Here is a 139530-nt window from a genome sequence, read left to right as displayed (position 1 = left end):
AGAATGAAAACAGGTAGTTCCACACTCTACGCAAATAAGACGCCGGACCGGATCAACTAGTAAGCAGCTTACTTCATTCATGTCGACTCAATGATCCTAGTGGATTGAGTCTCAACACAAATCATAATTGAATTATGATAATAAAGCATGTAGGAGCCAGGACCCTTTCCTGTTAACTGCCGCGTAATAGCGTGGCCGTGTCCAAACCATGGGCTCTCTCTGTTGGGGAAATGCCGGGAAAGCGGCAAATATTTGCTACACACCTGTTAATTTTGCCGTTATTAGCTAGAATTACCGCATTCAACCTGCAGAGAAGAGCTCACGCAGCAAGAATGAAAGACGAAGTTCTTGCCCGGTCCACTTTACGAGCGCCTTTCATTTTAATTGAAGTGAGCTTTTCTATATCGGACTTCTGCTGTGTCTGTGGTGTGACACTGGTGGAGATGCTAGGTACATGTCCAGGACACGTTCCAAAAGCCCGGGATCTAGTCCACAAAAACTTCCGTTCGTCGAAACTCCCGTTCACCGCGCCAGCTGCCGCCTGTTAGGCCTGAGCCCAGAGTTCAGTCCTTGGGCGGAAAACATGACCGCGCCCGGAAGCAGTTGCCCTGCCAAGACCAGCCCAAGCAAGACACAGGTGACTGTTGTCACTCCTAAAATTCCTGTGGACTTCCCCGTCAACACATATGAGGACGCAGATGGCTGACTTGATGAGTTCGAGCGCACAGCCAACGTTAATGGGTGGAACGCTGCACAGTAGTTGGGGTACGTGTATTTCCCCCTTCAGAACGGGGCTCGCACATGGCTCAAACAACAGCCCAAACAACAGCGGACAAATTTGCGCAACCACCTTGACCACTGTGACGCCTGACGAACGTTCTTTGCGTGACCTGATACGCTAAATTGTGCAAGAAGAGGTGAAGAAGCTCGCCGCCACACCGAATGACTGCGCGATTGCGTCGGTCTAAGAAGTTGTTCGCCAAGAGATAAGGCAAGCGCTTTCACTTCCCGAGCTGAACACTGACATTGTTAGGCCAACATAAGCATATATTCTCCATCGACAGTCATCTAACGTGCCGCCACCTCAGCAGTACTACCAGCAACAGCAGCCGACAGTGCCTTGGTACTACAGGGAAACGTCGACGCCGATGCGACCTCAACTCCGCAAAACCGACATCTGGCGTACCCCTGACTACAGGCTCTTGTACTTCCATTATGGGGAAGCCGGCCACATCGTGCGGTATTGTTCTCATTACGTCGCCGGGTACCAAGAATTTCCGTCCACTACCCGTCGGCGCCATTTCGACGGAAGACGCAACGTTGATACCAGCACGACGATCCCGCGGGACGTTTCTTGGTTCCGGTCACGCTCGCCCTCTCCTGGCCATTTTCTCCAATCTGATAGAGGTAGCACCACGGACATGACGAGAGGAAGATCTCCCAGTCCGCGCCGGGGAAACTAATAGCAGTGACCTTAGGGGGGAAGGTTGCGAATCGCCGAAGAGTGCAAAATCCCCCATTACCACTACACGAAGCGCCACACATTTCGAATGAATCGACGAAAGACAAGATTGTCACCGCCGACATTACACTTTCGATTTACGGTCACGACGTGACGGCACTGGTCGACACTGGTGCGGACTTTTCAATAATGAGTGCGAACTGGCCGACAAACTCAAGAAGGTAAGAATGGAATGGACGGGGCCACAAAATAGAGGAGCCGGAGGCCAGCTGCTGACGCCTACTGGAAAGTGCACCACACGAATCAAGATCGGGGATTTATCATTCGTCGCAACCTTCGTTATTATTTCTGGGTGTTGTGAACAGGCCATCTTGGGTATGGATTTCTTGCGGGAGCACGGTGTCATCATAAATATACCGGACGGTGTACTGACCTTCTTAGCGGACCATAGCGCAGCGCTATAGCGCAAGCCCATGCGCGTCATTGACATCGTGACCACGTCACCGTTGTCATGCCGCCTCGTCTCTGTCACGTGTAACACGCAGCATACTGGAGATGGTGTCGCGGAACAAGTATCGGCACTTTTACTCTCTCGAGGAATTGCTATTGCCAGAAGTCTCATAAGTGTAGTGTCTGGGCAAGCAGAAGTCCTGTTGACGAACTTTAGCAACGAGCGTCGACACGTTACAGAGGGTACCACAGTTACATACTTCGAAGAAATCGTAGAATTCCGCGAGTGCTTTGCAGTGCAACAGGCAGCGACGCCGGCTGCTTCAACACCACTACCTGTTGACGTGAGCACAGATTTATCGCCAGCGCAGGGGCAGAGTTTTCTAGATGTTCTCGGCCAGTTCGAAGATTGTTTTTCATCGACCTCGAGGGTAAATCAAACGCCACTGACAAAGCACTGAAAGCACCGATCCGGAACAGAACGGAAGAGATGGCAAGACCAATGCGACAAAACTCGTACCGCGTGGCACCGAAAGAACGCGAAGCAATCCAAGAACAAGTCCAGAAAACGCTCAATGATGACATCATTCAGCCATCAAAAAGCCCTTGGGCATCATCGGTTGTGCTAGTTAAGAAGAAAGACGGCAGCTTACGCTTCTGTGTGCACTACCGCAAGCTGAACCGCGTGACAAAGAAAGACGTATACCCATTACAGCGTATTGACGATTTGCATGACAGGCTGAGGCATGCACGCTTCTTCTCGTCGATGGACCTAAAAAGCGGATATTGGCAAATCGAGGTCAATGATAGAGGCAGAGAAAAGACTGCTTTTGTTACGCCTGACAGGCTTTACAAGCTTAAAGTCTTGTCTTACGGATTGTGCTCAGCCCCAGCAACACTTCAGAGACTGATGGATAACATCCTATCAGGTTTTAAGTAGCAGACGTGTCTGGTACACCTCGACGGTGTCATTGTTTCCCCAGCAACGTTCGAAGAACATCTATACGGCTGCTATTAGTGTTTCGAGCAATACGGTCCGCTGGCTGAACGCTGAAACCTGAGAAATGTCATTTTGGTTTTAAGGAACTCTGATTCTTCGGACATGTGGTGAGCCATGAAGGTGTTCGTCGGGACCGCGACAAGATCGATGCCGTCCGAAAATTTCCGGTGCCAACGGATAAGAAGGCCGTGAAATGTTTTCTTGGCCTTGGCGCCTACTACCGCAGGTTTATCGCCCATTTCTCGCACATAGCATTGTCCTTAACACGCATAACGAGAGACGATGTTCCATTTTTATGGGGCGAAGAAAAGCAAGCAGCATTTGACGATCTACGACAGTGCCTTCAGACACCACCTGTGCTTGCTCACTTTGACGACGACGGTCCTACCATGATCCACACCGATACCAGCAACGTAGATTGAGGCGCTGTACTCGTCCAGTGGCAAGACTCAGGCGAGCGAGTGATTGCATATACAAGTAGGACGCTTTCCCGTGCCGAGTCCCATTATTCCACAACGGAAAAGGATTGTCTTGCTGTAGTATTGGCAGTTATAAAATTTCGCCCATACCTCTACGGCCGTTCCTTCCACGTAGTCAGCGACCACCGCTCCCTTTGCTGGCTGACTGACTTGAAGGGCCCATCTGGTCGGCTAGCGCGCTAGAGCTTACGTGTAAAAGAATTACATATGACGGTCTTTTATAAGTCGAGACGGCAGCAATCTGATGCTGATTGCTTATATAGATCACCTATAAAGCAAGAAGATGCCTCCGAAAAGGATGACATGGCGTTTTTAGGAGTAGTCGACACGGTCACGATTTCGTCTAAGCAGAAAGAAGACGGCGAGTTCCTTCCTCTTATTAATTTTCTTAACGGCCAGTCTACAAGCGTTCCCAAGATATTTGCAAAGAGCCTGCCTTTATTCTGCTTGCGCAGTGGTGTCCTATATGAGAAGAACTTTTCCTCCAGCAGAAATGCCTACTTACTTGTCGTCCCGACATCCATTCGCGATGAGATCCTGAGCGCTTGCCACGATGAGCCAACCTCCGGCCGCCTCGGATACACGCGCACATTGGCCAGAATCCAACAGAAGTACTACTGACCGAAGCTTCCAGGCAATGTAAAGCATTACGTCTGCACTTGCCTCGATTGTCAATGACGAAAATCTCCACCTTTAAAACCAGCCGGATTGTTGAAACCAGCTCAAGTGCCCACCATGCATTTTGCACAAATTACAATGGACCTCTTTGAATCATTTCCGACTTCGCACACTGAAAACAAGTGGATAATCGTCGCTACCGACTATCTTACTCGCTACGCAGAAACAAAGGCTTCATCAAGCTGAACCGCAGTAAAAGCGGCACGATATTTCATTGAAAATATCGTTATGAGGCAGGGTGCTCCTAGAATTATAATAACGGACAGAGGTACCGCTTTCAGGGCCATGCTCCTTAAGTCGGTGCTTGAGCTGAGTGGAACAGCGCATCGAAAAAGTACCTCCTACCACCCACAAACCAACGGCTTAACAGAACGCCGCAACAAGACAATTGCCGATATGCTGAGTATGTACATCTATGTCGATCATAAAAATTGGGACGACGTTCTACCACACGTGGCGTTTGCCTATAATACGGTGCAGCAGGAAACTACCCGATGCACGCCATTAGTCTTTTTTATGGCCGTGAAGTGACGACAATGCTTGATGCCATGTTGCTGCACGACTGCGACGATACAGACACGGATGTTCAAGCCTTTACCTAACGAGCTGAAGCGGCGCGGCAGCTAGCACGTGTGCGAATCGCCCGGCAACAGAGTTACGACACACAACATTACAACCTGCGACACTGATACGTCACTAATCGACCAGGCCAGAAAGTGTGGGTCTGGAGCCCTCTTCGCCGACGCGGACTTTCCGAAAAGTTACTGAAGAAGTACTTTGGTCCCTACAATGTTGCACGGCGCATAAGTGACGTGAATTATGAGGTCATCCCTGACAGTTGTTCGCAAACTCGCCAACAAAAATCAGAAATTGTACACGTTGTGCGAATGAAACCATATTGCAGTGACCAGTTGCGTAATACGTCAACTACATAAACCCCTTATTTTGTAGCAGAGCATCGGGACGACGCTCTTCCTGGAGGGAGGAAAATGCTGCATTCAACCTGCAGAGAAGAGCTCGCGCAGCAAGAAAGAAAGACGAAGTTCTTGTGCGGTCCACTTTACGTGTGCCTTATATTTTAAATAAAGTGAGCTCTTTTATACTGGACTTCTACTGTGTCTGCATCGTGACAATATATTGGACAATGTTGAATACTATGTTATTCCAAGAGCGTACTGCAGCGACAAATTACACATAGGCCGTGTTTGGGCGGTTTGTAACTCAGATTTTGTATGTTCTAGCGTAAGCTACACTGGTCGAGCTTGAGTAGTGCGTTGGTTCACCACCACGCAACTATACCTGAAAAGGCAACCAAGAAAACGTTATTTTTATTCCTTCACAGTTACGAACCTGTAAAGAACAGCATGAACATTTTGTGATGGGCGTGACAAAATATGGCTCAATTTTTTGCTCATCGCACGCAGAGAGCCAGCTATAGCACAAGAACGAACTGAATGAAAATTACAGCGACAAACACGTCTTATCCGCGGGGCTCATGATGGGCTCCTGGCCACAACAGGTGCATATAGATGGCATCGAAATGTAAATATCCCTGTCCATATCTCCTGCGCATGTGGATGGGCACGGGCATTCATATTTACTTTCCATGTAGCACATGCACCCGTCGTGCCTAGCAATCGAGCAAGTGTCCTCGAGCTCCACAGCAGTACACCTTAGTGAGCTTACACGTTAAACTACGGCACAGGGTTTTCATTGAGTGGACTTGAAAATGAGGCAAAACTCAAGCCAAAAGTAGCCAACGGAGCCTATCAACTTATCTGTAGCCCACTATAGAACAGAAGCGGTATAAGAAATAGTCTTTCGTATTGATGAAATAATAATACCATTTTAAATAAGCAAACACACAGAAATCAGAGCTGACTTTTCATACCATTGCTTAGACTTCGGGCCAAAGATAAAACAATATTATGAAAACAATACATACCATAAATTTCGCGTGCATGTAGTGTATTTAAAAAAAGAGCTCTTGTCAAACACGTGGTAATATAACATCTTTCCAGACAACAACCCGGTACAAACATTATGCACTGAAACAGTTTTGCCTCGAAGCTGCAGAGAAATTTTTTTTCGCAGAGTGTACACTATACAAATGCAGCTTCAGTTGTCGGAATCTCAGTAAATGTAGCCACATTCCCTCCTCAAGCTTTGTTATGGCCCCGTCTTACTGACAGTGATTCTCAACCCAAACCACGCCTGCACTTTTCGAGAAGATTCAAGGCTGCAGTTGATCACTTCAGTGACATTATGCCGACTTCGCGGACATTTCAGATTATTCTGGAACTTACGTCACCGCTAGTGACAACGCCGGAATATCCGATGGCACGTCTACAAATGCCGACGCACCTCACCACTTGGCAGTTATTCGACGGCCGACGCTCTGTTGGCTGCTACCAGTGCCAGTGGGCATTGATGCAGTCTGACCTTAAGTTTACGGGCCAGAAGTTCGGCCGAATAAAGTTTCATCTTGATGATTGATATGTGGAGTTTAACGTCCCAAAACCACCATATGATTATTAGACTCTCCGTGGTGGAGGGCTCCGGAAGTTTAGACCACCTGGGTTTCTTTAACGTGCACCCAAATATGAGCGCACGGGTCTACAACATTTCCGCCTTCATCAGAAACGTAGCCGCCGCAGCCGGCATTTGATCCCGCGACCTGTGAGTCAGCAACCGAGTACCTTAGCCACTAGACCACCGCGGTGGGGCTAAAGTTTCATCTTGTAATTAGAGTCTGCTTCATTCGTTCACATCACGACCAAGGAGGTGTTAAAAAAAATTAAAAGCTCCTTGGTCACGACCCCATGACATCAGGTGGAGGTGCTGCTTCTTTCATGTACCGGAAGCCTCCATCAAGCCGTGAACCCAGCCCACTTCACGAACAAGACACCGACGCCAGCCAAAAGTAGCGAATAAGCCACTGGCAGCAAGGTTTACCACCGGAGTACAGGCCTCTACAAGACAAGTCTAGGAAGACCAGGACTAGTACCTCTACTGCGGCAACGATGACAATGGCTGCGCGACAACTCACAATCGTGATGCAGCAGCCAAGGGAGCCACCGACTTTTCGTGGATTATCGTTTGAAGACCTGGAGACCTGGCTGAAGACCTACGACCGAGTGGCCACCATAAACCACTGGGACACAGGAAAAAAGCTCCGTAGCGTCTGCTTCTATCTGCAAGATGCGGCAAAGAACCGGTTCGAGAATTGGGAGTCTGCTTTTCAGATCTAGGATCTTTTCAGCGGCACGTTCCTTGACACGTTCTGGAGCATTGCCCACAAGAAAAAAGCTGGGATGTGTCTGGAGACGACGGTGCAACTCCCAAAGAAAAATGTAACTATCTTGATGGAACTTAGTTTTTCCATCCTAAATAATTTTTTATTCCATTTCATTCGTGAAAGAAATGACGCAGATCTTTTGTCACGCCTACCCCGAAATGCCTAAATGTCTCATGCGAGCAGAGCAAAGCAGGAGCTTTTCGCGGGACTGATGCGTAACCTAGCGAGCAGCGTCCATGAAATTGTGTCAGAAGCAACAACTGTTGAAACGACCCTGGAAACGCGCACACTACAATTTAACCGTCGCTCGACTCCAGGCTATGCACCACTATGCTCCGATGATATGCGTGAGAGCAGAAGGACTGTGGTGCGCGAAGAACTTCACCAAATGTTCACACCGTGCCATCCTCAAGTTTCGTCAGACAGTAAATTCAGCTATCAATGAGTATCTCTGAACATCGCAGCCGAAACCCCAAGCCATGAGCTACGCTGGTGCTGCCCGACGCTACACTCCGCTCCCACGTTCACGTCAAGAGGCCGCGCCGCCGCATTTTCGTCGCCAGACACCATCACCGCCACCTCCGACGCCATACCGTCCACCCGCCGCCCAGCGCAATGCTTCGAGAAAAACCGACGTGTTGCGTGCCCCCAACCACCAATCTCTCTGTGACCACTGCGGAGAATCTGGCCACACCCACCGCCACTGTCAGTATCGCCATGTGAGACTGCGTGGTTTCGCCATAATGCGCTGCGTCCAACTATACCTCACAACAACGCAGTGGACGCCCCGAGAGATTTAGCGCACACCTTCACCCGGTCGCTACATAACATGTCACCGCCGGCCGTACACTCGCCCGACCCGGGGCCAGTCACCTCACCCATATTCATAAAATTAATGGCAGAACCAATGCATGTGTGGGGGCTGTACGATAAACGACCGAAAATTCTCCGCCACCGACAACGACGCCGCGACGCAACATCAAGGTTTTCATTGCAACCTCAACGTACTCCCAGACGTGGAAACTTCGTGGCTAGTGGTGCAACGTCGAAACAGTGGTACAAACCGTCGTAGGCGTGATGGGACGCCATGACTCGACCGAAACGCCAAGTGACGAACCGGCGACCTCGACATTCTCATTGACGGCCACAACGTCACAGCTCTCGTCGACACCGGAGCCGACTATTCCGTCATCATTGGCACGTTCGCCGCGAACTTGAAGAGAGTTAGGATCGCTTGGAAAGGTCCTGAAATTCGTAGAGCCGGAGGTCACCTAGTAACACCGGCAGGAATCTGCACAGCCAGAGTAACCATTAACAGCCGCATTCGTCCCGCAAGCTTTGTCGTACTACAGCATTGCTTGAGAGATCTCATTCTTGGTATGGCCATCTTTCTTGAACCCACATGCTTCAGTCACCGAACTGAAAATAAAGTCGATAACGCTATCTACAGAAAATACACTACCGCCGTGCACGCCATGAGGAAGACACGTCCCGAATGTGCTGGAAGAAGAAGTTACCCTCGCTCCTCGCTCAAGCATCATCATTTCCGTCGGCACTCCGGAACCAGAGGAATTCGAAGGCAAAGGCAATCAGCACCTGTTGGCGAACCGCGATATTTCTGTTGCAAGAGAAATCGCCGAGAAGCGGGGAGGAAAAGCAAAAGTTATCTTCGCAAATTTCAGCAACGAGTACGGACACGTCAACAAAGGTATAACGGTCGCCTTTATCGACGAAATTATCGAACTACCAATGCTTTAACCCTCGCCGATCCTGCAGAACCTACTCCGAGGAACGAAGCCCCTCACCCATTTTTCGCCGTCAATCAGAGCCTTCCGAAGCATAAGCAAGAACCGCTGAAGGCCCTCCTCCTGCAATACCAGCACTGCTTTTCGTCATCGTAGAAATTCCGCCAGACTCCAGTCGCGAAACATCGCTACATAACAAAGGAAAGCACCAGACCACTACGGCACAGCCTCTGCAGTTTCGACGCGAGAACGCGAGGCTGTAAAGAGGCAAGTCGACAAATGCTGCGTGACGACATCATCCAACCGTGGTGTTAGTGAAGAAGAAGGACGACACCTTACGTTTCTATGTTGATTATCGCCACCTCAACAAAATCACACAAAAAATGTTAATCCTCTCGCACGCATAGACGATGCCTTGGATCGAATACTCATTACGAAGTACATTTCGTCGATGGACCTCAAGACTGGCTACTGGAAAATCGAAGTTTTTAGATGCGAAGTGTATTATGGTCGAGCTCAATCCAGCGTGCGGTGTGACCACCCTTACTACGCATGCCCGTTCCCTCCCCTATTCTCTTCTACGCACCCATACCTCTTGCCTAACAACGCCGACGCAGACAGCCTTTGTAGTCTACGCTCGCCCCCCCCTCTCCTCTAGGCAACCCGGATGAATGGATGAATATGACTGTACCCTTTAGATCGGGCTGTGGCTAGCGCCACCAAGCCGTAATACTTAATGAACCAAAAACTAGATTTATTATTTTTTTCCTTTAAATAGTGAGGTTGAGGGTTCGTACTTTCAAGTGAAGAGTTTAACTTTCACTCGTGCCTTGACTTTAGCCACCAATAAGGTAACCTCCTTCTTGTTAATTATACCCGCTTAAAGTCTAAATTGCCCTGCCTGTCCCTAAACGACAGTGCTTTGAAAAACTCTGCGCCATCATCCTGAACTATAGGGTGAAGTCTTTACAGAACATAATTAAGTGTTCGGCAGTTGCTTCTTCCTCTCCACACGCACTGCATACCGTGTCTACCCCTTCGTATTTGTCCCGATATGTTTTGGTTCGCAATACTCCCGTCCTGGCCTCAAACAGTAGAGAACTACCCCGAGTATTACCATAGATTCCTTCCTTGAAATTTTTCTGCTTAAAAGTTCGATAGATCTCTAGTGCAGACTTCTTAATCATGCCGATTCTCCAAATATCGGTCTCAGCTTCCTTCACCTTCTTCTTAACCGATAGTTCTTTTTGGTTTGGCCCCCTGCTGTTTTCTAAGTATTTACCAGTCAATTTTCTGGTTCGCTTCTTCCATTTTGTATCGACACTCTTCATGTACAAGTAGCTGAATACCTTCCTACCCTAACGCTCTTCCCCCATTTCTCTCAATCGCTCCTCAAATTTTATCTTGCTGCTAGCTTCCCTGCCCTCAAATGATGTCCATCCCATATCACTTTGTGCTCCCTGATTTAGTGTATTCCCGTGAGATTCTAAGGCAAGCCTACCTATTCCACGTTGCCCAACTTCTGATCGCATGCACAAGATCGCATTGCCGAACGTCAGACCCGGAACCATGACCCCTTTCCTTATTCCTCTCACAACATCATACCTATTGTAATTCCTCAGTGCCCTGTTTTTCATTACCGCTGCATTCCGGTTACCTTTAGTCGTCACGTATATTTCTGTTCTCTTAGGTACTTGGCCCCATCGCTTATCCATACGTCCAAATATTTGTATTTATCTGTTATCTCTAGCGTGACCTCCTGTATTTTAAGTTCATTACCTTCATTGTCATTAAAAATCATGACGGCTGATTTGTCCTTACTGAATCTGAAATCTAACTTATCTCCCTAATTACCGCAGATATCCACCAATCTCTGCAAATCTTCCTTGTTGTCGGCCATTAGCACTATATCATCTAAGTACATCAATGCTGATAGTGCCTGTTCAATGAGTTTTCCTTCTTTGACGAAAGAGAGGTTGAAGCCTAGTCCACATCCCTCTAATTTGGCCTCTAATCCTTGTAGGTACATCGTGAATAATAATGGTGACAGGGGACACCCCTCCCTAAGCCCACTGCCTTGTTACCTTTATAGATATTGTTACGGGAAAGATTTATTCACCGAGAGCTGGTCTTGCTAACAGCTCAAAAAGCGCACAGTCATGCAGGCCAACGGGAGAAGCTCGAGAGTCCAGCCCAAAACAACCTCGTTGTCGTCTTCTTCATTTGGGGGCCGATTCAGCTGTGTCAGGGTGACAGTTCCATACACGTATCATTACCCCGCCCCGTAAGGCACCGTCTCGGTGCCTGTTAAATGAGCGAGTCGGCGTTGTAGTACTTGAGACGAGAAACGTGGACTACTTCCGTTCTGGGTGCAGCAGCTGATGAGTTTCTGGTAGCGGAAATCTTGTAGGTCACAGGTGTGACCTGACGAATGACTCGGTAGGGCCCAGCGTATCACGATAGTATTTTCTCGCAGAGGCCAACACGTCGAGATGGGAGCCACAGGAGAACAAGAGATCCCGCAGAAAAAGCGGCATCTCTATGTCGACGGTCATAAAGGGACTTCTGTGCTCTCTGCGACGACGATAACCGAGCGCGCGCTACCGCGCGTGCCGTACAACGTAGGTAGAATGGAATATTTGCCAGCGTAAGCGTTCCGTCCCACCTGCAGTGCTTGCTGACGCGCTCGAATAATGCGAGCCATTCTTTGACGTCCGTGCTGTCTGCCCCGGAAAACGTGCCCTGGTCGGGAAGATGGGGGGAAATCACAGGTGAATGAGCCGGCGCGGATGGCGAGGCCTGAGTGCCGGTTTCAGGAATCACGGCTGGACAAAGCTGGCGCCCACTGCGGAGTTCCAGAGCCGGGTTGTGTGAAGACCCCGCACCTTCCACCAAAAGATGTTACGGGGAAGATTTATTCACCGAGAGGTGGTCTTGCTAACGGCTTAAAGAGCGCACAGTCATGCAGGCCAACGGGAGAAGCTCGAGAGTCCAACACACAACAACCTCGTTGTCGTCTTCTTCATGTGGGTGCCAATTCAGCTGTATTGGGGCGACAGTTCCATACACGCATCAATATTGTCACGGGGTCGTGACGTGGCCAAAGACAGAAAACTTCGTGTTGGGATTTAACTGTTTATTTGGGCGAACCTGTGCCCTGTAAAGGGAAAGTCTAATTACAGCAGCAGTCTTGCACAGATAGCAGTCTCGGACTGATAGCGGCGAACGCAGCGTCGGCCTTCGATCAACAACTGACAAGCGGCGAAGCGCGTCGGCATTTATACCCTTGCCGTCGAATGTTCTAGCGTTATCGCTGGCGGTGGCGTAGGTTCCAGAACAATCTGTACCGTTCGCACAGTGGGCGTGATCTTATCGAAATGATCTACTACAGTCCGGAACCTTCTCGAAACCTGCAGGCGCGGTTTACACCGAGAATCGTGTGGTGTTTCGGAACGATAACAAAAACTTGTGAAATGGAACGTGGCATTGCCCCCCTCTGAAAAAGGCATCGTCCCGATGCTTTAAATAAAGATGAAGGTACAATAATAATGCAAGAAAGTACAATGAATAAATTACAATACAACAATAATACAAAAAAACACTGTTTCAGTTTGTTAACGTGCATGAAATGGCTTGAGGCGCGCGACATGGACGACTTCAGGTCGCGATCGGCGTCGTTGAGAGTTCGTGATGCCGTCGGGGACAACCTCGTAATCAAGTGGGCCGAGACGTCGAACCATCTTGTACGGTCTGAAGTACCGTCGCAGAAGCTTTTCACTTAGTCCACGTCGGCGTATCGGCGTCCACACCCAAACACGTTCACCGGGCTGGTATTCCACGAAGCTTCGTCGAAGATTTTAACGGCGGCTGTCGTTCGTCTGTTGATTCTTGATACGAAGACGCGCAAGTTGTCGGGCTTCTTCGGCGCGTTGAAGGTACTCGCTCACATCGAGGTTTTCTTCGTCGGTGACGTTGGGTAACATGGCATCGAGCGTCGTTGCCGGGCTCCTTCCGTAGACCAGTTTGTAGGGAGATATCTGCGTCGTCTCCTGCACCGCCGTGTTGTATGCGAAGGTCACATACGGAAGAATGGTGTCCCACGTCTTGTGTTCGACATCGACGTACATTGACAGCATGTCGGCGATCGTCTTGTCGGAAACACCGTCGGAAACACCGAGGTGCCCTGCCGTCGGATGGTCGTGCAGGGCCTGCAGGAGTTCTGGTCACAGAGCTGAAGGCACCACAAGGAGGTACTTAGCTCGAAGCGGTGAAAAGTTTTTCTTTTGTAGAAGACCGTTTCGTAGAAAGAACGACGCAAGTGCGCGCTTGAATACCTTCGGGATTTCGGCGGTCCTGCCTTCGAGGTATTCTATTAGGGCTTTAAGCTCCGGGTCGGCCCGCTGTCGTTCAGCGAAGTCGTCGGTAGTTATCGTTCCCAAGAAGTAGTCGTCATCCGAGTCGTCGGGTAGCGGTTGGTCGACAGGCGCACGAGAGAGACAGTCAGCGTCGGAGTGTTTTTTTCGGACTTGTAAATGACAGTAATGTCATATTCTTGAAGTCTCAGGCTCCATCGTGTGAGGCGACCTGAAGGGTCCTTCAAGGTGGCTAGTCAACACAAGGCGTGGTGGTCGCTCACAACTTTGAAGGGCCTGCCGTAGAGGTAGGGGCGAAATTTCGACGTAGCCCAAATGATGGCGAGGCACTCCTTTTCTGTTGTGGAATAATTTGCTTCTGCTTTGGATAGCGATCGGCTGGCGTAACTAATAACCCTTTCAAGTCCGTCAGCCCTCTGCACAAGAACGGCGCCAAGACCTAGGCTGCTTGCGTCAGTATGTATTTCTGTCTCGGCGAATTCGTCGAAATGGGCAAGTAAGGGAGGTATCTGGAGGCGATGTTTAAGCTCCTGGAAAGCGTGTTCCTGCGGCGTTTCCCACTTAAACTCCACGTCGGCCTTGGTAAGGTTAGTGAGAGGATCGGCGATGCGGGCGAAGTTTTTCACGAACCGCCTATAATAGGCACACAGGCCCAGAAATCGGCGCACGGCTTTCTTGTCAGTGGGCGGCGGGAAGTCGGCGATAGCGGCTGTTTTCCGTGGATCGGGACGAACTACAGACTTGCTGATAACGTGCCCCAGAAACAAGAGCTCCTCATACGCAAATCTGCAATTTTCTGGCTTCAGTGTGAGTCCGGACGTCTTGATGGCTTGAAGTACAGCTTCAAGGCGCCGTAGATGCTCGTCGAAGCTCGAGGAAAACACGACGACGTCGTCCAAGTACACAAGGCAAGTCTGCCACTTCAATCCTGCCAGTACTGTATCCATAACGCATTGAAAAGTTGCAGGCGCTGAGCAAAGGCCGAAGGGCATCACCTTAAACTCGAAGAGGCCGTCCGGTGTTATAAACGCCGTCTTCTCTCGGTCTCTTTCGTCGACATCGATTTGCCAATAGCCGGTCTTGAGGTCCATTGACGAGAAGTACTTGCCATTATGGAGCCGATCAAGGGCGTCGTCTATTCGTGGGAGAGGATACACGTCCTTTCTTGTGATTTTGTTCAGGCGGCGATAATCGACGCAGAAACGTAGGGTCCCATCCTTTTTCTTCACTAACACCACGGGGGATGCCCACGGACTCTTGGACGGCTGGATAATGTCATCTCGCAGCATTTCATCAACTTGTCTCTTCATTGCCTCACGTTCTCGCGTCGAAACCCTGTACGGACTCTGACGGAGTGGTCTGGCATTTTCTTCGGTTATGATTCGATGTTTCGTGATTGGGGTCTGCCGAATTTTCGATGACGACGAAAAGCAATCTTCGTATTGCAGGAGCAGGGCCTTAAGCTGTTCTTGCTTATCGTTCAGAAGTCTGGGATTGACGTCGAAAGCTATGAGAGGGGCTTGGTTCCTCTGAGCAGGTTCCGCAGAATCGGCGAGGGCGAAAGCACTGGTGGCTTCGACAATTTCTTCGATGTATGCGGCCGTTGTTCCTTTGTTCACATGTTTGTACTCATTGCTGAAATTCGTGAGCATAACCGTTGCTTTGCCTCCCCGCAGCTCTGCAATTCCTCTTGCGACGCAAATATTTCGGGTGACCAACAGATGCTGACTGCCTTCAACGACGCCTTCCAAGTCAGGTGATTTAGGAGCGCCGACTGAAATAATGACGCTTGAGCGAGGCGGAATGGTGACTTGTTCTTCCAGCACATTCAAGGCATGGTGTCCTGACGGCGTGCGCGGCGGTAGTGCTTCTTCTGTGGATAACGTTATCGACCTTGTTTTTAGGTCGATGACAGCACCATGGAGGCATAAAAAGTCCATGCCAAGGATGACATCTCTCGAGCATCGCTGTAGGACTACGAAGTCTGTAGGATAAATACGGCCGTTAATGGTGACTCTCGCTGTGCAGATTCCTGCAGGCGTTACGAGATGACCTCTGTTTGTGCGGATTTCAGGGCCTTTCCAAGCTGTCCTAACTTTCTTTAACTTCGCGGCGAACGACCCACTGATGACAGAATAGTCGGCTCCAGTATCGACGAGAGCAGTCACACTGTGGCCGTCGATAAGAACGTCGAGGTCGCTAGTTCGCCGTCTCGCATTACAGTTAGGGCGTGGCGTCGGGTCACGGCTGCGTCGGCTTGTTCCGCTGCTTCCATGTTGCGTCGTCCGGCCACCTTCGGTAAGTGAGCTTTTGCCTTCAGGGCTTTGCCTGGTTGGGTTTGTGTTCAAAAAGCTCCGTCGCGTCGGCGTCGTCGTCGGAGGATCTTCGGTAGTTCGTCGCACAGCAACCGCACCTCCATCGGTTGCTGCCCTTAGTTTCCCGGATACGGGCTAAGAGACCGGCCCCGCGTTGGGCCAGAGTACTGCCGGGGGTGCGGTGACATGCGGTGGCTGGGCGACGGCGAACGGGAAGGACTTCGTGGTGTCCATTGAGTTCCTGCCAGGTAGTCGGCGATGTCACGTGGCCGATCTCCTGGCTGCGGACGCGGTGCATTGACGGCGAAGCCACGCAGTCCCATCTGTCGGTACTGGCAACGGCGGTATGTGTGTCCGGCCTCGCCGCAGTGGTAGCAGAGCGGGCGGTTGTCAGGTGCACGCCAAACGTCCGTTTTCCTCGGTGCACTGCGCTGGCCCGCTGGGGAACGGTAGGACGTCGGTTGGGGTGGTGGCGGCGGTGGCGTCTGGCGACGGAAGTGTGCGGGGCGGCGTTTTGGCGTGGACGGGGAGGAGCGTTGTGGCGCACTGCAGCGGCGTAGCTCATAGTTTCTGGCTCGGGCGGCGGTGTTTCGGGAATTCGAAGCGATTGCCGGACTTCTTCTCGCACAATGTCGGCGATAGAATCCACTTGAGGCTGCGCCGAAGGCAACAGTTTGCGCAGCTCTTCCCGCACGATCGCTCGGATCGTTTCACGCAGGTCGTCGGAGTCACTGGCTTGAGCAACAGCGCATTCTGGAGTCAGGCGACGATTATACTGTCTGGTGCGCATGTCCAGCGTTTTTTCGATGGTGGTCGCCTCGGATACAAATTCTTGGACGGTGTTCGGTGGATTCCTCATTAGTCCCGCGAAGAGCTCCTGTTTGACCCCTCGCATGAGGAAACGAACTTTCTTTTCCTCAGGCATGTCTGGGTCAGCGTGACGGAATAGGCGGGTCATCTCCTCTGTGAAAATTCCAACCTTTTCATTTGGTAGCTGAACCCGGGTCTCGAGTAGAGCAGCGGCCCTCTCTTTGCGAGCGACGCTTGCGAACGTTTGAAGAAATGCGCCGCAGAAGACATCCCACGTTCGGAGCGTGGACTCCCGATTCTCTAGCCAGGTCCTTGCGGTGTCTTCCAGGTAGAAGTACACACGACGGAGCTTTTCTTCGTTGTCCCAGTGGTTGAGGGCGGCCACACGGTCGTATGTTTCTAGCCAGGTTTCCGGGTCTTCAAACGATGAGCCATGGAACGTTGGTGGTTCCCTGGGTTGATGAATGACGATCGCGGGCTGGGACGCTCCGGTTATCATTGTCGTTGCAGTCGAGGTCATGGTCTTGGTCTTCCGCGCCTTGTCTTGTAGCAGGCCGTACTCCGGTGGGAGACCTTGCTGTCGGCGGCTCGTTCGCTGCTCTTGGTTGGCGTCGGTGTCTTCTCCGCGAAGGGGGCTGGGTTCACGGCTTGACGGGGGCGTCCGGTACATGAACGAAGCAGCACCTCCACCAGATGTCACGGGGTCGTGACGTGGCCAAAGACAGAAAACTTCGTGTTGGGATTTAACTGTTTATTTGGGCGAACCTGTGCCCGGTAAAGGGAAAGTCTAATTACAGCAGCAGTCTTGCACAGATAGCAGTCTCGGACTGATAGCGGCGAACGCAGCGTCGGCCTTCGATCAACAACTGACAAGCGGCGAAGCGCGTCGGCATTTATACCCTTGCCGTCGAATGTTCTAGCGTTATCGCTGGCGGTGGCGTAGGTTCCAGAACAATCTGTACCGTTCGCACAGTGGGCGTGATCTTATCGAAATGATCTACTACAGTCCGGAACCTTCTCGAAACCTGCAGGCGCGGTTTACGCCGAGAATCGTGTGGTGTTTCGGAACGATAACAAAAACTTGTGAAATGGAACGTGGCAATATTCTTTGGAAGATTAGTGACTACATCTTCCACGCCTAGTGTGTCCAGTATTCCCCACAATTCCTCTTGAACCACGCTAATGTACGCTCCCTTGATATCGAAAAATGCTAGTCACAGGGGCCTGTGTTCCTTGTCTGCTATTGCGATGCACTGCGTCAGTGAGAACAGATTGTCTTCCAGTCTCCTGCATTTCCGAAACCCATTCTGCAGTTCCCCCAGCATCCCCTCATCCTCTATCCATGCCTGCAGTCTTTCCTTTGTAATCTGCATCGCCAGCCTGTAGACCATTGGTGTCACTGGTATAGGATGGTATGTCAGCTTTGTCCCCTTTTCCTTTATAGATCATGCTCATCCTGCTAAGTTTCCATCCATCGGGAACTTCTCCAACGATTATTTTTTGCTCACTGCTTCTCTCAAAGCCTGCTTAGACTTCAGACCTAATGTCATTATAAGCCTAATTGGAATGCCATCTGGGCCTGTCGACGTTCTACTAGGAACCCTTTTTTCAGCCCTTTCCCACTCTTGTTGCGAAAATAGAGCCATTGTGCCACTTGATTCATGCTTGTCTATTGTGGTGCATAAAGCACTTTGTTGAAAGTTTTCTGTCACCCTTGTTCTTATATATTCAATAACTTCATCCCTTTCTAGCCTAGCCCCTTGAGCTGTAGTTATAAACCTCTGCTCTAGGCTCATCTCATTTCTTAGGGAGTTAAGATAGTTCCAAAATTTCGCAGCTGCCTTTCTATCTTTTTTATGTACTTCTGCCATCCACTGGGCTTTCTTTCTTCTAACCTTTCATTGATCAGAAGAGATGCATCCCTTCTACAGCTTAGAAAGATTTCCCATTTTCTTTCAACATCATCTGCCGGTTCATCCCGCTGCTTAGCCTGTCTGTTTTCCCTAAAGGCTTCCGGACGTTTTGCTATGGCTCTCTTAACTTCCTCATCCCACCAACTTTTGGGTTTATTTCTTCTTTTCCGGGATGACTTGTCATGTGCTATAGCAAGCTCTAGCTCAAACAGTCTAATTAGATTCGTTTATGTCTACACTGTTTTTTTATCCTCAGTGATTACTTTCACTATTTGTTTAGTGGCTATTTCAATTTGCTTTCTGAATAAGAGTTTTCCTGTAGTTGCTCATCTTGTGTCCTTCCCGCTTTCACTGCTTCCCACTGTCCCATTTCTCTCCCCGCAGCGCTAGCGCCCCCATTGCGCATGCGCCCCCTACTCCCCTACACTGCCCCCTCTCTCCCCTCGCAACAGCAACGTAGGCAGTGTCTGCTAGTGAGTTTCTTCAGTAAAAAAAAAGAGTTCGTTCACGCAGCAACACCGTTCCCTCCTCACCCCGTACATGTAAGCACTGCATCTTACCCACAGCGTAGTGTCGGTGGGATATTTCTTTTGCGCGTTGTTGAACAAATAAAAATTTGCAGCGTGTGTGTTTGCTTAAAGCGGACTGCGGGTCTTAGTGTCTTATTGGAGTATTCTGTCCCTCATTTCCTATTAGCAGCAATTTGCACGTTTCAGGAGGAAAAACTGTGCTTTGAGCCTCCCAAGATTTCTCTCCAGCGCAATGCCGCGATCAACAATGAGCGCCAGCGTCGTCACCGCCGATAGTGTATACGCATTAGCACCCGCTGCTTCTTATCTACTAATGACTCCCTCTAGCGGGAAATGATGTAGTTTCTCATGTTTGACATGTTGTAATGTATATTTTACAATGTCATATCCGCGACGGAACTACGTCATCGGAGCCGTGGTCGACCCGAGATAACACTTTCGAGAAAAAAAAACAAAAAAATCGTGCTCTAGGCCACGGCACAGGCTTGACCTAATCTAGTAGTCTTGCTATGTCTACACTCTAAAAAAAGGGAGCGAGAATGGAGAAACGGGCTCCGTTCCTCCTTCGGCGCTGCGACTTCCTCCCTTTCGGGCGCTTTACCCGTCGCGCCCTCTCGCGGCAAGGACCAAAGGAGCAACGTTCCTCCTTCAGCGTTCAAGTTTTTCCTCAATCACGGGGGTCTTGCTCACGCGCATGCGCACGCCAAGCCTATAGCCGGCCGCGGCCAGTCGCGAGCGATTGGTTTTACCTAAGATTGTTGTAAGCAATGCAGGAATGACGTTTTATTTTGTTTTATTAGTATAGAGTAAAAGCCTCTCTTTTTTTTATCGTCAGACACTTGCACGATGCTCCGCACACTTCCATGTGTGTCTCGTGTTGTTTCATACTACCAATTTGTCACGAATACAAGGAGCTCTGCTTCCCAAGCAGTCTTGCTTTATCGATTACCTTAGAGTGTAAAAAAATAATGATTTTTTCGGTGTCGACATACTTGGTAAGCCCACGAGTCTTTAGTTTTGCACGGCACCAACAGCACTCATGAATTCAACGAGGCGCGTAAAAAAGCATCACACTTATTTTTTCAATAGTGTAGGAAACCTGATACCACTCTACAGTTCATGCGTGAAAGTACGATCATATACAATTGATAGAGTTATACGTGCCACTACCACCATATGGATGTTCTTTGCAGTTTACCCCCATTCGAATACGGCCGCCGTAGCCGGAAGTCGAACCTGCGTCCATCAGCATAGTCACACGACACCACAGAACACCTACCAGTTTACGACACCCAATAAGGCTATGCTACCACGGCAGGTGAAAGCACAAAGGGAAACAGGCTGCGAAGTTTCACCGAGCGTTTATTCGTTAGACTAGATTACAACCATCAGAAACTTCATAAACATCATCATAACTAAGCTTTTGTGAAAAGCGAACCTATGACTTCTGTAGGTTAAACCAAATTCTCAATCGCATTCGTTTTGAATTGCTCATGCCAGCACTAAGAAGTAGGAAGGAATTATGCACGCGAGCAGTATGTATTTCTCGTCCATGATTCTCTTTTGTTGTGAGAAACTCAACACGAAATGCACTTCTAGTAGCAGCTGTGCACAGCAAGTAAGTACTAACGCTCACTCACCTTTGTGAAAAGAGTATTCCGAATCCAGAGTAATAATCACCACAGCCACAGCGCTAACAACAAAATTGTGGCACGCACTATGATTGCAAGTTGACATGCGAGGCGAATCGCGAGAGGCATCTGAAGCAGAAAAGTATGCAGACACAACATTCTATAAAGTTATAGTAAACTTGCGCACTGCAGCGATAGTTCCTCCACTCAAGTATGAGAGCTGCCGCGACGCCAACAGCCACTGTCATGGCTCACGAAAAAAATACCGTCGGATGCGAGGTCATCGCTTATTTATCTCGCAAGACCCGCGTTGTAACGTACGTATACACTGCTAGGACGGTCGTTACCGCATCAAAAACATTGTCATTGAAGGGCTAGTGGTGTACTATATCCATGGCTAACCGTCACACTTGTGGTACGCACGTAAAAAGAATATAAGCAAACGTTAAGACGAAACAACTAAACGAGGTCGACGTGACCACAGAACACCTACCACGACGGAGACAAAGTTTGTTCTGCATGCTGCGCCCTCTCCAAGTAACAAGAAGAAGAAAGACGTGACCTCCGAAATGGCTAACGCGCGGCAAGTGTTTGCACTCTCAGAGGCTTCAAAAAAAAAAAAAGTAACTGTGGCAGTGGTCGACAGATGGCGCAGCGTTCGAAAAGCCGTGGGCATTCTAAGCACGGTTTGGGGCATCCGCCTTCGTGAAAACCTGATAAGCTCTAGTAATTATTCCGTTCATTATTGTGCAACCATTGATTAACTAAGGTTTGCCTAAGCATCAGAAACAATATATTTACGTGTGCGCATGTTGTGGTATTGATAAAAAACGTAAAAAAAAGTGTAAGAAAACCTACTTGTAACCTGTGCCACTCAGGTCAGTTGAAATTCTTCGCTATATAAGCTGGCGCGCTTTCATAGTAGAGTGTGACTAAACGCGTCGACGTGTGAGCCGTTGGTTTGAATGGTTGATTGTACTCTTGTTGCGTACTTGTTAGCGTTTACGCTAGTGTACTTGTTGCGTACTATTTGTGTACTATGTGACCATGTGTGCATGTGTAGCTATTTGGATTGCATCAGCAGATAATGGGCCTTCGGTGTCCGTAAGTGGTCTTAAATGGGTTGATGCGTAAACAATCCGCAAGGGAGCCGTGGTAGTAGGTAATGACAACAAACGTCGCGGCAACTTTGTTCAATCCCTCCACTTCATTGCTATGACGCTCTCACACCTCCAGCCATTTATATATCGTTGAACAATTCGGAATGGTTTCGCTGCAATCGAGTGTACGGTTTGGAGGCACATCTCGTGACCTGCGGACCCGTAAGCGCATGGATAACGTCGCTACACTATGTGAATCTGCGAGAAATAAATACAGCAAGCCTAGCATGCACTCTTTAGGTTAAGGCTCCGCAGAAACCGTGTGTTTCGGAGTGAACGTGGCTTCTCTGACCGAACGAAACGTACTTGCTTCATCGTTCTCTTTCGCGATGTGTTCACCGCCACAGGTTCGTCTGCTTGTTTTTATAATCATTTCGTTGAATATCAAGCTCAGCGGGACCATTTTTTGTAACTTTCAGTGCCGTGTGCTCCTTACCAGTCGAGAATCGTTGCATTTGCTAAGCTACTCGCTTCGCCGGGGGGCAGCCATGTTGATTTTCATAAGGAGGAACGTGTTTCTCCGTGGATGAGCGAGCAACGTTTCTCTATTTGAAGACGAACATTGGGGACATCGCCGTTCCTCCCTAAATGGAGAGTACGTCACTCCATTTTTTTTAAGAGTGTACGCGCTTATCTTGCAGCGCACTCGTCGGAATGATTGAGGGAACAAAGAAAGCAGCTACAACGCGTGCCTAATCTATACTTGTGGTCGTAGTCGGAATATACAAATTTTTGTTGTAGTGCATCGTAAGAAAACAGACTCGGTGGTGCGAACACTTGATATCTATTATATTAATATATATAATACAAAATACCTAAAGAATGATATTATAGAAAACGAAACAGATACCATGGTAAGCGATGCCGCTCCCCACATCAAACCGCACAATTATCGAGCGGGTTCATCACATTACCAGGCTCGCAAGCGAAAGCGTCTGCGAAGCCACTAACGTTGCGAAAGGGTTCGTCGCATTCCTCGCCGGTAAGGTGGTGCACGCCGTCGTGACCACCACAAAGGGCGTAGCACGAGGCAACGAAGAACATCGCGGTGGTGCTGTAACCGTCGAATCCTTCGAGGTTCTCGTCCCTGTTCATTGCTCCGCCGGTGCGGTAAGCACTGAGTGACGCCTCGAGCGCCAGCGCTCGCGTCAGAACGCCGAGGCGCCTCGTAGCGGAGGTAGTGTCGCTGAAGTGGCTGTCGTTGGTCGCACAGTTGTTAGAGTGTAGGAGAGAAGCAGTGGTATCGGACGAATCCACGTATCTGCGCAGAGGATCAGAGACGTTGAAATTTCAATACCTAAATCATTCCCGACGTTTAGCTATATATATATATATATATATATATATATATATATATATATATATATATATATATATATATATATATATTTGTTCTAAGCCATGCATGTCTTCGCATAGCCGGAAGGTGAGCTCTTCCTTGTTTGCAGCCTTACGTTCCAATCAATCAATCAATCAATCAATCAGTTTGATATTATGTCATAAAAGGATGTTACAGGGAGTAAAATATACAGACGAGGGTCCCAAAGTACAAGACTGCAACGGGACCCTCGATGCACTTCTGATGCGCTTCTGGGCTTGGTGGTAATAATAATAATAATAATAATAATAATAATAATAATAATAATAATAATAATAATAATAATAATAATAATAATAATAATAATAATAATAATAATAATAATAATAATAATAATAATAAGTAGATGATATTAGCATTAATAAAAACTGTTGGGCTGATCACGTGTCAATGCTCAAAAACTGCGGTATGATATCGATGGATGCCGAAAATGAAGGGATCGGAGAATTTCGGCTTTGTGGTGTTCATTACACTTCAATCAATGCATACGAACCTCTAGAAGTTCGCCTGATACGAAATTCAGCCCCGTGGCCGGAATGTCATCGCGGACTTCGGAATGACACGTTAGAAAAAACCTGGACTTAGTAAAAACGTCACTATTATTAGTAATAATGATTTATGAGCTTCTAAGTGAAAATCCCACGCGAGAATGCCACATTATGAGGTAAGCCGTGTGAGACGCACCGTACGAGCCTTATTAGGCATATGTGTTACGCGTACTAAGCATTGTACGAGGTAATGTTCAGTGCCTTCAAAGAATCGCTAAATCGGTTATATTTGGTCACTTCCTCGTTAAGACGGACGATGGGGCGCGCCATGAACGAAATGCCTCGTACATGCACCGTCCAGGAACGAGAACTTCGTTCGGGAATATCTGCTATGGCCGCGGGCCTTTAGAAACTCGTGGTCGCCTTCCAAAATCATCTGAAAGGTGTGAACGACATATACCCAGGTCACAGTGGCAGCAGCACTCTTCTTTGGTTTTGCATTTTCCATGGCGTAGACTCTCACTTTATATGTGATCGCTTCGATAGCAACTGAGGTCATGGCTGTGGCATGCAGTATTAGTTTTCACCCCGTTCGTTCAAAACTACGAAGTCGTCATTTATGATCATTTATGATTAGCTAACCAGGTCAATTCAGCAGCAGATGAGCTGCTCAGCACTTTCATTTCGACTGGAGCAGTGCGCCACGCACTTGCCTACTAAACTGCGTGGACGTTGTGGTAGCGTCTTTAGAGACCACAGTTCCGTCCACACAAAATACGGCACTTAGTCGTTTCCATTTTGACTTGGGGCAATGCGCGCGCAATGTCAGAAAACTAAAACATAGCGGAAGCTGTTGAACATGATGAGCACCAATCATGGTCCACATGCTCGCACAAAATTCGCTTCAACCTTCTTGATGAAGGATTTACCTGCTGCCCGTCATTTTTTGCTGCGAAAAGACTCTCGTCACGTTCCCGTTGTGGTGACTTTGGTGGCGTTACGTGATACGGGACGGGGTCGGGGTCTGTTACGGCTAAGGCACAAGGGTTTAAGCCACAGTCACATTTGCAATTGCGGCCTTTACAGAGCCCTTAGTCAAAAAAATCTTATTTTACGTATCAGTCGAGAAAAGGAAAGCTCTTTTATGTATGCTTATCGCTTTACGGCGGAGCTGTTCTGGTCGAGGTTTGCATGGTCTCATAAATGAAATATAGTATAGTCATAATGAACGAGCACAATTTTCGACCACGCCCAAGCTCTCCATACAGATGTTGCCAGGAGAAGTTGGGAGGTGCGGCCCTAGTAAGTGTTTGCTTGTTATTTTTAGAAGGAAAAGTGTGCTTAGTTATGGGATTTGCTTATTTTTTGAAGGCAAGAATAAATTTTAGAGTTTGTTTTCTTAGACACCATATTAAAGAGAGCTAATAGACAATAATGCCAAGGAAGGTATTAGGAGTGGTATTGTAATTGATTGTAAAGTGAGTTTGAAGAAAGAAAAGTGGACGAAAAGATAACTTGTCGTGAGCAGTAACCAAACCTGCGACCTTCGCATAACGCGTCCGATGCTCTCCACTGAGCTACAGTGGCGGTATATGTGGCACGTATATGTGTGTCGTAGACGAAGACAAAAACAGAAATACGTAGAAGGAAAAGACGAACCAGTGACAAAAGTGAGAAAGTGATTATAAAAAGCGGTAGATGAAGAGAAGAAATAACAGAAAACAAAAGAGAAGAAAGGAAGAACAACAATGATACAGACAAAGGCAAAAAAGACACTAAGAAAGATTGAAAATCCAGCAAGCGTAGCCATTGACGTACAGTACAGTGTACTTTACTGTGATAAGTAGAGTATATATAGGATAAGGTATATCATGACCAGGGATCGGGATGATACAGGTGAGAGGATTGATGTCTACAGCCAAGTCAGGACCGGCTATGGGCCCACCAGTTCTTCTCTGACGCAGCATTGCGGAAGCTGCGCTAATTAATTGTTTCTTGGTACTTTGGATTATTAGCCATTCGGTTCAGATATCTTTCTGAGAGTGGTGAAACTTGAATTGATGACTTCTTACTACATATTTGACCACGTCAACCAATGCAAGCCATGCAGTATGATATAGCTGGAAATTAAGTGGTCAAAGAAATTCAACTTTAAATGTTAAGTACGAAAACCACAATGTGTTAGTATGAAGCTAACTGTAAGCGTACACTACATGTTAATCTTAGCCACGGGCATTTTAACTTTGCGTTATCATAGAAATTCGACCACCTAGGCCGGTATGGAACGCACTACCTCGAGTGTAGCATGAGTTTATTGCATTCAACGACGCAGACCAACCATACAGTTTGCAAAATTGCAATGTTTTTTCGTAGGTCGTGCGTAGGCGTGTGATGGCGACAAAGGCTAGGCAGCACAGACCATTATTCAAGGCCCCCGTCATTATTAACAAATCTGGTTATTAAGGACTGAGCTACTTCACCTCTGCAAGAAGTGCGCGCTCAGAGCCGAAGCCACGTGGTTCCCGAGGCCTGCCTGGTTCATGAACCGAGTGGCACTATCGTCGAACGAAGGGAAGGCGAGCGCGTGTGGTAGGACAGCCAGCACGTGGTCCGGAACCAACACAGTCCACTCGACGAACTCGATCGCTTCGGAAGCGGTCCAGCGGTGGCGCACGTCCTCGAGATGCGGGACGATCGACTGCCAGTTCTCGACCAGAGAATTGTCCATGTTTCCGGGATTAAAAACAACCGCCTCCGCGTGCTGCGTCACGGGTACAGCCGTTGACAAGTGTTCAAGCATATGCACGCTGTGTGCGTAGAATATGTGTATTGACCACACAGCCTGAATAATAGTTGCATAAGGGTTATCTTTAGTGACTGATATGAGGGGTTCACGTCCCAAAGCCAGCACATGATTATGAGAGACGCCGTAGAGGAGGGGTCCGGAAATTTTGACCTCCTGGGGTTCTTTAACGTGCACCCAAATCTGAGCACACGGGCCTACAACATTTTCGCCTTCTTAAAAAATGCAGCCGCCACAGCCGGCATTTTAAACAGCGACCTGCGGGTCAGCAGCCGAGTACTTTAGCCATTTGATCACTGCGGCGGGGTGGGTTCCCTTCAGTCGGCAAAAAGTTAAGTTTACGAAAGGTGCGTCGACGTTCAAATGAAAGGTCATTTCAGTGACAGTCAACAATTTGCGGTTTTCAGCGAAAAGTAGGACAGAGGTCGACTTTACTTGTACAATATGTGATAAATTGTCGCTAAAAACTATTTCAGTGCGAAATGAGGCCCCCAAGCCACTGGATATGCGTGGCGCGTTTGAAATCATGTGCAACGTGAAGCAATGTCATTGCCTTTTATTAATTTTTCAGTCGTTCAGAATCGTTCGAGTTCAATGCCAAGGTGATCAAACCGGAATTATCATGACTGCACGCACAGCTCAACACAAAAACAAAATCGCTGTCTCGAATGCAAATGTTCGCATAGCGTCAGGGCTTGCAATCGCGTCAATGTTTTCTGACTCTCGGGTGGCTCGAGTGTAAATTCTATTTCAATGCAAAAATAATTGCTTTTATCAATACGCTGAAACTCTTCCTGCATATTTGTGTATTCACAATGAAAGACCCTTTTAAATAATGTTTTTTTTTTTCGAAAATTTGACGCCATGGTCCACTGTAACGACAGCGCCTGTTTTGTCCATAAACATGGCTTGGATAGCTCTTTGCGGGGTCTTTGTATGTATTTCTTCGTGAGTTTTTCAAATAAAGTTGGAAGACAAAGCCGACGAAGCCTACCTTGTGTTTTTGCAACCCAAAATGAGGGTCAAAGTAACGGAGGATCACATTGGTAGCGTTGAACGAGGAACCGTGCAATGTGGTGTGGTTCGGGTCTCGGTAAGGACCAGCATCGATTTGCAGCGCGAATGCCTCGACTGTCTCAGAGACAACAAGCCGCGCCGACTTCACGGCTTGGTCACCAAAAAGTCCGTCGAAGTATTCTTGGAAAATCTGGTTGCCAGCCAGCAGGTACGCTTTGCTCAAGCAGAAGGCGCCGTGATAAAGGTCGGCGCAGTCCTCGCTGCGCAAAGAAATCATTATGGCAAACACCATGTCTTTCAACTTGTTAATTTGCTATGTAATATTTTTTTTCAGCTGTGTCAAGATATACTGCGTATTTGTATTCAGAGTCTCTTTATAATATTTGTATTCATGGGCCTGAGAAAAGCTTGCAGTATCTGAAAATAAAAAAAAAGTATGGGCAACTTGCAATAGTCGTGAAAGGTTGTACCAACAGTGGGCCTTGTGGCCGACCTAGCTTCTGTCGGCTCCTACAAGCTCGACTAAGTCGTTGCTACGTTTGGCTATGAATTAAAACGCTGAGATTTGTTTAGCGTGAAAATATACTTCATGGTCACCTACGTACTGAAGTGAATGATTATGTAATTATGTCTAATTATCATCCTCCTAATTGACACCCAAATAATAAAAATATTCTAGCTTATGGAGTTTGTATTAGCAAAGTCCTTATTAGCATTGTTGTCGTGGTATCAGCAAGTCAATAATTAGCAAGATCATTAGCAGGTAAATATTTTGCCAGATCCCTGCTATGAAAGTCTGAATACCATTGTCTTAAGTAGGAATGTCTAAATAGCAATGTACCTAGGAGAATAGAATGAATCAACAATATACGAATTATATACTGAGCATAATTTTACCTTAATTAGCAAGATCACTAAAAGACGCAGAAATAGGCTATTTGTGAGCGCTACGAGATATACAACGATCATCATTATGATAAATTATTGTTTACTCTACATGGCACTATACATTTAGCATAAACAGCTCAACTTTTAAAAATGACCACCCCAGCACTCTGTACACTGGGTTAACCAGCAGCTCAAACATTCGGCCTGGTGTTGACCAAATGCAGGAATCTGTTACTATCAAGACATAGGTAGAGTATATAACGAATTTAGCCCCTTCCCTAAGCTTATCTCAGGCCAAAAAACTGCGCTATGCTCCATATTCCCAAACGCCTGATACGCAGACCAATTTCACTCTTCATGCAAGGAGGACCGTTAGAGGGCAGCGAGACGAGCGGACGCCTTCGCATCGGCTCCACCTTTCGGCTTTGAGGTCAATCTTTCTGGATTATCTACCTGCCATATTCGGCAAGTTCTGGGGCACAACCGGCCAACACGTTCGGCCCGGTGGACCCCCTTTTCATCCTCTTCTGGACCATTGTTCCAATCTCACCCGTTAGGCCTCGCGTAGGCCTAGCTCGACTACGCACTTCACCTGACGCCGGCGTTTCCATCGCTGCGCTGCCATCATGCCGGAAGCCATGGTCGATGGAGAAGTGATCACCGAAGAAGGCAATGCACCTGGCAGGATTGCTGCTCACAAGAGACGCCCCGCAAGCCTGCTACGAGCTACCGGCAAACAACATCGTGGCCCCACTGGCGCCTTGTATGCCGGAACATTGAAGAAGGTTGCAGCCGCCAGCCGGCTCCCGCCTTTACCTGCCGATCAGTGCCGGATCCTCGTTCGCTCGGACGGAGGACTCGACGTCCGTAAGTCCAGCAAGATCAAATTCTCAGAATCACTACTACTCGCAGCACAGCTGCCGCCAACCGCTGCCGATGAAGACATTGTGTGTACTAACGACACGCAAAATATTTTCGTTATAAGTAAATGGAGTACCGTACACGATGGAGGATGGAGAAGGATTCTCTCGGAGGTCCCTTCACGTGCACCGAGGTAAGGGCAGTCCTAACTGACCTCAATTGCCGTTCGGTCCCGGGCCCCGGCAGCATACACAAAACTTTTGAAAAAATTTCAAGAAGCAGACTTCGAACTCTTCACGGAACACATTAACAAAATCTGGGAAACCAGCCACGTCCCTCCGAGTGGCGGGAGGCGTCTATCATACCAATCCCCAAGCCGGAAAAAATCCCTAGCCATAGGCTCAGTTCGCCCTATCTTGCTCACGTCCTGTGTGGGTGAAGTGGCCCAGCAAGTCATCCTCGAACGAGTCGCCAAATTCGTCTATGAGCGACAAATACTGCCATTCAACCAAATCGGCTTCCGTTCGTCTATGTCTCCACGGGATTTCATGATGATGCTAAAACACGAGCTTTTGGACAAAGTCACCAGAGACATGACAGCCATCTTAGCACTCGATCTTGCCCCGCCACGGTGGTCTAGTGGCTAAGGTACTCGGCTGCTGACCCGCAGGTCGCGGGATCAAATCCCGGCTGTGGCGGCTGCATTTCCGATGGAGGCGGAAATGTTGTAGGCCCGTGTACTCAGATTTGGGTGCACGTTAAAGAGCCCCAGGTGGTCGAAATTTCTGGAGCCCTCCACTACGGCGTCTCTCATAATCATATGGTGGTTTTAGGACGTTAAACCCCACAAATCCATCCAGCACTCGATCTTGAAAAAGCGTTCGACCGAGTGAAGCACTCATACATTCTTGCCCCTATTAAGGAGGCCGTACTAGGAACGAACTTTTATTAATATGTTAGCTCGTTTCTTCGTGACAGGAAAGCTACCTTGCAGTTAGGCTCATCGGGCCCACAGCAGTTCAACCTAGGGCCGAGAGGCACACCCGAGGAGCTGTATTTATTCAATCTATTCATGTGCACACTTTCGCGACAACTTTCACAAATCACCGGCATCGGGCGTGGGTTCTACGCCGATGATATTGCAATTTGGTGTACGGGGGCAATGACGGGAGCATCGAAGAACGACTGCAAAATGCCGTTAACACGGTTCAAGCGTTTCTATACGGAAAGCTGGTCTCTCCCTATCGGCAGAAAAATCGGAGTTATTACAATATCGCCCAAATACAAGGCACGTAAAGACGTTACTCAGTAATCGACCTTCATACGGCAGATGGTTCACCCATCCCCACGGTATGGCAGGTAGGAATTTCGGGCATGAATATAGAAGCCAACGGAATAACGCTGCCAGCGTGACACGCATCTCGAAAAAAAAAAGCCGAAGCAATGGCAAAGCTCATCAATAGAGTGGCCAACAAACGTGGCGGACTGTCTTAGAAAAATCTCCAAAGACTTTTCCACGCGTTTCCTACGAGTCACATGAACTACGTAGCCCCCGTCGATCTGTGGCAGTAAAAGGACGAGAACCTTCTGGACGTAAGCATTTGTCGGTGTGTTAAACAGGTCATCAGGTTACCTCGGTAAAGCTAAATTAGCTAGGTATACACAACACCGTCAACGAAATTTTCGAAGCACAGAAATCAGGCCAGCTTGTAAGGCTGTCTTCCACTGAGGCTGGGCGAGGATTATTGGCACACCGTGGGCTCCATTCTCCCGTTACCCAACAACGGTAGTGCCAGCTCCCCAAGGAGTTAGGCGCTAAATTGACAGTATCCCCGATACCTCGAATCATGCACCCCACGCATTAAGCGGGGAGAAGGTAGGCACGGGCGCGAGCCGTACTCAGTACTGCCGCCGCTATGGAGGATCACGTGGCCTTCGTAGATGCAGCGCAGTACAGAAACTCGGATAACTTTGTGTCTGTTGTTAGCACACTTAAAGGCGACCATTTGTCATCACTGAGTTCTTTACACGCGAACGCCGATATCGCTGAACAGGTTGCGGTAGCACTAGCTCTCGCCACCCCCAAGCGCACAGCTATCGCGAGCAACCACCCGCCCCTTCACGACGGGTTCGGAATGCCATGAAGCTCCTCGAGTTCCCTCTGCTGCTAGTTTTACAGACAAAAAGCATATTATCCAGTTCCTAGCACACGTTTGCCGACACGCCTCTGGAACCATCCTTAATGCCAACGAGTTGGCGCACTCCCGGGCGCGAGGTCTGACATTTCACGCCGGATGAACCACTCGGAGGCAGCGGACCCGCTTTGGTATTACCGAGATTCTCCCCTAACGTTTCAAGAAATTTGTAAGCACTATCAATTGGCACGGTGGACGATCCCCCTCCCGCATCCAACTTTAAACAGGGCTCAGTCTATCACGTTATGTCAACTACAGACTGAGACATACGTTTCTCCCCCGAAGTTCTCTAAATATATAGACGGTATACAGCCAGGCCGCCCTCGCTGTGATAACCCGCGTTGCCCTTTGCAACACATGCTGTGGCAATGTCCTGCAGTGCACGAGAGCTCCCAGTCTCCCTGAACAGAGGAGGACTGGCGATCTTTTCTGGCAAGTAACGAGAAGGAAGACCAGCTACGGGTTATCCAAAGAGCCCACGACATGGCCGAGGAGATGCATCTCCCCGTCCCGTCATAAGTGCGGCCCGCCGATGTCGCGCCCGAAGGGGGAGGGAGCATCGTCTCCGGATCAAATTATGTTCTTTGCCCGCCTGCCTGCCTGCGTTTCTTCATGCAAACTGCGATATACTTCAAACAATATGTGATGAACTTCGCGCCCTCCTTTACCCACATGGTCTCCTATAGTGGTAAGGCACTCGGTTGCTGACCCGTGGGTCGCGGGATCAAATCGTGGCGGCAGCGGCCACATTTTCGATGGCGGTAAAAATGCTTGAGGTCTACGGGCTTAAAAAACCCCTGGTGAACTATATTTCCGGAGTACTCCACTACGGCGTCTCTCATGATCATATGGTGAATGTAGGAAGTAAAACCATAACAATTAAAATACATCACGCTCCCCTTGGGGTATCGGAGTGGTGCTGGCCACCCCTTCTGCCTCCTTTGTGTGCACGCCTCTGCCTTTCGCAATTTGCTTTCATCCATAAAGTTTCCTGATATTAACTACAGGGAAGTCTGTCGCTGCGATCGTTCAGCGACCATGGGGAGGATGGGTAGTACACACATTTGCCCAATCTTCGTACTTGCGGGCGGCGAATCGTAATTGCGGCTTCATTTATTGCTGTGTTTCGGTTTTGTTTTGAAAGAAAGATTCAACCCTTTTGAACTTCGTGACTCGATTTGAAAAAAGTAAGTCTAAACGAATAAGGTGCTCAAACATTCGCTAATATTTGTTTCGTGAGAAAACAGCTCCAAGCAACACGAACACACACGGAGCCAAAAGCAGGCCAGAAGTACAAATATTGGATAAATGTGTGTACTACCCATCATTCCCATGCTCGTTGAAGCGCCGTGCGTGTCAGCTCCCACAGACACTAGCACCATAGTTCTTTCTAGTGTATATTAGGAAACTGTATGTATTCATCGAAGTGCCACCACCACAGCCGGGATCAAACCCGTGACCACTCGCGTATTTTAGATGCGAAACTGCTTTGGCCGAGCTCAATGTGGTGTGCGTGGCCACCATTGCTACGCATGCGCAACAGTTGTCCCAACCGCTGCCAGAACGTGCTCACGCGCTAGCGCGTGTATGACTGTGTACATTCTGGGTAACATGCTGTGGCCTCTGCCCCTTACACTCTTTTAGCAATCATGGGATGGCGTCGGGGAACGAGATTCCTCAGAAGCGCGATAAACCAACGCTTCGTATTTTTGTGAGAACGCGCTGACACGCTCTAGCGCGTTCGGGCCTGCAGAAGTGGCTGTGTAGGAGGCTCTGGCCTCTTCCCTTCAGGTTCTATCACAAATCACGTGACGGTGTGGGGAAACAAAATTCTGCAGACGCGCGACGAACGCAAGAGCTCCCGCGTGGCATGGCGATGAACCCGCATGGGATGCTCCTACAAGAGTGCGAGACGAGTTACAGCAGCCCAAACTACAGTGAATAGCAAGAACGCGTTAACATCGGGCAAGATGCTCATGATTAACCGAACCCATGCGCTGCTTCACATGCTTTTCTTTAGTGGAAGATGGTGTAAATTTTTATTTGTAGAATACAGGCGTCTTCGGCACTTACCAACCGTAAAAGTTGACCAAGAGCTTTCGGCTGGCGTACCGCGCAGCGATCTGGACGACGCACCAGGAGTAAAACAGATGCATGTCACGTTCGCCACGCTCTCTCCACAGTTCAAGGAAGGCCGTTACATAGCCTGGCTTCTTTGTCCGAAAAATCAAGGGTTTCGACGTGCCTCCGTAACGGTCCAGCTCGGCAACCCAGCGTTCCTTGCGTAGTTCCGGCGCTAAGCCGAAAACGTCGAGCGATTCGTGTGCACCAAAGCGTGTGGGAAGGTGCAACGCTCCCGACAGTTTCCCCATGTACTTGCTTTCCAGTTTCACGTGGTCGGTGAACGTGACGGTGCTTTCCGCCGATTTCGCCGTGGCACCACCGAAGTTTCGCCTGCGTAAAAAGTCTCGCCTCTGAATAAACATTCATGTGCGTCTTTACTTATGCGTATGAGAAAAAGGAACGTGACAGCAAGTTATTTTCTAGCAAAGATGATATTGCCTCACAAGTGTCATTGGTTATTTAGATGAGCAAATGATAAAAAATAGAGAGAAGGCACACGTGAGTTCCTGGGAATGCGACCCACAAAAGTGCACTCTTAACATGTGTGCCGTTTTTGGACATTTGATGCGCTCTCGATTTTTGACTCGTCAGTGATCACCCATTTCCAACACGACGATCTGAAATCATATCCATGGTACCAAGGGCACTTTCTATTTAATATTGTCGCATTTGATTGTAACTTCGATATGAACACATCATTAGCATTGTTGCCTGTTACTGAAGTGTTGCCCTGAGAAGTACGCGGATCATCATCATCGTGAGCAGCAGTAGCGGCAGGACTACGCCCACTGCAGCGCAAAGTCTTCTCCCATGTTTCGCCAATCGACCCGGTCCTGTGCTTCCTGCTGCCACGTTACACCTGCCGACTTCTTAATCTCATCTACACGCCAAATTGTCTGTTTCCTGTCGTGCATTTGCCTTCTCTGGGAATCCAGCCAGTTAACCTTAATGACCAGCGGTTACCCTGCCTACGCGCTACGTGGCCCATTTCCATTTTATATTGATTTAAGCTATGCTATTCTCAACCCTAGTTTTTTCCCTGACTCCATCTACTTACTATCTTACTGTCTCTTAAGGTTGCGCCTATCATTTTCCTCTCCATCACTCGCTGCGTCCTCCTCATTATAAGTTGTACCTTCTTCCCAAGTATCTGCTTCGCAGGTAAACAGCATTAAGATGCAGCCGTCATGTACTCTCATCAGGGACAGTGGTAGACTACTATTTATAATTCGAGAATACTCGCAGAATGGGCTCCATGCAATCTTCATGCTTCTAATTATTTCACTCTTATGCTTCGGCTCCGAGGTTGATACCTGTCCTACGTCAACGTATTCTTTTACAACTTTAGTTCTCGGCTATTTTGACTCATAACTCATACTTATTTCATTTCATTTCATTTATTGCATCCTTAAAGGCCCGAGGGCATTACATAAGGGGGGGGGGGCAAAAAATACGCTGTGAGTGTGTATAATTCAAGTTGAACAAATTATTATAAACAGTACAGTTCTAATATGGTAGTTTGGTCAAAAATGACAACAAAAATGAATCAAATAACACGCAAAAGAAACGCTTTGGCTGGGAATTAGAGTACAAACAACTAGGCACAAGCAAATTATACATACAGTACGTTGGTAGAATATATTTACAGCCACGGCTTAATGGGTGGAATCAAAGTGGGATTCCAATTTTGCGCGGAATGATGTGCGGTCAGGTGTGGCAACAATGGTGTCTGGAAGGCGATTCCAAAGTGTTATTGCTTGGGGGAAAAAGGAGTCGTTCATTGCGGATGTACGGCCGTTGATTCGTGCATTGGGGTTTGAATGGTTAATGCGGGAAGAAGTTATGTTTGGGGGCTGTAAAAGTTCGTTTCTTGATTGGGGTCGGAAAAAGAAACTGTGGAGGAGGCATAGGCGCGAGATGAGGCGGCGCGACGCGAGTGATGGCAGTTCAATTGATTGTTTTAGGGTGGTGACGCTGATTTCTCTGGAGTACTGTGAGGTTAGAAAGCGGGCAGCGCGGTTTTGAACTGCTTCTAGTTCGCTAACGAGGTATGCCTGGGATAGATTCCAAATGGACGATGCGTATTCGAGCTTTGGCCGTACGTATGTTAAGTATGCTAGTGTTTTAACGTCAGGAGATGCTGATTTGAGGTTACGGCGCAGAAAACCAAGCGTACGCAGAGCGTCTGAGTAGATGGACTGTACGTGCGGTGCAAATGAAAGAGATGGGTACATGTGCACTCCGAGATACTTGTATGACGAAGGCGAATCGAGAGGAAGCGAATTGATAAAGTAGGTATGATGAACAGTGGTGCGTTTACGGGAAAATGACATTGATTTGCATTTGGTTAGATTTAACGGCATTGATGAGTCTTGGCACCGTAGCGCAACTGTGTCGAGGTCTTGCTGTAGTTTAGTACTGTTTTCAAAGTTGTGAATGGGGGAGTATATGACACAGTCATCTGCAAATAGTCGAAGTTTTGTTTGAATGTTTGTTGGCAGGTCGTTTATGAATATTAAAAATAGAAGAGGTGATAAGCCCGCACCCCGAGGGACGCCTGATGATACGTGAGTTTTAGAGGAGTTATGATTATTAGCCGAGGTGAATTGTTTACGGTTGGAGAGGAAGTGTTTCACCCAGGAGACAATATTCTGTGCAATGCCAAGGGAATTAATTTTGTTAAGTAATAAGTTGAGTGGTACGCGATCAAAAGCTTTGGAAAAGTCTAGGAATATGGCATAAATCTGTAGGTTATCATCCATGCTTTTTAGTAGGTCGTGGGTAAACTCGGCTAATTGGGTCTCGCATGAGAAATGCTTTCGGAAACCGTGCTGGTGATTATAGAAGAAATTTATTGATTCAAAGAGCCGCGATGTGAGAAGATATAATGTGTTCTAGTAATTTAGAGGGAATGCTTGTCAGGGAAATAGGGCGGTAGTTTGCTGGATTCGTTCGCTCTCCTGTTTTGAAGACGGCTACTATTCGGCCTATCTTCCAATCGTCTGGAATTTCGCTTGTTTCAGGGGACTGCATGAAGATGAGGCAAAGAATCTGACTAACCACTGTGACGGTGTTAACTAACAGTTTGAGGGTTATTTGGTCAGAACCTGGCGCTGAAGATATCTTAAGACCGGTGGTTAGCTTAACGATTCCTTCAGGGTTAAATGCTATTTCGGGGGATACAGCGCCGGGGGAACGGGTAGGTATTCGTGTTGACTGTGTAATGTTAGGGGTATTACACTTCACTTCAGGGCCTATACGCCATGCTTTTATTATTTCTACCACGAGTATTTTTATTACATAGATTAACAACAACTTCGTTAGGTGGTCTCTGGCCTGAAATGCCCTTGCACCATTAAAACCAACAACCATCATCATCTTTCACAACTTGCAGTGTCTCGTCACCTATGACGAGACTGTTGCACAGTACACCAGTTTTATGCATTACTTTAGTAAGCATCTCTGGACGATGGTCCTATTTTCAGCAAGAAAAAAATGCAGTTGATTTATTTACTTCAACATGATTTCACGCGTGATCTTCATGGCGCGCTATGACGACGAAGTATGACTGTGTTTTACCGTGTTTATCCTTATCGTAATTTTGTCATAAACTGCGCAAGTAAATATTGCGTGGTTGTGACAAATAGAGAATTTTGTAAGTAAGCACTGCGTCTTTATTTTTGTTTCACTGGTTCTTAGTTTATAACTAATGACCACATTTTCCGGAATGACTTCTTCGGCAAATAAGAGCGTAGGCTAGTTCGGCATCTGGTTATGGGGCGAAATAAATATCGTCAAAAAAGCTACACGAGAAAATAAAGTTATGGTTTTCACTTCTTTAGACTTGGGTGCACGTTAAAGAACCCCAAGTGGTCGAAATTTCCATAGCCCTCCACTACGGCGTCTCTCATAATCATATGGTGGTTTTGGGATGTTAAACCCCACATATCAATTAAATCAATTCACTTTGTTTCTTTTTATTACTTGTGAGAGCGCTCTTTCACAAAAAGTATTTCCAATGAAGCCATTGTCGTCCCGCCGCGGTGGTCTAGTGGCTAAGGTACTCGGCTGCTGACCCGCAGGTCGCGGGTTCAAATCCCGGCTGCGGCGGCTGCATTTCCGATGGAGGCGGAAATGTTGTAGGCCCATGTACTCAGATTTGGGTGCACGTTAAAGAACACCAGGTGGTCAAAATTTCCGGAGCCCTCCACTACGGCGTCTCTCATAATCATATGGTGGTTTTGGGACGTTAAACCCCACAAATCCCAATGAAGCGATTGTCGAAAGCGAGATTTGCGAGTGCACTGCTCACCTGAGTGTCTCGAAGTACAATTGGGTGGCTCGAACACTGTTGGCCATCCTCAGGTGTTTCTCTACGATGCGTTGAAATTCTCGTAGTGGATCTATTGTGACGAACGTGACGTTTGGGCCGTGTTCAATGGATGCGTGGAGCACAGCGCTCCACCGCAGCTTCAGCGACGCATGTAGCAATGTACGAAGAAGGTCGATTGAGTCCCCGTCTTTGGGAATACGTGGCCACACAATACCCGCTTGAAGCAGAGCGGACTTCACCTTAGATAAGATAACGCGCCGCGGAAAAGAACAGGTGACCAACTTTTCACGAATGAGACGAGACTGTGCGAACGCACCAGCTTTCCTCGCGTCCGTTAAGGCTCGCTCATGAATGCGACCAGCAAGGGTCACGTGATCAAGTTATTCGCAAGGCAACGGGTAAGCATATGGTCGCAAATGGTCGTTTTGGCCGCAAAAGTGACTGCTTCGGCTCAATCACTTGTTACTGATTATTGTTTATTTGCATCACTGCAGTAGGAAGCCTCCAATTCAATCAGATACCCAGAAAAAAAAACACGTCAGGATATTTTACGAGCTAACGGCAATGCGGCCCGACGTAAATTTTGAGAGGCGACGGGCACAGGTCGCAAGTTGGTGTGAATGGTATAGCATACAGGTTTCCAGTTACAAACGGCCGCGTGAACGGTAATGATCGCAGGTATTAATCAGCTTTTATGAAGAGAGCTCTTTAGGCTATGAAGTTTGCAAGTGCATGCTCTTAATAAGGTCCAGAATCATCTGTCTGGAATCGGCAGCACATTAAAAAATACAAGCTACACTCATAGGCATCAGTGTTTCACACAAGGATAATTTGCGTGGGTGTTCTATTCAATCACCTACCTATAACCTACCTTCTACCAAGTGTGTCTATGACCAAGTGACCATTTATCGGTATACATTCGACCAAGTCATGATGTCACCGGACGATCCCAACATATTCGTCATGTTGGCTGACGTCAGGCTGGGTAATGTCACATGTTCTGGGCTCCACTGACACACGATTGTGCCGGCATCAAACTATCTAACTGTGGAGCTGTTTAGGCTTGCCGAAACTGTTGTTGTCCTGCATTAAAAGAACGAGGAGGATCTGACACGTTAAGAGAGGGAATCTCAGCCTCGCATGACGAAGGCTGGCAAAGGCAAGAGGCACAGTATGGAATATCACAGGTGTGGGAAAGAAAGTGAGGCTGAGAAGGACTAATGTAAGAATGAAGTGGAGAAAAGGAAAGTCAGGGCGCGGCTTTGTATAGTTTAGCAAGGGAAGCGAAACCTAAATGAGGTTTATAACTGGTGTATGGATGAGGAAAAGGGGAAAACGAGGATGTCAGGGAACAAAGCGATGCATAGTGTTGGACAGTGGAGTGTGAGAGAGAAAGGAGAGTGAGAAATAAAGACGGAGGCTAAGGCCCCCAGTTCTCCGGTTTTCTTATTTTCGGCATCCCTAGTGCATTGAATCTGCAATGTTTTTGGAGCACTGTGTGAGACGCCAACGCCGACGTTCATTTTTCACACTTCATGAGGCACCTAGGCCTTTCGCATAGAAAAGTCGCAAACGTGATAGGTGATAGCGCTACCTTCGGTAGCTCGTCCATATCTCCTCGGCGCACTGCGTCACAACTGCGGTAGAAAGCAGCCGCCCTCTGGATCGGTTTCTGCGCCTTGCGTGGCACGGGCACCGAACGCAGAAGGTAGGACATGCGGCGGAGCTCGGAGAGAAACGCCGACTCGCGCACAGATAACCTGCTGTGGCGCCGCCAGCCGTCGCACACGAAACGCGTGAAGCATTCGCACGGGTTCACTGTGGAGTTCATGGAGGCCACCAGGCGTTGCGCGTACTCGCGGCACGGCTCCGTGCGACACACGGCGGCCGGCTCTCGCAGCCCATTGAGGCGACCTCCGAGGACGCCGAGTAAAAGAAGCAAGACGCCTGCCACGACCAGAACGAGCAGAGAGCACAGAATGACGGCCACTGGTTGGTTCCTGAAGAAAGCCTGCGGATTTGTAACATAGGACGTTGTGTGTCATTTCCGGTCACGATACTAGTTGGTCGGTTGGAGAACTTCGCTAAATTTTGTTGGCCTGAACCCCGGTGCTTGCGCCAGCTGCTAGGCCTCTAGAATCCTTTTCTGGGGGCTGGAGAGGGCCGCCTTCTTCGCCGTCACTACTAAAACCATTCAAGACATCTGCTTCGAGTGTGACGTATGACATTTCCAACCAGTAGTTTGGTCAGTGTTTTGCTCATTCAGTATTGCGTAGCCTCCATGTTCGATTTATACAGTACTTCAATTTTATACAGTGGTGAAGGCAATGTAACGTTTGTAAGTAGCGCGACGTTGCTTCTGCGTCAATACAAGAGTCTAGAGGTGACCTCAAGTGGGCTAACACCGGTTAGGGGTGGCCACGTGTTCGCACTCTTGTAAAAGGAAGAAAGTGGGATATAAATAAGTGGAGAAAGGGAACTACGAGGACCGGTAAACGTGCACACTGCATCCTTTCACAATTATTTTCTATCAGTGCTTGAACTCAATTGAAGCCACTGCGCGCTGATAGTTTTGCTACTCTATAGCAGACTGTAGAAAAAATATGCGCAATAAAATCTGTTTATAGTGACCCACAGCATTGTCCCTATGAAATGGGGTTAACACTCTTTGGAACCCGATAGAATGTTACTATCTATCTATCTATCTATCTATCTATCTATCTATCTATCTATCTATCTATCTATCTATCTATCTATCTATCTATCTATCTATCTATCTATCTATCTATCTATCTATCTATCTATCTATCTATCTATCTATCTATCTATCTATCTATCTATCTATCTATCTATCTATCTATCTATCTATCTATCTATATAGAAACAGTCACGTCTGTCAAGTAGATTTGCCCCGCCGCGGTGGTCAAGAGGCTAAGGCACTCGGCTGCTGACCCACGGGTTGAGGTATCGAATCCCGGCTTCGTCGGCTGCATTTTCGAAGGAGGCGATAATGCTAGAGGCCTGTGTGCTCAGATATGGGGGCACAATAATGGGCCCCAGGTGGTCGAAATTTCTGGATACCTTCCCTACGGCGTCTCTCATAATCAAATGGTGGCTTTGGGACGTTAAACCCCATATATTTGTCTACCAGGTAGAATTTAAATATTCTCGTAACACTCTTCATAATTTCTATAACTTTTTTTTTGTTTAGTATCCTTTGAAGGCAGTCCGCTCAAAATTTTTTTAAACTACGCCACACAACATTTGCTACAGAACATGTGAAAAAAAACAAGCAATGTCACGCACCTTTACGCCCACGTTTTTCTCAGTGAAGAATCTTTCCGTCGAACTTGAAATGGTATTCAAAGGGCTGCGCAGGCTGCGGAATGGCTCCCAACCTTGAGATGCACCATTGTGTAGTTTCCCGGCATGGAACGGCGGCTTGCGCCACCACGTCGAGGTCCTCAAAGGTTGCGAAACCTGGTCACGCGATGACTCGAAGGTGAGTGGTAGAAAGTCGGAGTTCTTGACCTTTCGTTTCTTCTTCATCCACGGAGGATTGAATGTGTGATGCAGCTTCAGCTGCGGCGTCGGTAAGTCGCTTGGAGATGCGGAACTAGCAGTGGACATATGTGAGCACTCCGAACCATTTTCGGAGACGCTGGTAAGCTCCGGGGACACGTTGCGACACGGAGGCACTGGAGAAGATCTCAGCGTTGTCGAGGCGTTCTCAGCAACGGATGCTCTTCTAGAACTTTCGCCCACCACCTGAGGCACAAAAAAGTCTTTGTCAGAGTCAGGAGGACTTCTGTTGGCAGGTGTTGGAAATCCTGTGGAGCTAGTATTTGGGTCAGAGTCTCTGCCTTCCTTTACCGGGATTTGCGCGTTGGTGCTCTGGTCTTGGTCTGCCAATCTTAGGTCCCAGCTGGAAGACGGTGGCGTAGCGAGTGATTGACCTTTCCGCGAAGCATCGATGTCTATCTCGTGGTTTGCTTCCATGCTCGGCACAGCACCGCCATTGAAGTTGCGCTGATGCGGTTGCTGTCCAACCTGGCCCGACACAAATGCCGTTCGCGTACCGCGGGCCGCTATAATTATTCCCTCCCGCAATGCACTCGACGACGTTGAATTGATGGGTGTCTTCGACGTCTCACGTTGCCAAGTCAATGAAGGCCTGCTTTCCAAATGTTCTGCCAGTTCCACACGCCCGCTTGTTTTGGGAATCGCTTGTGTCCTGTGAACCTGCATCTGCAAGATGGAGAGAACCAAATGCAATATTGAACTTCCTTGGGTTTCTGAGAGGTACAATCAGCGTCGTATGAAACCCGAACAGCGGCAAGCATTCGTTATGGTATAGCGCGCGCTTCGAAGAATCACGTTGGACCGGCGCATGCATGCGGTTTGGCTGCAATGTGAGCATGCCCGCCTGTCCACGGTGATCGCACATCGTTCAGCTTTTCTACGCACTGCTGTCTTATGAGTCAGTGACACTTACGCAGCCGTACCCAGTGACGCAGGCAATGGACCCTCAGTTGCTGCAGCTTCCTTAAGTTTGGGTCTTCAGTTTCGTAAATTACTGGTTTGGCTATGTTTTACTTGCTTATCGGCGTTGCTCTTTCCTTGCGAAGCACACAAGTGCTGTCATCGTACTGTGTTCATGCCGATACAACGCCGATATGCGAACTAAATCTCTTTTCTAATAAATGTTATTTCTAGCCATAATCACACTCATTCGCTCATTATTCTACTTTTTTCTGTCAATGGTTTTATTTGTTTGCATACCAAGTCTTATTGCACTAAGAACTGTCACAAGTGATAAATAATTATTTTGTAATGAACATCAACGTTTGAGATCATTATATCTATCAAGCGCAGTGCCTCCTGAATGCTATGCACGTTTTTTTTTACCGCACGGAAAAGGTGCATTTGGACAAGTTGGTATCTTGTTCGCAAAAAGAACCTTTCGCTGGATTTGTATAGCGAGAAATGACCCCTTGTAGTGCGTCGTGGCGACCGCAGTCTGCGGGTAGCGGGGTCGGTCGCCGTCGCTCCGTCGAACCAAGGACTAGGGGAGAGCTTTGAGCAAACTCAACGGATTTATTTAAAACTTTACAATGAGTTGTCGAGATGAACACAGAAGAGACTTGGGCGAGGCGCTGCACGCCCTTTTTGTTGACCCCCGTTCCCTAGGTCCCTAGGTTGGGGATCACTGCACAAAACAATGCGGACCAATGGTGATGTGGAAGTTCCTCTCAGTGAAGTACTGCCCTCGGAAATGTACACGCCCGTCATGTATGTTCATTGAGGCACAACACTGGCCTGCACATACACACACACCCATGCCACTAGTCGCGCACTGCCGTAGAACAGGGAGGGGGAGAGCGGAAGACCCACGGGCGCCTCGACCCCTTTGGTGCCAGCCTCGCGCTGCGTTCCCACGGAAAGATTTTAGCGCGCCCTTTCGAGAGGTGCCAGGTTCGTAGAATCCTCTGGGGAGAGCCCTTTGACCAGCGCCGTCGTCGTCTGCTGGTTAAGGCGCCAACGTGATGCGTGGCCCAGGCGGGAGATAGAGCGGCGGCTCCATAACCCTCTTTTGCTACATTCCACACAGTTGGCGCCGCTGTCAATCATAGGGCGCCGTCTCGTGTAGTCGGCCCCTGTTGCTTCCTCTGTCCAGCCGTGGTGAGACTATCCTTTTGGCACTGGTCCGGTGGGGCGAATGACCCGCTGGGTCAAGGCATAGCTTGATTGCTACACCCTTAACCTATTTCTTTCAGCTCCATCAGCGTTACTGTCTCTCTCACTCACGTGTACTTCCTGATATTTCTACGCACTGGCGTTCATCGCTGGGTCAACCTTCTGAGAATATATAGAAGACGTGATTAATGCTGGTAGGAAGGGGGGGAGATAGTTTAAATTACCCAACTAACAAGCTCCTTCATGGGAAGTTATGCAGAAAAATACCTCGTGTATGAATTGCGACCTCTGATAGTGTGTATTTTATGATACGATATTTCCGCAACGTGGAAATAACAGGAGACAGGGCCACGGTGCGACACAGAGAAATAATGTCTGTGTTTACAGATCAAGAACGAGAGCAGAAGACTCTACAAGTCGTCTTCCTCAGAGGAGCGGTGTTTGCTGCCCGCGCTCGTCTCTTCGTTGTCCTCTGCCATCCTGCCAGCATTTAGTCGTGACAATATCAAAAGAAACTAAGTACATCCATACATATATGCGAGATAGCGATATATGCGAGATGATTAATATTGCTCACCACATGATAAGAAATGAGTATACTAGCTCAAACTGAATGAGTAATATTTTGTTGAGTTTGTGTCCTATCGTGAGTGTCATTGAGCAAATTTAAATATGAGTCGGAATGAGTCTGACTGAGAAAAATTTGAATGAGCAGGAGTCTGAGTGAGCCTTAAGCAAAAAATATGTCATGAGCGAGTGTGTGTGGGCTCCACGTTTTTTTCCCGACTTATGGACTTGCTATGTGGGTTTTAGTTTCCATAAACTACGATGTGAGTATGAAAGAAGCACGGTCTATGGACTTAAGCTATCCTATCTTAAGATTACTAAGATCTTCCAAAACAACGGTTGCGCATATATAGTGTTGCCGCAGCTCATTTACGAGTTTTCAAAAGGTCTCAGCCTTTCTATTTCTTTTGACTAAAGCTCCAAATAAAATTCTGCGTGGCTATGTCGTTTGCCGTGCAAAGCATTTGACGTTATCATCAGTGTTGCTTGTTTGAGGGGCACTACCGTTTGCGGGGGCTTGTGGGGTGCCCTTGCGTGCTGCTGGGCTGTACCAGCAGTGTGCGATGCGAGTGCCGGCTGGCCATCTCGTTCTTTGACGCCAGGGGCACGGTTCTCGAAGACAGGCGGCGGTGAACAAGGAGCTGAAGGCGGAGAAGAGTGGCCGGAAAGTTGCGGGTCGGCAACACGGGACTCGTGCTCCATCCTCGTCGCTGAAATGGGATGCGCGGCGTCCTGCTCAGCAAGGTGGCGCTGTAGATCACTCGCTATTACAGATGGTGTTCGCGGTGACAACCGAGACGACCGTGTCGTGGCTTTCTTGAAGCGGTTCCTTCTCCGGTGTTTTAAGATTCAAAGTTTGTTTGCCGGACTAGTTAGTGAATATCCGTAATAGCTCACACCGCACTCAGACGCACGGGCGAAGAAGACACACATGAAGGCAAGCGCTGAAGTTGGCACTTGTATTCGTGTTCGTCATGTGTCCATTTTGCGTCCGTGTCTCTGAGTGCGCTGGAGCTATTAATATCCAAAGCCTTTAAAACGGCCTCACAAATTCCATGCGTGCTTGAACTCTTAGTTTGATCTAGTACCATAGATTTGGTACCAGCTTTATTTTTTTAGACCTTTATCGAACATTTGGCCAACAGTAAGTTATAGACCAGAAACGCCTGGAAGAGGAATATGAGTTACATATTATAGTGGTGCCCCCCAAAAAGTACGGCAGCTATTTGACAGGTATCTTACTACACGCGCACTCAAACAGGGCTCGTGCAATTCTTGTGAATCGCATTGAAATCGAGCCGGAGCGCAGCAGAGCAAAAAGAAGCGAACTGGACCAGCTGAAGTCCCTTGAGCACCGTTCACAGTGGTACCACCTGTGAGGCACTAGGTTACTGCTTCCTTAATGAATAGAGAACGCTGCGGGCTATTCTACTGCGACTACGCTATCGGCCGAGATTCCGCCAGATGTTCGCTTACGGTTGGGCATCTTGTTTTGATGGTGGTGAGATATTAATTTCAATAGTTTATAGCTTTCAATAGTTTTATTTTAGGTTTTCGGCACATCTTCGCACTTGAATATGGGTGGCGCATTTGTGGCATAAATCAGGCACGTAGAAATAGAAGCAGGGCCGTTGGTGGCCTATTGTGGTATTGCACTTGCTCATCTCCCAAACCACATGTGTTCTGAATAACAACGCGGCGGGAGGTATAGCTCGCCTGCGTTGCCCACCCATTGCACGTGCACTGTGTATAGACAGCGTTGGGAGGTGAGAAAGACAAGTGGGTGGTGAAGCGGAGCAATGACTGACGTTTTCACCACCGCCCACTGCGTGGAGAATCTTTTGTATTGCTTATAAAATTACCATGTCTGTGGTGTAGTGACTCCTCTTGCCGACTGTCTTCACTCCCTTCGATATTCGACATCATCCCGTCTCGATCACCTTGGAATACCCCAGAATCGCGTTCGTCAGCCAATGTCACATTGGCGTCCTGCAAGGAGACCCTGTCTGCTGACGTCGGTTTGTTGATGGTTTCGAGTGACGCTTCTTCATGTTCATATTCACCATCACGCTGGCGATATCTGGAGGTCACGTAACGATTGGCGGCCCGAGGTTCAGCGACCGACGCCTCAGGTGATTCGTCGCCCGTACCGTATTTTTCGTTGAAGGCCATCTGCGAAGAATAGTTACAATCGCTAATTTCCGGCGTGTGCACCATTCACATTGCGAAAGCCTTACGTGTTCCACGAAGCGACAATTCATTCCAAGTAAGAACGTAACTATGGGCGTCTCAATTTGAAAAAGGACTTCACTGAATTCTTGAGTATGATGACGTGACCTCGTCAAAATACGTACGCATGACCACGTAATAACCTCAAAACGTCCCTGCACAAGTTATGAATGTAGAGAGAACGAGGGCGTTATGCTGTCCTGGTGTTTTCATTTTTTACACATGATTTCGCGGCGATAGCAGTCTGTGCATGCGATGTTATCAGAACCTACGCTCCCAACGAAAAATGTCTGTTGAGAATTGTCTCATATAGACTGCTTTAACATGTCACACACCTGTTCTGCCTTGTCCCGCACGACTAACCTGCTCGATCAGCTAATCAAACTATTTTGAGCGCTGTCTTGATTTGCGCAAGCTGACTGAACAGCGTTTAGAACCAAAAGCACGCAATTGTGATAGGCTGATTGAGTAGTACTGACGTTATTTACGTGTTTCACGAAGAAATAGGCGGCGGGGAGGTATTCCGCGCCTATCGTAGTGACGACGACAAAGAAACCCCTATCTCGTCTTTAATAAACTTGGTGTGGTTTGGGGGTACTTTTACAATGTGATAGCGTTTCACGCACTATGAAACCAGAATTCCCACGAAGCGAGAGCATATCACTTGGACAAGTTATGCTGCTGCTATTTACCGTTTTCCGCAGCTAGTTTGTCTATGCAAAACTAGATGGCGCCACTACACCAAAAGGCCGCGGCCTTCTCCTCGGCGGCGCGGCCGCGATTTGGCGTGTGGCAGACGTTGACCTGCAGCCTATGGCGAGAAACAGTGGTCGTAGTGATTCTTGAAAAAAAAAGCACCTAATTTCTGTCAGCCATTCGGGGACACCGCGGCGTGCATAAAAGAGGGAGAGAAAAAAAAAGAAACGGGTGGCGTGGACTATGCGCTGCGTTCGCTTTACTAGACTTCAACCCGGGAGCGGTGGCGACGAATCAGCCAGCCATCGGAGACGGTGAAGAATTGGAAAGGTGAAGGCCATTAGATCACGTGTTGAAACGTGGCAGCGGCCGTTCGCCTCTGCGAAAAACCGTCTATAGGTTTTGGACGCTAGAATTCGAAGACTAAGTTCATCCAAACTTAGAGCGTTACAAAGTGATTCTGCCACAGGACACTGACATCATCGCAAGAGTACCGAAAGCTGAAAGATCACGTCACAATGTGATGACGCTCAGGGCTGCTATTGTTGGCCACTTCGCACTGAATTTTCTACTTTTCAGTCCGTTTGACAATGAAAATTTCTATTTGCCACGATGACTATTTTCACTCTGTCATTAAACTTCTCGTTGTACATATTCAAAATAGTTTTATTTATTCATCAAGAGTGAAGACTGTTATTAATGAAAGCTCTCCTGTTCCATTTTAACTGCATATTAGGCGATGATAATAACGTAGCCACTTTTGGCTTGAACTCTGGCGCCTTTTGAAGACCACCCGGCGGCCCCCCTGATGGTGTCATACAATATCTCGTGGCATGGCTGAAATAGTGTACACATTGCTATAATTTTCACACCGAAATATGCCACGTTTCGCGTTCAGTGCACCAAAGCATCTGCTACTTTTTTTGCTTGAGTGCGATTGATCAGACATGCCGAAGATACTCTTTTTGTTATGGCATGTCTTGCCGTGTAAGCAATGTCTACATTCAAACTAATTTAACAACCATGTCACGCCATCACTTCCCTGCGCGTAATTGCAGCTTAAGGTTCCATCAAGCAATACGTGATCACAGGAGAAAAAAGCGTACAGCAAAGTACGTGACCAAGGTGGAAACAAAATTTGAAGGCGGTCCTAGCAGGCAGAACAGAACTTGACATGCAGATAAGCAATAATCAGCTCCATAAACTGAAGAATACTTTAGGTTTACTCTATAGCCCCAAATCGCAATGCGAGATGGCCTACTTCAAAGCAAGACTAATGCTGTTCTCAAGCATACGTAGTAACAAGTGGTTGCGCTGATGTTTTCACGCTAGTGGGTTAGCTCAGAATCAAGAAAAATAAACTAGCACAAGAGGTGATCAATAATGTTAAATAAACGCCGCATAATTGATGAGAACAGGTGGACATAAGTGTCAAGCAGTGTTGCGTACCTTTCACTGTCTCCTGCTTCTTCTTCTTCTGCGATGCTCGCGTTCTGTCCTCTCTGGTGCTGCCTTACTGGATTTCATCCAAACAAACGTATATGACGCATATGTGATTTCCTACGCGAACGAGAAATAACTGTTAAAAAAGGTTAGAGTAATCAAAGTTTAGTTTCTCTCCGCAAGGTATACTTCATAACAAGTTTATGACAAATGAAGCATAAGCACCGTGTGTGCTTGATGGATGAATTGAAGCAAGACCAACAATGTCAAGCACTTCTCATCCATGCCTACACTGACAGGAATTACGCAGCACTGATATACATCACCTCATTTGGAGTTGTTCAGCTTTCTCGCGAGGAAGATCGAATCTGCCGCGCGAAGTAAGAGCCCTAGAAAATGGGCTGCAATGTAATGATGGAGTGGAAAAAGCACTTGAAAATTATGCTAGCAAAGGTGGCCTGTTTAGAGTGATGTAGAAGGGTCCACAACGTCGGTTAGAAAAAGAAATTTCATCATTCTAAAATTCAAAGATTTTAAAAGATTATTCTTTTCATCGCCAATCCTCCATGGTGGGTGTGAGCCACAAGCAAAAGTGATGATGATAATATGTGGAGTTAAACGTCCCAAAACCATGATATGATTATGAGAGACGCAGTAGTGGAGCGCTCCGGAAATTTTGACCACCTGGTATTCTTTAACGTGCACCCAAATCTGAGCACACCGGCCTACAGCGTTTCCGCCCCCAACAAGCAAAAGTGAACAAGAACAAAGTGTGAATGATGTGCAATATCATTGCCTGCGAGATGGCGGGCGCGTAGTTTGTTTATCTCTAGTCATCTCAAGAGCCGCGCAGCCCAGCATAACCAGCTAGTTTTGCCTCACACGACCAGCTACCGTGAGAGGGCGCATTCACTGTGGATTGTGGCAGCCGTGGAGGCCGTGGCATAAAGCTGAGTGCGTTGAATTCCAGCCTGCGCTATAATTTTTTTGCTTTTTTGTTTTTCACGTACGAGCAAAAATCACCGCCAGAATCTTCTGGCTTCACTGAATGCAGTTATTTTGTTTGCAGATACTGCATCTATTCCTGTCAAATTTACAAAGAAAGGCATGACAACTGCTAAGTTTTCTGATATAGATCATTGTAAGGAGGTATAAATTCGTCTGCGCAAGGATTACATTTCCCATTATGGTGCACTTTGTGTTGCTTCCTTCTTTATAGAGGCGTGTATTGGTGAAACCTTGGCTAATTATCATCGTTGAATCATATTGGCCTGCTATCTAGACGCATTGTTTTACTGTTTTACCGCATGCGGATATTTACTGGGGGGTCAAGCGAAGCACAGTTACGCTCTAGCTAACTGTGTGCCCTGGTCATGGTGCTCAAGTAGGGTGATAAGTAATCTTGCAGTATTGTAGAAGGCTTCGATTGGCCAGCTTACATTTACTCCACACGTATATCACAGTGAAGGTGTCTGAGTTGTCGTTTCCTTTGGGGTGACGTGTATTTTGGTTATGCTTGGTAGCACAATGTCAATATCAGCATTGTGTTCACTTATATGCTGTCGACTGCTTCCGAATCAAGAGATTGTACATGAAGCTCAACTGTGCCTTTCTGAAGCAAACTAAGTATTCGTTGAGGTACACTACTGAAGAAAAAAAGTGAAAATCATCACTACTATGTAATGCGCCATGTTTCAACCAGGTACACCAAAATCTGAACGTGGGAGGGTTCTTCTAGAACAAGCAAAATGTTTCGGTGTTCGTTCTTACATTTCCCGACGTATTTACTGTACATCGTAAAACTCACAGTGCAAGTGTGCTACCATATGAGACCACAACACGCCTGTAACCAGTCCATGGTCGGTGCAGAACCGGCCACATACTTCCGTCCAGACGTATGAAGACCGCCTGAACCCTCCTCTCTGTTTCCTGCTTGTGTGGTGCGGCATCTTGGGCTAGTTGGTATGGCATGACGATAGTTATAGCGCGAGAACAAAACGACGACACAGAAACAAGAAGGACACGAAGGACACGAGCGCTCGTGTGCTTCGTGTCCTTCTTGTCTCTGTGTCGTCGTTTTGTTGTCGCGCTATAACTATCGTTCTGTGGTGCGGCAGGAGGCAGTTGGAAAAGGAAACTGGGGAAGCCTCGCGGGCGAGTGCGAAGCATTTTAGCTATGCGAGTGTGGCTTTCGAGCCAGTTGTGATTACATCAGGGCGTCCGCAAGAATTCTCGAAACTGTGTTACTATGAAAAGCAGCGCTAGTTTCATGATGGGAAAGAAAAAGGCATTTAATTAAGGGTAACAATTGAGCGTAGAACGCGCCACGCTCTTGACTTCACTTGTGGATCAGGCTGCCATTTTTTTTTCTTCGTCAGCGCCCCCATGCTTACAGCCCGTAAACTTCAAAGTATAGTAAGTTTACAGCACATGGAGATATCTCGCAGAAGCATCGCAATTATAAGTGCTCTAATAGGGGCAGCGCTAATGCACAGCAAAAAAAAAAAGCCCATTTGAGAATACATACGCCCCGGCATTGACTTTGACTCTTGTGCACCTTGATTGGACAGTGAGCACGAAGTTATACAAATGCGCGAAATCTTTTTTGTTCGCGCCACACACAAGCTATGCCGACAGCTCAACAGTTTTTTCCATCCTCTGTAGCAGCGCTACGGTGCGAAAAAAAAGCGGACCATGCCCCCTCTAGAAACACGCTATCTCCGTGCGATTGGGATGGCAGTAGACAAACACGCCAAGGTCCCGTGATCTCTGAGGCTATGTGCTACAAAAAACAAAATAAAAGCACCACCCTCTTAGCGGTTGATGATGATGATGATCATGATGACAATCATGATGACCTAATATTAATGGCGCGTACCCTTGGAAGGGATGAGCCATGAACAGGGTGGCAAAATGATTAGCAAGTTATCACCATCAAGATGGTGATGATGATCATAACTCAAAACTTCGCTCATACCTGAGATATAGTGGCTTCATTATGCGTTGTGTAGCGTGATACAACCCCCGCATTTTCTTAATTTCAAGAAAGAGAACGGAACTGAAATCATAATTCCACATAATCTCCCTTCAAATATAATAACATGCTGGGGTTGTACCATGCTAAAAATGCATAATTAAACCTTTTCATCACAATTCCCACTCAGGAGGATTGGCCGAAAATCGTTACAAGTTAATCAAACATTTCCAGTATTGAATATTACCATCAAAAGATGATCACCGTCATCTTCATCATCCCCTCGTGCCTCCGGTAGCTCGTTCACCTCATGCGCTCGCTGTCCTGTTAGCGATTGTCCGTCAGCGAGCAAGGATCGACGCGTGATACCAGCCCGATCTGATGGCCAGCTTCAGTTCACGGCTTGCTCCAAACAATCCTCATCGACTGTGTGAGACTCCCTTATGGGTTCGTACCGCTTCGTTTCTCAGATGGTGTCAGCTGCTACCCTGCCGAGATGCGTAGGCTTCCCGTATTCCAGGTAGGCAGGCAAGAAGACGTAGGCGGAATGAGGGCGCGAGGAAGTGAACTACTGTGCGCAGCAGGCTCACTTCAATGAATCCAGCGATTGCTGCGATCGCAAATGCTTCGTACCCAAGGCTTGTTCCGACAGTACGGTGCACGTGCAGAGCAGCATGAAATCGTGCTACTAAGATGCGCGGTCCTGAAGAGAAGGGGCGGGGGAAATGAAGTGCATGGCAGCCGCCTTTCTCCTTCTCCTCATTCCCAACGTGACGCATTGGGTGAAACTGTAACGCCTTTTGTGTTATCGGGGTTTCGGTTCTGCTTTTGGAGCAGGTTCGCTGGCCCCCCAGGAGGCGCACAACCAGTGTATGCATCGTCCTGTATATAGTAAATACAGAGTTCCGGCCTGGGTCTCGGCTTTGCCGCTTTCTCCTCCTTCTCGACCAGCGCTTCGGGTGCCTGGCTTCTCGGTTCTCTGTGCGTCGCCTCCGACGCACGATACAACACCTTTAAACGCTCGTCTGGAACTTCATGACAGCGCAACGCTAGAGAAGGACAAAAGCTTGGAAGACTACCTACAGCTCTCTGTATAGCGCTCCAGTGTCACGGAGTTCAAGAAGGTTAATCAGCTAGCCCAACACTCCCATTTTGCCTCTCTAGAGCTCGTTATGGCGAGCGTAACACAAAAGGCAGCGCCACAAACGTAATAATACGTTATCACTACAGTTCTTAGCTGGGCTAGTTAAATGAGGTACACTTTGTGCTCGGGCGCCACCGACAGGTCAAGTGACACCAGTACCAGAACTCAGCAATACGTTAATTTTGTTGTGACGTTTCGCTGTACCGTTGTTAAAATCGTTTTGCAAGCGACCACATTACACCCTGTGGGATTCGGCATTTAGGTATTTAAGTAAATTGCGAAGATACGGTATGCCATTCTGGTGAGGCAGTATGGTAACGCTCCTCCTTTTCCGTGACAGGGCGTCCGCCAAAGATCAGGTTCCCCGTTAACAATACGTATAGGCGGACAGGCGGAAATGAGGCGTTTAAGCCCCACAGTAACGTTTCAAAAAGCTTTTGTGTTGTTGGCGTGCCTTCACTGGTAAGTGCTGAAGGACCGGTAATGGAGGAGCGCTACGGTAATAGCGCACCGTATTTGCGTGCCGTATTTCCGTAACACGTTAAAGGACCCTACTGTGATGGCTATGCGGGCAGCTTGGCGAGAGTTTCCTCCAAGGCGATGGTGGAGCCAACGACACTTGGACAGACGTGATGCCCCCGCTGTCTCCTTGTCTACGAGGCACCCTGCTCGCCTGGGTGCCCTGCGGGTTTCTGTGGCTGGCGGCTCCCTTTGAATTCTACCGCATCGCCTGCAGTGATGCGGTACCTCTGCGATGGTCGGTACTCAGCTGTATTAAAATGGTAAGCGTATAACCTACATTGACTGATTGTGAAGAGGACGAAAAAGATAGAAATTAAGCTCGTTCTATGATGCGAAAACCGTGAAACAGTGAAGCAGTAGGCACGCGAGCGCGTGATTGGCTAGCGACGTTGTGTGCATCATCATAATCATCATCATCATCGTCGTCATCGTCGTAATTTGGCATCATTGTCATTATATCTACTGCTGCTTTTATGGAAGTCGGAACTCCGTCAATCAGACTCACCTGTGTCTCACCCACTCCAGCATTATTTTCATACTGACGGTAAAAATGAACAATATTATTATTAATATTATTATTATTATTACTAATAGTAGTAGTAGTGGTAGTAGTAGTAGTAGTGCTAGTAGTAGTAGAAGTAGCAGTAGTAGTAGTAGTAGTTGTAGTATTAGTACAACTTTTACTAGTGCAAGACAACGAGGGCACTACGCAGAGCAACACAACTTCACTTTACATAGGATTGTTTTCTCCTCTTCGAAAAAGTACTGTTTCTCAATGCCAAAAGCACCATCTGGGCAGCAAGAACGTGCCTGGTAAGCGAGGAAATGAGCCTTGATAATGAATTGCATGTGGTGGTATTGCCACCGCCTAGTTGAAACAACCCGTTGAGGCTTCATAAATTTGGGGTCTTGGAAACGAGGCCGATGGTAATTTGTAGCCTAGAAAACGGCCGGAATTGTAGCTCCTTTATGTCTTATAAGCCATTTCGTATGAAGCTTTGTGGGCGAGGGAAACGTGTGAGAGAGAGACGCGAAATCAGGTGGGCAGACGAGATTAAGTAGCTCACAAGTGTTGCAGAAAGCACAAGAACAGTTTGATTTGCGGAATATGGAAGAGGCCGTCACTATGCAATGGGCGTGGTCAAACTGACGATGATGATAGAAAGTTACGCACGCGTTGTAGTTGACTTCACTTCGACTGGCGGCTACGCGACATGTTTGGCAAGGAAATCTGTTATGCGATCACAACAACGGCCATACTGCTATCCGCCACCACCGTCCATATAGCCGCTTCCGAGGGAAATAAATAAACAAACAAAATTAGAAAATGTATTCAGAATGAAACGGGGCTCGAACGTTGGATACCGGCGGTGGCCCTGTATTCTGCTACAGACCCTTGCTAGTGCTCCAGTCTTCTTCACGAAAGACTCTACACAGGCTTAATATCGAGAATGAACCACGTTAGCATACTTATTCAGCGTGGTAGAATGATGTAATCACCAGGCGTCACACAATGCAAAATGTTTATACTTGCGTGACGCAATGCGAATGGTGTAATCAGAAGTCACACAAAGCCAGTTGCGTAACCAAATTTAAGGGCCATTACGTGCTTCGAAAACCAGCCACAGCATAGCCAAGTGTACACAATGTATGAAAGGGGTGACGCAGGTACCAAATTTTCCTGCAGGGGGACGCATAACTGCATATTGTATGATTATATATACTTCACAAAACATTGTGATGATTCATAGCAGAGTGGGTATGTGCGCTTGTAGTGTGCTTGTGGAGACATAGCGTGGTAGGAACGTAGTATGAAGATGGTACTTGAAGTATATATGCCGTGGTATTAACGTAAAATATTGATCACATTAAGGGAGTTACTAGATTAGTGGGTCGTTTAAGCTTGCAATTCATTGCAAATGGCTCAGCCATATTATTTCATCAGCCACCACATCAACAAAGTGCACATGTTGTATTGAATATATGTAGCATGTAGCATGGTTCACTGCAGAATGACGACTATTGAGGCAGTAGGAGTTTCCCAACTCCATGAAAATTGATATATGGCGTAGTGCATGGATGCCTTGCAAGTGTACATGTCATAGTAACCTCAAGATAGTTCACGACAGACTAGAAATTCCGCTCTTCAAGCTTTCACTGTGACTGTGCTGCGCACGCAGGCCATGGCGTTTATTTCACTTCGCACGCGACTAGTGCTGTTCAAGCTAACTATAAGGAAATTTGTATAATAACCTGTTGCTCTTTTAACAACTTCATTTTCATTGAGTGGAAATTTATACCTCAATATAAGAAATCGCGTTTTCTTATGATTTCAATTAAACTAAGGTTTTAGCGTTGCCTCAGAGCAATACCTAAGTAATGAATTCACTTCTGCCAGAGACAGTGGACACATGTTCAGTTGCAAGCACGTTTTTTCGAAAAGCTGTGCTATATTGAAACATTCTTTACTGTGAGGTAGGAAAAATAAATTCTCTGCCCACACCATATCGAGACAGGGAGTTCGAATTGCATTCAAAAAAGAGAACAGTTTATTTTGTTCGGTTAGTAAGCTGGCTTTTCAACTGCCGTATTACTCTTTCGTCCGGTACCTCCTCTACAAAACCAAAAACAAAAAATAGATTTCGGTGCCTATCCTTCTCACCAAAGTTCCAGCATCGATTTAATGAAGTGGCTACATAACGAAGCAAATAGGTGATCTTAAAACTTTGTGATATGCGGAATTATCTGCACGATACTCAACTTATCGTCTCACTTACAATAATTGGCAACGCCGTACCTGTCTTATGAGATCCATATACAACATCTAAGATCGGTATACACTTCCTGCCTTACAGATTCTGTCCGCAGCCATCACAAGTATGCACCTGTCTTTGCTGCTCTCCGAAGATGACCTGCTGCAGGAGGAATTCACCGGCACCACGTTCAAACTCTTCACACTGGTGAGCATAGTGTCGTGGTTCAGCGCGAAAATAAGATACGAACTACTTGCGACAGCGAAACGGCTTATCTAAAATTAGCTGCACAGAGTCGATTTTATCCTTGCTCTTTGGAACTTACAGTCCCATGTAGTTTTTTTTCTCCGGAATCAAGAGTCTGCAAAACATCTCAATCGTTATTGTCTTTTACGTACATACACGTCTCTAAATCATCTGTGCCTTTCACGTTCAATGCACATGTTTCGATATCACCATCAAGCACTCCTCACGCTTAATGAACAGGGAGTAAGCAGCACTGTAACCTCTACGTTTTATTTTACTTGTCCGTTGTCATTAAACTATTTTGCACTTTTAAATGTGTTTAAAGTCAGTCGTTCTTACGAACGAACCCATCTCTCATTATCATTCCTATTAGTTGTTTGTATTCAGGGTCAGCACGTCTACGATTTAGACACACTGATTTATAGAGCCATGTAAATTTTTACACATTTAAAATTTTTAGTAACAACTAAACGAATATAGGAAAGAGAAAGTAGACAACCACTCGTCTGTGGCACGAAGCTACAAGGAAATTCGTACGGATTTCTCGAGAAACAAAAGCCTCTCACTTGGTGAAAAATTCGTCTTGGTCCGGGAATCGAATATGGAACCAACGTCTTCCGAGGTGGACGCTCTAACAATATGAGCTGACGAGGAAGCGCGAGGGCAAATTAATTGACAACTGAAAGCACATGAACAAAATGCAAACGAAATATGTTTGTTACCGTGTATTATTTTCTGATTGGCGACAGGTGCTAGCCTGCGCGCTCCAGTCGATGATGAGTATGGGTGGCCTCAGTTCGTCGGTAGTGCAGTTCGGCTTCTGGCTCCTGTTTTGCATGACCTCCACGATGACGACTTTCAGCATCTACAGGGACAGTACGGTGAGAACACGCTAGCTTTCAGGATGCTGCTTCGCGTAGACAATAAAGAAACGCTAAACCTGTAGGCACTCAGCTGCAGAAACTGATTGCTGTAGTCTAAAAAACTGGACTACCGTTAATAAAGTTTCCCAATACTATTCATACCATAACTAACTTGCGATACCCTAATTGAACATCTTAATATAATCATTATTCCCTGAAGTATTTTCTTGTTTAAATCACATTAACGTTTGGTTATGTTATCCAAACTGTGTTTCATTTATCGGTCAAACATATTCCTTATTGATGTTGTTGTCTTTTGATTGTTGAAACATGGTATTCAAATTTAAAGTTTCTTCAGGTATTTTACATGTCTTACATTAGTGTTTGTTTATGTCCTCTACAGTTTGCTTCATTTGTCGGACACGCATATGCTTTATTGATTTCATTGCCTGCGCAAATTTTCGCTCATTTATGTTTTCCTGTACATGTTTTGCATGTAGAAACTTATTTATGCTTAATTTCTTATTGACTCGTTACTTTACACTGAGCACTGTGGTATTTTCGTGGGTTTCGGGTTTACAAGGGGCACGCGCTTTGTCAGGCTTTTATGCCTTTTCGCCGGTCTTTAGGCAAACTGTACCTTTCTTCTTTTTTTCTTTTTTTTTTGCTTTTGCCTGAAATAAACTTCAACTTCAACTTCAATTAAAGGCAGCCCGCAGTGCAACCAGTTCAGTGGCTGTAGAATGAGGTGCAGTGACTGATAGCGGCAGAGATGGTGACATTGGCAGATGGCATCCAGACGCCAATGGCGGATGACTTAGACGTAACAGAGCCATCAGTGTAAATGTCATGATGAGCTCGGTACCTGTTTTCCGAATGCTCTAGAGTAAAATATGTGAGTGCTGGTGGTCCGGGTGTGCGTCTCTTGCTCATGTACGCATCGGAAAGACAGTATCTGAAGATGACCTTAAAAATACAACAGGCCACAAACTTGGAGTTGCAAAATATTCTAGGCCCATAGTAGAGCAGCTCCAGTGCATTAGACTCCTCAAATGCACTCCTGACATTCTTGCGGGCCATAGCCCTGAACAAAACGTTGTAAATAGTGCAGTGCCTGTGAGTGGCTGTATGTATTTTGTGACTTATGCGTGTATGTGAATGTTTGGGTTATGTGCTTATCACTGTATATATCATAGTCATCACCCGGCAGCTGGAGTAGCCTGTCAGGTGAAAAAACAGGCAAAGCTCTTCAGCTCTCCATTAAAATAATTATCTGTCTCTCTCATCCACAGTTAATACTTCAAAGGTCACGACGTAGGACGTTACATGAAAAATGGGTGATTCTTAGTTTAACTGTGGACATCACTAAGTGCGGACAAGATGGCTTTCTTCAAATTATGATTCCGAGTGGTCCTGGGAACCAGCCGGATGATTCTTCTAGATCCAGGCTTTCTTCGCAACAGAGAGAGAAAGAGAGAGAAAGAGAGAGAGCTGGATAGTGCGGGTCAACGTGAGACGTCATGCGTACAAACTTTTTTGGTCTCTTGCTACTAAAGAACTTACGCAATGAAATGGCTTAAGTATCTGCTCCCACTTTTAGCTGAGAGCTATTACTTTGATACGAACAATCAAAATGGCAAACTTAGTTTATGATAATCTGAGCTGTTCACAGGTCATTTTTTGTGCTGTCCTAGATAAAACTTTTGTATTTTGTGTTAGGCTTAAAGTGACCCTAAATCACACCGTGTTCAAACGCCAGAAAGTGGTTTCTTTCTCGCATCGATAACTGCTCTTCCTACAGGCGCTCTCTCATAGTCGATGCTTATTTCTTCCTAGACCATGTAGAATAGGGGCACTAAGCATTCAGCCAGTCAAGATTTCGTGCTTTTCGGATACATCCTGATATCCCCTCTTGTACAGTCGCAAATGCAGAAAACGAAGTGAAAACAGTTCATCGTTCGCCAAAGTCATACGAGTCAAGGCAGAACATGAACGCGACGGCATTTCAAAAAGGGTACATGTGACAACTCACAACATACCATCGCGTATATCGACCAATCAACAGCTTATTTTATTCTGGCGTCACGTGATCAGATGACCGGCGTCACGAATTGTGCCAAATAGACGGGAAAACACCGAGAAAGAATTATGCGCTTGTTCTTGAAACTTTGAGAGGCTTTTTAGAGGCCCTTTGACAAAATCTGGCATTTTAGTAACAGAATAGCAATGTGCGAGTTATTCTAAAGTAAACTTACGTGAGACTGCTGATACTGCCTTCTTAAATACGGAAATAAAAGCGACTTTCGCTTCTTCTGGACGCAGGAATACCAGTCATGGTCAAACCGAGGTGCGCAAATGCACTGCGGCGTCGTTGTCATGTCCCTTGTCGTCCTCGTGATGAACTCGTTCGCAGACCTGAGCCACCGCGAAAAACAGGTGAGTTTTTGCCTTCGACACCCAGCACTCATTTCAATAAAATTCAATTTCATATTTTTAAAGAATTTTTAGAGGGAGGCGAGGACCAAATATTAATGCCTGACAATGGTTCCCGTCGCCATATGCATTTCAGTCAACGTGCTTCCTGAGAAAGACGGGCTTGTGTAAGCGCCTCTGTCATGCGGTGGAGTTCTACACGCTGCAGTGAAATTAGTGTCAGTCTCTCCTTTTTTTCCTCTTCCCTCTCTTCCTTCTTTTTCATTTTTATTGTCCTCTTCCCTAACCCCTTAGTGTAGGGTAGCCAACCGAGTGTCTATCTGGTTAACCTCCCTGCCTTCATCCTTTTGTTCCTTTCTTCCCTCCTTCCCATCATCGTACATCTTTATAGTATATTGCTCTTTTACGCTTTAAGCAGTACTCGACCCTGAAACCTGTGGTACTCATTTAAACTGCTAATATTCATTATGGCCGCACGAAAGACATTGTGCAGTACACAGTATATAAATTCTGGGCTCATAAATCAACAAAATTTTCGCCCTGCGTTTTTTTCTTCTTTTTCTTTACTGCTTCTGAACAATCCCTTCTACATGTGATTTTTCGTTTATGTGTAATACAATATCGATAGTTATCCTAAATGAATTATGCGTGAAGAGACACAAGTTCTCATTGCCCCTTCTTTTCACCTGCATTTATTTTTCAGAGGGTCAGGGCACCTGTGACGGAAAGTTCCTTTCCATCCAGGATGACGTTCCAATGGATGAACTCGTAAGTTGGACTCTGACGATAACAAACATTCCTCCACACTACACGCCGTGATAACGGAGAGGTTACCTTGTAGTCGCAGAACGTCTTTGTGAATTCCGGAAGCAAACTTGAGTGACTGCTTTTCAGAAAGGCTGAATTTTTCCGAAATTCTGTAGTTGGTGTTCAACTAGTTAGGTTTACATATATAACACCAGATACTGTCATATATTTCACGCCACACATACAGGACAAGCATAGTACACGTGTTTGTGAAACAACGTGATCTTACGCAGTTCTCGCTACTTCTTTAACAAAATCTGATTCGCAGAAGAGCTATAACGTACTGCCTCAACGCTGCAATTTGCTGGTTTCGCTTTTCGAAAATTCTGTGAAGTAATTTTATTACACACGAAATGCGGTGCAGTGCGAACATGTAACGCTGGTTGTTGTTCGTTGTTTAGAACAATAGGGGTTATTAGGCGTTCTTAGATGACCTAGGAGCCCACGGCTATTGAAGACGCATGAATGACCTCTTACACCGTGAATACGTACGCTGCCGGTAAAAAAGGGTGCTAACTTGTGTACTGTCTCGGGCGCAGCCTGATCGTGAAAGGCTTTCGCACGACGTTGAGCCAGGACGATATCCCCGCCCTCACGGAAGACATGGATCCCGCGGCTTGCTCAGACATGCTGCAGCGACACTGGAGGCCAGAGTGAGTCACCGCAGTTGCAGTTCGATGGTCTTATTACACTTCGATTAATGAAGCGCATAAAAGTGTTTTAGGTGAGAAGAATCCTGTACAGGGGGCTTTGTCCATCACTCCTTCCCGCGGCATCCACCCAGCACTGCCCATGCCCGCTGCTCACCCTCTCTCCTCTCCTACGCTCCCTCCTCTATCTCTACGGAGTGGCGTGCATGCAGGCGTGCATGTAAGTAGTTCATCGGTATGAAATAACGGAGCACGCACGCCTCAGTCTCTCCCGCGAAACGCCGTGATGAGCGCCCGCGTTAACGCCGCCGCCAGTCAGAGTTAACACCACAACAAGCGTCCGCTGGTTCCCTTGAGCGGGAGATGGTAAAATTTTTCAAATAGCTACGGAATGGTCTACCGCCTCTTAGAGGTACATCAACAGGACCAATGAATAAAACTGTCAGGTTCCTAAACACTGCAAGCTGCACCTTCGTTTGTTATGTAACAGTGGTTTTTCTTCACTGCAGAAATCTTGTAGAGCTTTTTTTCTTCTCACCGAAATAGCGCAAATGAACCCTCCAGCAAGGTCAGGTACCTTGGTGGCTCAAAAAATCTGGAAAGTCAAACTTAAGCTTTCGGTAATTGCGTGTCACTGACCCTTGATCATTTAATGGCGAGCTACGCAAGTGAGGAGTCGATAGACGTCAAAGTAGTATCATGGTTTGCTAGTAGCCTTTCGCAACTACGGAACTTTGTGCATGATGAGAGTCAAGGAAAAACTTGAGAAATGCAAACGTGAGCGCATGCGCCTCTCTACACTTTTGTCGTCCAACTCGGGTCAAAAGCATCTTCAGCTCTGCGATAAAAAATTGCGCGTCATTTAAGCTTGTACTTTAATTGAACGCATCAGCGATATCCTCTCCCTATTAGGTACACCAACCACTTGGTGCACCAATTTGTTGAGGGATGTAACTCGGGAAGCTCAAATTATGGTTTACTTGAAGAATGGTGATTTGAAGAATTACAGGCCGATCAGCTTGCTCTCTGTAGTATACAAGCTATTTACAAAGGTAATTGCTAACAGAGTAAAGAAAACATTAGAATTCAATCAACCAAAGGAACAAGCAGGATTTCGAACAGGCTACTCAACAATTGACCACATTCATACTATCAATCAGGTAATAGAGAAATGTCCAGAGTATAACCAACCACTATACATAGCCTTCATGGATTACGAGAAGGCGTTTGATTCAGTAGAAATATCAGCCGTCATGCAAACACTGCGGAATCAGGGCGTAGATGAAGTATATATAAACATTCTGGAAGAAATCTACAGGGGATCAACTGCTACCATAGTGATTCATAGAGAAAGCAACAGAATACCAATCAAGAAGGGTGTAAGGCAGGGGGACACAATTTCCCCAATGCTATTTACCGCGTGCTTACAGGAGGTTTTCAGAAGCCTAGAATGGGAACAGTTAGGGATAAGAGTCAATGGAGAATACCTTAGTAACCTGCGCTTCGCCGATGACATTGCATTGCTGAGTAACTCGGGTTTACTACATTGTAATCAATAAAGCTGAAAGCGGCTCGCGCCAGTGAATCTTTGGATATGGCTGCATTCTGTGTAATGAGTAACATGCTCGAACAACGAGTAGTAATTCGCGTTAAATGTTTTTCAAACTTTCTCAGCAAGCACTACGTGGTCCTAAGGAAACACGTACAGTAAAGTGCTTGCCTTTTTTTATGGGTAGCCAGTTTTCAACAACAAGGTAGTTATGATAATCACATGTTGCGACGCCGGATGACCATGCACGTTTGTACCACGCACTATAACTGCGGTATTATATGTTATATTGCCTGTGAGTGTAACCCTAGTATAATTTCTGCCAGTCTTAGTGTAATGGGTGATATGGCGCTCGACCAATGGCATACGAAGGACGTAACGTTTCTACTCAGGTCACGAGATGATGATGGTGATCAAAAGTTTATTTCTTCCGAAAGTGGGGACCGGCCCAGAAGCCGGTTACGCGGCACCAGACTCACTAGCACTTGGCGGCACCCCCAAAGCTTCCCTATTGCACTGAGTAGCATGTGCGCAGAAAGCCACTGCGAAGCAATGCCCTTGCAACACAGCGCGCTTCATTCCAATGTTACTCGTTACATATATTGGTTCCTTCGTTATCAACTTCGCAACGCTCGCGGTATAATAAATTACTTTACGTATCCTTCATAACACGGGATATTTCTTTGTTGTGGCGTCCTGGTATAATGCTATCAAATTCAGTTATGCATACATTCCGCAGCTTCTTTATACCGTGATTACCTCTTTTTTCGAGTGCCATAACTTGCCTCACTTTTTAACTCATTTGCAGGGTGAAGACGGGAGGTCCCGGAGAAGGCAAAACGCTTGTGCACAGGCGCTCGCTGCTGTTCTCCCTGGTCAAAGCCTTTGCAGGCCCCCTCATTCAGATAGCTGCACTGGAGACCATATTTTGCGCCACCATGTTCTTTCCTATCTACCTGATGGAGTAAGCGTGCACCTGTTGCCATAAAAAAACGTTCACTCAATTTTAAAGCATTCATATTGTAATAAGCCTTCTACAGATCATTGTCAGAACATATTAACATTACGAAATAGATCCGACTGTACAAAAAAGCTTACACGTAAAAGATAACTTAGATATACTACAAGTGTGTGTGTGTGTGTTTGCTACAAAGAACGGGCATTACTGCGTAGGCGCAAATTCAAAAACCTACATGAGTCCTGTTCTGCGGTGATATGTGACGTGAAATAAAATAACAGACTACCGTTCCTTGCCATAACAACCAGTCTTTCTTAACCACAAAGGTGTATCACACTGATCCAATTGAGATGATAATGTGGTAGGCCAAATAAACGAGGCATTTGTTGTTCAAGTACAACCTTTGGCAAAGTTTTCAATGCTGCACATCACTATCTACTAGGAAGCTCGATATGACAACGGTATTCGCACATTCTTGCAGCGTTTTGATTCAATTTGGTGGATCGCGGGAACCCAAGTGGAAGGGTTACCTGTACGCCGTGCTCATGGCGGTGGCCAGCGTGGTGGTTAACCTGCTCTACTCACAAGTCTATTATCTGAGCAGCGTCTTGGCGCTGCGCGTCAAGACGGCCCTGATAGCCTTCCTTTATCGAAAGGTATGGGAAAAGCAGGCTCAGTTCACGTTACATTCTTGCCCTTAATCGGAAATCACGCAATTGCTCATGTTCTAGTTACCTGTGGTTCCAATGAAGACAATTGGAAGTTGCAGTCACATCTAACATGCTTCAGACACAATCTTATTGTGTCTTCAGCTAGTAGTCGTCAGTCTATTGTGCGCATTCATATTTGTTGCTGTAGGGACGGACATGTATAACATTTTGTTTTACGCTGTGTAATACTTACTTCCACTCTTTGCGAAGACGCTAAGTGAAAGCAAGTTGACGCTCACAATAATAGTGGCAACTGCAGACCACTTGTATGACGGCGTACCACATTTTATTCGGAAGGGTAACATTCCAGTTGCAGATTCGTCTCGGGCGGCTGCATTCAGCCAAGCGTACTGCAAAGCAGCATTATTCATACACAGAGCTTCTGTTGTGTGTATGGGTCTTTGTACTGTCACGGTTACAAGTAAGCATCTGTATATTGTTCTGCATAACAACACAAGGATGCAGCAACTAAGAATATACTTGCCGTACACAAACAGCAATAACACCTATTTAGACTGTCTAATTGCTAAGCACCACAAAAATATTCGCACTGTGGTTGTGGTTATTCTGGTATCTAGTACGCCGCTTAGTATCGGCTCATTCATGGTAAGCGCTAATTTTCGCGTCAAACAGGCAGCAGTCTTTCATAGTTTAATCCTTGCCAACATCCGATGCCCTCACTCAACGTAAAACTCAGCAGACTGTTAATACTGAATGGGCCCCGAGCCACTCATCCAAATAATCAGAGAATGAACTCGGTATAGAAGTTTGCTCCCTCACGAACTGATGATCATAAAAAAAATAACGGACCATCTTCCCGAAGGGAACCCTGACGGGATGCGATGCGGCAGCATTGCGCATGGCCTTGACCTGGTTGAAACGGGCGTCGGCGCGGGTGCTGGAACAACGGTCATTGAGCGAAACTCGGTGTAGTGTTTACTCGAGTAAACGTTTGTTTGAAACGCAAGGAGACGGGAGGCGGGTTGGGTTTCGCGTAAGTTTCATCGCTGATGAAAGAGCTCATCGCTTGACACGCAGTCGAGCGTTGCAGCTTCCTAAAATTAACTAAAGGGGACTCTGGCGTCGCGATCATTCAGCGACCATGGGGATTGTGGGTATGACATGGATTTGCCTAGTCTTCGTACTTGCGGGTGGCAAACGCACTTGTGGCTTCGTTTACTGCTGTGTTTTTGTTTTGTTTCGAACGAAAAAACAAACCGTTTTAAACTTCGTGAGGTAATTTCAAATAGTGATCCTAAAAAGTGAAAGTGGTGAAGCGTAACTGCCGAACATTTGCCAATTGTTGTTTCGTAACAAAAAAGCTTCAAGCCATGTGAAGCCAGAACGAACGTAAAGTACGAAGACTAGGCAAATCCATGTACTACCCATAATTCCCATGCTCGCTTCTATAGACACCGGCACCAGAGTTCCCTCTTGTGTATATTTACTAAACTCTATGGTGGAGAGGGTGAGGTGAGAGAGAAGTGTGTTGCGAAAGGATGGAGGAGGCAGCAGTTGGTGTGGGTGAGGGAGGGAGTGACGTCAATGCACAGCTGCGACTTCACCTACTTCGCATCGTTCCGACAACTGCGGCGGGAAAACGCGTTGAAGCGCTTTTGTGCGGGCGTACGGGACAGCGTTACACAGCCTAGTCAAAGAGCTGCTTCCTGTCTAATATCTCTAATGCCTCAAACACAAGCGGAGTTACAGAAAGCTGTCGCACGCTTGAAATCACTTCCTCTCTTCTTTCGTCTCGACGAACGCGCTGCAAGCTACACACGGAAGAAGGTTGTGGGGACAGGAACTACGTCAGCGGGTACCGTGCTCGACCTTTCCGTTGTCACGCCAGCATGCGCCAGTGTCTCTGCACTAGCACGTGGCGACACTCTACGTTAAGATACGCATCTAATCCAAACATCGCTCCTGGTTCATGTACATTATTACGCAATACCATATCATCTCTTAATCAACGTACAGCAGCTGCCCCATGGTACAGCAGCTGCCCCATGGCTTCCAAATTAGAAGACGGATGTCTGCTTGAAGAATGCGCTGAATAAAATGGGGTAACTCGACACCCCACTCCTGAATCTCCTAAAAACACACGGCTTCAAGTTTTGCTGAGATGTTCATAACCTGAAGAAAATGGGTAACTTGACACCCCACTCCTGTACCTCCAAACAACACACGGCTTCAAGTTTTGCTGAGATGTTCATAGCAGGGTCTGCATTCCATAGAAATTGTTTTATTCCCGCTGGGTGGTTCATGGCTCCTTTAAAAAGCGTAAGAGTGTCGTGGTTGTGGTTTGTTGAAACACCTCAATCTCTGATCACCTGCAACGTGCTTGCCAGCGCAGGTGCTCATGGCCTGGTCGACGGGCGGCGAGCAGCGCTCGGCTGGCGAGGTGATCAACAGCATCACGCTGGATTCGGACAAGGTCTACCAGGCCGTGCTGTTCGCCGGTGAACTGTGGGGTGCCCCGCTGCGCCTCCTCATCACGATGGCTATGCTATGGCAGTACTTGGGTCCCTCTTGCCTGGTCGCCGTCGCCGTCGTTCTGGTCGTGCTGTTTGCCTCGTTCGTTTTTGCCCGCAGAGTACAAGTGGTCCAGGTAAGCGCCACAACGAAAGCAAAAGCTGAAGACGAAATAAGTTAATCACAAAGACGAGAATCTGCAGCATAAAAAGTATGTGCGACGTTGCAACAGCACCTCTAACGCGTAGGCATGACGTGGAAGGGACTCACAACCGCAGAACGAAACACCACGGAAATGCGGATGCCACCAGCCTTTAATTGGAGGACTTGAGAAACTAAGAAATTGCTCAAACATGAGCGTCAGCAACCATGAAATACGCAATGTTCTTGTTCTAGCAGCATAAGGGCGCTCGTAATATATGTCCCAGCTCAACGTGGGGGCACGGCCGATTTTTTCAATTCACTCGACTCATTTATGTTTGACAGCTACCCCACTTTCTTAGTAGGGGATTTTAACTGTGTTGAGGACACCAACAGAGATGCGCGTGGACGCAGAGAAAGCAGACAATACAGCGGAGTTAGTGCATTGCGACAACTCATCCGCAACTTCAAGCTCAAGGATGCGTGGGTCGACACTCACGGAATGGCTTCGTTGCAACATGGCAACGGGGTGGCAACATGACCAGGCTAGACCGCTACTCTTTCCCAGAAGTGCTAGCCACTCATGTCCTTAGTTGCGAGGTCCTACATTTCCCACCGGACGTTCCATGCATTACAGACCACTTTCCACTGTCTGTAAAACTTTTCTTTGAACAATTCACTACATTTAGAAACCATTGGAAAATGGACACCACACCCGTGCACGACCCGGAAAGTGTAGCATTACTGCGCAATGCAGTAGAGCAAGCATGCAAAAGGCCGCCTGAACCCCGTAACTGGGACGCATTGAAACGCAGTTGGCGCGCCGAGCTTATCAAAGCGGGGCGCGAAAGGAAAGCGTGTCTGACGACAGAGATAAACGACACGCTACGAAAAGCGCGCATCGTGCGCAGAGGTGAGACGCTGACGTTCGCAATGCACGGCTATCTCCATCAGCTAAAGGCGCGGTACGAACTTTTGCTACGTCTTAGTTCGCGCACGGCTGCGCAGTCTTTTATCAACGGACGACCGGTTTCAGATCCAGCTGTCCTTCGAAGTGTTCGCAACTGCTCCTTTGGTGGACAAACTACATGTCCATTTCGTTCAGTTGCCGAACGGCAAACAGTCTACACGAGCAGAAGACATAATGAGGGTCTTTGAGACACATTTTTCTAATCTTTTCAGGGCGGAGAGCGCAAACGACGTGAACTATACCACCATAGTTAACGAGTTTTGCGAGAGAATTTCCCGCGTACCGGAGGAGCTCCGCGATGGTCTGTGCAGCCCAGTAACGCTGGATGAATTACGCATCGTGCTTCAGCGCATGAACACAACCGCCGCCGCCGGCCCTGGCGGGATACTTTTGAGTTTCTACAAGACCTTCCTTGAAACAATACAAGACCACCTTTTGACAATGCTAAATGGGCTTCTTGCTGACGGAATCAGACCGAATACGTTTCGTGAGAGCAGAGTTACACACTTGCTTAAAAGCGAGGGAGAGCCATCCGGTCCAAGGGCGTGGAGGCCCATCTCCCTACTTAGCTCGGATTATAAGATATTGACAGCCATCCTTGCAAACCGCATAACAACCATTCTACCGGAAATAGTAAGCGACATACAAACATGCTGTGTCCCAGGTCATACGATCTATTCCTCGCTTGCACTGACTCGCGATTTATTCACGTACGCTACAAGAACACAAATATCTGGCATTTTTGTTTCCTTGGATCAGGAAAAAGCTTTTGATCGCGTAGAATGGAACTATCTCTTCGCCGTGCTTGAGTGTTATGGCTTCCCAGCACATTTAACCGACACCTTCCGCTTACTCTACACAGACTTAGAAACGTCATTCGTAGTGGCTTCCCAGCACATTTAACCGACACCTTCCGCTTACTCTACACAGACTTAAAAACGTCATTAGTAGTGAATGGCCATACATCTTAACCTATTGCAGTAAGTAGGGGCATTCGACAAGGCTGTCCCCTCTCCGCAATCCTCTTTGTATTATGCATAGATCCATTATTGAAAGAAATCCAGAAATGCACTTTAGTAAGCAGTTTCCCTCTCCCAGGCTTGGGCGAAGTGAAAGTAGCGGCATACGCCGATGACATCTCGTTGTTTATTCGGAACATAGATAGCTACAGAGCCTTCCTGGGAACATCCCACACGTATAGTTACCTGTTGGGAGCACGCCTTAATCCTGGAAAAAGCAAGGCATTGTGCTTTGGGATGCACAAGTTCCTAGATGGCGTCCAAATTGTCCAAGGCGTTAAAGTCTCAAGTGTAACTTTCCTTTTGATTGGTGAGGCAGCCCGTACCACATAGAAAGAAATCCAACACAAAGTGGACAGACGCATTGAAGTCGCCAGAACGTTTCAACTACCTTTTACTGAAAGAGCTTATCTAATTTTATCCAGCATAACAGCGCCACTGCTTTATGTAGCCAGAATTGCCCGACCACCTCGACGGGTTTTGCTGAGAGTGGCTACTGCGTGCGGCTCCTTTTTTTGAGATGGCCACGCCGAAGCTGTTGCCAGAGCCTTGGTCCGCCTACCAGTAAAATGGGGAGGACTCAGTGTACCCAACCTTGATGTAATGTGCCGCATGTTGGCTCTCAAAAACACCTGGGTGCTCTTAAAGAACTCATTGTATTGAAGCAGGCAACTTGTGTATCTGCTAGGAACCTCTAGAAGACTGTTTGGTTGAGCAAACGACACAGGACCAGCTGCTGAGCAGCCACCAGCGTATTACACACATGTTATAAAATCTTTGCAACAATGGCGAAACGATTTTCCAGTTCAAGAACTTATAGAAATGTACCCCACCGACATGAGCGAATTCATAGCATTTAAAAGCCTATCTGAAGAACAACGCCGGAAATGCCGGGCGAAAAGACGCTGGACTCTTACAAACACGTCTTTCCCCTCAGAGGTCCGTGACCTAAGCTGGCTCAGGGAATGGGGGGCTTTGCCAACGGCCGACCGCCTTGCGGCGTGAGGCGTGACGCCCTCCGCCACATGCCCGCAATGCGGTCGCGTCGAAACACTGAACCATCTCTTCCATGAATGTATAGTACCGCGCACCTTTTGGCGCATGGTTACCAGGATGTTCCAAACAAGTATGCAGTGTAAGTCTAGCCACAGGGATAACTAGCCACAGGTCTAGCCAAAAAAAGTTGTCGCCGAGTACAGCTGATACCGCGTGCATTGCTTCGTACTTGTGGCAAAGCTGTGACTTTTTAAACACATGACAATAATTTTTGTCAACTAGGCCTCATCAAGTGTTGAGCCCCCGGGACGGCTTTGTTCTCTCCCATAGTAAAGTGCCCAGTACTCTAACTCGCTAACCACTTCTTATAAGCACAGTACTCTAAATTCTTAGTCTTCTTTTTTACTTCGCTAGTGCCTCGGACTGCACGTGAATCTTCTCGTTTTATTTTTCTAAAAACACAAATCATCCAGATATAACATTGACCTGGCTATCATCCAGCCGTACGATTCACCTGGGAGGTAAGGTCTCGAGTTGCGATGACAGAGGGCATGGTGCCTAAACCCCGACATCGGCAGCAACATATAAATAAAGAGCGAAAGGAGGAACGCTCATGAACTGGACTTAGAAGCGCGCTGGTGAACACACGCCAGTCAAAATATCCAGAGTCCTATACCAATAACGCGTAATGCATTACCACATCACCACCAGTGCTTGTAATGCGCTCGAAAAGATGCCCAGCCATTACAACCGACCGATTAAGCTTACCATTGGGCATTCCAACGAGGTGGACGTGATTCGCATTTTTCATGTTTTCATAATATTTATTGTTACTGCGGTTACAAGGAAAATGACACCACAATTCTACCTCTTGCAGCGTGCTTGGCAGCATTTCTTAGTATATATTCTACCGCTGAGATGGAGCGAAAAATGCTGCAGACACTCTAGCTGTGCGTCGGTTACACTCGGCTCCTGATAGATATAGTGGCTATAGCTAGGGGCTTACAGAAAACTGCGTATATTTCGCGTTGTTAACAAGCGTGTCTTGTCAGCGCAGAAAAATGGGTAAAGTTTGCGTTCTGTATCCACGTGTCTGGTTGAAAGGCGGTCAGCTTGCTGCAAACTGGCGGTGAAACAAAGTGAAGCTCCGCGGCAAGATGTCACTTCTACGTACCATTGCTCCCACGAACGTTCTGCAAACGTGCACCACAAATCTTTCTGCGCGTTTTGTATACATCGCTAGCATTCGTTGGCATGACCGGCGGGGATCGTAAAAGCTCTGCTGAAAGAGTCAAATGGGACAACAAGCTTCGTTCTTTGCCCAAATCCTGTAGCTGCCACCAGCGACGGCGTGTCTTCTCATCAAAAATGTTGAGTGGTGATGTCAATTTAAAACTGTGAAGAACGAATTGCCAAGAAGGCTCATAGCAATAGCATTCCAATTCTTCCAATTTTTCAACCAATTCTTCAACACGCATTTATCACAGACTTGCTTTCTATAGCGCATGTCTATAACGGAAAAGTGTAATTTTCCCCAAATGAATGACTGACTTTATGGCAATAGGATGGAAAAGTGAGCTAGTTGGTAATTCATGATGGTTCAGCGAACTGGGAGTGCGGGGGTAAACACAGACACAAAGCAAAGAGCAGGCACACAGCACGAGCGCATTGCTTATTTCGCTTTCAGTACCATCTCATTTAATTCGTCCGTGGAACTACGGCACGAACAGTAGGTAACTAGAACCTCTTTAGGACTTGTTAGCAAACGTTGAAGTTCCATAAATATAGGTCAGTGACTTTCCCAGCAACGCTTAAGTTTTAGCGCTACTAAGCAGGTTCCTTGCCCAGCACTGACAGTGCCCACTTTCCGATGCAGACGGCTCAAATGGAGAAAAAAGACAGGAGGGTCAAATACGTGCATGAGCTGTTCAGCGGAATCAAGGTGAGTCCTTATTGCGCTGCAAAATATTACAATTAGACAGGGTTTCTCAATCAATCTGCCCTTGAAAATTAACAGTTTATCCATAGCGCCGCGGAACCTCTAATTTTTTTTTTGAACACGAAGACAAGAAAACACTATTAGGTGTGGCAGGGAGGAGCATGGGAGGTGAAAAGCCACAGTATTCACTCTGCCCACACTGACCTGTCCTCTTTACTTTATTATTGAAGTCAATCCCCGTTGGTCTGGACCTATTGATAATACATACACTTGCTATCCCCCCGCCTCTCTACCCGCAACGATCCGGGAGTCATGTAAAACGCCAACCGACAAAATGCTGCGTGCTTTAAGCACTGCTCGGCGCTAACAATGTGCTCGCCCAAACAAACAGCGTTACGTACGGAGGCCCATTTTTACGCAAATAACAACAAGAAAACAAAACAATAAGACGGGAAAGCAATTCAGTCACACAGATAAACGGCCCACGACTACGGTCATAAAACTAAGCCTAAATGCTCGTGCAGAACACAGTGGGCACAGAGTGGCGCTTTCTATGCGTATCAAAGCACTCGTTGTGCAATTTAGTTAGAAAACCGACATACAACAGTGGCAAATGAATGTGTATGAAAACTGCCACATGATCTCCGACGCGCCAATACCCGCGATTAAAGCTCCGAGGTTCCCATTAGGGTCGTTGGAACTGTTTAAATGCTCAGGAACTTGAATTATCAGCGTTCCACGCGTTCTGCCAACACGGGTCCAGACATCCCGATAGTTTCAAGACGTGCACTCATAGACGATGAGTTGGTAGTGCTGATACGCGAAAGTTTCTCGCTATCGGCAGACACCCGATAGTGGATGTGGCATGCAACGTCTTAGTTAAAGGCATCTTACAACACTTTTTCAACTAGCTACGGAAGTATTTCACTAAAGGAGTTAATGCCTCACTACCATTGCAGTAATTTTTAAAAATGTCCAGTACGAGTAGTCTCACTACGATTTGTTGCATGCTGCAATTGCATGCATTGCCTTATCTCTCGTCCCACCGTAAGCGCTGGCCGCTAATCGGGTAGAGATGGCACGGGGAAAGCAATTACGACACACTGGCCTCCTGACCTTGAGCGTTTTTTTTCTCTTTTTTTGCTTCTAATACGCGGCTTTTCAGTGCGATCGCGCGCGCACATATATCGAGGCCTCCCGTGGTGGTTTCTGTAATGACCGATCTCAGCATGTTCAAATCAGCCAATAGCTGATATAATGATTGTCACGAGTGATTTTTGAGCTTGTTCAGTCATTTGTTGATAGAAGAAAACGCAATTTTAGCCCCTTTTTGAGAATAGATTGCGAATTTCTGACCTCGTGATGTGCTATGATCTTTGACTTGCGTGTTTTCGGGAGCGTACACTACCGATCAGTGACGTTTTCTGACCATGCTCAAGAGGTGTTGCAGGGCCCTTCGAAGGGCAAAATACAATGCAAATCAACTTGTGTAAACACACAGATTAGTTGCAGAGTGAGAAAACGGGAGCAGGTTTCACTTATTCTGGCCACTCACGGGACTTTAAGGAAACCTGCACAGAACCACTTTGTTCCGTGAACCCCATTCAAATACCGATGCAACAGACCAATGACGTTGCTGCTGAAATGTTGACCTTCGTCGTCTTTTACATTGAGACAAAAACAAGTTCTCGAACTATAGACCAATATCAATTCTGCCTATTTTTTCTAAATGTCTCGAGAAGCTGATAAATGTAAGAATAACCTCATTCTGTAACAAGCACAATCTTCTTACAGATTTTCAATTTGAATTTAGAAAAAGGTCGCTCAACTGAATTAGCATTATTGACCCAAAAAGAAATAATTCTGCAAGGCTTTGAAGAAAATTTGGTTACCCTTGGCATATTCATTGATTGTTCAAAGGCCTTCGATACCATCAATCACAACACTTTACTAACAAAACTTGATATTTACGGCTTTAGAGGAACATTTCTGAAATTAATTAGAAGTTATCTGCAGTATAGGTATCAAACTGTTGTTATAGGCAATCACTATTCAAAAAATTTACCGATACGTGCTGGGGTCCCGCAAGGGAGCATACTTGGACCACTATTGTTCAACATTTATATAAATGATTTAACGAATATTAAGACTACGGCGCGATTTGTTATCTATGCGGACGACACTAGTTTATTTATCACTTCTAGAAACGTTGCTGAACTCATCAGCACTGCCAATGATACTTTAGAACAAATAAACAAATGGAGTTTATCAAACTCGCTAACTATTAATGCTGCCAAAACAAAAGGCATGCTTTTTCAACCAAAGAATAAAAAACAAGTAGTCCATGGATGTCTCCAGATAGGAACTTCCGGGATAGAAGTAGTACCTTCAGTCAAAAGTTTAGGCGTCATTTTTCAGGAAAACATGTTATGGAATGAACATGTCAACACTATTGCCAATAAGCTTGCTCGAGTCACAGGTATACTAGTAAGATTACGCCTCTTGCTGCCATTGAAAGTGAAGCTCTTACTTTATAATTCTCTTTTTCTATCACATATCAATTATTGTCATCTCGTATGGGGCAACACAACCAGCTCAAACATCAACATTTTATTCCTTTTGCAAAAGAAAGCCGTTCGAACGTTTTTAAATGCTCCATTCGATGCACACACGGACCCTATTTTTGACCAGTTAAATATCATACCATTAAAGGCAGTGTACAATACAATTTTGCAAAAACGGTTTTAATAGAAAGAAAGGGTTTTCTAGAGCAATTGTCAAGGCTCACATTAAATTCAAGCACGTTCAGTACACGTCACAAAGAAACCTGGCATGTTCCACATTGTAGAACAAATTATGGAAAACAAATGCTACGTCATGCCTTACCATCTTTGCTAAACTCTCTTCATTAACTGCCATATTTCCCCTCCCAAAGGATCTGGATGTGCCGATCATACATCTTATTCGCTATTGTGTTTTAAATGCACATGCATTTTATGTTAAAAGTACAAGGCGAAGCGTTTTTGAACTTTTGTATATTCATTAGTGAATACTTCTTATGCTCGTATGTTTACTATGTATGTGTATTTTTGTGTTGAAGGTGTATAGCGACGCGTTTCAAACTTTGTATATCAATTTGTTCATTGTTTTCGGATGCAAGTGTTTTAAATTATCTCCATTTCGTACTGTACGTGTGTGTACATGAATCTGTTCTTGCATTGCATTTTTTATCTTGCCCGCCAACCGTTTGTTGCGAAAAAAAAGGGGCACAGACCTCGTCAAGCCGTAATGTGGCTTTTTGTCTGCGTCCCTGTTATCTGTACAATGTATAGAAGGGAAATAAAGTTCAAAGTTCAAAGTTCAGAACGAAACCTCCATTCTTGTGCTCTGTTTTCCGATGCTTGTTTTGCTCAGCCTCTTAACGACATGCCAAATATTATAGGCTATGACTTGTTGATAACTCAAAGGGCTATTAAAGAACCACGAGGTCCTAAAATTGTTATAAAGAAGTATATGTGCACTTTTGCTTTGTGAACTCGCTGCCGCAAGAAGTTTGCGAATACGTGCTATGTTGAGGAAATTACAGGGCTTAGAGGAATGGTTTAGGCTGGTTTGAAATTTTCGCGCGTCTTCGTCACCCTTCTCTTGTACGAGAAGGGGAGACGTAGCTTGTCGTCATGTATGGGCGTCAAGTCACCGATCGGTGACGTAGCGTCACTGCGCGTGAAAAGAGGATTGGCCAGGCGTAGGAAATGAGTGCGGTGCGAAATGCGCCGACATTCGGGAAAAATTTTTGACCGCGGTCTACTCTACAAATTACCGAGCTTGTTTTGGGGGAGGGGGGGGGGGAGTCGGAGCCTGTAGACTAGCCTTTAAAAGAGTATTCGGCTCCATTCACATCAACAACTGGCAGTGGTCACGCAAATAACTTGACCACGAAACGTCGCAAAACATCGCTTTGGTCGAGAAACCACTGTTTTGGCTCAGTCACTCATTATTCGGCTTTCCAGTCGTACGAGTACAGTCGCAAAGCTAATGGAGAAGTGGAGGAACAGGATATGTAGTAGCTTCCTAATGTGATGGCGAAGCGAGCGGGCACGAACAGCATCGCAGTCGAGATGTATGTTGGCGCAGCGAAATGCAGTTGGTGATGTAATTGTCCACCATTCGCTCCCCTTTTCACTCACCAATGGCAAATGGTAGCGCAACCTCTTCAAAAGGTTCACCAGTTCGCGTGTTTTGTTCCTTCGAATCTCCAGTAGATGCATGTAAATCCACAATCTAGATGGGAGCGGACAGATGGAAAGACATAGTGGGATAATCAGGACGAACAGTAGAAGTGCCTCAGGCAGGCTGGTCGACGTTTCGATAGGAGGACCTACCTTTCTCAAAGGCAATTGAGAAAGACAGGTCCTCCTATCCAAAACGTCGCCCAGCCAGTCTGAGGCACTTCCACCGTTCACTCTGATTATCCCACAGTAAGTGCATGTGTAGTTCATCGTGTTTCACGTAATAGCATCTTAGTCTCATACCTAAAGGACACCAGTATAGTGTCTTTGTATTTCCTGAAAAGATCCTGAAGCTTTACGCGTGGGAGGAGCCGTTCCAGCAACGCGTGGTGGATGTCCGCAAGAGCGAGATGGAGATGCTGCGCAAGATCGCCTTCTACTTTAGCCTCATGAACTTCGTCTGGAACTGTATATCCTTCCTGGTGAGAATCATTTTCTTTGCATATATAACAGAACTTTTTTCTCTAGCAGGGGGAAGTTATCTTCGATTGTAGTGGAGAGAGGGGGTTGTCCCGAGTCATGTAAAGCAAACGACCAAAAATCCCTCCATCGTGACCTTATCGTACGCTGGCCGCCATAGTGTGCTGGCCGTCAGGTGTGGCGTATACAAACCCGTGGCCCGAACGCTATCGGTTCCGACAAACGATGATGACCAAAGTTAAGAGTTAAGCATGCTTGGTTTAAACTTTTTTGCGAGAGTACGATTTATGTGGCTTATACATGAACTGATGTTCAGTGTTGCAAGAAAGGCAGGAGCAAGAGGCGATAGTGAAGAAAAGGCATCAGGTAACTATATAGAAAAAAATCTAGTATGTACACGTTTCTACAGTATTCTGAATTGTTAGTGGCAGAAAAGGCACTTAACAGGCTCACGAGGAACATGAATGCGAATTAGGGGCATTCTTTGGAATATGAGTGTACACAAGGAAGACCGAAATGTACCGATTTGGAAATAAAGTAGGCCTAGTATATCTGAATGGTTTGCTCCATTGAAATGCGTCCTTCGCGATGCTTGAAGTATCGCTTTGGCGACGGTCTACTTAAGCTAAATGAACTACGTCATTTGCACACTAGGTGTCACTGGTGACCTTCATGACGTTCCTGATGGTGGGCTCGCACGGACTGGACCCAGTGACGGCGTTCGTGTCCCTTGCACTGTTCAACACCCTGCGCTTCTCTCTCCTCCTCATCCCGGACCTCATCGTCGGCTGCGTAGTGGTGGGTGTCCGTGTGCTCGCTCATTTGGACAGCACAAACGCGACGCTTTTTACCCCCCCGCTGTGACCTTATGCTTACACTATGCACATAAAACCTATATATAGCAAAAAGAGCATGTCCATAAGCAGAGTTTCGGAAAATTGTCAATGAGTTGAGAAGTCTCTGGCTCTTTGCCTTTATTACTCGTATTCTAATGATACATCTAAAGCTCTCTCAGAATAGGTAATTCTCGCTTCTTGTAGTATTTTGAAAAGCTTCTTTCACGCTTACGCGAGTTATGGTTATGAAAAGCGTTAGACAAGACGGCCCCATTTGGTAGATTTTGGTCTGGGCAAGTTTGTTCATTTCAACAGAAAGGCACTGTGCGACTGAGGCAATGAACAAAAAACACGCGACTCGTGCTCTCATTCATGTTTTGTGTTCTTGGTCCATTGTATCTGCCTTCCTGTTCACACAAGGTTCACCATCTTGTCAGTTTATTAGCTACTTTCACGGCTACTATAGTTTATTTAGGCTACGTTTTAGGGTTTGATGTGATCTCTACTTAGGCTTAGTTGTAGTATTACCAACTCATACGGTATTTACACCCAAGCTTTGCCTATTGGATAAATTAGCATGCTGTGATGGAGACGTAACTATAGTTATCCATAGAGACAGGCGTGCAAAAGTGTTTGTTGTGCTGATGGCCGTCAAGATTCTTAAGGCGAAAACCCTGACCAACTGATAGAGCGTCAGACGTATACTCAGGCATTATGTTCTTCCTGAAACGGGTTGTTGAACAAGCAGGCGAACTCGGCGAAGGAGAGCTTTATTTAGCGCAAGGGCTAACTGAACGCAAGCCTGCGATCACAGCAAATCTTCTTCTTTTTCTATCCTCGAGCTCCATGCCCACTACCCTCGTTACAATCACCCCCGGCCGATGAGGGAGCCATCCTGGCGACCTAAGGACAGGTGTAGACAGAAGGGTCATGGTATGGCTTGAGCCGAGAGATGTGTACAATTTCTTTTCCCCGACGGCGCTTGTCCGGAGATGCATCCAGCGGCTCGACAAGGTAGTTGACAGGGGATGTTTGGCGCACAACTCGATAAGGGCCATGGTACCTGGACGAAAGCTTGTGGGAGAGTCCTGGAGTAGTAGAAGGAATCCATAGCCACACCAGTGAGTTCGGAGAAAAGCTCATATGCGTGGTTGACGCGTCGTGGCGATGTTTTTGGCGTGTCTGGTCGTGTGACGTGAATGCACGAGCAAGCTTCCGACATTCTTCAGTGTGTGCTGCTGCTCTAGAAACGGTAGTCATCTCTGAAGGGTCCGGTCGATAAGGAAGAATGGTATCCATTGTTGATGATGACTCGCGTCCATAAAGAAGGAAGAAAGGCGAAAATCCAGTGGTGCTTTGCGTTGCAGTGTTGTAAGCATATGTCACAAAAGGGAGTATGCTATCCCAATTGGACTGGTCGGATGAAGTGTACTTGGCCAGCATATCCCCAAGTGTACGATTAAAACGCTCTGTCATCCCATTAGTTTGTGGGTGATAGGCTGTGGTAGTGCGGTGTATGATGCTACACTCGCTCAACAACGCTTTGATGGCATCGGAGAGAAAAATGCGGCCACGGTCGCTTAGTAACTCCCGAGGTGCTCCATGCCTTAAAACCAGGTTTTGCAGTATAAAACACGCAACGTCTTTTGCGGTAGCAGGAGGTAACGCAGCTGTTTCAGCGTACCGCGTTAGGTGGTCGATAGCGACAATGACCTAGCGGTTGCTACTCGAAGTATAGGGAAGCGGACCGTAAAGGTCGATTCGGACACGATCGAAAGCTCGTGCTGGACATGGCAACGGCTGCAAGGGACCTGTGGCATGTTGAGTGGGCATTTCGCGTCGCTGGCACGTAAGGCAAGACCTTACGTAACGGCGAACGAAACGGTACATACCGCGCCAGTAGTACCGCAGCTGCAAGCGGGTGTATGTTTTTAACACGCCAGCGTGGCCACATTGCGGATCATCGTGGAACGTGGCACAGATGTCAGAGCGCAGATGTCGGGGGATCACGAGCAACCACTTACGGCCGATCGAGCTGTAGTTTCGGCGGTAAAGCAGGTTATCCCGAATAGCGAAGTGTCCTGCTTGACGGCGAAGCGTCCTGGAAACTGGAGCGGGCGTCCGGTTTGAGAGAAAGTCCAAAAGAGATGAAATCCAAGCATCTTTGCGTTGCTCGGAAGGCATGTCCGAGATGCTGATGGCCAAGGCAGCACTAGTGGAGATAGGCGAGCCGACAGGCTCTGAAGCCAATGGCGAACGTGACAGGGCATCGGCGTCGGAATGCTTCCGGCCAGAACGGTAGATAACACGGATATCGAACTCCTGTAACCGCAATGCCCAACGAGCGAGCCGACCATTAGGATCTTTTAGTGAAGATAACCAGCAAAGCGCATGGTGGTCTGTTACAATATCAAACGGACGTCCATATAAATAAGGCCGAAATTTTCCGATTGCCCAAATAATGGCGAGGCACTCCTTTTCAGTTACACTGTTATTCTTCTCGGCCTTACTGAGGGTGCGGCTGGCATAGGCAACGACGTACTCGTCAAAGCCCTCCTTGCGTTGGGCCAGTATTGCCCCTAGCCCGACACCACTAGCGTCCGTATGAAGCTCCGTTGGAGCAGACGGATCGAAATGTCGGAGTATGGGAGGCGTGGTGAGGAGCCGTCGGAGTTCCTGAAATGCATCATCACACGCCTGCGACCACGCTGACAAGTCAGAACTTCTGGCAAGAAGCTTGGTCAAGGGGGAAATAATGGAGGCGAAATTGCGGACGTAGCGCCGGAAGTAAGAACATAGGCCGATGAAGCTTCGAAGCTCTTTGATGGTGGTTGGCTTTGGGAACGCCGCGACTGCATTAAGTTTCGTAGGGTCCGGGAGAATGCCGTCCTTAGAAACCACGTGGCCTAGAATTACAAGCTTGCAAGCGCCGAAGTGGCATTTCTTCAAGTTAAGTTGAAGTCTCGCCGTGGAAAGGCACGTAAGAACTTGCTCGAGGCGGCTGAGGTGGGTCGCAAAGTCGCTTGAAAATACCACAATGTCATCCAAATAACAGAGGCACGTTTTCCATTTCAGACCTCGCAAGACGGTATCCATCATCCTTTCGAAAGTGGCAGGCGCATTGCAGAGGCCAAAGGGCATAACGGTGAATTCATATAGTCCATCCGGTGTTACAAAGGCTGTCTTCGGGCGGTCATTCTCTGCCATGGGCACCTGCCAGTAGCCAGAGCGTAAATCTAACGAAGAAAAGAACTCTGCTCCTTGTAGGCAGTCCAAAGCATCATCGATGCGCGGCAGAGGGTATACGTCTTTGCGCGTTATCTTGTTGAGTCGGCGGTAGTCAACGCAGAACCGGATGGATCCGTCTTTTTTCCTGACGAGAACAACCGGTGAAGCCCAGGGACTGTTGGAGGGCTCGATGATGCCACGTTTCAACATGTCGTCCACTTGTTCGTCGATGACACGGCGTTCAGCAGATGACACACGGTACGGACGCTGCCTTAGCGGGGCTTGTTGACCGGTGTCAATACGGTGAACGACCGCAGAGGTTCGGCTTAAGCCTGACTGGTCACGATCGAATGAAGAACGAAGGCGGAGAAGAAGATTTATAATCTCTTCGCGCTGAGTTGGTGCGAGTTCAAAGTCGATGGCATCTGAAAATACGTCCAGAGGTTCATTAGGCGCGTTGGTAGGAGTGACAGCACCAATTGGGAGCGAAACCGCAGAATCGGGTATAGTAGCCGGAAGAATGCACTCGTAAAGTTCGTAGCTTCCCAGGCATTCTCCACGTAGTAGGGATGACGGGCTGTGCGACGGATTGCACACATAAATGGCAGCGTGACCATCGCGAAAAATGACGACAGCAAACGGAAGCATGATATTTCGACGGCACGCCGATGGGACCGATGGCATAAACAACACAGGCGATTTCGGAGGGGAGGCACACGACACCGAGACAACAACAGCTGAGAAAGGCGCAATGTCAACGTCAGAAGCAGCAAACACTCTACACGAAGCACCATCGTCGGGGTCATAGCACGGCACAGACAACGCGAGTTCAGAACGAGCACAGTCGACCAAAGCAGAATTTGACGAAAGAAAGTCCCACCGAAGGATAACGTCATGCGAAGAACGGAATAAAACTACAAATGTGACGACGTACATCGCACCTTGAATGACGACTCGTGCGGTGCACAAAGCTAAAGACTGAATATGATGGGACGTAGCTGTCTGCAAAGATAGGTCGGTAAGTTGTGTGGTCACTTTCTTCAAGTTTCGGCACAGTTTCTCGCTAATTACAGATACGGCAGCTCCAGTGTCAACAAGTCCATGCACCTTAATTTCATCAATATAGAGTTCGATTTCGTTCGGGGGACAGCAGTTAGGTCTTGAAATTTTCGCTGCCAACGCAGTTCTTGCCTCCGGAACTGCGCCCGTCAGTTTTCCCCTCGCGGTGGGCTGTTGCGACGTAACATCGGAGAAATCGATCGACGACGAGGAGAAGGTGAACGGCTTGCGCCGGATGGTCGGCGACCGGGACGTACGTCTAGAGGTGGATTGGCAGGAACGGGATATCGCGGCTGAGTGGGCATGGTGGGCATGTAATGTGAGGCCCCCGCAAAGTCGTGAGAAGGGAAGCTGCGACGACGGCAGTGACGAGCTACGTGGCCTGGGATGCCACATGAAAAACATATCGGCCGATTATCCGGAGTGCGCCATTGGCTGACGATAGGGGCACTGTTCGCTGAACAAGGTACCGTAAATGGTCGTGCAGGCGGCGGCGTCATATAAACGTTTTGACCTGTTTCATATACAGCCGGAGATGGGATGGTCAGCGAGCGAGAAGGTGGGGTCGACGAATAAACGTGGCGAGTAGCTTCGTAGATGGCCGGAGACGCTGGCGCACGTGGTTGAGCAACTGCGGCTGCATACGTTAGTGGTGCGGTAACAGTTGGGGGAGCCTGAGCTGGCGGCAATGCTTCGGCAACTTGCGATCGAATGACCTGGCGAAGTGAAGGCGACAAGGGTGCCATCGGCTCGGTAGTTCTTGTGATTATAGATAGCTGCCGGGCGACCTCCTCGCGTATGAATTGCTTTATGACTGGCATCAACGCAGAGTGGTCGGCGGTGTCATGGCGATAGTCGAGGGATGAGATGTCCGCGGTGCCTTGAGCAGCGCAACGTGTAGAAGCGCGCTGCCTACGCAGCTCATCATAGCTTTGGCAGAGCTGAATCACCTCGGCGACCGTCTGGGGACTCTTCGCAGCCAGCATTTGGAATGCACCGTCGTCGATTCCTTTCATGATGTTCTTGATCTTGCCTGCCTCGTCCAGAGTCGAATCGACGAGCTCGCAGAGACAAAGCATATCTTCGATGTAGCTCGTGAAAGTTTCATCTGCTCTCTGTACTCTGCCCCGCAAGCGCTGTTCAGCACGAAGGCGGCGGACAGCAGGACGGCCAAAGACTTCCGCGAGGGTTTTCGCCAATTCCGACCAGGTACTGAAATCACTTTGATGATTTCTGTACCATAGTTTTGCCACGTCGGTCAGGTAAAAACTCACATTTGTGAGCTTATCGGCTGCGTTCCACTTATTGACGGCGCTCACCAGTTCATACTCGGCAATCCAGTTGTCCACATCTTGGTCCTCTGTGCCACCAAATCTGGGGGGGGTCGCGCTGCCGGAGAGCGCCAGCGCAGAAGACAGGCACAGGTGCGAGATCTGGAGTAGCAGCATGAGATGGCCCCGGATCAGTCATTGTAGGAGGTCGTTGGAGTGTGCGGCTGCGAAGTTCTAGGGTGAGGACCAGATGTGCCCAGCACTTCCACCACTTGAAACGGGTTGTTGAACAAGCAGGCGAACTCGGCGAAGGAGAGCTTTATTTAGCGCAAGGGCTAACTGAACGCAAGCCTGCGAACACAGCAAGTCTCCTTCTTTTTCTATCTTCGAGCTCCATGCCCACTACCCTCGTTACATTCCATATAAATACTTAAAAACACGGGACCAACGAGTAGGTCGGCTCCATTAGTAGTTTACGAACAATAATAAGATAGTCGCTAGTGGGCTAGTCGACAAATTCTTAATATAAACAGCTTCACGGTTAATAAATACACCACAGCCTCACTAATGGGCTAGTCGATAACTTCTTAATAAATACAGCTTCACAGCCACTCAATATACGACATCCAGTGACGTTTATGGTGATTCAGAGTTTTCAAGTTTTTAAAGTGAAGCTGAGTCACGAATAAATAAAATTGCGTTGTATTGCCACATATTACACTGTTTGATTGGTTGTTTTCGTCACTAGTGGTTAACAGATATACTACCATTTTTAATCGCCATGAAGCATGTGAAAATCCTACCGCGTCCTCTTAGTTTGTATTTGTACGCAGTGCAACGTTGCCATGGGCCGCATGCAAGACTTTCTACTGAGTGAGGACGTCGATCCAAAGCAAGTTGGCAGCCAACCAGACCCGGGTACGCCTTGTCTGTCTTTTGAAGTAACCATGTATTGCACCCCTATTGTGCCTTGTTCGTTGAACATGATAGCGTAATTTTAGAAGGCGAACAGCTCTTTGACTTGCTTGTGTAACGCTGTCCCTCCGTGTATCCGTACACACGCACCGCAATGCGCTCCCCTCGCCGCAGTTGTTAGAGCGGTGCCAAGTAGATCACGCCGCAGATGCACGTTGACGTCACGCTTCCCTTGCAGTGCGCGCTGATGTCACTCTCTTCCTCGCCTGCCGCGCGATTGCCACATCACCCGCAGTTACCGCTTCGAATCGTTCGCCCACAACACCTGCCGCAACCGCCATTTGCTCCGTTACCGCTGACTCGTCGGTACACACGCAATAAACCTGACACGCGCCTAACGTACGTGTTGAAACATATTTGTACGTGTCAAGCGCCCACATCTACTCTGAGGAAATGACAAAACCTATGTAATACATTGCTTCAAACGAATCTGTCAGCACTCACTACAGCACCCGCGTTAGCGCCGTTGAGCCCGTGACGCCACCCGTGGGCAACGCGGCTGCTTCGTATTCCATCAGGCTTTCCTTTGGGAATATGGTGCAAATGTTTCCCTCTGTCCTTGAGGGTAAGGATGCGGTTACACTAGCAGCCGTTAAGCTTCCATAATGTTGTACAGAAAACGTACCAGATGATCGTTGCGTGTGTTATTAGGTGGCATTTTAAACCACTTGTCACTGACATGATACAAGTATAACTGGGCCCAAGTGTGTTTGACTTGATGTTTGTATTAGTTTATTTCACTCCATAAAAAACTTATGAAATAATATGAAGGTCTCTTGGTTCGCTTCTAGATTAAAAATGAACTTACCTAGTTAGTTTTAGTTCCAGCAGGGCTTTATAAACAGTGCAGCAGAAAAGCAGCTTCGAGTGTATAGAAAATAGTAGCACAGTGGCACAATTGTCCAGCTGCGTATACTGTGGTATGCGATCCTGGACGAAGTGTGAAACCACGTGAGGGGCAGAAAGCTAGCAAGCCCTTACATCCGGGCTGCAGTGCGAAAGCAACATCACGTGCAGCGGTGTTTTGGGTTGGGGAGGGGATCCTTAAAATTGGCTACGTAATGAAATACCTGACTTTTGATACTCTCCCCCCCCCCTCCTTGTAGGTGACGCGGTAACCATTCGCCAGGCGTCATTCAGTTGGCACCGGCAGGAAGGGGGTATGGTACTGCAGGACGTGGACATCCACATCGCTCAAGGTCAGCTTGTGGCTGTCGTCGGTCAGGTGGGCTCTGGCAAGACGTCTATCTTGTCTGCCATCCTCGGAGAGTTGCGATGCGTCAAGGGCTCACTCGACAGAAAGGTGAGTGATGCCAACATTGCACGCTCATATAACTACAATGTAGTCATAAGCGGAACTGTTGTTCAATTTGTGACGCCCGTCCACGAGCAGTAAAAAAAAACAAAAAGGCGTGGCTTTCTTGGAAGAAGCGATGGCGCCATCTGGACGCCGCAGATACCAAGCTTTGTGACGTAACAATGAAGTATTCAATCGCGTAATGTTAGGCTAGTTCCGAGCACTGTGTAGAAAAGAAAACGTAGCGGTATGTTGCTCGTACGTGTTTTGTTGTGTCAGTCGAGTATCAATGCCACGTTGGCTTGGTCGTGCGGGGGAAGCATGAGTCCCGTTCGTAGTGCACTGAAGATGCCCAATATGAAAGTGCTTACCGTCGCCTACTTTTTCAGTGTGCTTTAAACTAATTTTTAATATAACATCACCCAACTAGCCACACTCGCCACCTTATAAGTACATGAGATGACTGCTTTTTGAAAAACTGTCGATGTGCTGCAACCACCGATTTAAGAAACACAGAGTCTGCTTCTTTTACTGGTGTTCATTTTTGCTACGTGAAGATGGCCAATCGATGGCGCCCAATTTATTTTTTGCGGCTTTCATTTCTTGATTTGTTTTTGTGCAACGAAGGCAGGAAAGTCTTCCACTAGCTTGAGCGTTGGCAATGCGAGGACGTGTTCAATAGGCTAATCGATGTTACGTACGGGTCTCCAACAATACATCGCCTTTAATTGGGACCTCCGCGCAGGGCAAAGTGGCGTACGTCGCTCAACAGGCTTGGATCCAGAACGCGACGGTGCGTCAAAACATCCTCCTCAAGAGGCAATACCACTCGTGCTTCTACGGACGCATCGTTCAGGCCTGCCAGCTTCAGACCGACCTCGCCCAGTTGCCCGCCGGTGACCAGACAGAACTGGGCATGCGTGGGGTCAACCTCAGTGGTGGACAAAAGCAGCGCATCAACCTCGCCAGGTGCGACCGTATAGTAAAAGTACTGGTGGCCTTTGCAACATCTAGAGGTGCCGTTCGCTAAGCTTCATGCACACGGACCACTGTTTTCTGTGACCATGTAGCTTAACATGTAACATGCACAAACTGGGGTAATGCCGAATTATGCGCCCACCTACATTCACCTGAGTTTACTCTGATTTTTACTCATCAGAATAAACGTTTCATTTTACTCTATTCACTTGTCAGGGCAAGTAAGATACTGGAATGTGGAAGGTGCGCAGTTGTGACAGAGTTTTAAGAGAGCACAAATAAATTGAAACAGTACAAGCAGGAAAGGTCGCAGTACTGTAGTATAAGGGCTAAAGCTGTTTCGCCATAACTGCCAGATCTGGCGTAGAATCTTCTTAATAATGGGAAATTTAAGAAGCCGTGAGTGCCCTTCGAAGGTTTCTCATCCAGGTTTGGACAGTTCATCTATCACCTGCTTGATTACCTCTACGTGCAGCGCAAGAGCAGTTCAATATTATATTGTAGGGGTTCGGGGCCGACAGAGAAGCATGTTTCCTGCGCTGAGGCTCGGCCACATCTGTCAGCAGCCAACAGCTGCCGCGTGCCACAAGTGCACCCGCGATCGTCGTCCTCCTCTTATACTTCCAATTGCACGCTGGAGGCATCCGCGACTATACTGTTCCCTTCCCTCGGAAAGAAGATGCAGAGGAAAAGCCGCAGCGGACCACACGTGGCGCACAAGACATGTCGGCGCAGTCAATCCACACAGGGGGGCAACGCCGCTGCCCGAAAATGGAGGCGCACTCAACTCCCACGTCATCCGCATGACAGAAGCCAGATGCTCCTTGTGCAGCATCGATTCTAGCGAATCGTAAGCCGTTGTGTGTCGTTATCATCCTTGCTCTCCGGACATTTCATGTGCTGGTGGAGAATGCGCCTACAGGTAGGAGTCGTTCAACGCCTGTGACCTCGGCAGTCATATAGAGGCTTGGAAGCCACGTAGAGGGACTCGCTCGCTGGATTTCGTGACGACCGGTTGTGCCCCCGCTATCTCCGACGACAGCGCAGTTCTGGCCGACTGGGCTTGCCGTACGCCATCTCCTGACGCTGACAAGAGCCCTCGCCGAGTGGTGCCCTGTCCTCGGACTCCTGCGACCATGTCCATTTTTCCTATTTTCTCCTTACTTCCGTCCTTCGCTGTTCCTGCGCCTCACTCTCTGCTTCCTCTCTCTCTCTCTATCTCTTTACCTTTTAATCCTGTCCTTTTAATCCCTCCTTTACCCCCACTCCTCGTGAGCCACTGTTGAGGTGTCCTCCCCCTCAAAGACAGTTACGGGGCCCACTTTTCACTTTTCATTTAAAATCATCTCCCCCCCCCCCCCCACCACACACACATAGAAGGCTTGGCTATCTGCGCCTTTGGTGGCCACGCTTCAGCTTTCGCTGATACTGGTATACCGTTTATTTTGACATCACTGTGATCCCCTTCTGTGTCGTTGCTGAATCACCTGGTGTGCCTTGTGGTTCGGCGACTACGTTCCAGCTTGAGTTCGTAAGCTCATGCGCTCGAGAACCAAACCACTCATGGTGTTCCGCTACAATATGAACTTCCGCTACAATATATTCGTATTCCGGAAGTTCATATTCCGCTACAAAATGAAAAATGCTTTGGCTCATTTGTGTAGATATATACCGGAGCACTTTCATTGTTGACTTTTCAATATCGACGCCATTTGTTCTCTGCAACTGGTTTATCAGTGATGGTGGCTGATAACGGAGCATTTGCTGACCATAGTTTGTGCGACAAGATGTCGCACAAACTATGGGAAAGATGTGCATGGGAAAAACTATAGGAAGCAGTAACTATGAAAAAAAAGCTGCATACTGTGTATTTATATATAGTGGCGGCTGCCGCGAAAGGCAATAACGTTTCTCTACGCTGTCTCGCGATCATAATTACAGCAAGCCTTACGTTCTAAAAAAAAAAAACGTGCACAAGAATAACACGTACGCTTACATGAGGGGCAGTGTCTTGCACTCGTGTCAGCCCCTCCTCCCCTGTTGCCTCACTGTCAGCGCACTCAGTGGAACGAGTGCGGAAAGAGAGAAAGAGAGAGCACTTGATGCACGCGACAACCTTATCCACTGGCATTTGGCGCATTCCAAATATATTAGCTGTACGTGATTAGTCAGACTCCAGTAAAGGAGCCCTTTAATGATTATTTCAAAAAATGTTGCAGGGCCCCTTTAGTGAGATGATCGCGAATTCCCCTAGTGGAGCCCTTCCTAAATATCGCTTTTACACTATCCAGGGTCTAGAGAAAAATTCCGGGGAGCGAACGTCAAATAGGTTTAGCAGGACACCCTGGCAGGCAACCACCAACAATAGTGTCGGAATAATTATCTGTATTGTAGTAGAGGTCACGTGATAAGATTTCCTGTCCGTGGTCACTCCAGGTGTATTATAACGTCCACTCCTTCGATGCCGTCCAGATTCAGGGTGTGCTCACGATAGAGTCCCCCCGACCTTACTTTAATGCTCCTGGTAGGAAAGGGAATGTGGTAGGAAATATCACTCAGTTTCCTGTTGAGAAAAAATTGGTTCCAAATCTGCATGTTACACCGCAAATGTCGTCAAAAGACGATAGTCTTGCATCTGGAGAGAGTGAACAAAACGTTTATTTGATGTTTCGCGCAAAAAATCGGTGAATGGTATCCTGGAGGTGCTGCGTTAGAGTGCCTCTAGCGTGTAGCGGAAGTGGATGAGCGCATCGAGGCACGTTAGACACAAGCGCCTTCTGGCAGTTATTTTCGAAAGCGAAGGCTTGTAGCCCGCGGAGAAAGATTCGTGCCAGTCTCGGAGGTGATGAGGTGTAGAACGCAAAGCGACGGGCAGGGGCCACCACCATGACGTCGTAGCAATGCGTTGGAAACACCTCTTTGAGCATCGCGTTTCACTGTCAGCGCAGCGCGATAAACGCTACATTCCTTATCTTCTAGTGTGAAGGCAGACATGCAAAACATCGAAGCGTAGTTGTGGCACCTCAGATATGCGCAATATTGGCTTTTTAATTGACAATCGCACATCTATGAACGCTAAACGTTGAGCAATATTGGTGGCCGCTGTGGATGGGGTTGGCCGTTTGTTGCCGTTTGAGATATCGTTAGGGCGGACAAACAGACAAATGTACAGACACACAGACCAAAGTTTTTTTGTTGAAGGTCCCCAAGAAAGACTACTGTCTTTAAAAAAGGTTTAACGATTTCGAATGCTTCGTACTCAACTATGGGAGAGCACCGAGCCGTCTCGCAAAAAGCAGTACACCCATAAAGTAACATAGTAAAATGTTACTCCAAGGTACACCACTGTTTCAAAGAAGTGTAACACGCTTGGTACGTCGACTTAGCGACTGCATCTTGGCCTCGCAGGGCAGTATACCAGAACGCCGATCTGTACATCATGGACGACCCACTGAGCGCCGTGGATGCCCAAGTCGGCTCGGCGCTTTTCCATGGCGTCATCGGTCCTCGAGGACTTTTAAGAAACAAGGTACTGGCCTTCTCACCTACAGTATATTTCCTTATACTTACAAATGATGTTTACTGTGATGACCGAAGAAAAAGGGGCAGAAAAGGGTTGTGGTTTGCGGGCAGACGAGTGACTCAGAACACACTTAGAACAGCCGGCCCAGCGTACGGGCGTTGTCTCTTTGTTCTCTGTCGCTTCCTTTACAATGGCGCACTCTATGGTTTTTAGCAACATATCGCTATTATGAGTTAATGCAAAAGAGACCGAAATTCAGAAGAATAAGGTGGTTTCAAGCGATGCGAAGTAATTCAGCCGGAATTATCACCTGTGCCAATGTTTCGACAGGTGGACTCGTGTCTACCGCAAGGCAGTGTACCGACAGGCCGCACCCCTTGACAATGACATATACGATTCATATCTAACGGTTTCTCAATGATTGTAGTCACCAACTTTCCATAAATCCGTAGAAATTCGTCATCATAAAGCACACTTGGTACTTCTTTTATGGAAGCTTTCGTTTCTAAAAAAGCTTTGCCTGAGCCCCACTGTTTCGGGTTCCACCTCGCATGGCTTTTTCGCTACACCTCACACGGACAGACCCGTGTTCTGGCAACCAACGCCATGTCGCTGCTGCCCATGACCGACATGGTGATAGTGATGCACCAGGGACGCGTCAAGGAGATCCACCGCGCTCCATATAGCCAGCGGCTGTTCGACAAAGGGCTGGCGCTGAACGTCCTCATTTCTTCGCCGCCGGTGGTGCAACAGAAGCCGCACAGAAAGCAAGCAGCCCCAGACGGTGGCGTGGCCAGGCCTCTGATCAGGGCTATGTGCGACGACAAGTGAGTGATCCGGCTCGTTGTCGATCAAAGAGGATTGAAATGAGAAATGCTGGGCGGCAACTAATAAAACGTATCAGCGGCAAAGACGAAGTCACGCTTTGCCTCTGGTTTGTCTCAGAAACATGCTGTTTTAGGATGGCGCACGCTTTACATGCATATAGTGTTGTTTTTCTCTTTTAAGATTAACATTTCACTAATTATGAAGTTAGAAAGCATTGTTCCTGGTAAATGTATTTGAATAAAAGTGTTTAACGATTTCGAGTACTTCTTACTCAACTGTGGGAGAGCAGTGCGCCGTCCCTTGCTTAAAACAAAACTCCTACGGAAATTGCCCAGACTTTGGGTCCATTAAGAAAACCGGTCAGTGACATATTGGCTCATATCAAGCACCACCTTCAGTCCATAAACTTTCGGCATATTAAATTAGCATGGACTTCCAGGAACACAATGTTGCTTTTTTTTTGCGAAGCGCTGAGATTTTATCTTGCCACTCTAGCAATATTTTATAAACGCATCTGTAGACGGTAGGATGATGTAATGAGTTTTGAGATATGTGCACCAGATGTCAGTCAGATGCAGTGTTTTCCGTGACTTGTAAGCTAGTTCGTAGCCACGTGCATTGGCTTCAGAAATTATCAATATCCCAGACATTACCGAAGAGGTTTGCAAAGAGCTGATTTTTTTTATAACCCCTTATATATTACCTAGCGAGAAGTAATGGCCTCTGTGTTCTGAATGCCAGACCAACTCGATTTGAAAATCCTGCAGAATTCAGGAGGCTGCACTGAAACGTTGGCGAAACGCAGGCTCCCGTGTATTGAAGATTGTGGTGTTTGTTAACGAACCCTAGGTAAGACGTATTAGGCCGTGTTTAGTCAAATACTGTGAGTCTAAAAGCTTTACCTTCTATTTTTGTTTTTAAATACAATGAGAGGTTTGAAGATTTTGCGGGTTTGTTAGGCCTTGTCCAGCCATAGAGGAAACTTATTTCTGAACATGAAAATCAGTTCGCTGAATGAGTACCTCAGTGACAAAAATATTTTTCATACAATATTGCGTGTTGATTTTATGTTCGAAACCATTAAGCGCGTTACGCTCTACCGTAAAAGCTGGCTGAATTTCATCATTCCTTTTATAATTTAGATTCACACGCATAATTATGTTTCACATGTTATTTCTTTGTTTACATGGGCACTCCAGTGGCTCACGAAACGATTTTGTAGACTATGCTAAAATACGCAAACGGTGATACAGTTAGAGGTAATGGGCTAACAACGTGAAAATAAAAAGAAAAAGAAGGAGAACCTGAGCTGTACACAAAATGCTGTAGTGTCATAGCTGCAACAGTATGCTCGAGGTCACTGAAGCCGTGGTTACGAATTTTGAAGGGTGTCTGGCAGTCGCGAACGTATCCGTAAAGATTGAGAGACACTTGTGCAATCTGTGTGGCCCTACGTTAATTAACCCGAAAACAAACGAGTATAGCCCAATGTACACGTTTGTAGGACGTTCGACTTGACCTCCGGTGAGATGTCTTCGCTCTCCGTCACGCTGTCCAAGAGGCCGAACCCTCAAGGCAACCGTTCGGCCTACGCCACGCACGGTCATCTTGTAGAGGAAGAAGCGTTCCACATTGGCAAGGTTGGTTATGGCGAAAAATCACAGCATATCCGCGGAGTAAATGATGAGTGAGGTGAAGCGCCCGTCCATCCACCCGTCCGTTCATCCGTCCGTTCATTCGTGCTTCTGTTCGTCCGTCTGTGTGCGCCCGTGCTTCTGTCCGTCCGTCCCTCTGTCCATCCGTGATTTTGCCCGTCCCTGGGTCCGTCCGTGGGTCCGTCCGTGGGTCCGTCCGTTTGTGCGTCCGTGCTTCTGCCCGTCCGTGCGCCTGTCTGACCATTCGTCCGTTCAGACGCACGGACGGGCGCTTCACCCAACTGATCGTCATTCACTCCGTGGATATGCTGTGATTTTTTAACATCATATATTTTCATCATGTAAGAGTTGCGCCATCTAGCGAACACTAAGAAAGGAACGAGAGGTGGCTACATATTTCATACAGTTGACAAATGACCCTCGGCTGAAGGAGCTTCGCTCCTAAAATGTTTAGCGATTTCGAGTGCTTCATACTCGACTAAGGGAGAGCACTGTGTTTCGAAATATTTGTTAATGATTTAGAGCACTTAATACTGTACCGTGGGAGAGCGTGAAGCTGCCCTGTGGGCCCCACACTTCATGAGGCCGTGTCGACAGAAATTAAGCCGTTGCGTCTCTGTCAATTGTCTACCGTTGTCAGGAAGGGGAGTTGGCACCTGAAGGCACCGTGTCCCAGAGCATTTAACCGACCCCTCATCATCCAGTTACGTTCACACAGTAGAGGTCCCGCCCAGAGTTGGAGGCTAGGCCCTTTTTTTTTAACGGTGGCTCTGCGTGTGCAGACCGAACTGTCACCTTATTTGTGGAACAATTATATCGCTTTACGTAGCCGCTGTAGACCAAAATCTCAACCTGAGATTCGTTAGAACCATGTCAGTGGCTATAGCCCCTGCCCCAATATTCTAAAAAAATTCAAGTTTAAATTGTTCCGCAGAAGTAAAGCGCTTTATGCATGAGGTGACATTTTATCACAATGCAAATTTTTTTATTCCCAAATAAAACAAAACCTATATTACGCTTCAGCTTCGCCTACAAGGGTAGGACGTGACAGCGCAATCGATCCCGTATCTCACTGATTTCTCAATCGCTAGCTTCGCCTCACGTCTCAGTAGACACGTCAACCCTACCGTAATGAAACGAACGTCTGTGTGCCTCTCACAGTGTAAGAAAAACAAATGGCAGCATATCTACGGAGTGAATGATGGAGAGTGGGGCGAAGCATCCATCCGTCCTTTCGTTCTTGGTTCCGTCCGTCCATGCGTCCGTCTGTGTGGCCGTGCGTACGTCCATCCGCCCATCCGTGCGTGCGTCTGTTCGTGCGTCCGCACGTCCATCCGTGCGTACGTCCCTGCGTTCGTCCATGCATCCACCCCTGCGTTCGTCCATGCGTCCGTCGGCCCGTGCAGCCATCCATGCGTCCGTCCATGTGTCTGTCTGTGTGTCCGTTCGTCCATCTGTTCAACACTCCAAGTACCACCATCTCGCATCTTTTCATCATATATTTCCATAGAAAAGCACCGCCATCTAGCGGACATTCCAAGGACTAAACGAGAGGTGGCACACGCACACTTTGTTACGGCTTGCGCTTCGTGTCTACTTCTTACCTTTAACCACCTCGAGTTCATGGTATATACTAGTTCACTGTATTCATGGCACTGTGGCCCAACACTCGCTAGACCTTTCTAAAACAATGAGGTTACGCCCAGTGAGTATAACGTAGCCACCCTTTCTTGTCAGATAGTGCTCAATGTACATGCCAATGGCTGCTAATGGGGAATGAAAGACAGGACAATTCGGCTTTTACTTTCTTACGGCTTGCGCTTCGTATCTACTTCCCACCTTTGACCACCTCGAGTTCATGGTATATACTAGTTCACTGTATTCATGGCAATGCGTCTCAACGCTCGCTAAACCTTTCTAAAACCGGGGAGATTACGCCCAGCGAGTATAACAACCCTTTCTTGTCAGATAGTGCTCATTGTACATGCCAATGGCTGCTAATGGGAAATGAGACACAGGAGAATTCGGCTTTCAGTTTATGCGCACGCTGCGAATTTTTTATTGTTCAAAAACGCACAGGAGAAATCTCCCACCGGCACCACCTTGCAGGTCAAAACGTAAGACTGGTTACACACTACGACTACGACTACTACGACGGACGAACGGGTGCCGCTTTAAGGAGCTTCGCCCCAAAAATCACAGCATATTCACGGAGTGAATGATGATCAGTTGGGCGAAGCATTCGTTAGTCCATTCGTGCTTTTGTCTGTCCGTTCACTCTTGCTTCCATCAGTCCATCCGTGTGTTGGTCCGTCCATGCACAGTTCGTGCGTCCGTCCATCCTTGCGTCTCTGTCTGCCTGTCTGTTTGCCCATCTGTCCATCCGTTCGTCCGTGCGTGTGTGTGTGCATCCGTCCATCTAGTGAACACACCAAGTACCACCATCTCGCGTATTTTCACCATATATTCATCATATACAAGCACCGCCATCCAGCGGACATTTCAAGGACTAAACGAAAGGTGGCTGCTGCTGCTGCTGCTGCTGCTGCTGCTGCTGCTGCTGCTACTGCTACTGCTACTACTACTACTACTACTACTACTACTACTGCTACTACTGCTACTACTGCTACTACTGCTACTACTGCTACTGCTGCTGCTACTGCTACTACTACTACTACTACTACTACTACTACAACAACAACAACAACAACAACAACAACAACAACAACAAAAACAACAACAAACAACAACAACAACAACAAACAACATACATTGAGGACACATGACCCACAGCTTAAAGATCTTCGCCCCTAAAGAAGTCACAGTATACACACGGAGTGAATGATGAAGAATGGGACGAAGCATCTGTTCGTCCGTCTGTGTGGCTATACTTCTGTCAGCCTATCCATGTGTCCGTTCAGCCATGCTTCCGTCAGTCCATTCGTTCTTGCTTCCATTTGTCCATCCGTCCATCAGTGTGACTGTCCGTGCATTAATCCGTGCGTCCATGCGTCCATTCATCAGTATGTCCGTCCGTCCATTCGTTAATATGCCTGCCCGCCCGCCCGCCCGCCTGCCCGCCTGTTTGCCTGCCTGCCTGTCTGTATGTGTGTCTGTCTGTCTGTCTTCCATGAATTCCTTTCTGTTCAGGGTGTTTCCCTAATTATATAGTTGCTTTGTTAATCAACGTCATAGAGGTTACAAACATCGATGGCGGCGACGCTTGAATACGGTGCCAAACACAGCCGTTGTGATTTCATAACAACTTTCGTAACAATAAAAATACAGGAACTGGGTGCGTTCAGCGTACTCCGCCGCGGTGCAGTGCGCACTGCAAGATATATATAGTGATGAGACGCATTGGAGTAAGCGCAAAGAAACCGCACTTTCTACGACCAAGATTTGAACTCAGAACATGCGGTGGTATCAGTACCAATAGAATCGATTGCGAAGAAAAAGGTATGCCTTTAACCTTTGAGTGGTTTACAGGAATACGTCAGGGTTAATGGTAATTTATTTCTTAGTTTAATGAGTGTGTTACTGGGTATTGCAATCTAATCTTCGCCATGAAATACCAGTTAGCCAGCATTGATGCCCTCTTCACACCTATAGATAACGGTGGTTCTTGCGACGTTCCCAGGTCGACTACGAGATCTACCGCGACTACGTGAAACGCTTCGGGCCTATCATGTTCCTCCTGGTCCTTGTGAGCTACGGCGCTTGCCGGGCGTTTGACGTGAGTGAAACAACAGTGTAGCAGGAATTATTCTTCAAAATGAACCTCGATTACACTTTGGTAGCCTTGGTTAGCAGCCAATACTTCACTGCTGGTGTGATGAAGCATATCTAAGCAAAATCTCAGAGAAATCTACATCATTGCTTTGTGTGGTAACATAACCTCCAGATGAATCTACAAACCTGTAAGTGGCACTGTAGTCCAGAAAGCCGGCCAGTAGGTCATCAATTATTTCTCATCCCTAAAACATAATTGCTTGCCGAGCCAAAGTCCTGTGAAATTTTCTTGCTGTCTATACCAGTGTGTATGCGTTAAAGGTACTGGGAGCTCTTCACAGCATCTCCACTAAATGTGACTACAGCTTCAATAAGCATTGATGAATAATATATTCCAAGAGAATGTGTTGCTGTAAGCTAGTATAGCCATATTATTGAACTGCAAAGCATGCATTCGGTACGTGACATAGAAACGCACACAAATCCCAGTCAAAGGCTGTATGCACAAGTCGGCAATTAAAGATGAATCTCACTCACTCGCTAAAAAAAAAAGGGGGGGGGGCTTTAAGCATCATTCTAGAGTTTAACGTGATAGCGATACGCCATCCTTTGCGCAAACATCAAACGCTTATTACATACTTTTTTATTGTAAGTTGTTACTCGGGAAGCTTAAATATGGTATCACTACAATGTAATCGATAAAGTTGAATGTGGCTTGCGTCAGTGAAGTTTTCGCATATATCGAGCTGAATTCTGTGCTATATGCAGCATGCTTCAAGCCACGAGCAATTATGTGCCTTCAATAATTTAGAACTTGCTATGCGCCGTCAATGTGGTCTCAAGAGAATAAGCGTGTGTGCGTTTTGTAATAGATAGCCGGCTTTTTGAACCGCGACGTCGTTACGATAATCACATGTTCACGTGCTCGATGGCAATGTAAGCTTATACCGCGCAATATTACTGCGTTCTCAAAAGCTCTATTGGGAAGCCTGCATGCAGGATGTGTGTGTTTGTAAAGTACAAAACTTATTTTCACAGCATTTCCAAGCAGGGGAAGTTATTGTCACGGCATTTTAAAGCAAACACGCGGCTTGGTTGTAGCGACTGTTTGCTACACAAACGGTCTAGATTAAATTCGCACTAGCATCCAAGATTTTTATTCATTTTATTTTCAACTTTCTCTATTTTTGATCACGGACAAGACGACGATTTCTCGCTCACAACCAATGCCGGTGACATTGACACCGACACTGGAAGTGCTGCTAAACGAGCTCTTTCACGCTATCGGGTTAGTATATCTTGTGCTAAAAGCTCACTAGGACTTGTTGACCAATAATTTCTTCAACTAGACTCACTCGGGCTCATATTCACTCACTCGGACTCAGACTCACGCTCACAGCTCCATCTCGGTGAGTCGACTGATGGGCGAGTTTCTTGAATGTGGCGGTGTGTGTTCTTCTTTGTCTCTTACCAAATATGCGCTATGCAGCTACGCATAGCTTGACAAAGATGAATGGAACGGTAAAAGCACTGAAAATTCCATGTACAGCACAGACCCCCCCCCCCCTTTCCCGCAATTCCATTACCCATATTTGTTTTCTTCTTCCACGGGCATGCACACATTGCTGCATCTGTTTTGTTGTACCTTGACTTCGAACATTAGCCATCAACTCGAGACCATGATTTCGGGGCACATCAATGTCGCGCCATCTCAGCACAGAAGCACCGCATCTCGCTGTGACTGAACGGGAAATAGTGTCGGAAAAAAATCTGAACAAGAGTAGTTGTCAACATGTACTTGCTGTTCTGCGTATTTAAGACCAACGACACACCTATCATAGTACCGTGAGCGAAACCACAGAGGCTCCTAGGTCATTTCAACTCTAACATTTATCGTGATACGGGCTGCATTTTTATACATTAAAAAGACCCAGAAGCCGATGTGTTCTGCGGCACGCTACCGAAATTTCACAACAATGTTCAGTGAAATGTCCTGGTGAATCGCTCGGCACATTGAACAAACCATGAGGGAGTTTTCATAACTCTGAAATAAGTAAAATTTTGTCAACAACTTAGTGCTGAATAATGAAGCTCGGTAAAATTAATCCACTCTGCTCATCGCATTTTTGAAAGTTAAGAATATCAATCATGCTGGCCGCTGTCAACTTCACCTTTAGGTTACCGCTGCCATTTTCGCCTTCACCTTAAGATTAAAGTGCTCAGTTTAGCCGCCAAAGCTGTTTCGCTCGCTGCACGGTTACCTGTGAACCACCAATGTGGTCTCTGGTTGCTGCAATTAGAGATGTCGCATGCGAATACTGTTCTCGTTGCCAGGTACTTTCGTCGGTATGGATCAGCAGCTGGAGTCGGGAAGTCATCCAGGCAGATGGAAGCACGTGGCATGCAGACAGCGGTTGGAGGCTGTCTATCTACGGACTGCTAGGAGTGTGCCAGGGTACGTCTATCATCTGAACTGTGAAAGCCATCTTGACGTTGTGGGATGTTGCTGTCCTGAGCAGCGTTTTACGATTCATTTCCCGAAGTTCAGAGCGGATTCACGGTAAAATTGGAGTATAACGTACGTTAAATTTGCGAAGCATTCTGGCTTTCTTAAAACTCTGAACAGCTCAAACTAATGGCAAGGACAAGCGCAAATCACGAAAACATACACACTATTTATTTCTGACAAGGACCTCTTCCAGGAATAGAAGAGGTCCTTGTTTGCTATAATCTTCCATTGTTAGAATGGGTGGGGCGGGGCCTGGTGGGTAAGAGAAGCAGCAGCCCCCTAATCATAGATTGGCGGGCACGAAATCCGCCCCTACATTTATCTGGTCGGAAACATACACCAGCATCGGGTTAAGGCCATGCCGATTTAGCGTGACGATGACTGTCATCTTTCTCTTGCATTTCAAAAGTCTTGACTTTGCACATTGATTCCTATAAAACTGTAGACTAAAGACCCTTTGTAAGAAGCAGTGCTTATTGTTATAAAGAAATTTATTAGGAGCAATTTTATTCTCGTTAAAGTGGCGTAAGTAAAACAAATTGAAAAAAATTCAATATTGTTATGCATATGTGATTTGGGTGTGAGCCTCTGGGTAGCGGGGAACAGGCAGATAAGAGAAGAAGACGTCCGGCTAGCGAGATAGGCCTTCGGTGAAGTTCAAACAGCTGTGGCTCCGTGGTTCGTTGACGTACTGTACCCAGCACCTCCACCACTCTGTTACGTTTCGTAATGAGTTTATTTTGCTGTGGCGTACTGGTAGACTTGAAGGGGTCGTGCAGCGGAGGCCTATCTCACTAGCCGAACGTCCTCTACTCTAATCTGCCTGTCCCCCGCTACCAAGAGGATCATACTCAAATCAAATATGCATAACTATATTTTTTACAATAATTATGAGTAACTGATAGCACGATAGAGCAACACAAAGGACGCCGTCATAGTACACTCATTAGAATAGAGCAGGCGTAAGACTTCTTCTGTTAAGTCGCCTAAGCACGCAATAAATGACCACGCGAATTTTTTTCTGCCCTCATTTGAATGGTGTTGTTTGCGGCCAACTCGCAACGAGTAGGCGATACGTGCAGTAACAACGGGTGCACTTCATGCGTGCAGGATTGTCCATCCTCCTGGGAACGTTAGTCTTGGCTCTGTGCGCTCTCATAGCGTCGAGCAGCATTCACGACGAAGCCCTTAGCCGTCTGGTCCGAGCACCCGTGTCATTTTTCGACACTACACCATTGGGGCGCATGCTGAATAGGTTTGTATGCAAATTGACTAGAGAGGACGTTTCCAACATGCAAGTTCACACTGAGTTTACTGAATGGTCATCCTAGCCTGCAGCCATTGTCCTCAGCTCAGGTGGCCAGATATTTTGCAACTCGTGCACCTGAAACTTTCGATACAGGAAAAAACTTGAATTGCACGCAGTGCGCGATGGAACAAAGAGTGATGGTTGAAAAATTAAGAGATGGAAGGCAGCAAAATGGGTCTCTGAAATCCTATCAAACATGTGCTACCATCCATCGCGGCAGCGCAAGAACGAAAAGCGAGTACAGTTGATTGGAATCCTATCCGCGAAGCCTTGCTGTTCAGAAACAAAAAAACGATGGTTCTCTCTACTATTGTTATTATTTCCTGATGCGAAAGCAAATTTTTCATTGAATAGTGAACTGCTTGCAAAATAAAGTTTATAGTACGAATTGCAGGAGTGACCGTTCCCTTCACGGAGTCTAGATTTCTGTCCCATGAAACGACGGGTATACGGTACACAGCTCGTATTAAAGTGAGATATGAGCCTCTCATTTATACAGAAAGTCCATACAAGATTTACATGCACCATAGTGGTCTAGCGTGAATTATCGTTTGTTGAATCACAGCCACCCAAAGGGATCGTATACATGAACATTACTATTCGAGGCAAAACACCACGGTGGTCTTCGAGAAAGTCAAAAGTGCTTGTGCCAAGCGATAAGGTATTGTCGCACCCGCCCTGCAGGCACGACTTACGTGCTTGCTATTTTCGGTCCCTTTTCAGTAATGATCAGACATGCATTAGCAAGAAAAACGTTCACATGGGCTCCTCAGCGAAAATTTTGCCCCTCCTCGAAGTCTTGGTTGAAACAAGAGCAACTAGAAATTACATTCTTTGACTGCGCGCCTTTACAGGGGAGCTTACAAAACAAACTGCCAGAAAACACCTAGGCGCAGTTTGGCGGCATCGGTGCCTACACGCCATGGCGTTTGATGTAGCCAACACGTCTGGCGGTCGATTTCACGAACATCCCGCACAGTAGTCTTTTACTGTACCTTTTCATCGGCGTTGCTCTTGGCGGAGCTTGGCGGTGAAATTCATGCACGGAGGCATTTAGGCAATAGGATGCAGCTTTTGAATTCCCGAGGATTTCCTCCTCGAAAAAAGACTTACACAAGCCTGCACGAATAGGCATGTACTCAGAACTGACGTCATCAATCAAACGGCCCGGGACTACGTCTTCGTAGAACACTGCCAAGTGCATAAGCATGAAAATTGCTTTATTCATGGATGTGATCGGCTGCCACACTTTAGTCAAACGGGCGAGGCTTCCCCGGACTTTTTGATTGCAATCAGGCTATATGTTTTTACAGGGACGAGAAGAGCTATCACTATAAAGTCTGGCTACAGCTTCAAAAGAAAAAAAAAACCTTCACACTTAGCCGCTGTGCGGCCACATGTTCAACGCAGGTTCAGCAAGGATTTGGACCAGGCCGATATACAGATAGGCATCGTCCTGGACTCTGTCTTAGAACAACTGAGTGACGTTCTGGGCATCCTCCTGCTCATCACGCTGTACATCCCGACCTTCCTGCCAGCCGTCGCACCGTGTGCAGTTATTTACTTCATTGTGCAGGTACGATCCAGCTACTGCTTCATCCAAAGAAATTCGGCATTTTGGGGTAATCTGGCACAGAAGCCAACGTATAGTTTTGCCGCTAACCTTATGTATACTTTAAGACGAGGAAGCTGTTACGTCGGCTTCGGTGGCCTCATTTCGTACTGGCAACATCATAGGGGTCCGTATGTTTAGACTTAGGTACCCGGAAGAGAACCCCAGATTGTCCAAAGTTCCGAAGCCACGAAAGAGTAAGTAGATCTGAGATCAATGGAAAAAGCCTCGTTTCAGCAGTGAACCTAAATATGTTCATGATGCAAAAGGATCAAAATGTGGGCCAGTTGGTAATTCATTTTCTTCGTTCAGCGAACTGGGAGCGCAGAGAAAAACACAAAGGACGAAGCGAGGAACCACACAACACGAAAGAAATTTTAAACCACTCTCTGTAAAAAGCAAGGAAGTAAAGACTAGAGCGATATCGCTGCTGAAAAGGCTTAACCTGGAAAAACTCGGCTCTTCAGTAGAAAAGGCGAAAGGTGTAGAGCTAGAACTTTTTTACTCCATTAAAACACACAAACCGGAAATGCCGCTGCGCGCGATTGTTTCAGAAAGGGATACGTGGCAGTTGGTTGTATCTCAGTATCTGCAAGAACATCTATCTGCGTTGTGCGTAAATGACCCTTTTCACGCAAAAAACTCTGGTGTCGTGGTTGATTACCTCAACAAATGTGAATGCTCCGGTGTTACAGCTTTTAGTCATGATGTAGTCGACTTATATTATTCTTTGCCGCATGATCAACTGTTAAACAGCGTAGAGCAGTGCATTGTGGAAGACAATGATGAGATATCGTTCAGGAATAGCACGGGAATTTCGACTCAGTCTTTTCTAGAAATTTTGACGTTCTATTTGAAGTCCACCTTCGTCGTATGGCTTGGGAACCTGTACATGCAAAAATCAGGTGTGTGTATAGGTTCAAGTGTGGCCCCTGTGTTAAGCCAAATTTTTCTTGGGAAGGTGGATGCAGCCTTAAGCACTAAACTTCAACCTGGCACAAAAGTATTCCGTTATGTTGACGATTATCTGATTATCATCAAAAAGTGTTCAGCAGTGGACGTTGAAAGTATGAAGGCATGCTTCGAGAAGGAAGGCATGGGCCTCCGGTTCACCTCCGAGCTTCCAAAAGATAACAAATTGCAGTTCCTAGACCTTTCCCTGTTTTTTTGGTGATAAGCACCTTTGCTGGCGATATAATCCTCGGTCTGCAAAACCCGTTCTAGACTACTCTTCCGGACATTCCAAGCTTGTTAAACGCGGAATCGTAATGTCATGCTTACGTTCAGCCCTCGGAAAATGTTGCCTGCATACCTTGCAAAGTGGTTTCGTAGCACAGTTGGAACGGCTGATAGGTGCGGGATACCCTTCCTACGTAATAGCCTCAGTCTGTGAAAAGCTCCTGCGTACGGTCAAAAATAACGAAAAACGCACATGTACTTCTTCAGAGAATAAGAAGCGCGCGGCAGTAATCCCCTACATTCATAAAATGGCCCATGGGTTAAAAAACGTGGGAAACCGGTTCGGTGTGCGCGTGGTTTTCTCGGCACCCAATAAATTGGCCAGTATATGTTCAATGGTGCACAGGAGGGCACATAATGCATCTAAAGGTAGAGGATGCCTCCAGAAGCACGTAACTAAGTTTGTTAAGTGCATCACCGGAGTAGTATATAAGATACCCCTTTCTTGTGGACGTATGTACATTGGCCAGACCGGCCGATGTGTGAACGTGCGTCTCAGGGAACACAGAAGCTCGTTGAAAAATACACCTTACTCCCATTTAGCGTCACATTGCGTTTCGTGCAAGTGCCAACCTCTGTTTGAGAATACAATTGTTCTGTTCCGGCATCCTCATCAAACTACGCGCGAAATTTCTGAAGCCTATCACATTTCCAGGAATACGGACCAATGTATAAGTCATCCTTCCTTCTCACTACTTGACTGTGAATTCAGCTACCTAGATAACCCTTAGACATGTGCCTTGATTACACGCTTCGCATGCTGCCCTTGATTTCGTCATAATCTTTTTGACATGCGCATTTTGTGTTTATATATGTCCTTCCGATGTGGAAAATAAATCAGTTGATAGTTGAGCGCTCGTGTTGTGTGGTTCCTCGCTTCGTCCTTTGTGTTTTTCTCTGCGCTCCCAGTTCGCTGAACGAAGAAAATGTTCATGATGGTAATGATGAAACTTGCTCAGAGTCTCGTTGAAGCATCCCGTGCAGCAGACTTGTTTCCTATTCATCGGTTCACGCAGAAGCTCTTCGTACGCACCTTCCGGCAACTACAGAGGCTCGAGTCCGTCTCTCGGTCGCCAGTGTTCAACTGCATCGCCGAGACGGTGCCCGGTGTGCAGACTATTCGGGCTTACGCCGTGCAGCGCGGTTTCGTGGCCCTCTCGGACTCCCTGCTCGAGCGCTGGATCTCGTGCGCCTTCTACCTGATGGGCGCCGAGAGGTGGCTTACGGTGCGCCTCAACTTTCTCGGCACCGCCGTGTCGCTCGTGACGGCCTGCTTGTTGGTTCACGGACGGGACACGCTCGGACCGGCGACCATCGGCCTAACACTTCTATATGCCCTCAAGGTGAACACAAAAGTGTCCTTTGAATCGTCACATCTCTGTGATTGTGTAAGACATCAAACCATTTTCGTTCAGTGCTGACGCGACACGTATAGGTGGCTCTTACTAGCCATCAAAATATAAAATGGCTATCGAGTCGTTCGTGGCAAACAATCACGCAGAAATCCATATGAATTTTGAGCTATGCTTGCGCAACAAGGCTGTTGCATACGTAATATTTCTTCTCGAAATGGTTCCTCTACACACCAATTTGTGTTTTCAATCCAAGACAGACTAAACCCACCGTGAAAAATACACACGTATCTACTCAATAAGAAGCTAAGTCAGCATCATAGAACGGGAAAAATATAAGACGGAGGGTCTCGTGACAATTTCAAAGTCTAGCCTTAAGGAATGCAACTCGGTTCATGCTGCTGATTCTGCCAAGAACATTGCAGCACTAGCAGTGAGCGGAGTCGGAGGAGGTGACATATAGCAAACGCTTAAGCCACGCGCTGGCACGCTGCAACCCGTGCGCGTGGTCAGGCCTTAGCGGTAATGGTAACACGTACATTATTGCAAACTGTCCATTCTTTTAAGTGCGGAACACTTAGGCCACCGGGCTGTCGTATGCTGTCGACTTGGCGTAATGCAGGCGAAACCACGAATAGCGTAGTCATTTCAGGGGCGAAGCTCCTTAGATTGTCAGCTTGTCCACCGTTGACCGTCGTAGCCACCTCTAGGACTCAGAGTGCCCACTAGATGGCGCGGCAGCACTCGCTGCCTTTACCAGCTCGTTCACGCAGGAGGAACTCTAGAGCGCCGGGCGCGAGTCCCGCTATTATTCGGACTGCGCACTAGATGGCGCTGCAGCGCCCACTCCCGTCACCAACTCGTTTACGAAGCAGCAACTCAAGAGCGGCAGGCGCGAGTTCATGGACGATGTGCTCAACCGAGAACTGGCTTTCACGCGGGGTGTACCCGACGCAGTTCCAAATTGCCAAGAATGCCGCAAGGAACGCTTTGCTATGATTCGACAGCTGCGTAAGAGACACGCGTTCTTCACTATTTCTGTTACGGAAGTACACTGGGACAGGCTTCTTGAAACTCTGGAACGGCTGGGAGTATTGACGGTTCACGGATTTACCTCCGTAGCTTCACCCACTCATCATCATTCACTCCGTGGGTATCCATAGTATTCCAGTTACCGAGAGAGCTTATACCCACTGCAATATTCACGTGTCTATTCCATAATAATTGTTTCTCAAGTACAACCACTAGACATATAAAAGTAGACATAATGGGAAGAAAAAGGTTTTAGTATATAGCAATGTGTCAATCTTTATGTCTTAAAATGTACGGCCTGTATTTTGTCTCCGTAAATTTGTTCTCTCAACCTCTTGTTTGCACGGGCTTTCAGGTGACCGACGCGCTGAACTACCTCGTACGCTCCACGGCTGACCTGGAGAATTCGCTGATCGCCGTGGAGCGTCTCCACGAGTACACCAGGACACCGACCGAGGTTAGTGAATTACACGTAGAGGTGATCTCGTAATGACTGGTAATCAGTGTTGGCATCATATAATATGGTATCAGTGTCGATATCATATCAGTGTCGGTATCAGTTTCACCAAAATTTTTATGGCATTTCTTTCTAACAAAAAAAAAAACCTGATCATGCAGCACTCATTCGCGAAAAGATGAAGGCGTTGCGAAGAAAAGCAAACAACGAGCGTTATATGGGTGACGTCAGTATTTCCCAAAATCAGGGGCATACCGAGTGGCTTTGCCGAATCTAATATTAATTGCTGGTAACACTTTTGTATTAGTCCCCGAAAAAATGTGTTGTTTTGGTCATCGTTGTTAATGCGAACACTGCAAACATAAGATAGCAAATGACCTGGTGACCACTCTAATTGAAAGTCAAGCGCGTTGAATTCACAGTCATAACGACCGCATTTCATTGAAGGTGCAGTCTAACACCCTCGCAATTTGTTTAGGATTACGTTAAAGAATTAAGGTCATCAATATTGATGAAAAATTTCACGCGACAGTGTCGTACAGCCATATTAACCCAAAAACTCATGACAAGCTTACACTTGAATTGCTTGTGTAGCAATGACGGCCTGCAGTATTTGTTTTTTTTTTACTTAGAAGCATAGCCAGTCTCATTTTCACCTTAGAGCACTTACATGAAAAAAAAATTAGAATTTTGCTCTGGAATGCTTGCATGGTATTTTGGTTTGCATTATTTTTTTAAACACAGGCAGCATTATTTTCACCGCATTTTTCCAGCTAAACGAAAAATAATTCGCGACCAAATTTAAGCAGCCGGTGGCGCCATTTTCCACTTACTATAACTTGGAAGTTCCCCGGTTTTTGGCGTGAAACTTGCGCAGGCGCCATGGCGCGTGAGCCCACCGCCGAGTCCCGACTGGCCGCAGCAGGGTGCCGTCCAGTTCGTGGACTTTAGCACTCGCTACCGGCCAGACCTGGATCTTGTCCTGCGCAAAATCAATCTCGAAATGCGGCCTTCGGAAAAGGTTTGTGCGATCGACGAAGACGTGAACAAAATTTTTGTTTCTCTTGTGAAAGATTTCAATAACAGCGATAAATCTCCGAAAATGCGAAAAAAAACGAGCGTGAATTATCTGCTTGCATTTCCCGTTTTTCGACCTCATGATGTTATCAGTCTGCGCACGTACCTTTATAAAGAAACAAGCTCTCGACCCGCCCAGGTATGAGGGCGGGTCGAGAGGTTCTTAAGCTATGACTTCTAATGGTGACGTCACTACATGAAGTCACATGACGGCGTCATCATTTTTTATTAGGCACTGATAGTTGGGCGAGTTGTTACAAACGCATGGTTTGAGGACAGCGTGACAAAGAAAACGAAAATTCTATTTAACCACGCGAACAGATGCGACGACTCGCAACTGAAGTTAATTCAAAATCACGGAACAATATACTTCTACGCAAAGAAAAGCAAAAGAAGGAGCAAAACCATAAATCACAAATATGTCATCCATTAAGGTACAAGATTTTTTTTTTGCCTATGATCTGCGATTTCAGGTAAACTTCACTTGTTAGGCAGGCGCGTGTTTGTATGGCTAGTCTTTTTGACATCTTCCTCGCGCCGTTCTAATACCTCGCATCATTTGACATCATCGATCAGCAATCCAAAACCACGTGAGGTGCTGAAAGCTTTCGCACAAGAAGGCGGAGAGGAACGAAGTTGAAACTTCAATATCATAGACTGACAAGCTAAAGAGGTGGGCAGGTTCTCCTTGGCACGTGTTGCATAAGAAACTGTGCATTTCCACTCATCACCACCAATCGTCCCCCCATTCGCAATTTCATGACCTGGCTGACTTGTATAGACGCATGATGATCGATTTTGTCAAGGCGCTTTGCCAATCTTCGTCCCCTTGCAGTGAAGCACATCGTGCGAGACAAGGCGGAATGAGCGAGCGAACGCACGGATTAAACTGTTGAAGAAAAATTCACACCTCATACGCCCCCTTACGTACGTGCGGCAATAGAGAGTTTATATCCTGACGAGTTTATTTTATGACACGGTTCACTTACATCAACGCAAAATTGTGGTAAACTGCGTTCGCTTGCAGTGAAGAGCATCGCTTTTTTTTTGGAGCTGAATAACTTTTCCTTTTGTTGCTTCGCGTCACCAGACAACAATTGTATTTCGGAAGCACTATGAGGCACAAAAAGTTGGCAATCAAGTCGTATTTCTGACACGTTTAATGAACTTACTCGGAAAATAACTAATTACTACTGACCAGGTCAAGCCCAATTCTGCCTTGTTAAGTCCATTTACATTTAAAACTATAGCTAGCACTATTATCTCTGCTTGAATAAAACCCACCTGAGATATACGAGATCATTGTGTCATAATAACGCTGGCTATGTCTAATTGAACTAATAAAGAATAATTAGGCTAATTGAAAGCGAGCTACGCTATGAGCAGCTAGGAGACGCTAACTTCGCAGTGACTCGTCATTGCGCATCTTGTGCAAGGTGCCCTCATGTTCTCTTTTGTTTTGGTATTATCCCCCTACCAGGTTGGTATAGTGGGCCGCACAGGTTCGGGCAAGTCATCCCTGACGCTGTCCATGTTCCGCATCCTGGAACCAGCCGAGGGGGACATCATTATTGACGGCGTGGCCATATCGCGCATCGGGTTACATGACCTGCGATCCAAGATAACGATCATCCCGCAGGTACAGACCAGACGTGAAAAATGAAGCATATGCATTTTCTTTTCTGCGCAAATCAAACGAGCGCAACAGATCACACGGCACGTTTTTCTTCGACATAACGATGTGAAGCTAGTTAGTGAAAAAGTAGCGGGAAACACAAAGGAAGCATTTTGTAAAATTTTGTCGAGTGAAAATGGAAATGAAGTTAAAGTAGATGATCTTTAAGAAAATGAAAACTCACTTAGGGTAATTTTAAACTGCGAATTTCTGCATACGGTGGTGGTTGTGAAATGATTGTTTTGCATGCTTTTCGACATAATCATTACTCTACTTCAAAGTCAAGCATAACACTTCCTACCATGATATGACTTAATGTCGAGTTCAGAAATCGTTGTTTATCATTGGAGCGAACACCGAGTGAACTCTTTTCTTTCTTCCAAGTCCTTCCGCCTCACTACCAAATTACTTCCTGCTTTGCGAATATTCACAAGATGTCTTTTAAACATATAAATTGCTGGTGGTGATTTAGTTTACGACTTATAACAGGAATATCGGAGCGTCATTAAGCGTGAGGTAAGGGCCAAATAAGTGTTAGGATAGCTAAAAAATAGTAATTGAGTTAAAAATTGTCAGTAGCTGGATTGTGGTGGCACCAGACGGAACAGGTCTCAACTACGCGTCTTTGTATATGGCATTTGAGTTATGTTTCGGCAGCGAGCGAAACGGGAAGCTTACCCAAGGAAAACACCAATACGAACGAACAGCGACATATGAGGATCACTACTGGACAATTCAGTCAAGTTTTAGGTTCCTGTCCCGATTTGATGGGCGAAGCTCCTGAAGGTCGATGCTTGTTCGTTGTCCGGCGTTAGCGTCGTGCGCCGTAGCCATCACTGACGATGACGCCGTCGATGATGATGCTGATGACGATGAACAAGCGCGTACCAGAACCCACATTCTCTTTCAGCCGTCAAGGCAGAGCACATGCTAGGTACCCACTATATGTCATGACGATGACGGTGGCGCTGATGACGGTCATGATAAAGGACAATCACTAGCTTGTGCAGTAAATGGCGTCTCAATATTCTCTACGTTGCACTTCGTATCACTGGAAACAACAAACAGCCACAAAAGGAACGTGCCTAGACATTGCTTTTGCCGACTTCCGGCCATATTCGAAACCACAATGCAGTAATAATGAAGGCAAAATGAAATTCACCACTCAACCCAACCAGTTATGACCAAAAAAACATTGTATTTATTTGTACACTGCTTCGCCCACTCATCATCATTACTGACTTCATGGATATAGCATGCTCTTTTGTGTGATTCACAGCTATCGATAGTTTTTTGTCACCGTTAAGAACATTGTGCCGATACACAAAGTTGGCTGCGATTGCTTTAGCTCAACCACAAATGCTGTAACATGTAGCTTGTACAGAAGAGCAGTACAGTACGGGGTAAAGCGTTTTTATTAAATAGATTCGTGCTCAATGCTTGGTACATGTCGTAACTGTTTCAAGCAATGCATCGAATTTAAATCTCACGTTCTTAGCACGCTTGATCTCCACTTACGAGAAAAAAAAACGCTGAAATAGCACCGTAACTTTCCTATCGCTTGCATATCTGTGCGTAACTTTCTTTTTGTTTCTTTTTGTCTCCGATTGCTTTAGGAGCCGGTCTTGTTCTGCGGGTCACTACGCCTTAACCTGGACCCCAAGGGCGAGCGCACGGACGAACAAGTGTGGGCAGCTCTGGACAAGGCTCACCTCAAGGACTTCTTCAAGAAGAAGGCTGAGAAGCTAGACTTCTTGGTCGAGGAAGAAGGGAAAAACCTGAGGTAAGAAGCAGGTGTTGCATGCTTATCAATAGAAGACCTTTTTTCAGAGGTTTTAGCTGAAAGCCTCGAAAAGTTGCAGTAGAGAACTGAACTACAACGTAGCGTGGGACGGAGCGAAAAGTCATGGGAAATGAGTAACGATATAAAGAGACAGAGAAAGTACAGAGTTGATTAGAAAAAAAAACTGGTAGCCGATAATATAGTCAAGATGGAAAAAGTCAGCCTTGTTTCTTGCGTGAAGCAATTCATACAATAACGACTAATTGGAAGGGTATACAAAACAATTAAGGCCGGAAGCCCATTCTTTCATGATTCGACGTAACGTAGCTCTACGATGCGCCGGCGTAAAGGAATCGCGCTGCAACAAGACGCGAAGGGATTTTCATGGTTTTTGTCACCTCGATGAGACGTGTCAAGAGCACAGCGCATACAAGAGTAGGAACTGCACCCTCTTAAACAAACTGCTGCTCGAGCAACGCAGCCCGCAACACTCGGCATCTCTTCATGCACCTTCGCTCAACAAAACCGCCCTTCGTTCTCGCATAGAACATGCGATGAGCAAACCAGTATTATTCAGACACGACAATGGCTAAAACGCGCCTAGATTGTATATTTAATCATAATCGCATACAAAATCTGGATTTGTTGGTCCCGTAATGCGCGGGCCAAATGACCGATTGTTAGCAGCAGCAATGGTACCGATACGAAAGGATTGGAAACGCAGCAGATGGCTTCCGAGCATTAGAGGCAGAACGTACTCCAACGTACTCATTTTCAGCGTTACTATAATCTTGACCTAGATTCACGTTTTCACTTACGCGTACTTACATGTAATTCAAAGCAGTGTCATTCATACACTATTTCAATACTTATTCATCACAGGCGTGCATTCCGTAGATGGTGTGTTGAGCACCCCGCTACCGAGATTTCCGGGGAGGTTTCAGAAAAACATCATTGCTCTTTCAAGAAAAAAATGTATTTACTCGTTTGCAATCCCTCATAACACTGACTACGAGGTACTATACCAAAAGGCGCCAAGAAGAGAACCGATTACGTGAGATTTCGGTGCTTTAAGAGCATTGAAACTACGGTCAAACAAGCTGACTTTAGGCTAACACACTTGTGTCAACTCATTCAGACTCCTTCAGTCTCAGATACAGCCGTGAGTCTGAGCGAGTCTGGGAAAGTAATATTTTGGCGAGTTTGAGTTTAGGTAAATACGCTTGAAAAAATTTTGTGTGTTTGAGTTCGAAAGAGGCCAGTGTACAAAATATATTTAATGCATGAATCTGAGTGAGCTGTGAAGCTTTTGCCGATTTCTGTGGGACGAAGTTAAGCAATCTGTTCCCATAAAATGAAAAGAGCTCACATGTGAAACCCAAGATAGGATTACGTAAAACGACATATTATAGTTTGTTATAAACTTGCAGTAAAAAGGCAGAATTTATTCTAAACACTTCGTGCGTGGTGTCTCTGAGACCAAGCCTTGTATTTTCTTCAAGTTATCTAGAGCTTAGCTCCAGATAAGTGTTTACCCTTCGGCCAATACTGTTTTTGTTTCTTCAGCGCAGTGCACTTAACGCACCTTGCTCCACATGTTGAAGCTAAGAAAGTCGTGTGTATTGTTATACAGCATTGGTCAGCACCAGCTTATCTGCTTGGCTCGTGCCCTGCTGCGTAACACCAAGCTGCTGGTGCTAGACGAGGCCACGGCTTCGGTGGACCCGGATACGGATGTCCTCATCCAACAGACCATCCGCCGTGACTTTGCGAACTGCACCGTTCTCACCGTGGCCCATCGGCTGCAGACGATCCTGGACGCCGACAGGCAAGCTGACACATTTCTGCCCCCATAAGCACTCTCGGTCATTGGGATACGTATATCGATTCTGGTATCAAGGGTGTTTATTGCTTGAATCTGAGCAAGAAGAGAAAGAAAAAGAAAATCCCCTGTTTATAGTATGTAACTTCTTGGAATTTGCCATACTATTGCTATTACTGCGCGTCATATTCATGAGAAGCCCCACTTTTTTTCCCGGATGGCTGTTCAACTTAAGTCGCATTCAACCAAATGAAACAGGAAATGAGTTAAAATGTCAAACTTTGTTCATAATTTCAAGTCTCACGCACTCTAATTATGAACCGCAGTTGCTCGAAGTAAGTTTGCATACCCATATTTAAGTCGACATTTGGCGTAGGTCTCTGGCACAATTGCATGGAAGATTAACGGGGACCCTGCTTTAGATACGACTGCGTTAGAAAACATTTTAATGCAACTTTCACAGCTTTGTGTGTCCTATATCCTGAGTAACAGTCGTAGCTTATGCATGTTTGATTTCCCGACTTGAAGTATGCAGTCATTTTTACACCAGAGCAGTGACAGTCGACGTCCGCCACCTGTTTTCGTCCTTAACCAGCATGCCTTCAGTGACTATATCTTGTGCAGATGATTAAAAACAGTAGCTGGTACTTCCTAACATTAAATGATGTTTGCTTTTCATGTGTAGCTTTGCTTGTTACTTTTAGTGAACCAGGGCAGCAAATAGTGTGACTTCCCCGATTTCTGAGGCTCGTTCGTTCTGTGGAGTATTTGCAGCAAAGCTGTAACGTACGGGCAGTAAAAACAATGGGAGGTAAAAGAACGACTACACAGAGTGAAAAAGAGGGAGAAAGGGAAGAAGGGCAGAAGTTGGAGGGACAGAGAAACAGATAAAGAGAATGAAGCGAAGTCTGAGTCTATGAAGCATTCTTACCACCCGTGCTCATTTAGCTGCCGTATTTTTTTTTAATATGCAGACTCTTATTTAGCTTTTATACGTCACTCGTGAATATTAAACAGAAAGGCAGCAAGCGAAGCAAGATATATATATATCTATATATATATATATATATATATATATATATATATATATATATATATATATATATATATATATATATATATATATATATATATATATATACAGTGGGAAAGCGTTCAGTGGGTCTGGTACGTATAAAAAAAGAAGCTGGTACACCTACGAGAAAGCAAGCAGGGCCTTTATAGATTTACGTTTCGGTGGTGGCATGGCCTATATATATATATATATATATATATATATATATATATATATATATATATATATATATATATATAGATATATATATATATAGATATAGATATAGCAAGGGGTAGGGGGCAGTCAAACGGGCAAAAGCTTAGCCAAACCACGACAAGCTAAATTCCCAGCCTATCTGCTGTGACACGACCTTGGCACGATGTAGTGCAACCTGTTCTAGTTCTTTCTAATACAGCTTGAATTTTTTTAAATATCGAGCATAACACTGACCTCATTCAGAGAAATATTCCAAAACTCGGAGAGTTGTCAAGAAAATCTGCATCAAATCCCCGCTGGTTATTAGCACTTGGTGAGCGCGTATATAGAGAAGCCTCACACGCACTATTGACCCACGTGTTCATCACATGCAGTGCACGCTTTCTAATCTGCCATCGTGGCCCACCGTCGCGCCGCATAACGCCCTCGTGCCTTCAGCAGGTTCGTTCAATCTAGCGCTCGCCCATCTTGCTGTGATTATTATCATCAACATCTTACACACAATATGATCATATCAATTATCTATGTTTTCTTTCGATATCAGCAATGCATATGTTTCAGTCACATTTTTACGGTTGCCTAGGCGTCATGTTTCACATAAAGTCAAAACGAAGCACATCACCCATGTGTCTTACAGTTTATGGACTTGCGCTGCCGACGATTTCTCCTTGCTTTCACCGACAGGGCGTGGGCACGCGCAGTATCTTAGTGTCAGCATTCGGTTTATACATGTTGTGCTGTCATTGCAAAGTTTGTATTGGAGTAATATGCAGCGCAAAGGTGACTTCGCTCGCTTCTGCGGCTGCGTTTATCGAAGCAACTACTAGGCTTACTTCGACGAACACTTCAACTTGCTGCTATCGCATTGCGTATGCTGCTTGGCTATAAGGCATTGAAACTGCGATTTTTTTTTATCGCGAAACGTGCTATACATTCGCGTTGGGGCCAAAGGCTGAAGACACGAATGCCGATTTCTAACAGCACATCGGGAACGAAGCTACGATGTATTTTCAACTTATCGTCTATGTTTAGTCCGAAATTGCTGCAGCTGCAAAACGAACACTGCTTGGAAGTACTAATTACGAACGAGCCCAATACACAGTTCAGCCCAGTCAATTGTCCAGCGCAAGAGCGCAATTATACTGTTTCGTCTTGTGTTGAAGCACAAAAGCTGTTTGGAGGCTCGCAGTAAATATGGCGAAGTTTCAGTTTTTTACATGAAAAAACTGACAATCATTCGTTTCTAATGCATGCCCACAACGTTGTTTATACGAGTTTCTCAGTGTGAAAACTACTTAGTTCAAAGACTAGCTCAAATCGCTGTCTGAAACCGCACACCACCACGTACTTTTTTGTAAACCATGCAACATTTTTTAATATAATTAAAAGATTTTTGTGAATTAATTGTGCTAAAAAGAGATCTACACTATTTTTCTTTTGATAATCTTTTCTTGACAATGTTGTATTTCATAAAAAAATGATTAGTTATGTGCGAAAAACCTTTGCTAGATGTTCAAATGGCTTCATCAGAAATTCCAACACAGCCCTTGCAATTTTTGTTATCGCTGTGGTAATGTCTCTGAACAAGTGTTTCTGATGACCACGTTTGGCTTCGCTATAGGGAAATTGCCACAAAAAAACTTTGTGGATCATGCCGTCCGCAGGATTGTCGTCATGGGCTCTGGCGAGATAAAAGAGGTGGGCGCACCCGGTGACCTCATGAGGAATCGCAAGTCTGCATTCTTCGCCTTGACTCGTGAAGCCGGCCTGGGAAGTGAAGAGCGAAGCTCTGGCTTCGAACACAAAACATCCAAGCACTCTCTGACCGGACATTAAAATCAACACGTGTTGCGTTTGTTTCTTTAGTTCCAGCACTTCACGAAGGCTTACTTGTAAAGTTTCCAACAACTACTGTACGACGGTGAATTGTGGGCTCCCTAATCTAGACCACTGTTGGTTAAAAAATACCATCAGCACCTTAATAAAAACATGACTGTTTTCATTAATGAAAACATGACCTGCTCTGTTTTCACGTTCTCAATAATGAAGACATGACGTCCTCTATGGGGATGCATATATTTTTAGAAAGGAACAAACTGTTAGTATTTGGAAACTTGTAAGAAAAGAAGGCAGGCGCACTTTTTCAGGTAGCCCAAGACATAACCGTAATACTTCGTGTTCTAGAAGCACAAACGGTCGAAACTTGAAGGTGGGTGCTCCAGAAAAAAAAGCGCAGCCAAACTCTAATATTAATCAGGTGAATATACGCTCACACATATCATATATCCTGACCACATTACTACGTAAATCATCTTGTCTACTGCCGAGTCTATGAATCATCACTACCATCCGTGCTCCTTTAGCTGCCTTTTTTTTTTTAATACGCGGACTCTAACTTAGATTTTTGGTATAGGTCACTTTTGAATACTTAACAGATCCTTACTGCGGGACAATGTAATGCCTGTAAAGTACCGAAATCTGTACCGGGACGCTTAGCGGGGACAGTACGAGTATGGTTTTTCTGATGGTTAATCATAGATTAATGTCATCCAACCACGTGTACAGAGTGTCCACGTAAAACTGTAGATTCTGCAACAGTGAATGTATATCTGCAGCTGCAGCGAAAAATGCAATGTATTCAGCGTATACATATACTTTTCCGTCATGTTTTACAGGAATAGTGGACAGTAAAACATTAAAAAAAGCGGTGACAATACCGATGCTTGGAGAATACTTCTAGTTCATTTATAATCAGAAGAAAAGACCATATTAACCGCAATAAAATTCTGTCTTTCGAAGAGAAGTAAATCAATGCAACGAAGTAACTTTTTTAACCTACGTGCGCAAGCAAATTTATTATTTTAACGTTTTCCACACTATCCCGAAGTTTAGTCTTTTGAGTGGTATGCTGCTTAACTTACACGTTTTACGGTATGCAAGTGACACTTTCGCCTTAACATCGGGATACGTTAGCGCTCGTTTCGACGTTCTATCCTATCTGTTTTTGTTATTTAACTAACTTTTATTCATTTATAGTTTTCCTCTTCAAATTAGTCAAAATTGAACTTTCATTCAGTAGTTTCCTTTCAAAGTAACCAATTGTCGACCAATTCCCCGGTGTGAGTATAAGCCACAGTTTTTGGCGTCGACCCTACAGCTCATTCTTTGACCGTGTCGTTAGTGCCCTCTTTCTTACCAGGTTATCAGTGAACCACTTGGATTGTAGACTCCTTCACCGAAGCCCATGCTCGACACTGCAGTGACCTTGTTTTGTCGACGCCGCCTTGCTTCTTCCGCCAGCTTTCTGCTGTCGGGAGCTCCGAAAATAGTTTGACCCGCTTCGGTTGGGCTCGTACCCGCTGTCGCTTTGAAATACGCGATCCGGGCGTAGCCCTACAGGCATTTCGATTAAGCACCATTCTATGAGGCGGATGCTGAGGGATAAATGGGCCGCGTGTATGATTTGAAAAAAGCTACCCGTGTCCGAAACGGAAGCGACGACATCCGAGGCAACCTCTAAGTAACGTGGACCCTTGTGCATTTCATGCTTGCTTCTTGCTTGATTCTTGGTTCTTGCCAACTACGGAAGATAGGCCATGAAAGTCGCGGCACATCTAAAAGGAAAGTTTTGAATTGAGACTAAGGATGAAGAATGAAACGGTCGCCTGTGGTATGGACAAAATTGCCGGACTCAATTTTGTAGCAAGAAAGAATACAGTAATATGGGAAACAACCTAGCAGTCAAAGGTATTTTGAAGCGCGAAATTCTGAGTGGAACAGAATATTGATAAGGAATTCCTGTATCGCCAAGAAGTTTCTACTTGGCTAGATAAATGTTTAGGCCACACGAAGGCAGAAGCTACTTTTTTTTTGTAAAATTTGCATATGGCTAGACAGATGTTTCCTAAGGCTACACCAATATAGAATGTGTTTTTTTTATGAGTTGATTGTATTTGTCCCGTCTGTTAACTCTCTGAACCCAACTTGGTTTTGTATTCCCTCAGAGATCTAAGGCATCAAAAGCTTTCGGAACCTCGCGCGGCTAAGCAGTGCCTCCATATCGGCTCACCTTTCACCACGCGAAGGTGTCATTTGGTAGCATTTAGTAACATTAGGTAACGTCGAAGTGACACCCCGATCACGTCAATAAATTTTTAATCGTAAGGGTGCAGTCAGCCTAGTGAAAGGATTATGTGCATCATTAGCGTTGGAGCCAACGGTGGCGATGCCATCGTTCATTTTTCGCCTGGGATAACACATTCAAGAGTTTCGGCTTGGGGATCTCGGATCTTAAGCTGAGCATCTATTCCATCTTGAGACATGCTGCAGCACAAAGGTAGTAGACAGTGTATAGTGCACGCAAAGCTTTGGGTTTGTGTTTGCCGCAACAGCGCACACATCGTACTCTAACCCTTTGCGGGCTTCCAGTAAGTGACGAAAATAGCGGGCGACCGCAGCGAACGCAAACTCCCTAGTAATTGAGCAAATAGCACTCGGTAATGAATATTTCAATGGCAGTAAAGACTCTACAGACGTCTGCGTTGTTGGTGAGGCTAGCCATCGATTGCCTTAGCACCGCCGTACTGTCATTTGGCGCCGGCATTTAACCTATGAGAAATATTGCTTGTTTTAATGCTGCGCCTGTTGACAATAGTCCACTAAAATTCACTGGTGGTGACAGAAGCGGTTGCTTCCGTCACTACTATTTGGAGTAAGCACGTTACAACGCGCCTTCACGCAAAGTGTTCATTTAACATTTTTTTTTACCCAGCCCCCCTCAAAATGCATGATATGGTGATGATCATCACAACGATTATTTGATCATCATTTCTAACGAGAACTTTAAGGAAATGAAGTGAAAAAGAATCTCGAGTACCTGACTACGAGTACCTACCTGGAGCTAGCCTTCACGCCAGGTTGAAGCCTTCCATTGGAGCATTGCAATGATGCCGTTTTTTATGCCTGAATAAAAAGCCATTTTGGGGTTGACTGATTCGGAGATGCATCAAAAGAAGATCAAAGCATGAATACTCAGTATCCTTCAGTGCTTAGAAGCATTCACTCCTGCCGCATTTTCTATGTTAAGACGCGGAAATGTACAGCATGAAACGGGTGGGAAGGGGTGATATTTGGACGTCTCATATAACATGGCTTACTACTCAAACCATCTAGAGTATGCATTCTCCATTGGTAATGCACACGGGATTTACATTCGCTCATGTCGACCCAGGCATCGCGTCTTATTTGCTTGCTACTCCTTGAAGACAGATATGGAAATCATTGGCGGGAATAAAGCACCATATAACGTAATCTATTAAGCACTCACATATTCCTTCTCAGCCTTCTTGCTCTTATAAAACCTAAGAGCGAACATTCTACGCACTAGGTACTCGTTTCATGTTGAGGAAAATAGGAGTGGATGGCGCGCCAGAGTGTTACCAATGACCAACCATGCCATTAGTTCGTGATTTACTTGTGAGGGAATAATTAGGCGTTGTCAAATAACGTGAGCGTGGGCGGAAAAGAGCTCATATATACTGGTCTCTGTTGTGACATCTTCTTGAACGTATTCAAGTTACTAACAATATACTACAATAATATAATATAATATTATAATATAATATAAAATAATACTATAATACTTTAATACTATAATGATTGCGTGCTCGTAACACAACGGATGGATGTCGTAATGAAAAGCCGCAAACACGTGATAGTTCCGTTTTGTGCGTATCATTTCCCCCGCGCCGTTTGCTGGTACCTAACATTTACTGTGTCGCATCAAAAGCATTCTTTTTCATCAAGCATGTTCGCCTTGTCATCGGGAACTTGTTTTCTTGTCTGAACTTGATCCGGTTCTGCGAAGACAAAATGCTCAAGATACATTGGTGAAGTATCGCGTCACTATGAATGTATCGGTAGTTTTCCGTAAGAGCTCGAAATAGAAATCTTCCTTTCTCGAGGACCCCCCGAACTTCGAACTCATGCTTCAGAAAATAAGCTAGTAGCAAACATTCACAATACCAGCTTAAAACTCCAGGTACCACAGAAGTGTCGCAGCTTGGGCTAGCTGGTATGGCATGACGATAATTATAGCGCGAGAACAAAGCGACGACACAGAGACAAGGAGCACACGTGTTCTTCGTGTCCTTCTTGTGTCTGTGTCGTCGTTTTGTTCTCGCGCTATAACTGTGGTCCAGGTACCAGTTTCCAACAACAAAAAAAAAAAAGAATTGCACCTGCTTCGTAGTAGAGGGTAACAAAAAACGCGAGGGCATGCGGACGAAGAGCAAGGACGCGAATAATGCCCCCTTCTGTAACGCGGCCTTTCTCCTCCTCACAATCATACGACTTTATATCATCCTTTGAAGGGAGGTACCAACAGGCGCCAATTCACTGTGTTAGTGGCTAGTAAGATGTTCCGAACCTGAATTTTAGGGTTGCAATGTAGTTGCAAAGAACAAAAGTGAAACAACCGTATAATTATTCAAGCTCACAAAGTCTCATGTCTTAAAGACAACTGCATGAGCATGCCATCTATGTCGTTTTCAGCCAACGAAATTGCATTTATTACTGGTAAGACAATGCACGTTAGTTTCATGTTTGTTTGGCTTAACACCGTTGGCATAAATAAGGTATAAATAATAAACTGTTGTTCACGCTTCGTCTGTTTATCTGTGCTTCTGTTGTTTCTCTCTCTTGTCCACATCAGTCCCCATCAAGATGGATCAACAAGCCCAAGTTGAAACCCTTCTGAAAACCTCCGCAAGTCGGGTTGCTGACCACTTCTTTAACCAAACCTCGTGTTATGTTCGTAAGTGAAGCGTACACAGATGGATAATCTTCGAGATGACTGCTATCTTCAGCGCGAGTCGATCATGACAAGGCTGCCAGGGGGCAGCACGTAGACGGTGCCCGGCGGCTGCCTGCCCAGGTGCAGCACTGGCACGTCATCGGGGGCCATCACGAGACGTGGCTCGTCCCGGTAGACGCTTTTTTTGCTCGGCAAGCTGTACACAGGCTCCCTGCGTAGTCACAGCCAGCATTGGCAAGTTAGTCCAACCACTACAAAATGATGAAACATGCTTTGTATTGCAACGAAGCTGCATATGACTATAGCAGCTGGAAAATTCCGTGGTGCGTGGGTGCCCAGTAACTAAAATGAAGAAGTAATGCATATGCTACCTCGAAGGGTGTGGTATAATTTCAGGTTTTGTCAGCGTATACAGCTAGAAGGGAAAGACGCCATAGCATGGATCACTAGCTCTAAAGTCTTGCAATATACTCTAAGCTAAGCCACGAAGTGACAAGCTTGAAGGACACGTCTCTTAAATGTGGTGACAAAGAAGTAAACAAAAATGGCAGCATATATCCACGGGGTGAATGATGGAGAGTGGGGTGAAGCATCCATCCGTCCATTCGTTCTTGCTTCCGTCCGTCCATGCGTCCGTCTGTGTGACCGTCCATGCGTCCATCCGCCCGTCCGTGCGTGCGTCTGCTCGTGCGTCCGCACGTCCATCCACGTGTCCGTCCCTACGTTTGTCAATGCAGCCGCCCCTGGGTCCGTCCATGCGTTCATCCGTCCGTGCAGCCATCCGTGCGTCCGTCCATGCATCTGTCTGTGTGTCCGTTCTTCCACCTATTCAACACTCCAAGTACCACCATCTCGCATCTTTTCATCATAAATTCTGCATATAGAAGCACCGCCATCCCGCAAACATCCGCTGGATGTCCATCCAGAGGACTAAACGTTTAGTCCATCTAGAGTACTAAACGAGAGGTGGCACATGCACACTTTTTCACGGCTTGCGCTTCGTGTCTACTTCCCACCTTTAACCACCTCAAGCCCACGGTATATACTGGTTCACTGTATTCATGGCACTGCGGCCGAACGTTCGCTAAACCTTTCTAAAACCAAGGAGGTTACGCCCAGCGAGTATAACGTAGCAACCCTTTCTTGCCAGATGACGCTCAATGGACATGCCAATGGCTGCTAATGGGGAATGAGAGACAGGAGAATCCGGCTTTTAGTTAAGGCGCACGCTGCGAATTTTTTATTGTTCAACAACGCACAGGAGAAATCTCCCACCGACACCACCTTGCAAGTCAAACCGTAAGACATGTTACGTACTACGATGAGGTACGAACGAGTGCAGCCTTAAGGAGCTTCGCCCCTAAAAGAAAACTACAGGAGAAGGCAGTTAGATACCAGCTTGTGCTATGCGCCAGGGACGCAAGTGTAAGCTTCCCTGGTTCACCATCTGTCGGTGTTCTAGGGCGGTGATGTTCTGTTTATCTATCGTCGACTTCTTTCTGATAGATGTGTTGGCCAAGTTAAGCGAACCAGTGAAATAAAGCGTAACAAATACCTGCTGTACATTGTGCAAGTCAATTCACTTATGAAGAAGTAAGTAGCAAAAACTACACTAAAAGCCAACTTCACAATGACATTGCTTCGAATTTATGAAAAAAAAAAACATCGAAGAGGCACTCTACATGAGAGGTAGAGAATGACTCTTTATTAGAAAAGAAGATTTTTGCTGGCGTCTGTATACCGATTGTTTGCTACTCTGTATATGAATTCGATCTTGCTTTAACGTTGGGAAAAATTCTGCAAGAGGCAGATTGGAAACACAAAACAACAAAGCAAGAAAGTTAAGAAAGGAAACTTGTGAAGCTGCCATTTTGCTCCACTCGTGGATGACGTTCTGAGGTCACACACGTAATGGACCTTCCCGAATTTCAAAGAAAAACTATCAAACAATGTAGAGGAAGAAGGTTTGTGATGAAATAATAACTAATGTATGGTATTGCATGGCTGGAATTGATACCTGTCCACAAAACTTCACTGCAGTAATAATGGTGAAGAAAAGCAATGCTTTGTACTTTAGCAGAGCTATGCAGAGCACATTGGTGCGCAGTCTTCCCTTTTGGTCATGCAGCAAAAGTTTCACTCGACGAGAGTTGCTCATGCGAATCTCGTCGAAAAGCTCATCAATCTTCACTCTTAGAAATGAACAATATTCCGCCATTTATTCACCAGCTATAGCTTCTATAAATACTTCATATTTAACCACCCACTAGCCTTGAGATTATCAGGATCAACATTGTTTAGATCATTGTTGAGTTGGCAAAAGGGGTGTTTATTAACAAAGTCTCAGTAATAAATAAACAAGGAAGGCGCCCACCGTTCCGTAGTGTGGTACCGCGCTGCCGTCAGCATGGGCACGTCCTGTTCCCCTCGAGGTCTTCGCGGCGGCAGACCGGGCGCGTACTCCTTCCGACCGTCGGCCTCCTCGTACTCGGTGAGACAGCGCATGCGCCGAGTGCGAGACACGAACACCACGCAGCACACCGTGGCAGCCAGGGTGGCGAGCAGCGCGATGACGTCAGCCGACAGGAGAGTGATCAGCAACACGGCTGAGAGGTTCTCCAGGGTCACCTCGGACGTAGCTGTACTCATGGTACGAGGGGGGGGGGGTGGCAGGGTTAAATAAAAAAATAAAGCATTTATATTAGTTCACTTCAAGAAAAAAACTGTAGCCTACTAAAGCTACTTATGAGAAAAACATCGTGGAGGTGGCCAAACGTTTTTTTTTTTTTTAACGAAGTCGATGCACTGAAACACGTCCGTAGTGCTTACTTTTTAATGCAAAACGATACCACAGGCAAGAAGACAAGCGGGAAAGCGCTACTCTCGACGTATACAGCTATTGCGCCCCTCCACTTTTTATAAGGCCCAGAGATGGAAGGACAAGCGTGGACTGGAAGGTGGCTTCATGCCCCCTCCCAATAATTCTGCGATATTTTCACGAGTGAAGTGGGAGCGAATGCCTGCCGCCCCTTTGTTGTTTATTTCTGCTGTAAACTTAACTGATGTGCACCAGTCGTGTGCGCCTTTGTTCATATTTAGAGAACCAGTGGCGCGTAGTGTGATTTGCCCCATTTCTGGGGCACACAGGAGCTGCGAGATATTGAGCCATTGAACAGGTAATGTTTGCTTTTGCCTACAGCCGTATACAGTTTCCCTGTAAAAATAAAATATATGCATTGCGTTAATTTGCACGCATCTGGAAGGGCACAAGGATTATTTGAAAACAACTGCAAAGTTCTGTGTGAGTTCCACTGCCGTCTTGAGAAATCTTAAGATGGTACCACGTGAGCAATCTTGTCAGGTGGAACATAGGCGCAAGCTTATTTTCTGCTCTGCTTTGGGTTATGAATGCGTGTTCTGTGAATGTCATTTCACCAGGAGCTTCTTCAGAGATGACCCAAAGCGGAAGTTTTTACTTAACCTGAAAAACCATACACTGAGTCACCCCTCTTGTTAATTTTGTGGCGCAGTTCTATTATACGAAAACCAAGTGCGCTTACTGATCTGTGTCTAACTTTTGGGTGTACTATTACCGCGGCCCATATGTTATAACACGCCCATTGTGTAACACCTCAATCCATGATGTGACTGCCCCCAGTTGACTTGCGCAGGCTTGCAGGAATCCGTCTTCGCCCCCTTCGTACAGTGGGCCCTAGGTCTTCCCTACCAGCCAACCTTGTTCACTGGATACAAATGACCTTACCACAGCTCGTTATTAGATTTCATATATAAACCAAATCGGCATGTGTATTTTTGACACTGCCGTTACTGTGCCAAAGGGGCAGGTGTCGAGAATATTTAACTTTTATTTTTTGTGCTAATATGCGAACTCTGGTGCGAAAATGTTTCTGCCGTCTGATTCCCTTTTCTGAGCCCCTATGCGGACACTTAACTTTCCTCCATGACGTGCGACAGTGAATCTTTCAAATTAACGTGGTTTTGTTTTCGCATTTCTCAGATGTTGGGTGAAAAAATGTTCAATGCTTCAGTTAAAAGAGGCTTGAGCTAGTTTTTACGTACTTATTTTAAACGGTAGTGCATGCAAACAAGAACACAAGTCAGGATTCAAAAATGGCGTCGGGAATGAAAATGGAAGTCAGACTTGAAGGAAAAACGCCAGGGCTGAAGGATATTTCACGTTACATTCGACAATAATAATATAATTACTCTGCTTTGATGTCTTAAAACCTCCATATGGTTATGAGACGCGACAAAGTGGGAAATTTCGATCACTCTGGATTCTTAACGTTCACCTAAATCTGAGTACACAGGCCTCAAGTATTTTCACCTCCATCGTAAATACGGCCGCCTCGGCCGGGATTCGATCCCACGACCTGGGACCTGCACCCGACAACCTATGCCCCTAGACCACCGTCGCGGGTTCACGTTGCATTCCAGTAAGCACGGGAATCCAAGTATGGCAGTTCTTGTTAGTATTACTCTCATGACGTTCACAAGAAGCGCTCGTGCGCCCACCAGTTATTATTCGGAGAACAAACTGCGGTGTATTCAAGAGGAAAGTGATCTTCCGCAACATACCCATCTCCTGAAACACATGTGCTCCACTACACAGTCACGGTTTTGAGCCTGGCCCTGGCGTCCTCATTGCGATGTCAGTGCGCGGTAAATAACGTGTGGTTGTGCAACTTCAGCAGGTTTTCTACGGCGTGCTCATTGTTAAATCATGGTTTTTACACGTTAAACGCTAGATATAGGAAAAAAATATCGGGACGTGAAGTAGCACTGGGCAATGAAGCCACTTAATCACTGACGGCCTGACCGTCGTCATGAACGCATACAGCGAAGATACACTATCGCATCCGACCAGATAGGTGCGAGTCCGGCCGCCCTGAAATGGATTCGGTTTACATCCCGCAAGGGCACTTCCCTGCGCAGCGCATTCATCCATCCAGTGGCGGCCCCAGTCTGGTTCAACTGGAGAGAATGTGCTATAGCGGTGCAAACTTGGGTGTTTACACCAAGAAAATTTCGTCCACGCGTGGTCATGGGTGGGAGGTCCAAGAGAGAGCACCCCTCCACACTCTCTTTCCAAGCTGGAACGCCACGCAACGCTGCTATTCGGCCCCCTCCAATGTGTCACCTGCGCTTGCCTCTTCACCGCTATGGTGCCATGCGGGTTTGCACCCGCCAAAACAGAATCCTTCCGGTGCTTATCGGTGTACACTTTCCGCGTTATAGCACAAACACACTGCGCTGGAACACGCCGTTTTCGAAGTTTCTTATTGGTTGTGCTCAGTGCATCGCAGAAAAGCTGAGTCCAGAAACGGAAGAAACTTACTTACCTTTCTTTCTTTCTTTCTTTCTTTCCTTCTTTCTTTCTTTCTTTCTTTCTTTCTCTCTTTCTTTCTTTCTCTCTTTCTTTCTTTCTTTCTTTCTTCCTTTCTTTCTTTCCTTTTTGTCTTTCTTTCCTTTTTTCTTTCTTTCTTTCTTTCTTTCTTTCTTTTTCTTTACGTGCACAGAACCCTTTGCTCGAAGCCGGCAAACAGGAATTCATTCTCCTGTTCACCAAACAAGTGCGCACATGGAATTCTTTCCACGTTCTGCGGGGCCATGTGTTTCGAGAAGTAAACTGGGGAGAGAATGCAGCATTCATTTCCGGGTTCCAACGCGGGCGTTCTCCAGTGGGCTCTCCGAAAGCGGGCGCGCTGTTTGTTTTCTTCATCGATCAACACTCCTTGGCCATTCACCCTCCTTACCCTCTACTAGGAACTCCTGAACTGCTACACGTATATAAAAAAATGTCTTGCCCCTAAAACGGCGCCATCGCTTGCTTCGTTTCGTCATCATGCTTATTCTTTTTCACTCTGGGATTTAAGTCCAGTCATAGCCCCTCTATGTAAGCTATGCGCTGCACTGCCAGTGTACCTATTAGACCACAAGTTGCCAAGAACGTCGAAATTTCGAGAAATGTTTGCAATCCGACGAAAGGGGCTAGTTGGCTCATGATAGCTCAGTGATGCTTATGGTTGGCGATACCAAATACAGATGACCATGTACACAGTGTTAAAATGTACAGGACACAGTGTTATATCGCACTTGTTCTGTTACACACTGTATTCAGTGTATTTTTTTGGTACGTCATTCGTACCGTCTCCCTACCGCAAGCGCATCGCCAGGTCAAGAAATGTCTGGTGGTCGGCATTATCTCGCACTTCAGTTTTATTTCGCAGTGTTTTTTCGGCATGTATTGTTTCGGGAAGAAGACAGAAATTGGGTTTTTAAGGCTAAAACCTTCGACATAGCTAATCTCGCTGTCGAATCAGTAACCGCTTATACCTTGGAGTCATCTTATCCTAGAACTCGTCGTGGAACATTTATGTTACTAAAATCACATCAACGTCTAATAGAATCCTGGGCTTCTTGAAAAGACATTTACACAGCGCTTCAAGTCATGTAGAACTAATTGTTTATACATGGTTAGTCAGGTGAAAGATAAAATAAGTATCTCTCATATGAAACCAGCCTGAAGTTGGTCTTACAAGTTTCCTTGAAACCAGTCAATGTCGTGCGGCTACACTCATTCATGCTTCGTATTCATACGACATCAGTGACATTCCTCAAAGCCGAGTGTAACTTATCAACTATATCTTGTCGCCTACACATTGTGACACTCTCATTATTTCCCAAGATTTTAGAAGCGATGCGCCTTATCGCGGCAACCTTTCGTCCCTTGTAGCAATTGTAGCATGTAACAAATATAACATTTTGACTTTGAAGGTGGTGCTGGTGATAAATTTCTTCTGTGCGTTGTTGAACAATAAAATATAGTGTTCAATGTACATGTAAATGGCTGCTAAGGGGGAATGAGAGGCAGGAGCATTCGGCTTTTAGTTAACGCACACGCTGCGATCCCCAATAGCAGCCATTGGCATGTACAATGAGCACTATCTGACAAGAAAGGGTTGCTGCGTTGTATTCGCTGGGCGTAACCTCCTTGGTTTGAGAAAGGTTTAGCGAGCGGTGCGCCGCAGTGCCATGAATACAGTGAACTAGTATATACCATGAACTCGAGGTGGTTAAAGGTGGGAAGTACACCCGAAGCGCAAGCCGTAGGAAAGTGTGCGTGTGCCACCTCTCGTTTAGTCCTTGGAATGTCCGCTGGATGACGGTGCTTCTATATGGGGAATATATGATGAAAAGATGCGAGATGGTGGTACTTGGAGTGTTGAATAGATGGACGAAAGGACACACAGACAGATGCATGGATGGACGCATCAATGGACGCAGGGGCGGATGCATGGATGAACGCAGGAACGGACGCACGAACAGACGCACGCACGGACGGGCGGATGGACGCATGAACGGTCACACAGGCGGACGCATGGACGGACGGAAGCAAGAACGAATGGACGGACGAATGCTTCACCCCACTCTCCATCATTCACTCCGTGCATGTATGTATCTCCAAATTGATAATTGTGACAATACCACCAATTGTATATTAACCCACCCCTTATGCAACATAATCTCATGGGATTTTGAGGAAATAAATATGAATGAATGAATAAACAAATAAATGAATGAATGAACGAACGAACGAATGAATGAATTATAATGTAAATGCAAGGCGATAAGAGGTAGCAGCGTCAGGACAGAAGCAGCAAGAGCTGGCCCGAAACAGGGGCGTCGTCGTAGAAGCAACGAGGCAGTCCCAGCTCGCGCCTCGCGGGAACGTGTCGATGTCGCTTGGGTAGTGGGCATTCCTCTTCACTACATCGTGCTCTGCGCTTGCTGTACGAAGCGATATACTTGCTTGTGGCGTCATAACGTTTTTGAGCAAGCGGCAGAGTCTGGCACTGATCACTGAAACTGCGGCACCAGTGTCGACGAGAGCGAGTGGAGCGACGCCGTCCACATATACGTCCATTACATTCGTCGGTGAAGAGAGAGGCCTTGGTCGTTTCGCGGGTGTCGCAGTTCCTGCCTCTAGAAATGCGGCAATCAGTTTTCCCGCTCCGGCAATGAAGGACGACGACGCATCGGCGATGGCGAGTGGCGTCGAGGTGATGGCGAGCGACGGTTAACAGGTGGGTGGTGGTCGGCGTACGATGACATCTGGTCGGGATGCTGAGAGCCTGCGAATGAAGGACGCGGGCGCACATAAGAGACAGGTTCGAAGCTCTGGTGGTAGTTCTGCTGATAGGCAGGGACACACCGGTGGCAGTATCCCGCTATGTGGCCAGTCAACCCACAGGCAAAGCATATCGGCCGATTGTCGGGTGTACGTTATACTACTCTGGAGGGACCTTGGCTGAGCGAACCGAGGAGTGGGCACGGCGGATGTAGTAACCTAAAAGTCTAGAAAGGTGGCCTTGTGGCAACCTCAACATAGCTTAGAGGTGCATTCGCCTCGGCACAGGCCAGAAGGGTCGTCAATGGCGAAGTGTCGCGGGCAGGTGGCAGAGCTGCGCAAACTTGCTCCTGGATGACCTCACGAATGTTTGCTGGCAGATGTGATGGTGATTGGCCGGCTGTTGATAGCAGCGACAGCTGATGAATGACCTCTGCGCGAACAAACCCCTTGATCTGCGATAGCAGCGAGTGATGGTGAGAGGTGGTTGTCAAGCTTGAGAGAGTATCATCCGGGACGTTAGGGTGTCGCGTGAGAAGACGCTGTCGTCGGAGTTCGTCAAAACTCTGACACAGCTCGATGAGCTCCGAGGCAGTGGCCGGGTTTTTCGAAAGGAGCATTTGAAAGGCGTCGTCGGAAATGCCTTTCATAATGTGTCGTACCTTGTCAGTTTCCAGCATCGTCGGGTCAACACGCCGGCAGAGGTCAAGGATGTCCTCGATGTAGCTGGTGAATGTCTCACCAGTTTGTTGGGACCGGCTTCGTAGGCGTTGTTCTGCGCGAAGTTTGCTCACCCCAGGGCGTTCAAAAACACCTGTGATGCAGGTCTTGAAGGTCGTCCAAGTAGGAATGTCCGTCTGGTGGTTTCTGTACCACAGCTTGGCGACATCCGTTAAATAAAACAACACGGTTCCCAGTTTCATGGCATCATCCCATTTGTTGGTAGCACTGGCTCGTTCGCAGGATTCCAACCAATCTTCAACGTCTTTCTCGTCTGTGCCGCTGAAGATGTCGGGTTCACGCAGGAGCTGGGCACCGGGACAGCCCCTGGGTGGCGAAGCCCGGGGAGGAGTGAAGACAGCGTCGTCAGGCATGACGGACGGCAGCTTTCGGCTACGCAACTCCAGGGCCGGGAAAACTGCAGCAGCCTCCGCCAAAATATAATGCAAATGCAAGGCGATAAGACGTAGCCGCGTCAGGACAGAAGCAGCAAGAGCTGGCCGGATATACGGGCGTCTTCGCAGCAGCAACCAGGCAGTCCCAGCTCGCACCTCGCGTGAACATGTCGATGTCACTTGGGTAGTGGACACTCCTCTTCACTACAGAATGAATGAACGAATGAATGAATGAATGAATGAATGAGTGAATGAATGCCTCATGAGACGCGCAAGTGACCATTGGTATTGATGCCACGAATGATGCGAAAAAATTGTTACGAGATGGCGTAACCATATGACGTGAAGATGGCATCACAGGTCACGAAATCTTGTGACGTAATTATAACGTTCCTATAACGTCGCATAGCGAGACGTTACGCTAATTCCTCACTAATGAAATTCGGGCCGAACCTTCAATCACTCGGAAATAACGCGAGGTGGCGAAAGCTTCCACATTTCCTGATCCCGCAGGCAGTGTACAACAACTGGTAGGTGTTCTGTGGTATAACCACATTGAGTGCAGAAGGCTAAAGAAAGAGAGGGGGGTATCTATAATAATATTAATAACTGTGGGGTTTAACGTCCCAAAACTACCATATGATTACCGAAATCACACGGTAGTTTTGTCACGGGGGTGAGAGTATGAATTAAAGAAATATGTTTATAAAATATACAAGGGGAATCGGAGACAGCTGCAGCCAAGGTGGCGAAACAACGCGAACGCGATCGCAATCGTCGTTTTCATCGCCTGTCTGATGTTTTTCGTTGCCGATGTCCTGTAACAACATAATGGAAGCTACGCACCAGAGGTGACAGGCATGACGGAATAACATAGCTGGTTAGCCTGCCTTGTTTCCTTTTCTCTCTTTCTCTATCTATCTGCTCCTTTTATTTCTTGTTTGTATGTTTCTTTTAATTCTTCCTTCTTTCATTTCTGTCCCTCGCTTTCTGTTTATCACTTTCACTTTCTGTTTTGTCTTTTTTTTCTCCTGCTTTCTCTGGCTTCCCTAGTTTCTCTTTCTCTTGCTTCTTTGCTTTGCTTTTTTAAATTTTTGTGTCAGTTTCTTGTTCTCTGTTCCTGCTTTTTGTATTTATGTACCCCGTTTATATATCTCCCATTTTATTGTACCCTTACTTATATCGCTATCTTTCTTTTCTTAATCTTTATCTCCTCTATCTCTGTCTCCTCTTTCAATCTCACTCTTTCGCGTATTTTACGTTATACAATTCGCCGAGCCGACAAATGTTTTTAACACTCGCCCCTGTTGTACACGGTAGTGATTTTGCACAATTCTACTGATGCATAGGTACCTGAAGAGTTCTGACCGATGGCGCACAAGTTTCCGATAGCTCAAATGGCTTCACCGCAAAGATAAAAGAGTGCGTGCAGGTTCATGATGATAGTTTTTTTTACGATGGAGCGTTGGTATCCAACAACTCACATAGCTTCGCTAATATAAACGGTTCTGCAACAGCGACAACGCTAAAATACGAATCAAGGAATGACTCGATTGAATGCAGTGTCAGAGTGGGAAATATTTTTCTATGGTAACGGTGCCTTTCACGTACCTGATTCTTGAAAATGAACACATAATATAGTGTTTTTACCTCAAATGAAATTGGTGACTGCAGTGTTCGTATGGAGTTACATGAAAGGGATAAATTATTGTCCACTTGGCCATACCGAGAAACCGAAGTGAAACACCACACGAATTTCGCAGAGAGCTTCCTACATGACAGAAAAAACGGGAGGGCCCCTAGTAGTGGCACGTAAACCTCGGTGTTCGTGTTCTCTGGTATATTAATTTGGTTAACTGTCTTTGTTCGCACTGCCGGTGCTTCTACCGACGTCATGTATGAGGAAGCAGATTGTGGATATGACCTAGGTGCTACAACAATCCCAGCTGCTTACATGAGATACAGACCAGGCTGGTGACTTGTCTACTATAGTGTTGTAGCCCTCTGGGTCCTAACCTAGCTCCCCTCCCCCAGACTTCCTCCCCCATTCCCATTACCATTTCTAAAAAAATTGGTTTATTTCTCCTCCAGAACTATCTGTTCTTGCAATGACCTCAATAAACCATCTACATCGACTGTCGTGACAGTTAATTCATCTCCCGTTTAATTAAAGTTATGCTCCTATATCATGTGTGTCCAACAGAACTGCTAACCTAAATCTGGACAGTGAATTTCCACCACCTGGAGTTCTTTACCGTGCAACTAAGTCCAAGATAAAAGGTTGCTTTTGCAATTCACCCCCACGAAAATGTGGCAGCTGTGGCCTGTAACAGAACCCGTGTCCTTGAGCATAGCAGCTCGACACTTATATCTTCTATGCCAGAACATTAAGTCTTATAGTACGACAACAACTGAACCGCGAACCTGGTGCCTCAATAAGCTGCAGGAGCAGGAGTAGCTTGTAGGCAAAGAGCACTGCTGTTAGACAGGCGGCCACCACGGAGAGCACAGCGCATGCGCCGACGAGCGCATGAAGCCTCGAGGAGCGGTGGCAATACGCGGCCAGGCCACACACCGCAGCCATTGCCAGGAAGATCCCTTGGAAGCGGCATGCCACTTCCACGCTCCGAAGCTCCGGAACCACCTGCAGCGAACGTGGTAAGCAGATGATTTGAAACAGTGTTCTATGGGCAACTGGTTCTGAATTTTCATTGCAATAGCATACCCAGTACAAAACACTGCTTGACAATGGGCGATAATATATAAAAAAATTCCAAAACTTTCAGAGCACGCGGTCGTCACGAAGTGGGTAGCACCCCAGCCCCTCTAGTCGTAGACCGAAAGGTCGTGGATTTGACCCCCGTTAACAGAACATTTTTCTTTTATCGTACCTGTCTTTTCGACGCCATTGACGTGATGGAAATACGTCAGAGAAGTCTTGGTTGACGCGTGCATGAAACATTTCATGTTAAAAAATTAAACGAATGGACAGTTGTATTCTATAACAATATAAAAAAACAATTGCGCCAATTTAAAGCTGAAATCTTTCGGTATATGTAAAAAATACTTTGTTTAACCGAAACTGCAAAAGCCTTCATTTATATCTTGTAGATCCACTAATTCAACTTGAAATTCCGTTGTCTTGAGACAGAAGTGTGGTAACCCTTATTGATCAATTAAGATTAGGCACTCTCACACTAAGAGTTTTTTACACAAACCTGGACCCGCTGGCACATTTGAATAGCATTGCGGATTTGTAGATGAAGACAAACATTACCTTCTTCGAGATTGCCCACATTTTCTTAATTACTTGCGCATGACACAAAACAACAAGACGCCGACTTAGATCATTCTTAATGGCTTTAGACTGTATAGTGTTCATATTAAGGAGGCTTTTGGTACTGTGACCAACGAAAGGTGTACGAAGGTGTGAAGTAAACGCATTTGAACGTTTTAATGAAGACAGTGGCATTCTTGGTGGGAATTAATGCATTTAGTTTTTTTTCTTTCGTTAACATGACAACGCCCATTTATGTGACTGTTGACTATAATGTTGAAAATTATACGACTTCTAAAGTAATGTAACAATGATGCGACTTGTGACAGCATGCATCGGGTGCTCTTCAATTTGTTATCATCGTATGTGCACATATATGTGATTGCCGAATACGTTGTTTTAAAATATCTTTTCCTGTTATACTAAATTCTATTCTGTATGTCCCGTGGACTTCCTGAGTTTGGAGACCTGGAACCTGCGGCAGCTCTAGTATCAGGCACCTTTCAGAAATAAAGAGAAGCCGGCGCCATCATTTCCTTACATCACGTCAATTGAACAAAAAAAAAAAAACAGTGCTAAAACGGAAAGCTTGAAGAGAACTTGCTGGCTATTGCATATTAAATTGTACATGAAAATATATGATTTGCGGAAGCTGACAGATATTTTAGTGCAACTGTACGCGTGCACAAAAGGGTGGAGTGGGGAGCATGGTATTGTCAAGTTTGCCCTATACCTGTACTCCGTCAGACCCGTTTCATCACTGTTAAAAGAACAGGGTTATGGCGCAGGTATTTCAGGATAATTGGCAGCCGAGAACAGGGGATGTTGCATTACAAGGGCGGTTTACTTGCCACTTTACTCCCAGAAAGGCGGCATTGAAGGCTCATCGCTTCGTTTTCACTTTTGAATCTACTGGAACACTTGGTTGCTTACGAACCGGCCCAACAAGGATACCAGGTTGCATTGAAGGCTGCAGCCCCCTCGCTCGGTATGATGAGTCACTCTATCAAGAACACGTCTTGCAAAGCAGCTTTTGTATATCACGTGCTCGAATCTGGTCTTAGCCAACTCCCGGCTCACTCTTCAACCACATGTGCAGAGCAATTGACTTGACTAGCGTTAATAGAACGCACTTTGACAATAAGAGACGCTAACAGTGTGGCATCTACACGTAGTGCTGTTTAGCATTTGTTTTGCTTGCAAGCGGCTCTAGCCTGGATGGTAATAAAACGCCAATGCAGCCACCCATGATACAATCGAGAGTCTATTCGGCGTCTTTTTATTGGCGCCAAGGCCTTAGCGCGATCAAAACAGCGCTATGCGCTGTTCGCGCTTCTTTTCATACCCTATGTATGGAAGAGAAAGTCCTCGCAAGGTCATGGTCCAAGCATAGTAGAATGCGTTAAAGCACATTATGCAGGCGCGCCTTGAACCTGTCCCGTGATATGGTGCGCTCTCCCAGAGTGTGCATGCTTTCTTTGACCTTTTGAGAACTGCCGTAGAAGCAACTTCTCCGATTTTTTACTGAATATCAGTCTTCTTAATGCGTCTTCTAGTGACCAAAGCTAAATCATTGGAAATGTTCTGAAAAATTCCTATCAAATCGTTTCGCATTTATACGAAAAGAGCTTGAGTATAGCTGCGAAAAATAAAGCGACAAGGCGGTGGCACAAAAAAATATGTGTCATGAATCGGTGCAAATATATACGCTTCGCTTACGATGTATGGTAAATATTTCCGAAACACTAAGCCTAGTTCTTTCAATTTGCCTACGGATTAATGACTTTAGGGGGGTAGGTAGATCTGACCAGATTAATCCATTAGACTAGCAAAAACACACCATTGACTTCTCGAGTATAGGCCCCGATTCGGCTATAATAAATTAGATATAGGTATTTAAGTGCTGTAGATCTGACTTTTTTGTGTATTCAGTACAATCACCACCAATATTGAATAGAGTGTCGTGTGCGCTAAGAAAAGCAGAGACATAGGCTGGATTATAAAAAAAACCAAATTACAAATACAGCGTTCCGTTCAGCACTAGGGGTTTTCATCTACCTTTGATATATTATAAAACCTCATTTGATCCTTTTACCTTTATTTAATTATAAATCACAAATGTAGTCCAATGCAAATATGTATTTTTATTATTCTTATGAGACATGCTCGGAAAAAGTATAAGAAAATAAACTCGGAAGCACTGAGGCGGCAGTGCTTGCATATCTTGTTTATTGGTGCGAGTATTCGCCGCGGTTAAACTTCTAGCATATTATTCACTAAAACCTTCCCCGCCAGGATTATTACTGATGAATACGATTACGACACATATCCGTAGCCGTGACAAACCCACATAAATAAAGCAACTTCATGCTCCATTTTTGCGAAATACCTAATTCGGACGTCGTGGGTGTGTCTGTATTACGGTGCGTCACTTGAAACTACCACTGCATCAGATAATACGCAGTGCCTCTAAAACCAGTGCTCTACCTGTCCACCTGTACAACTTCATTAGAGGGCTGCGGGTGACTACAACAAAGCATAAATATTTTTTTACAGCCAGTCTGTTGTTAACCGTGCATTCAAAGCTGAATGCACGAGCATTGGAGTATCGCCAAGGAACACCCCTAATAAATTAATAACTAGAGAAAGCCGTGAGAACGCAGCAAATGCAGTCATCGTGGTTTCCGAACCACCGTTTCAGCTTGAACACGCTTCGCGTCGGGGCACATTTACCTGCCATAGCTGGCCCAGTATCGGAAGGAGAATAACCAGCAGGGCGCAGAGCACAAGGACGCAGCAGACGAAGAAGTTCACAGAGAGGGACTTGCTCGGACTGGCCATGGTTGAGGGTTCGACGCTTTCCTTATTCCCGACCCCGATGGCCTTGAGCGAGCACTCACCGTATCCGCTACCGCGGAGATTTTCACGTTGAACGTACGGTGTCTACGCGTTGGCCATCGTTTAAAGAAAATGACCACCCAATAGTGACTTCGTCACTTCGAGAGCATGAAAAGTGTCTTCGTAAAGCGTATACTAAAGAGCTCACCATACAAGTGACCCCTGTTTTGAAATGCGATCTTGGTGCCACGCTAGGGAGCACAAGAAACACACGCGCATATCACTCCCACACCACACCCCTCTTTCCGGCACGAGCAACAGCGTCAAGGGCGGCGCGCATCAAAAGGCGACGAGCATTGCCACGAAGATCACTGGGTCACAGACATCCAAGGACTCTTTCGATCTGGCCCATTCAGAAACGGGCGCTTCAAGAGTACGGACTGCTTGGAACGACACTGCTTCGACACGCGGTTAGTCCGTACGAGCACGTCGGCGTGCGAACGGTGTCGAGTTCGGCAGCACGTCTGGGCTAGTTCTTCGGACGTGGCACGTAGCCCACATCGGAGCAGCGGGTGGACCACGAACGAAAAACCCTTCTCCCAGAATCACCGCCCCTGGGGCCTAGCGCCAGCGTCGAGCCGCGTCGGCAACGCTGGCCCTCTTCCGGATGAGGCGCCAAGGCCTCGAGTCTATTTAAAGCCGCCGCTGCACTCCAGCCACCGGCCGACCTGACTGAGGCTGTTCGCGTGCCAACCTTTGTTTGTGTGTTTGTGCACACGTTACGGTGCGCGCTTTAAAGATAGGGGGGCGGGGGGTGGAGGTGGTTTCGTGTGCGAACATTCTTCTTTCTGTTTATGTCACTCATGCCCGGGTTGAAGCTCACGGCTCAGCTCCCGAAAAACCGTACAAGCAGGATTTAATAGCGTGCAGCGTTGTTTACAGCTACGGCGTGCTCCACCACCTCCACGGCTGCGCTTACCAAGCTCGCAGCACAACTAATACACCTGCACGGTTACTCTGTTTTTCCAAATATGCACAGCGAGATTTGTGGATCACCTATTCAATAAACGCTTTTTTATTTATGTGGCTCGTACCCGTATAACACCATTATGGCTTTTGGAACACTGCACAGTTTTGCAGCTACACGACTCATGTGGAACCGTTTTTTTTTCATTTCTGTGATCCCCTGAAAACTGCGAGCAGGTCGCTGCGGTGGTATAGTTCGGCCGTCTGAGTGTTTGTGTGTCTACGCCCATTTCCTATTATTTTTCCGACCCGCGAGAATGTTTGCGTTCGCGGGCTTCGGGAAATATATGGTGCCTGCGGCTACCATGCGGTTGCTTGCTTTTTCTACGTGTGCTATTGTTCGGACAGATGTTTACACAAGAATGGCTGGTAGCTCGTTAGTTTGCGTGTGCCACGGGCAGTCTTGCGTCGTTCGGTCGTTTTTCCAGATGCCTTTCGAGTGCATGATTGGACGCAAGATTCGCGTTGTCTTATTAACGTCAGACTGGCTTTTTACATGTTCGCCAATAGATCCCTTATCAAATAAAAGGACCTGGAGCTGCGGAAGATGTATAAGGGAAAATATTTTGACGGTGAAAGTCTTTCGGAGCCTGTTAGGTTCTGGCTTGCTTCTTAAAACAAACTCCGGCGCTTCGGCGACGTAACGGCGATAGAACGAGACCGACGGCTGCCTTGGAAGTCGCCGAAACGGTTTTATTGAAAAAGCGTAATAAAAAAGGAGGTAAAGAGAGAAAGAGAGAGAGTGAAAAAGGAAACGCCGGGAGGTTAACCAGATATTAGCATCTGGTTTGCTACCCAGCGCTGGGGCAGGGAAGTAGGCGCAAGAAAGAAAGGGTCGATAGAGAAAAAAAAAACAAACGCACGCGCACTCATAAGAAAACGAAAACACACACAGGAAGGGCGTTTTAGCTACAACCGTTCAGTAAAGCCGGTCGATCGCAAAAAGTGTAGTAGCGCTTTCAGGGCCCTCTTCTGTGAAGTCGCAACCTGTCGATACTGCCGAATTCCCTGCTCCGACAGAGGTTGATCATCTAATTTGTTGAGTTCCTTGCGAAGGCATAGTCGTTGTTTGCTATACGCTAGGCAGTCACAAAGAATATGTGTGATCGTTTCTTCTTTGCCACAGTGGCCACAGGCTGCGGTGTCGGCCATCCCAATGCGGAAAGCATAGTCCAAAAGGAGGTAAAAAAACCGAAAGTGCATGCTTTGTGAAAAAAGAGCTGAGCTTTTTTTTTTAGTTTCATTGTCGGGGCCAGATTGGCGAGTATAGTTATCGCTAGTACTGTGTACTTGAACTATTTGCAGTAGCTGTAAATAATGCCGACAACTCAAGAGACAGGCGTGCTTGCAGGTAAACCATAAGGTTGACGTATAGGGCTGGTTCAGCACTGCGTAAATGAGTGTATTTCAAGCGATTTGTCAGAGTGGAGTGGCGCTGCACAATAGAGTTTTTTCTGTAGCATAAACTGACGGAGTTCAGCGAGTAACAACTTATAAAAATGTATTGCGAACAGCTCCAGGAAGCAATTACGATTAAAGGCACCTAATTGCGTGCATGTTTGATGAAGATTACGATGATGATAATAATATAAATAATAATGATAATAGTAATACTAATATTCAGAAAGCACCTGTCACCATACAACCGTAACATTCATAGGAAAATTTTGTCAATACGCCCCAATGGTTCAGAAAGACCACGTTGATTTTATCATATGCAGACAAAATATCCTGAATATTCACAACAGAAGCTCGAAACTGGACGCGTCCTATTTAAACATACGAAGTGTATAGAAATAATATTATGGGGCGGCAGCGGCAAAATACGGCGCCGAAAGCGACCCTTGTGATCTCATCACCAGCTTTTGGTGTAAAAAAAAATGTGAAACAACTTCCAATAAGTCGAACAAGCCATGAATGAACAAAAATAGACAATTATGATCTAATTGCTTCTAGTTACTTTGTATAGCGAGCAAAAGAAGAAGATGGTGAACAGTGGGCATGAGCCAAAAGAGAAGGTCAGCAAGAAGTAGTTGGTCGTAGTTGACGCACTAAGCGGCCCTACATTCGAGGCTATATAGCCGTATTAATTTCGTTTTGCTAGAAGTTCTGGTATTTTTAACGCGACTGCCTAAAGGATGCGTTTTCCTGGGCCTGCAGTTCACGTGGTGAGCGCCTCTACAGACACAACTATACGCATACAACATGTCTGCATGTCGTTTGATTCCAAGATTTGTAGTAACCACGGGTATACGATTGCATTCAATATTCTTCCCTCGAAGTTCCATTTATACCGCATTGTTTTATCATTGACAATACTGTGAGCTATTTTGCCGAATTCAGGTGTGCGCCCCTTCAGGTAGTGCTCCTACGTTGCGCTAACATTAAAAAAAATTCTTACATGTCACGTCGGCAAACGCTTCACTTGAAACTATAAGGACCACCTTACAAGCTAAAGTGCAATCGCCAAGGCCCTCTGCTTGGCCCGCTTAACTATTCTTCGGCCTGTCGACGAACTGGGCAAGCCACAGTATAGCCAGATCTTAACCACACGGATATGCTGAAGGCGCTACAGTGCAAAATATCTCTATACAACGAAGTGGTCTACATATAGCCAGATCTCAACGACACCGATATGCTGAAGTCACTGCAGTGCAAAATATCTCTATACAACGAAGTGGTCTACCTATAGTCAGATCTTGACGACACGGATATGCTGAGGGCGATACAGTGCAAAATATCTTTATACAACAAAGTGGCCTATATGACGGTATTCAGAATGCAATGAGCGCTTCGTTATAAGAACTTTGACTGCAAATATGCTGAACAGGTCAATGATAGATGCAACCTTAGAGGGGCCCTGCAACAGTTTTTCAGCATGGTCAGAAAATGCTGCCAATTGATAGAGAATACTCCCGAGAACGCGCGAGCCAAATATCATTGCACAGCACGCTGCCTGTAATTTTGTACAAATTTTCAAAGTCAGCTAGAAATTTCTCTTCTCTTGAGAAATGACGGAAGAAGCTAAAAATACCTAATTAGAGCCATTGTAACAGTTTTTCTGACTTGAGCTTGGTGCTTTCGGTCGCTATACAAGAACCGCCACGGAAGGTAGTGACTGGTCCACACATGCGCACACGATCACACTCAAAAGCCGCAAATTTAAAAAAATAAAATACAAAGAAAACGTGCATCTTATCGCGAAGTGCGCGTGACGTATTTTCTTTGCCCGTGCCATCCCTCCCTGCTTAGCTTCCAGCGCTTTCGTCGGGACGAGAAAAGAGAGAATTTAATCGCAGTGTGCTACAAATATTTTCGACTTCGCTCGTACTGGACTGATTTTAACAACGGTGAATTCGTGAGGCCAT

At 46.5% G+C, this 139530-nt stretch overlaps 5 protein-coding genes across 6 annotated transcripts; 2 read left to right on the top strand and 3 right to left on the bottom strand.

Moving 5' to 3' along the window:
* Positions 1-22622: 22622 nt before the first annotated feature.
* On the bottom strand, positions 22623-26460 carry LOC142774410 (uncharacterized). The gene is made up of 2 exons (XM_075874771.1): positions 26191-26460; positions 22623-23105 (listed from the first exon to the last, which is right to left on the bottom strand). Exons 1-2 carry the CDS (start codon positions 26436-26438, stop codon positions 22721-22723), a joined length of 633 nt encoding a protein of 210 aa, XP_075730886.1. The 5' UTR covers positions 26439-26460; the 3' UTR covers positions 22623-22720.
* A 525-nt stretch (positions 26461-26985) lies between these two features.
* Positions 26986-44897, bottom strand: LOC119181004 (uncharacterized). Its single transcript, XM_037432157.2, has 6 exons — positions 44700-44897; positions 41238-42179; positions 37911-38170; positions 33548-33928; positions 27508-27790; positions 26986-27012 (listed from the first exon to the last, which is right to left on the bottom strand). The coding sequence occupies exons 1-6, from the start codon at positions 44895-44897 to the stop codon at positions 26986-26988; spliced, it is 2091 nt and encodes a 696-aa protein (XP_037288054.2).
* An 8275-nt stretch (positions 44898-53172) lies between these two features.
* Positions 53173-98272, top strand: LOC119181682 (multidrug resistance-associated protein 1). Its single transcript, XM_075874645.1, has 20 exons — positions 53173-53463; positions 56059-56163; positions 56952-57083; positions 59388-59501; positions 60202-60266; positions 60845-60958; positions 63313-63468; positions 63944-64118; positions 66526-66780; positions 71647-71712; positions 76283-76420; positions 77073-77216; positions 83646-83730; positions 84894-85090; positions 85830-86053; positions 89471-89591; positions 90168-90412; positions 91918-92053; positions 95709-95804; positions 98135-98272. The coding sequence occupies exons 1-20, from the start codon at positions 53314-53316 to the stop codon at positions 98270-98272; spliced, it is 2856 nt and encodes a 951-aa protein (XP_075730760.1). The 5' UTR covers positions 53173-53313.
* Positions 98273-99441: 1169 nt separating this feature from the next.
* Positions 99442-114952, top strand: LOC142774732 (multidrug resistance-associated protein 1-like). Of its 2 annotated transcripts, XM_075875686.1 has the most exons (9): positions 99442-99564; positions 101029-101194; positions 103486-103812; positions 105209-105310; positions 106188-106331; positions 107868-108026; positions 109679-109845; positions 111479-111673; positions 114605-114952. In XM_075875686.1, exons 1-9 carry the CDS (start codon positions 99554-99556, stop codon positions 114774-114776), a joined length of 1443 nt encoding a protein of 480 aa, XP_075731801.1. In that variant the 5' UTR covers positions 99442-99553; the 3' UTR covers positions 114777-114952. The 2 variants fall into 2 exon arrangements, with proteins under 2 accessions (XP_075731801.1, XP_075731802.1); XM_075875687.1 differs by lacking the exons at positions 99442-99564; positions 101029-101194 and adding an exon at positions 103241-103407.
* A 4638-nt stretch (positions 114953-119590) lies between these two features.
* LOC119180962 (uncharacterized) lies at positions 119591-135627 on the bottom strand. Its single transcript, XM_037432116.2, has 4 exons — positions 135032-135627; positions 131446-131665; positions 122129-122393; positions 119591-119965 (listed from the first exon to the last, which is right to left on the bottom strand). Exons 1-4 carry the CDS (start codon positions 135137-135139, stop codon positions 119803-119805), a joined length of 756 nt encoding a protein of 251 aa, XP_037288013.2. The 5' UTR covers positions 135140-135627; the 3' UTR covers positions 119591-119802.
* Positions 135628-139530: the final 3903 nt, after the last annotated feature.

The sequence above is a fragment of the Rhipicephalus microplus genome, chromosome 10 (genome assembly GCF_043290135.1).
Source record: "Rhipicephalus microplus isolate Deutch F79 chromosome 10, USDA_Rmic, whole genome shotgun sequence".
Classification (NCBI taxonomy): Eukaryota; Metazoa; Arthropoda; class Arachnida; order Ixodida; family Ixodidae; genus Rhipicephalus; species Rhipicephalus microplus.
Note: the sequence above shows the minus strand (reverse complement) of the source record. Positions and strands in the feature narration are given on the sequence as shown.

Excerpts from the sequence above, each read along its gene's own strand:
- LOC142774410 (XM_075874771.1), bottom strand. The coding sequence starts at position 26,438 with ATGGACAATTCTCTGGTCGAGAACTGGCAGTCGATCGTCCCGCATCTC. Across the intron at positions 23,106-26,190 it reads AGCGCGCACTTCTTGCAGAG|ATACGTGGATTCGTCCGATA; the intron begins GTGAAGTAGCTC and ends TCCTCTGCGCAG.
- LOC119181004 (XM_037432157.2), bottom strand. The coding sequence starts at position 44,897 with ATGGAGCACGAGTCCCGTGTTGCCGACCCGCAACTTTCCGGCCACTCT. Across the intron at positions 33,929-37,910 it reads TTGTACTTCGAGACACTCAG|GCGAAACTTCGGTGGTGCCA; the intron begins GTGAGCAGTGCA and ends CTTTTTACGCAG. Across the intron at positions 27,013-27,507 it reads TTGGGTTGCAAAAACACAAG|TGGCTTGGGGGCCTCATTTC; the intron begins GTAGGCTTCGTC and ends ACGCATATCCAG.
- LOC119181682 (XM_075874645.1), top strand. The coding sequence starts at position 53,314 with ATGCCCCCGCTGTCTCCTTGTCTACGAGGCACCCTGCTCGCCTGGGTG. Across the intron at positions 63,469-63,943 it reads TTTCCTATCTACCTGATGGA|CGTTTTGATTCAATTTGGTG; the intron begins GTAAGCGTGCAC and ends ACATTCTTGCAG. Across the intron at positions 77,217-83,645 it reads TCATCGTCGGCTGCGTAGTG|TGCAACGTTGCCATGGGCCG; the intron begins GTGGGTGTCCGT and ends ATTTGTACGCAG.
- LOC142774732 (XM_075875686.1), top strand. Across the intron at positions 106,332-107,867 it reads AAATGCGGCCTTCGGAAAAG|GTTGGTATAGTGGGCCGCAC; the intron begins GTTTGTGCGATC and ends TCCCCCTACCAG. Across the intron at positions 109,846-111,478 it reads GAAGAAGGGAAAAACCTGAG|CATTGGTCAGCACCAGCTTA; the intron begins GTAAGAAGCAGG and ends ATTGTTATACAG.
- LOC119180962 (XM_037432116.2), bottom strand. The coding sequence starts at position 135,139 with ATGGCCAGTCCGAGCAAGTCCCTCTCTGTGAACTTCTTCGTCTGCTGC. Across the intron at positions 131,666-135,031 it reads TACTGGGCCAGCTATGGCAG|GTGGTTCCGGAGCTTCGGAG; the intron begins GTAAATGTGCCC and ends CGTTCGCTGCAG. Across the intron at positions 119,966-122,128 it reads CGGTACCACACTACGGAACG|GGAGCCTGTGTACAGCTTGC; the intron begins GTGGGCGCCTTC and ends GTGACTACGCAG.